The 144179-nt window shown below is 38.0% G+C and overlaps 1 pseudogene; it reads right to left on the minus strand.

The window, feature by feature from the left end:
• Positions 1 to 65016: 65016 nt before the first annotated feature.
• LOC118662353 lies at positions 65017 to 65189 on the minus strand (annotated as a pseudogene).
• Between the last annotated feature and the right edge of the window lie 78990 nt (positions 65190 to 144179).

A 144179-nucleotide genomic window follows, 5' to 3' on the forward strand; every position in this document is an offset into this window, starting at 1 on the left:
TTTAAAAAATTTTTTTTTTACAAAAAAGCAAAGTAGTATGATACCATACATACATGGCTGCACCTATAGGAGGAAGATATCTGTAAGGATATTAACCAAAATATAACAGTGATATCTCTGGGTACTAAGATCACAGATTACCTTTATTTTCCTTTGTTTTTAAGTACAATGAATATGCATTTTATGAGTGGCAAAGGATAGTTCAAGAGAAGAAGGGACTGCCACCATTGGTTTCAGAATCCTGGAGTGGAATTTTACATTTCTCTAATTATGTGTCTGGCATATCTTGGGAGATTAATAATTATTTGAGAGGCAGGATGAGCAGTGGTCAAGAGCTCAGGAATGAGACAGACCTGGATTTGAATCTCAGCTCCAAAATTTACTGGTCAAGGACTTCAAGTCTTATTAAACTTCACTGAGCCCCAATTTCTTCAACTATAAATATCACGTAACAATACTTATAGAATTTCAGGGAAAATTTACATAAAGCACTTTAACATCATTCCTGGCTCAGAGGAAACTCTCAATAAAATGCTGGCTGTCATTACCACTTATTAACTTGATTTACACTGGAAGAGCTCACAAAACAAGAACTAATCATCTATAGAAGTCTATACTGCTAAATATACTGAAAATTCCAACTGAATTAAAAAACAAGAGACAGTCTGAGGAATAGCAGCTGTGTGTGAAGCCTCCCCCCACCAGTCAGAGGAGCCACCACAGCGGTGAACAGCACCCACCACAGGAGCTGCTGCCAACTGAGGAGCAGCTGCTACCAGAACCGACCGAGGAGCAACTGCAGCCCAAGGAGCCACTGCCACACAGGGAGTAGCCACTGATGGACTCAACATCTAGATATGTCGGTGATATCTAACATGGGTAGATAAAGAAACCCCCAAAGCAAAGAAAAGGAGGACTCGCCAGAAAAGCAGCTAAGGGAAACCAAGGTATGCAGCATGACAGAAAAAGAATTCAGATTAAGGGTCCTAGAATGCATAAACCGGATGAAGGAAAAAATCAACAACTTATGCAAGAAGCAAGAAGAAACCGATGAAAAAATCAATAAATTATGTAAGAACCAAGAAGAAATGAAGAGTGATATAGCTTCAATAAAAAACACCATTGAAAGTTTCAATAGTAGACTAGGAGAAGCAGAGGACCGAATTAGTGAATTAGAAGACAGGGAAACAAAACACACCCAAACTGAACAGCAATTGGAGAAAAAAATTTAAAGACAGGAGGAGAGCCTAAGGGAGATATGAGACAACATGAAACAAAACAACATATGAATAATAGGGGTTCCAGAACAACAGAAAGAGGAACAAGACTTAGAAAACCTATTTGAAGAAATAATATTAGGCCAAAACCGGTTTGGCTCAGTGGATAGAGCGTCGGCCTGCGGACTGAAGGGTCCCAGGTTCGATTCCGGTCAAGGGCATGTACCTGGGTTGCGGGCACATCCCCAGTGGGAGATGTGTGGGAGGCAGCTAATCGATGTTTCTCTCTCATCGATGTTTCTGACTCTCTCTCTCTCCCTTCCTCTCTGTAAAAAATCAATAAAATATATTAAAAAAAAAAGAAATAATATTAGAAAACTTACCTGAGGTGGGGAAGAAAAAAATCACACAAGCACAGAGAGTCCCAAAAAAGGTGAACCTGAAAAGACCCACACCAAGACACATCATAATTACCATGGCAAATGTTCAGGAAAAAGAGAGAATCTTAAAGGCTGCAAGAGAGAGACGGAAAGTTACATTCAAGGGATCTCCCATTAGATTATCAAATGATTTCTCAACAGAAACACATCAGGCCAGAAAAGAATGGATGGAAATTTACAAAGTGATGCAAAGCAAAGGACTGAATCCAAGAATACTCTATCCAGCAAGGCTACCATTCAAAATTGAAGGGAAAATAAGAAGCTTCACAGACAAAAAAAGGCTAAGGGAGTTTATTACCACCAACCCAGCAATGGAAGAAATGCTAAAGGGATTGGTGTAAAAAGAAGAAATAAAAAGCTCAGAAAGAAAACAGCAACACAAAAAAAGAAATGGCTACAAACAAGTACCTTTCAATAAAAACTTTAAACGTAAACGGACTAAATGCTCCAACCAAAAGATATCGAGTGGCTGAATGGATAAAAAAACATGACCCATACATTTGCTGTCTACAAGAGACCCACCTCAGAAGAAAGGACTCACACAGACTGAAAGTAAAGGGATGGAAAAATATCTTTCAGGAAAATGGAAATGAAAAAAAAGCTGGGGTAGCAATACTTATATCAGACAAAATAGACCTCAAAGTGAAGGCTATAACAAGAGATAAGGGAGGCCACTTCATAATACTAAAGGGATCAATACAACAAGAAGATATAACCCTGGTAAACATATATGCACCCAATGCAGGAGCACCCAAATTCATAAAAAAAAACTCCTGGAAGATATCAAGGGAGAGACCGACAACAATACAATCATAGTAGGGGACTTTAATACACCACTGACATCACTGGATAAATCCTCTAGACAAAAAATCGGCAAAGAAACAGCAATCCTAAATGACTCACTAGATCAGACGGAATTTACATCTTCAGAACACTTCATCCCAAAGACACAAAATATATGTTCTTCTCAAGTGCTCATGGGACATCTTCAAAAATAGACCACATATTGGGTCACAAAGTCTCCCCAAATTCAAGAAGATTGAAATCATACCAAGCATCTTCTCAGACCACAAGGGCATAATATTAGAAAAAAAAACAATAATAAAAATAACTCAAAATACTCAAACACTTGGAAGCTGAATAGCATGTTATTAAACATTGATTGGGTTACCAATGAGATCAAAGACGACATTAAAAACATCCTGGAAACTAATGACAATAAAAACACAACAATCCAAAACCTTTGGGACACAATGAAAGCAGTCCTGAGAGGGAAGTTTATAGCTCTACAGGCCTATCTCAACAAACAAGAAAAAATGGTAGTAAATCATCTAACTCTACAACTCAAAGAATTAGAAAGAGAGCAACAAGAAAACCCCAGAGTGAGCAGAAGGAAGGAGATAATAAAGATTAGAGCAGAAATAAATGACATAGAGACCAAAAAAACAATACAGAAAATCAATGAAACCAAGAGCTGGTTCTTCAAAAGGATAAGCAAAATTGACAAACCTCTAGCCAGACTCACCAAGAAGCAAAGAGAGAGGACCCAAATAAACAAAATCAGAAACGATAGAGGTGAAATAAGAACAGACCCCACAGAAATACAAATGATTGTTAAAAAATAATATGGACAGCTCTACTCCAACAAACTAGACAACCTGGAGGAAATGGACAAATTCCTAGAAAAATACAACATTCCAAAACTCAATCAGGAAGAATCTAAGAATCTCAACAGGCCAATAACTATGGAAGAAATTGAAGCAGTCATCAAAAAACTTCCAGCAAACAAAAGCCCAGGACCAGACGGCTTCAGAGAGGAGTTTTACCAAACATTCAAGGAAGAACTAAAACCTCTCCTCCTCAGACTACTACAAAAATTCAAGAGGAAGGAACACTTCCAAGCTCATCTATGAAGCCAGCATCACTCTAATACCAAAACAAGGTAAAGACAACACAATGAAAGAGAATTACAGGCCAATATCCCTCATGAACATAGATGCCAAAATCCTCAACAAAATCTTAGCAAATCGGATCCAGCAGTACATCAGAAAGATCATACACCATGACCAAGTAGGATTTATCCCAGGGATGCAAGGATGGTACAATATCTGCAAATCAATAAACATGATACATCACATAAAGAAATTGAAAGAAAAATAAATAAATAAATAAATAAATAAATAAATAAATAAATAAATAAATAAATACTCACATTTTACAGAGGCCATGAACCATGAACAATACACAACCCCTGGAGGGGGTTATCAGCACTGGCGCCAGGCCAGGCCTTTAGGTGTGGTCTCACGGCCCCCATCCCAACACACGGGGCTTTTTGCAAAGCCTGCGAAAGGTCTAGAAGTCCCATCCATATTTGGGGCACAAAGAAACCAAAGGGTGTAAAGGGAGAGCTTCCTCCATATTGGTTTTCTCAGGATTTAGAGAGAAACAGTGTCCCTTGAGTCACTGTCCTAATACATGCGAAACATCTGAAAATAAATGTTTTTTTCCTGTATTTCCAAGTACTCCTGTGAATTTTTCGGTTGCCTGGTAAATTCTGTAACAGTGCTGGCACTTACTAATGATGATGGAGGAGACTCACTGCTTTAGTTATGTTCCATAAATTTTGATACATTGTATCTCTATTTTTATTCAATTTTATGTATTTTTAAATTTCTTTTGAGACCTCTTATTTGGCCTCTGAACTATTTAGAAGTGTATTGTTTAATTTCTATATGTTTAGAGATTTTCCTACTTTTTCTTGTTATTGATTGCTAGTTTGATCTCATATTCTGATCAGATGCCATATTCTGTATAATTTCAATTCTTTTAAATTGTTGAAGTTTGTTATATAGCCCAGAATATTATAAAAGCTTCATGATCATTTGATTAAAAAATATATAGTCTTGGTATTGGATGAGATGTTTAATATATGTTAATTAGTTCCAATTGGTTGATTATGTTATTCATATTTTCTATATCCTTGCTAATTTTCTGTCTGGTGGTCTTATCACTTCCTGAGAGGAGAGGGCTGAAATCCACAACTACAATTGTGCTTTTATCACTTTCATCTTTCAGCTCTCTTAGTTTTTATTTCATATAGTTTGAATCTCTGTTGTTTAATATACACAAATTTAGGATTATTATGTCTTGAAGAATGATCATGTGATATTCTGCTATATCTCCAGTAACTTTCCTTTACTTTAAAGTCTACTTCATTGAATAGTAATATATCATGCATGGCTTATTTTTGTCACTGTTGTTTTATTAATGTGTGCTTGTTACACATTTTTCAATCTCTGGCTTTCAATATACTTATATCTTTATATTTGCAATGAGTTTTATGTAGAAAACAGAGTTGAGTTATTTTTTTAACTATACTTTGCTAATCTTAGTCGCTTGGTTGGTTGGTTGGTGTATTTAAACTATTTCAATGTAAATAACTATTGATATGTGAACACAACACACGTTATTTTTGTTGTTGTTTTCTACTTGTTTCCTGAGATTCTTGTACTTATTTCTATTTTCTTGCATTTCAAAAGATGATTAGACCTATTTTTAGTATTGCACCTTGATTTATTCTTAGTGTTTTGTATAGTTGCATTTTTGTGTATTACAATGTACTTTTGTGACAAAATTGTCTACTGGTATCAGCTTTTTACTACTTTGAACAAAGTGTAGAAATCACATGTTTTTACAAGTGATTTTTTATGGTACTTGGACATATTGCTTATTATTCTTTAATTTTAGCAGCAAGCCACTCTGTATCAGTTATCACATGGGTCTTGGTCTAGTTTGTCTGCTGTGGTTGCAATCACGGTTTAATTTTCAGATCTCTCACAGTGTTATTTTTGTCTGCTTATTTTATCAGAAACTGCGGGAGCTCCTATTGGTCCCTGCAATGCTGCACAGGGGATCAGAGAGGTTTTCCCAGGCCAGCCCACCAGTTGTCTGTCCATCGGTACAAATGTGCTGGAATGCAGACTCTACCATGTTGAACCAGTTTCCATGAGACCACAGAGATTCTAAGCTTGGATTGAGAAGAAAGACTCCTGCTCTTTCGTTTCCCTCAACTTAACTGAATATTTCTACCACCTACTAGGTTAAACCCTAGGGGAGGAGGTAAGGAATACAACAAAGATAAATTGCCAGAGGCTGTGAACTCTGCCTTGCTCTTACTTCCTCCTATCACTCCTTTCTGTTACTCCTTCCACCCTTAAACAAGAAAGGCTCCTTAGCTTTCCTTCCTTTTATAATAGGAATCATGATTGTAGTGTGCAGTTGTCCCTGAGTAGCTAATAGCAAAAAGTAAATAATAATAATAATAATAATAATAATAATAATAGGGCTTGACGCTTTATTTTCAGCTTATTAAAGTTCGGCATGAGATTGCTTTATAGAACTTTTTCTTCCAGCAAAACATTATTTTTGCAAACCAAAAGCTTCAGACTGCATAAATGCTTAAGTCTGAGAAGACTACTTTGAAAGGCAAAGCTAAATATTAGATTTCTTGTTCCAACCTATATCCAGCATTTTTCTGGAGATATATAAAAAAAATGTATTTTAATGGGTGCGGAGCAGAATGACACTAGGAATAATTAGTGGGTTACTGAAAATGAAAATAATTTAATTTTAAGAATTCCTATTACCTTTGTGGCATACTAATGGGTGTTGTAGGATCATTTTCCATTTATCCTTACTTATTAAAATGTGCAAGACAAACAAGAATGGAGATTATGTTTAAACTTTATTTTTATGACACAAACCAGACCTTTCAAAAACTCCAGATCTGAATCACATTGATTTCTCATATAACGATGCAGGGCCCTGAGCATAGCTGGTCAGTGTGGCCTGGACGTGTTGATTGATTGTGTATTTCTCCCAACACCAATGGGCAGAGGATGAAGCATGTCTTCTACAGGACAGATTGGCAAATATTCTGCAAAGGGTCAGAGAGTCAATAATTTAGCGCTGTGGGCCATGCTTTCTCTGCACTCAGCCCGTTCACTATAGCACAACAGCACTTCAAACAACATATCAAGGAATGGCCAATGCTGTGTTCCAACCTAACTTTACTTAAACATGCTGAAAGTTGAAATTTATATAATTTCTACATGCCATGAAATATTGTTATTCTTTTGATTTTCAAAAAACATTTAAATATTTTAAAATTTTCTTAACTCAGAAATTGTACAAAACTAGGCGATGGGCTGGATTTGGCCTACAGCCCTAGTATGCCCAGCCCTGTCTAGAGCCATAGAGCTATGGATCTTTATTATATCTCCCTAAATACATTAAAGGTGTATTTCAAAGGAAGCGATATATATTTTCTGTGAGTACTCTAGCCAACTTTTTTACCCACATTAACATACAAAGAAACATATACAGAAAAAAATAGTATCTCTTGCTAGTTAAAACATTTTGTTAACTAACTAGATAAGAACACTGCCTATATCAATAAATTCTGCAATTCAGTTGTAATAGTTTTATCATTTATATGCTATCTTAGTAATTTTCTTCCTCTTAAGTTCCTAAAATAATAAGTCATAAAATTTTGTTATTAAGAAATCGGCAACAAAAATTAGATTTTGCCTTAATAAAAAATAACTGTAAAACCCCTTCAATACTCCAGCTTTCACATTAAAATATGAATATTCAGTAATCAACTTCCTTGAAAAGCACATTTTTCTCTTTAGTGAATGAAACCCAGCAGAATCTCTTAAAGTAATTTCATAATATAATTCTGAAATTTAGACGGTTTAATATTAATTGGTAAACCTACCTGGTGACTACTAAGCATTATACATTGTGCTTGGTTCTTGGATTCGGAGAGGAAGGAGTGGCTTCTGCTTATACCAAAGTGTGCCAAACTAATTCCTTGGTATATAGATTCATGAGTACATACACTCAGAAATACACAGGCTCGACTCACCATCGGGTGGGGATAGAATCCAAAACCGACATACGATAAAGAAAGTGGAAGAGTGATCAGGGAAGTAATGCTTCTGCAGAACTGTGAAGAAGGAATATGGCCTCAGGGAACATGGCCAGAGCGATGTGGTTGGACATAAGTGCACTAATGTGGTTTAAACATGCTCAAGTGACAAAATCCAAGTCCATCCAAAATTTTAGGAAACAAGGTTTAAAAATGTTTCTGAGACAGTCAGGAAAATGTCTTCACTCCCCTCAGACCACAAAGAGTAACACTGGTATCTGAGGGGAGATATAAGGAGAGTTAAGGAGACTGACTCTCTAAGTGAAATTTATTTTGCATTCTGGTACAGGAAATTTCAGCACTAATCAAACAACTCAATTAGGATGTAAAATTAAAAATGGTGCCTGACCGGTGTGGCTCAGTGATTGAGCATCAACAAAGGAACCAAGAGGTCCTGGTTCGATGCCCAGTCAGGGTCATAGCTGGGTTTCAGGCTCGTGATCTTCAGTAGGAGGTGGGCAGGAGGCAGCTGATGAATATTTCTCGCTCATCAATATTTTCATCTCTCTATCCTTTCCTTTCCTCTCTTTCTAAAAAAATCAATAAAAACATTTTTAAAATGGTAGTGTACAGGTTTGGGTTTCACTGGACTTCTGGATTGAAATTGGAGGTATTAAATTAGCTTAAACTCTAGAAGAGAATGCAAACATGAGGCTTGACATGAACATATCCACTCAGACTAAAACATTTTAGCAAAGATATAAAATATGGTGTTTATTAGTAAAGTGTGAGTAGCAAACAGTTACATGTTGCTTCAATTGGGGGAAAAAAGATAAGAGAACTGTGGGAGAAAGTTAGTTTTCTGGAAACTAAGTTTATTCAAGCAGCATAATATGACAGAGCATGTCTTTCCAGTGAGACAAACCTAGGCTGGAAACCCAGCTTTACAATTTATAAGATGTGATAAACAACAAACATGATTTTTAGTTTCTCTGCACCATGGCCTCCTTATCTGTAAAAATATCTATCTCATAAGCATGTGGCAAACATTAACCACATGGGATTGTGTTAATTAAATATTTAGCACAGGAGGTGCTTAATAAATGGCATTTGTTACCATTTACATCCCTAAAACTGTACGATGCAGAAACTCCAAGAACACAGACTCTGCTAGGACTGCTGGCCTCCTCCTAGTCATGTGGGCTGAACTGAAAAGAAGGCACATTCTTTGCTCATTAGGAGGGTCTGTATTAGAATTCAACAGTGGAAAATTGCTTAGGAAACTTGACAATGCTCTCTTACAACTCAAGATTCCACTGCATTCCAGTGCCAGAAAATGAGGGAGCCTGTCACATTTTTTCCTCACAGGCACATCTTTGCTACATTCCATGCTTGTGCTGCATCAAAGATAGAGAGGTTAAAGGCCTGGCAACACAAGTCAGATTGACGGCCAGCCCAGGGGCAGGGATGATACTCTCTCACCCTTCCTACTGAGATCAAACTCAAATCTCAATGTCTTGATTTAGAAAAAAATCAATAGTACCTATTGTTAGATAGGCAGCTAGGGGTTAACAAAGGACAGGAGATCTAGACTGGCTGGGCCCTATTGAATCTGGAATGTACATTTAATCAGGCTTAAAGTCTGGAAGTTACAAACCTCCTTCGATGGCTCCCTACCCCCCATGTAGAGAGGAAGGTCAGGCTTTTCAACCTCCCTGGGGGCAACCAGCATTGTATCCAAGATAATTCGGGGGACGAATAAACCATAAAGGGGAAAATTCCTCTGCTGGGTGCATGTGCAGTAGGAGCCAAGAGGGAGACCAAAAAGGGGAGGTACCTAGCTTGAGAAAAGGATCGGATTGGATGAGAACATGAAACCCCAGAAGCTTTAGGAAACAAACTGGTTAGGAGGAGGATCCAGAAGAGAGACTGGTTAGTTTGAAAGAAAGCTTACACCTTCCCAAGCCCAAGGGAATATAATCAAAGCTTAACAAAGGGCCCTCTGGGTAGCACCTTTGGCCTGTTTGTTCACCTGTGCTTGCACGTTTTCTCTCTGTACCAGCGGGGTGGGTCCAAGATTGGGTGAGCTCCAAGTGCGGGCCTGTGTGCTGCCCTGCAGCGTGTAGCTGGGAACACAGACTAAGCTAGCAGGGCATATGTTGGACCACCAGTGCCCAGAGTGATGGCATTACAGTTCTGGATCCTGACCTTCCTGGTGGGCACTTATGCTCACCAGGCCCAGGACTTATTCTACAGCAAGATGGAGCTAAGCTGTCTTGTGGATGAGACACCAGGTACCTGGAGACAGTCCTTGATTTTTATTTCAATAAATCACACCATTACACCTCATCCTCCCATTCATGGGTTCCCAAAAGGTTTTTCTTGGGACTCCATGGGAGAACTCCATTTCCACTGACAACACAGTGAAGGCAGAATAGAAACTTATTTCTCTTCAAGATTCTTCTTGCTTTTCTGGAGTTACTGGATTTTCATTTTTGGTATATTTCTCTGTTGCCAAAATATTTCTACAAAACACAAAGCTGCTGAGTAAAAAAAAGCAACAATCTCTTGGAGATTTTTCCAGGGGGGCAGCCTTTGAAACAAACTGTCCATAGTTGAGTACAAGACTATTAAAATAAGTGTACTGCCTCCTCTCAGAGGCCATAGCCCTCACCAGCACCAGCTAGCACTATGTAGGTACCCAGAGAAGACCTGATGCATTGGTCAGGGTGCTGTAAACCAGGAGTGTCACATGCCTTTCACTTTCAGCAAGGATCAGATGACTATCTCAGAGAAATTCCAAAAACGCTTTTAAAAATCCAACACCCAAGAACTGTGAAATTGACAACCTATGGTATAGAGTAATGCTTCTGGGTAAACTCAGAGTGTGTTAGCATCAGTCTAGTGGACACAGCTTTAGTCCACTTCCCCGCTTCACTAAATGACCTTGGGCAAACAAATGAAAAATTGAAGTGTCAGTTTTCTCAACTGTGAAGCACACAGACACCATGTTCCTACCAAGTGAATACAAACTACAAACTATAAAAAAAATATATTAGGATTGATATTGACTCATGAAATGTAAAGGGCAGTAAAGCAAGAATTTGTACTCAGCAGAAAACGCTTGTTTATTTCTCTATTTTAATACACATGCAAGTTAAAGTTAAAAGTAATCATATAAAATGAAATAAAAAGGAAAGGAGGGGTAGTTTTAATGTTTGCACACACAAAAAAAACCATATACAAGTTATGCCAAATCAACTGCTAGGTTGCAAAGAAGTGAATTACAATGGATGAAATTGGGCATTATTTTAAAGCTTTACTTGGCAAATCAGTATTTCCGTGCACATGACTAGTGGTAGGCATTGAGTAAAACAACAGAAAACTCTGTTGAACCAAAATGCTGTCTCCTAGAACTAATAAAACCCCCAAAGAAGTTGTGTCTGCATTACAATAAGATGTATTCAGATGAGGAACAAAAACTCTTAATCATTTAGATTTTCCTTAAATAACATTTGATCTCTGAGTAATACTATTGAAAATACTCAGATTTTTGCAGTTATTGGAGGGTGGAAGTATACTAAAAATATATTAAAATCAAATGAATTTCCAGAAATGTCCAGAGATATTCCAAGATATTTCACATACTGAAGTGTTTTATTAAACACTCCTGATCATTTAATAAGACCAACAGTGTCAAATAAGCATCTGATCAATTAATATTTTCCAAGTGTCTACTACACTCCTAGTATATATAGGATGAATATATTAATTCTTGCTAACAAAATGTATAGGTTCCAGAGGACAAAGAAATGTCTAGCATGTTTCACGGGCTACTCAAGTAAAACATGAAGCGCTGATCATCTTTATGTCTATCAAGTCACCAAAGTAAAGTGAATACTGAGAAATATGCGTCTAGACCTCTAATGATGAGTACAGGCAAACAGAGCTGGCTGCCTTATTCCCATCATGGCATGGGATTAGGGTGGGGGGGTCAATTAATCCTGAACCTCAGATGTATTATTATTCTTACTTTCCCCACAAAATAGCCACAGGAGTCTTCTGTGACCCTGTGAAAATTTCTTGTTAAATTAATGGAATCATCCTTCCCAATGAAAGCCATGTGATGCCTGCTTGCGAGGAAAGAGAAGTCTGATCCGCCAGCTACCTATCATGTCCCATCCACATGCTGAGTAAGCACATAAAAGGAACCAGCCCTTGCTATCTGACACAAGTAACAGAGCCCAGACTCCTGCTGCCATGTCTGGCTGATTATGTTTATCCATCTACAACAGTGAGCCTGAGTCCCAGGTGTGGGCCTCCTCTCCACAGTTTAATTATATCCTGGTTGGTTAGAAACCAAAGTGTGCTGTGGGGATAATTGGGAGAAAAGAGATGCCAAAAAATTATGGTTTTTCTTGGGGAGGATAAAGCATGGTTAGTATGACCTAAGTGCCCTATGGGATCATAAAAACACTTTACCATTGAAAGATTGCATAGATAAACCATAGACAAAGAGGAGGCTTAATAAAGGTAGCAGAGGAAGGAGGCTTTGCTTTAATGAGAGACTATTAGCTGAAAGGCATACGCTGCAGATTTCCTTCCCAAATGGAAACCGATATGTGTCATTGTACTGTCATTGTCAGAGTGCTAGAACTTGGTCCATTTCCTTCTGCATTTTAAGCGCTGCTGTCACACATGCCCAAACTGGCTTGTTAGCTTTGAATTTGCTTTAGAGACCATCCGCTACCTTGACCACTTTAACGACATGCTATATCACAAGCATGGTTTTCCAATTAGCCGGATGCTGAATATGATTCAAGCCACACCCTCCCCCCCCCAATCAATTTTATAACTGTCAAAGCCAATTGTGAGGACAAGGAGAATCTGTAGGATTTAAATGTCTTATAATGTGTAAACTTTAGAATGTTGACAGCTTCATTTAATTGGCCAATCTATACAGAAAACACTCTTTTCACAAACCTATAATGATACATTTAAAACATGAAATGGGGCATTTTCCTCTAAAATCTAACAAAAATTAGTGTAGGAATGGATTGAACACATGCATTTTTTAAAATTCTGATTGTGAACATAATAGCTGAAAACTGGGTAGAATGTTAGTGCTACAATAAGCAAGTATTCTTTCATATGACAAGTTTCTATGATTTAAATTCACTATGTTTATTGCATTTACAGAGACTATAGCACCTATAGAATATTAGTATATTGTAATAATTTATATTGTAATTATATTGAATTTGACTCATGTACTCAAATTTAAGATGCTCCAAGTATTTCAGTGCTAGAAAAGTAAGATAAAACTTTTATACCAATTTTTTTTTTCAACTAGTAACATAACAGGTGGCCTAACTCTTACCTACAATGACCTTAACTTTTTTATTCCATTCCCTGTCTCTCAAAATTTCTCCCCAAATTTAGTGTCCCACTACCACAATTTTCATTTTGACCCATGGAAGTCCCACTGAAATTCAATGCTAGGTTTAAATTTTTTAAGTATTTTTAAAAGAAAGCTTGCCTAAGTAAGTACCATAGTATTGTCCACATGGTATTATTAATAACCATTGGAAAAGGAAGTTATATATCTACTAGAGGCCTGGTGCATGAAATTCATGCAATGGGGGGTGTGTCCCTCAGCCCTGCCTGCACCCTCTCCAATCTGGGACCCCACTGGAATCGGGCCTAAATGAGCAGTCAGACATCCCTCTCACAATCAAGGACTGCTGGCTCCCAACCACTCACCTGCCTGCCTGACTGATTGCCCCTAACTGCTTCTGCCTGCCAGCCTGATCACCCCCTAACCACTCCCCTGCCTGCCTGATCAACATCTAACTGTTCCCCTGCTGGCCCTATTGCCCCTAACTGCCCTCCCCTGCTAGCTTGGTCACCCCTAACTGCCCTCTCCTGAAGGCCTGGTTGCCTCCAACTGTCCTCCCCTGCTGGCCCAGTCACCCCTAACTACCCTCCCCTGCCAGCCTGGTAGCCCCCAACTGCCCTCCCCTGCAGGCCTGGTCGCTCCTAACTGCCCTCCCCTGCTGGCCATTTTGTGTGTTAGAGTGATGGTCAATTTGCATATTACCTCTTTATTATAAAGGATAATATCAAATGTAAGGCTTTTTTATTCTTTACAAATGATTTACATTATTATTTTGTGTAAATTTAAGGTATACATGTGATAGTTTGATATACATATATAGTTAAACAAATACCACAATAAGGTTAAAACCTCCATCACCTAATTTATAAATACTTTTTATGTGTGTGGTGAGGACATTTAAGGCATACACTACTAGCAAGTTTTAAGTATATTATACAATGTTATTAATCATCGACACCATGTTGTACATTAGGTCCCAAGACCATATTCTTCTTCTTGCTGGAAGTTGGTCTTTGACCAATATCTTCACATTTCCTCCAACCCTTGGCCCCTGGTGACCACTATTCTCCATTTTTAGATTCCACAAAAAGCTTATATGATTTGTCTTTCTGTGTCTGGCTTATTTCACTTAATATATACTTTCAAGATCCATCCATGTTGTCACAATGGCAAAATTTCCTTCTTTCTCATGGATGAATCATATTTAAGTTTAATGTAGTCCTACTTGCTTATTTTTGCTTCTGGTGCTTTGCTTTTGGTATTATATCCAAAAATCTATTTCCAAAACCAATGTCAAGGAGTTTTTCCTATGATTGCTTCTAGGAGTTTTATGGTTTCAGGTTTTATATTTGTCTTTAATTCACTTTGGGTTAATTTATGTGAGTGATGTAACATAGGAATCCAATTCATTTTTGCATATGATTATCCAGTCTTCCCAACACTATTTATTGGAGAGTCTGTTCCCCACTGAGTATTCTTGGCTCCTTTGTCTAATATTAGTTGATTGCACATGAGAGAGATTGTTTCTGGGTTCCCTTTCCATTCCATTGTTCTATGTGTCAGTCTGTCTTTATACCACTACAATATTATTTTGATTAATATAGTTTTGTAATGCAATTTGAAATTAGGAAGTGTGATGCCTCTAGCTTTGTTCTTGCTCAGGAATGCTTTGGTTATTCAAGGTCTTCTGTGGTTCCACATGAATTTTAAAATTGTTTTTTTTTTTTTTACTATTTCTATAAAAATGCCATTGAATTTTTATATAGGTTGCATTGAACCTGTAAATGGCTTTGGTAGTCTGGACATTTTACCAATATTAATTCTTTTGATCTATGAACATGGGCTATCTTCCCATTAATTTGTGTCTTTAATTTCTTTCATTAAAGTCATATAGTTATCAACATACAGATCTTTCACATCTGTTAAATTTTATTCTTTTTGATACTATTGTAATGAGACTTTTTTTTAACCCTTTTATATAGTTTGTTGTTAGTATACAGAAATGCAATTGATTTCTATATGTTGATTTTGTATCCTGAAACTTTTCCCAATTACTTATTAGTCTGAACAGATCTATTTGGTGGAGACCTTAGGGTTTTTTGTATGTAAGATTATGTGATCTGCAAACAGAGATGATTTTGTCTCTCTGGAGCCATGTCCATGAAGAAGAAGGCATCATCTAAGTCTATTATACAGTTTTCTGCAGGCTACTGATTTTAGTTTTTTCTTTCTAATTTATATGCTTTGCATTTCTTTATGTTGTTTATTTGTGCTGGCTAGGACTCCCAATGCATGCTGAGTAGAAATGGTGGACACCCTTATCTCATTTTAAGAGGAAAAGCTTGCAACCTTTCATCATTGAGTGTAATTTCAGATGTACACTTATCACATGAGGCCTTCATTAAGTTTAGCAACATTCCTTCTATATCCAATTTGTTGTGAGTTTTTATCGTGAAACGGTTTTGAATTTTCAATTGCCTTCTCTGGATCTATTGAGATGATTATGTAATTTTATTTTTTTATGCCATTAATGTGGTATATCACATAGATTGACTTGCCTTTGTTGAAACATATGCATCCTTGCATCTCAGGCATAAATCACACTTGATCGTGGTATATGATTCTTTTAATGTACTATTGAATTTAGTTTGTTAATATTTTGTTGAAAATATTTTCATCTGTATTCTTAAGAGATATTGGCCTGTAGTTTTCTTTTTCTGTAGTATCCTTATCATACTTTGGTATCAGGCTAATGCTGGCTTGGTGAAAAGGTTTGGGAGTATTCCATCCTCTTTGATTTTTGGAAAGAGTTTGAGAAGAATTGAAATTCAATTTTTTTTAGTGTTTTACTTAGTTCATCAAAAATATGTAAATGTGTGATGTCTCTAAGTGTGGAATTAAAAATAGCTTACAGATTCCCCATAACTATTTTTTTTTTTTTTTGGTTGTTGTTGTTGTTGTCATCCTCACCTGGGGATATTTGCCCATTGATTTTTAGAGAGAGTGGAAGGGAGGGAAAGAGACAGAGAGGAATATCAATGTGAGAGAGACACATCGATTGATTGCCTCCCACACGTGCCCCGACCAGGGCCAGGGATTGAGCCTGCAACCAAGGTATGTGCCCTTGACCAGAATCGAACCTGGGACCCTTCAGGGCTGACGCTCTATTACACTGAGCCAAACCAGCTAGGGCTGGAATTCAATTTTTTAATATTAGTAGAATTTACCAGTGAAATACTCTGGTCTTGGGCTTTTCTGTGTTTGTAAGTTTAATCTCAGTACTTGTTATTGTCGTCTCTGATTTTTTTCATTTGTTCATGTTTCCCACTAGATAGGTTGTATGTTTCTAGGCATTTAATCATTTCTTTTTAATATAATTTTTGTAGTCTCTTAGGAGTCTTTTTATTTCTGTGGTACACTTGTAATGCATCCTTTTATTTTTATGATTTTATGATTCTTCTCTCTTATTCTTAGTTAATATAACTAAAATTTTGCCATTTTTATTTATCTTTTTGAAAAATTAGTCTTTTTTTGTTTTTGGTAATCCTCACCTGAGTATATTTTTCCATTGATTTTTTTTTTAAGAGAATGGAAGGGAAGGGAAGAGACACACACAGAGAAACTCTGATGTGAGAGACACATTGATTGGTTGCTTCCCACACATGTCCAGACCGGAGCCAAGGATCGAGCCTTCAATCAAAGAACCTGTCCTTGATCAGAATTGAACCTGACACCCTTCAGTCCACAGGCTAGTGCTCTAACTACTGAGTGAAACTGGCTAAGCCCTAGGGTGAAAAACTAGTTCTTATTTTTTTTTTATGTTTTCTACTTTTTAGTCTCTGTTTTAGTTATTTCTGCTCTAATCTTTGTTGTTTCCTTTCTTCTGCTAAATGCGGGCTTAGTTTTGTTGTTATGTTGTTGTTTTAGTTCCTTGAAGTGTAAATTTATGTTGTTTATTTGAGACATTTGTTTTCTTCATGCAGGCATTTATCACCATAAACTTCCCTCTTAGAACTGCTTCTATTGCATCCATAAATTCTAATATGTTGTGATTTCATTTTTTTCAAGATATTTTAATTCTATTTTTGATTTATTATTTGACCCACTGGATGTTCAGAAGTGTGTTTTAAAATTTCTACATCCTTGTGAATATTTCACTTTTTAACCTGTTTCATATTTTCTGTTTTATACTATTGCAGTCAGAAAAGATACTTGATATAATTTCAATCTTCTTGAATTTTCTCAGACTTGTTTGGTGGCCTATCAGATGGTTTACCATGTTCAGGGAGAAAAATGTGTACTTTGCTGCTGTTGGATGGAATGCTCTGCATATGTTTGTTACGTCCATTCAGTCTAGAGCATAGCTCACATCTAATGTTTTCTTACAGATTTTCTGTCTAGATGATTATTCCAATGTTGAAAGTACAGTAATAATACTATTATTATTGTATTTCCCATTTCTCCCTTAGATTTGTTATTATTTGTTATTATTTGCTTAATATTTGCTTCCATGTTGGGTGCATAAATATTTACATTGTTATAACCTCTTGATGAATTGACCTTTATCATTATATCATTTAACACATAACAAATTAAAGTCTATTTTGTCTGGCATAAACATAACTACCACTGCTCTCTGTTGGTCTCCACTTGCATGGGATATCTCTTTATATCCCTTCACTTTGCGCCTATGTATGTCCTTAAAGTTGAAGTAAGTCTCTTGGAGATAGTATATTTTTGAGTCTTCCTTTTTATCCATTCAGCCACTCTCTCCCTTAATTGTAGAATTTAATCTATTTATGTTTAAAGTAATTATTGATTGGTAAAGATTTACTAATGTCATTTAATTAATTATCCCATCTGTTTTATAGTTCCTTTGTTCCTCTCTTGCTATCTTCCTTTATGAATAAATAATTTTCTGTAATGAAATGCTTTGATTCTCTTCTTTTAATCTTTTCTGCAGCACTGTAGGTTTTTGCTTTGTAGTTACCATGAGGCTAGTATAAAACACCTGATAGATAAAACAGCCTGTGTTTTAACTGATATCAACTTAACTTTGATCACATACAAAAACTTTACCCTTCATTTCCCTTTTTCTGTTTTCGATGTCACAATTTATTTCTTTTTATATTGTATTTATTTAAAATTATTGTAGGTATCATTACTTTTAATACTTTTGTTTTTTTAATCTTTAAACTAGAGTTAAGTAATAAACATATCTCTATATTACAGTATTAGAGTATTCTGAATTTGTTTCTATACTAACCTTTAACACTGTGTTGTGTATTATATATGCTTTCCTATCACTAACTAACATCCTTTCCTTTCAGCTTGAAGAAGTTCTTTCAGCATTTTTTGTAAGGCAAGTTTAGCAGTGATGAACTTCTTCAACTTTTGTTTATCTTGCCTTCAATTCTGAAGGCCAATTAGCCAGGTAATATATGCTTGGTGGGTAAGCATTTCTCTCTCTCTCTCTCTCTCTCTCTCTCTCTCTCTCTCTCTCTCTCTCTCTCTCTCTCCTCTGAGTATATCATGTGACTTCCTTCTGGCCTGCAAGGTTTCTGATGAGAAATCCACTGATAGTCTTATAGAGGATCTGCTATTACATAATTTCTTTCCTATTCCTGCTTTAAAGAATTATTTTTGTCTCTTTTTTTAGACACTGTTATTACACTGTATCTTAAAGATCATTTCAGGTTGACATTTGAAGTGGCCTGTTAGCTTCATGAATGAGGATGTGCAAAACTCTTCACATGTGGGAAGTCTTCACCCATTGTTCCTCCTATCTTTCTACTTATTACATTTAATTTAACTTAATTTTCAATCACCATATATCCCCTCAATGTCATTTACTTCTTTAAATAAGCTTTTCCCCCCTTTTCCTCTCTTCTCCTCCTGGGACTCCACTAACCTGCAGGTTATTTCTCTCAATGGTATCCCAAAATTCACACTTGCTTTTATTTTTTTTACTCTATTTTTATTATTATTTTTATCTTGGTTCTCCAACTGGATGACTTCAAGTTCTTGTCTTGTAGTTCACAGAGTCTTCTGTGTAACCCATTCTGCTGCTGATGTTCTTTAATGCATTTTTAAATTCCATTCATTGTATTTTTAGCTCCAGAATCTATTGGTACTTTCTTATGAATTCTATCCTTATTAAACTTTTATTTTGTCCATGGATTTTTTCTGACTTGATTAAATTTTATTTTTGTGTTTTCTTGTAGTTCATTGAGCTACCTTAAAAAATATTTTGAAATCTCTGTCAGGTAAATTATAAATATTCATGTCTTTGGAGTCAGTTACTGAAAAATTATTGTGTTCCTTTGATGGTATCATATTTTCATGATTGTTTTTATGTTCCTTGAAGTCCTATATTGCTGTCTTTGCATCTAACATTTCAATTATTTCTTTCAGGCTCTACTGACTTATTAAATCTCTGATTTCTGTTTCTCCAACAGTATAATGGTACTTCTCAGCTGTACCCTTGGATTTCCACAAAGGCTCTCTTATCCATTGGTAATTTTCTAATCCAGTGTTCTCCAGGGACTTCTGGACCATGGTTGACAGGGACTGGAGACCGTGGGCTACTTAAGGGTCCACAGTCAGGCTCAAGTCTGTATGCTATTGCCCAACACACTAATGGTGAGACTCCACTGGGTCCCTTTGTGTATAGTGCTGGTGACAGAACCAAAGCCAGATAGGCTATTGCTGAGTCCTCAGGGGTACAGAGATGTTTCCAAGTTCATAGATAAAACAATGGTCAGTGTGTCAGCTGCCTGGGTACAGATCTTTTCAAAATAGCCCTCTTCATTCTGGGATCACACCAGGGTTCTTCCAAAATCTACTACCTCATAGCTCCTACAAAGGCACTGCTATCTATGGATGGATGCCAAGTTATAATTGTTGATGGGGGGATATGAGCAAAGATGTTTTAGTTGGCCATCTGCCTTACATCACTCTTCAGATGCAATGCTTTTAAATTCAACCTCCAATGATATAAAACTGCATTAATATCATCTGAGGGCCTTGGTATTAAATTGTTAAGCTATTATGACAAGATGTTGATGAAGGTTATACATAAAACGAAACCAAAGTGTTCGTAGGAGTTACAAGTCACTTCCCAGGCTCCCCATCCGTTCATTCTGTATAGTGTTAATATAAAACACTCTGCCACTGTCAATACTACCATCTCTACTTATTTCAGCTTAACTCACCTTAGTTAAATTTATAAATAAATATTAAACAGATTTTTTATAATCAAACTGAATCACTGTCTATTGTCAGAGACATAACTATATAAGCTGAAAAGAATCATCATAGTTATTGAATAAATAAATCAATCATATGGTGAGTTATACAAAGATTGATTGTGAAGTTATATATATTTTTATGTAACATTGCATAGTTTAGATATGCATATGACAACCTTTAAAAGAGTACCTTGTAGAATAATATTATTATTCCTGTGTAATTTCATTGTTCAAAATTCATTTGTAATTCTCCTTTGGATTTTTCCTACAAAATAATTTTAAATCCAATATAAGAAATGCAGTCCCATTATATTTTAATCACATCTAGATATTCAGTCACCTGGCTATTTCCCAGTTCAATCTCTCATTTTGTTAGAAGGATTAATCTTAAAGTTGTAAGCAGTTTTCTATAACCAAATTATCTCTTAATTATTAAAATAACTCGGCATCCTTGGTTGTGTGTAAAATGCTCTTTGCTATAGATCTACTTCCCTCTGGCAGGAGGTGTGTGAAATTAAGCACTAAGAGGACAGATAAAAAATAGATAGATAACAGTATGTCAACTCATCCTCAGTGGGGCCCAGTAAGCCTGGAATGCAAGAAAGAAAGACTCAAGAAACACTGATTTCTATATCAAGGACACTACCGAAGAAAGCTCCGGCTCTGACTTGTCATTTAGAAAATAAAGAGTAGGAGGAATTTCCTTTTCTGTCTCCAAGATCTGTTATAGCCCTGCGCAAGAAAAAGAGTTCAGCTCAAAAGCTCTTGAGGGTGTCCTCCTCTGAATCCCCATGAGTGCAGCAAATCCTTATTCTACACTGAATTAAAGACTGGAGGTTTAAATGAGAGAGAGAACCTCAGGACTCTGCCGTTTCCTAGTTTCTATTATAACATTTCACAGGGTTTAAGAACATAAAATGAGAAAATAAACTGATGAACAAATTAGGTCCAGAGACATAGCAGCATGGAACAGACTGTCCAATATCAGAGGGAAGGCGAGGGGTGGGTGAGAGGGTGGGAAGAAATCAACCAAAGAACTTGTATGCACATATGCATGACCCATGGACACAAATAATAGGATGGTGAGGCATGACGTGGGGGACAGGGGCGGGCTGGAAGGGGTTAACGGGGGGGAAAGGAGGACATCTATAATACTTTCAACAAAAAAGATTTTAAAAAAAAGAACATAAAATGATTCATGAATTCCAACACACATAGCTGTTTCTTTAATATCTACTAAGAAGGCCTTTTATCCCGAGCTAAAAGGTCTTCCTCTTTAAGTGCAAACTGATCATTGATTATTCAGAGATAACTCCTCCACACAGAGGACTGTTTTTGAAGAGTGTTCAAATTTAGCATAACATCTTAGTTTTGTCATTGAACACTTTCTGGCCCCCAAAATATGAAATCCCAACATCATCAAGTACACAGTTATTCCAAAAGTGGAAAGGATCTTGAGCAGTAACTGTGAAAAAAAATATGTGCAATTAGAAGCATTTTCAAAATGTTTAGAAAAGCATCCCCATGGGTCTAAAGTGATTTCTGAGATGACTTTTACTGGCAATGAGCAAGTTAGAGGACAGTTGTTAGGAGAGATATCATATGACCTCATACTGCAGCTTTAATAACATTTAAAGAAACTGTTTCTGGAATTTCAGTCAGTGGCAGGGGATCATTTTGTGGCTTCCTATTTGGCATTGAACATAGTCATGCTCTGAATGAAAGTGGTCACTGGCTATCTCCTAGCATCAGCTGGGAACACACAAAACCAAAATAAACTACTTCTAGTGCTACACTTGTACAAAATTACAATATTGAAATGTAAAATTTATTAAAGAGATACAAAACAAATCTTGAAAGAGATGAGTTTATTCTCATAGTCTCCCCTGCAAGCAAAATAGATAGGCAGTAGATAAAAGTAGATAATCCATCGATACTAGTGCTTCACTGTATTTATATTATACAGTATTTTCAGTGTCCCCACTCCATGATGTTCTTTTTCTCCATAAACACTAATTCATTGCTTATAGTCCATATTCATGCTGGAAATAATTTTGTTATATAAAATATAAAGCAGTGCATTAGACAAAAATGTTACTGAAAAAATAATGTGAATTTGCACAAAATTCTGACAAACACATGAATAAGAGCTTGAGGCTTAAGTAAAGAGAACAACTGCCAAAGACAAGGTAGTCTTAAGGGAGAAGAGATTATTCCATTGCAAACTTGCCATTGCTTGACTGCAGAGGAAAGAGATTAGAGGAATTGGCCCTTCCACTTTCATTTAACTATTTCAATTTCCTACATCCACCTATAATCTAAGGATAGGGTCTTATCATTCAAACATCTTTATACCCCATCCCCCAAATCACTACTGGAGTTAACCTGATACCCCAGTGAAAGAAGGTCAGAGTGAGAATTTGGAAAGCTTTGGCTACTGTGTAAAATAATTTCAATACCTAAATCAGTTACCAAACTCACCCCCCATATGGATATTTGCATGTGAATAGAAGACCATACTTAATTCTTCCTAAAAGCTGCCTATTGAGTAGGTTTTATAAAATATGAAGCTGAAGAGGGACTATTTGGGAAGAGAAGTGTCTCTCTGAACTTTCAAAAGCATTTTCATTTCAGAAATGCAAATTCAAACACAAAAAATAAAAATTCAAAAAAGAGTACTTCCTGTGAATTGGGCACTTTTGCAACTTATATAAGGCTCATAAGAAGAATAGAATACACTTCTGGGCTGATCTCTTTAAAAGAGAAACCCAAGCATAAAACATCATAAATGTGCAACACTGTGCACGTTACTAAACCTATTCATTATTTTCTCGTCTGCAAAACAGGAGTAATATCATTGCCTATCACATGTATTTGTGTTGAAGACTCAGTGAGTGAATCCATGTAGGGTGCTTTGTCTGGCACATAGTAAGGACTCAATATGTGACAAAGTGGAAAAAAAAATGAGGAAGGTGCTAGAAAAGGCAGGAAAGGAGAAGGAACAGGTAATTGTTCCTGGCAACTCTGCCAGCAAAGAATGAGGCCATTAATACTTGCACAAGATCCTGTCTATCCTATTCTTGCTCAATGCGCTCTTCTCTCTCAATTCTGATTCCAGTGATTCACAGCCTTAGCTGGACAGTAGAATCACCTTAAAAGCCTTAAAATCCTGGTGCCCAGGCTGCAGTTCAAAGCAGTTAATCAGGAACACTGGGAATACAACCCAGCAGTAGGATTGGCAAATCTCATTTTGGTGATTCCAAAATGAGCTCAGTTTGAGAAAAATGACTCAGTTCCATTCCTCATCATCATAATCCTCGCCGTCACCAGCTGAGCATTTGTAGGCTCTGGATTAAAATTTTTCACACAGTAAATCTAAAACATGCTGGAAACGTTTTAAATGAACATATTCTTTTAGCAAAGAAGAGGATGTATTAAAATACATGATTTTAGACTTCTTGGCATTGTTCTCTGTTAGCCTGACTGTTTTAAAAGAGGAGACAAGTTATCCCATTACATATTGACTCACAAATAAAAAATGTCCTGACCTGCTTGGAGGACAATATATAATATGATGTGTACCCTGAAGTCCATCTAATCTTGATGGCTTATATGCATTTCAGAAGGAGAAGTTTCAAAGTCTACATCCATAGGGATTTTTTTAATGCCGCTTCAATAAGCCTTGCTCTGGATCACTTAAATGCTTGAATGGAAAATGGCTGTTTATGATAAAATTATGTGCTATAAAAGGCACTTGTAAAATTCCATGACCAAACAGGAGTCTCGGAATCTCCTCTCAGAAATACCATATGCAAATTTTTGTTTTGCTTGATGCTGATTTGAGTAAAATGTATTTCTCTCATCAATTAGAGAAATGCAACTAAATCTGTTTTTGAAGGATGCTCAGAAAGAAAAAGAAATACCTACCTGAGCATAAAGAAAAAAAGATCTACGTTTCCTTACCACAATGGGGAAATAGTTACAATTATAAACAAGCCCTTTAAGGTAATAAATGAATTTTTCATAAGATGTCATTTTTTTTTACTAGCTGTTATAATCATTTTCTTCTTACTGTGTTCTCCAACTTGCCAATAACATCATTTTAACATTCTTATGCAACAAGCTCTGCTCCGCTATGTGGTCTAATATTTCACTTTAATATCCATTCATTTTCAGCAGCTCAGGCTCTCCGAGGCCTTGCAGAAGCACTCTGTCTCTGGTGAGGTGTCAGTGTAAGTGTGATGTATTATTCAGCTTGGTGAAGGAGGTGTAACCATTCATTGGCAATCACGGGAATCACGGGGGAAAAGTGTACAAACATCTGGGACCTGAATGTCATTTCACCGGCTAATAGTGTCTGGGCTTTGCTAATGGATCTTATTTAAAGTGCAGGACATTATTTATACATTTTTTAAAACCCTGCATAACACAACAAAAAAGGCATTCTATTTCAATTACAGTGTTTTACATAGGACAGAAAGCAAAGTCCCCAATGTGACCTACAGATATTTCTGAGGCTGGCTTCTCAGGGAGGCAGCCAGGAGCCTCCTGCATGACCTAGATCCCAGGTCTCTCATCTGCACAGTCATGCTCAGTATTCATGCAGACTGACATAGGTGAATGTCCAGGCTCTCTCTTCTCCACATAAAAAGAAGTCAGAATAGGAGAGTTAAAAACAAAGGCTGTAGGCTTAGAATACTGGTCAAAATCTTACTATGTGACCATGGGTAAATCCCTTAGCTGCTCAATGCCTCAGGTTCCTCATTGGGTACCTGCATGTCATTATTGCTCAAAATATTTGCAATTCTATTACTGGGGAGAATTTTACTTTCCTATTCCATTGTCTTCAGATGTGGATGTGTGTTCTGCTTTGGCCAGTGGCATGTGAGTGAAGTAGGAAAATTGGATTTAAAATTTTTAAGATGTCTTTTAGTTTAAAAATCTTCAAAGAAATATTTACAATAAAAAATTTCTATTAAATCATAGGAGTTCTCATAAAACTTTCTAAGTAGAAGGATATATGACCATGCCTAGTAAGTCTTAGAACATATGATCTGTTTTTGTTCCCTATTTATTATAATTAACCACCGCTTATATGGGCTTTCTCCACACCAGGCATTTTCGAAATATCAACTGATTTAAACTTCATGATCACTCCATGAGGAATATATTATTAATATCTCCATCTTATAGATAAAATTGAGACCAGAGAAATTAATAACTTGTTAGGATCGTACAACATGTGTATAATAAGCTCAGAATGTGAATGCCAGTAATTGGGCTTTAACTTCTCTGTGGGGAAACATCACATACCCTCCACTTAAGCATAAAACTAGACTAATAAGTAATAAAGGCAAGCCTTTAACAATAATTAGTTTGATGGAAGGAAGGGTGGATAGATTCTAATTTGAACAACCAACCTTCAGTATAATTGAGTAGCTTTGAGTGACAAAAAATACCTGGAGTGGTGCTCTGGGATTGGCATTAAATAAATGCTGGCAGATGAGCATGTCAATCAGTTAGTAAGAACGTGTATAACCCAGGTTGATTTCTCCCTCTGTTTTCAATTTTTATAAATATGAGAACACGCTTAGAACAGTGAAGCTGGAATACAGAATTGAGGAAAACTACTGTAGGTTACATGAAGGCAGCAAATGAGGGTGCATTAGTGTAAGTCAGCATTACTTTGGAAATGAAATTAAGTCTAAATATCTCATTTTATCTCATAGGATATGTATTGTTCTCTAAGGAGGTGCATAGAGGGTTGTTAAGCTGTAAGTGTTTACAGCAAAGAGTCTGCAATCCATTTATTCATCAAGGATTATCTGTATCATGAATATGTGGCTCATACACATTGTTACAAATACCAATTTATTTGAATGCTGTGTGATTAATAAAACTAAAAGTAAAGTACTTAGAGAGTTTTGGGAAGTTATTTTTCATTCGGTTATTTTCCCCCTCAATTAATGGATACTGGTATCATGCGGAGATCTGACAATTCCCTCACTCCTGAAAAGATTAAAAGGCAGAACTCAAAAGTACTTGATGTTAAAGTTATTTTCTACATGGTCTGTTTTGAAACACCTGAAGTAAGACCTTTGTTCAAAGGTAGCCCCCAACACAGGTGTTTGAAATTTCACCATCAGAAAGCTCCTGTTGCTTTAAGCAACCCTGACATTTTGGGGACAGATTTAACAGGTTGTACATTTTCTTTAAAGAGTCAGGACATACACACATAGTATAGATTTTGTTGTTTCCTAACAACTTGGGCTGTTATTATATGACCCATTTCGTGTGTGTGTGTGTGTATGTGTGTGTGTGTGTATGGGTGTGTGTGTGTGTGTTATTTTCTTCAGAATGTGATTTCCAAATATCCCAGTATTTATTGGCAATCTCACATTTTATAAGAAATGAGGAACTGATACTTTGTCAAATGGTTAACAAACAGATTCCATAAAACTTATTAAATTCTTTAACATCCTTGAATGGATATCTGTTAATACTCTCAGTGTACAAATAAGAAAAAAGAAGCAAAAGCTGTGTCTGGCTCAAGTTTCTTTTGGCTAAGAGGCAGTTAATATTTGACCCTAGAAAAAATAAAAAGAAAATAAAACACCTAAGTATACTTCAATTTATAATAAAGCATAGAATATACATTAAATATAATAAGATATATTCAAGCCCAACCCATATGTGGCTCAGTGGTTGACCATTGACCCATGAGCCAGGAGGTCATGGTTCAATTCTTGGTCAGGTCACATGACCGAGTTGTGGGCCTGATTCCAAGTAGGAGGCATGCAGGAAGCAGCTGATGGATTTTTCTCCCTCATTGATGTTTCTATGTCTTTTTCCCCTCTCTCTCCCTCTCTAAAATTAATAAAAATATATTTTTAAAAATATTTAAGAATATATCCTAATAAACCTGAAACACCAATCAGAAAGAATGTATGTACCCCTGTGTTCATTGCAGCACAATTTACAATAGCTAAGATCTGAAAACAGCCCTAGTGCCCATCAGTAGACAAGTGAATAAAAAAGTTGTGGTATATTTACACCATCGGATACTATATACAGCAGTAAAAAAAAAAAAAAAAAAAAAAAAAAAAGGATCTCTTATGCTTTGAGACAGCATGGAGGGACGTAGAATGTATTATACTAAGCAAAATAAGCCAGGCAGAGAAAGACAAGTATAACACAATCTCACTCATGTGTGGACTCTAAAGGACAAAATAAATTAATGAACCCTAGTGTGATTTACTCGATCATCAATTTGGGTAAAACCTGGGCTCATTGAACATGAATGGAGAAAACTTTGAAAGGAAAGAAAAAAATTGACATTGACAGATGTTTGCCTGCACAATTTTTTTAGATCTAACTAGCAAAGTAAGTTACTAAAGTAAAAAATTCTAAAAATAGCATTGTTCTCTCATTTTTTACAAACTGCTGGCACTTACTTTTAATTAGATTAACAGTATTTTCTACCACCAGTTCCTTCAGTAGAAGAGCAGGTGAGTGAAGAAAGAGTTCTATTTTTTTAGTTTATTACATTCACCAGCTATTTCTCTAAAATTTCTGCCAGCACTACATGGTAGTTAGACTAGCAAAATGGAAGTTACATTTCAAAGCCCAGGAGAAAAGCCTTGAGAAAACTTCACAAAACAAAAACTTTAGTTTTCACTATATCCACCGGCCTGTGGGTTCACCTAAGATTCCCTAACATCCTTGGAGACCTTTTAAATGCAGTGAAATGACGGCCTCAGGTAAAATTGGCAACGCTTTAGAACAAAGGTTTCATATATGGTGGTTTATAACACATGTAGGATCTGAAAAGTACATTTTTCCTTGTCTTGAAGAGATTCTTATTAAGATGGTGTACCCCCTTGGAGGCAATATTACTTTTCCAATAGTTCAAGATTGCAATCAAACTATTTCTTGCGAGGAAGCCTGGAGTATTTTTATCTAGAATAGAGTGACACTGTTGGAACAAATATTATTTCAGGAGATTGTAGATTTTCAGCTAGAGAGAGCTGGTCAGGCTTTTATAATAACAGCTAGGATAAAAGTGGGGAAGAGAAAGAAAAGTGTGAGCCCATAGACAGCACTCCATTGTGAAATGCTGGGACTGACCAGCAGGCCTCTGAGCAAAGGGTGAATGATTACTCTGACACAAGTTTCTGTGAAAGAGAGGGCTAAGGGGCTGCTTGGCAGGAGGCACCAAACAGCCCTGTTTGCCTGTCTTCTTAGGCTTTTATTGTAACAACAGCTTGAATTAAAATTAACCTCTAGATATAATTAGCAGGGTAAGTATTCTTGAGAAAGTACATGCTTCTACAAGGTCAGGTTTAAAGACTAACCATAGAGATGCCAGCAAAATACCCAGGGGCTTGGACTTATCTGGAAAAGTCAAGGAAGGGCCTGCTGCCTTTGGCAAGGTCCCCCTTAGAGGCCCCCAATCTTTCAGAGAATCCTCCTTATAGACTTTCCAACCAAGTCCCGTACTTTCCCACAGTGAAAGTCTCTTAAAAGTGATGCTCACAACAATGCTAAACCTCCTTATTTTAACATTTCCTTTAGGATTCAACTCACTGCAATACAAATCATATAGTAAGTAAAAGTTACCTAGTGGGTAGTCAGTTCATTCAGATGCTCACAGATTCACTCTATCTAAACAAGCAGAGTGATTTTTTAAGAATCTGTGAATCCAAAGTTTACATATATTTTTGATAGCATATATTTATGATAATATATCATAAATTTTATGTATATGAAAGTGTTTATTCATCTAAGCTTTTATCATAATAAATTGAAACTTTGACTACTGAATCACAGTTAATCGGTGCATATATGTATATTTATATATACGCTAGAGGCCCAGTGCACAAACTTGTGCTCAGGTGGGGTCTGGCCAGCCTGGCCCCAATCAGAGGGGATCAGGGCTGGGACTGTCAGGAAGAGGATATGGCTGGAGATTGGCCAGCAGCCCACCCTGATTGGAGCCCGATCAGGGCTGGGCCTGTCTGGGAGGAGGGGCCACCGGGCAATTGACCAGTGGGCCCCACCCCCGATTGGGGTTGGGAGGCCAGTTGGGGGTGGGGCGGCCATGGGAGGGGCTATGGGTTGTAGGCTGGCTGGCCCCACCCACGAATGGGGTGGGAGGTGCCAATTGGGGGCCAGCAGCCTGGGGGAGGGGCCATGGGTGGTTGGCCAGCCAGCCTTGCCCCTGATCAGGTTGAGGGACCAATCAGGGGCAGGGCAGCCAGTCGGGAGGGGCTGCAGGAGGTTGGCTGGCCAGCCCTGCCCCCTATTGGAGTGGAGGGGTGATCAGGGGTGGGCCAGCTGGGTGGAGGGACTGCAGGCCTATCATGTAGGGGAGGCCAACTGGGGGCGGGTCTGGCTGGGGGAAAGGGGTGGAATTTGGATGGCCATCCCTGCCCTTGATCGGGGTGGGAGAGTCCTATCAGGGGTGGCCTGGCTGGGAGGGAGGGGCTGCAGGAGGTTGGCCGCTGGCCCCATCCTCATAGAGCCGGGAGTGTCATAGCAGGGGTGTCATAGCTGGCCACAGTGGGTGTCATAGCGACCAGTCATTCCAATCATGATGGCCTTACAGTCACTGGCTTTTTATATATATAGATAAACAGAACAATACTAAAATATATATATATGAAGGAAGAAATGTGAATACATCTAAGCACAAGTAAAAAAATAAAAACACTCACAAAATTTTAGTTATAATGTTCTAAGCTTTTAGGAAACATACATGAATGAAATATTCAGGTGCAATAACCACTATACAGGCATTTAGAAATGTTTTCTTTACATTGTAAAGCACCACTGCTGCTGCTGAGCACTTTCTAGATGTAGTAGTGATTGGTTTCTGAGTACCCCATGGTCTTTTAAACTCCCAAGTCACTTCACATGTATTCTACATCCTGTATTCAGGCTCTCAGGCCTTTAACTTGCTTAGTTCCAATAAATATCTCCATTCTACTCCAGTGACACCTTCAAGCACTAGAAATATTCCATCTTAAAACCTCAATTTAAAAAATTTTAATATATGAAAATAATTAGAATGCATGCTATTCCTTAGAAAACTGTGTCATTAAGTTCTTAATTTCATCAGCACTAATCTGGTTTTGTTTTATTTCCTCTCAAATGAGGAGCCTAAGGTAAACCCTGTTTTGCCAGCACCTTCCACCCCCTCATACCTCTCTCCTCCTATTAATTGGGACCTAAAAACCCAGGGAAATCATCCATCTACTCACCCTCCTGCTACAGCTACACCGGCAATCTCAGCATACCCAGAAGAAAGCGCAGAAATGGGGCAATTTTCTCCACTGAGACTTTTGATATCGAAAGCCATCTGGGTGCCCTGTGTTGTTGACCAGTCCAAGTTGTATATGACCAGCTTGATTTACAATGATCTCAACAGCCACTCCAACCATTCACCTCATTCCTTTAAATCCCTTGCCTGCCATTCTTACTCTTAGCATTATGCTCTCTAAATTACAGAGAGAATAGAGACCATCACATAAATGCTTCCAACTTCCAGCCACTCATTTAAAATTTTTTTCCATTTGAATTACTTTTTACATCTTTACCTCTGATATTTTATATGCAAAGTGAATTGCTTTACCTATGTGCTGAGATAATCCTTTTTTATTTCTAGGACACTATTTTATGTCTCTCTCTTTCCCCTCCCCATTCCATTGGCCCCATATCCTTTAACATATAAACATGTTTATGCCTCTTTTAGCATTTCACTGCAATTCTGTCTTATTCTTGCTTTGAGTCTAGGTATTCATTTGTTTTCTCAACAAATATTTATTGAGAAGCTATTATGAGCTAAACATTGGACTCTCACCAACCTTTCCTCCAACCATGTTTTTAAAGAGTGGTCTATCTTGAATATCTTCCTTGTATCTAGTCATTTGTACATCAACCAGCTATACTTTGGTCTCCACGACATTTATGAAATTGTTGTGGAGAAAGATGATCAATATGTTGAGCACCTTTTGATTTATCTGTTGTATACTTTTTTGAATTTGACAGTATAAATCACTCACTTTTTAATATCAAGAATAATTTATCTCTTCTTCATTATAATTATCTGTTCACTCCTTAAGTTCTTTAAAACTTCTTAAGTTCATAGATGCTGATGTTTATGATCTTTGTCTTTCATACTGTTTCTCTTCATTTGCCATTCACTATAGGTAAAACTTTTAACTACTATACCATACGTGATTAGGAATTCCAAAGTTATGGGTCCACTCAGGACCTGTGTCCTGAGTTTCAGGTGTGTATTTCAGCATTCAAACTTAAACATCTTCCACCTTTTCCCCCTATTTTGTCCCATGGATACCTTACCCATTGAATGACCGAGCCAGAAATCTGGAACTTCTATTTCTACAAAGAATCAGTCAACAAGTTCTGTGATTGTAGTAACTAATCTGCCTCTTGAATCCTTCCTTTCATCTACACTCACTTCCTTGTTTCAGACCTGCTCAGCATTTGGCTCCTCGGTTCCTGAAACAGCCTGCTAAATGGTCTCTCTGCCTCCAGTGTGCTCCTCTTAATCCACTTCCTTATTTATAAAGCAAGTCTTTCTTCAGTTCTCTGAATCCTAAATATTTCTTAAAGCCAACAAAAGTTATGATTAGCATAGTGTCTGAATGAATAAAAATATTCTTTAATTCAAGTGGTCTTAGAATTCTCTTTTAAAGTTTTTTCCGTATTCAAAGGAAGACCCATAATTCTTATTTGACATATGGATGTTTCAAAGAAGGAGGCTCTATTATTCAGTTTCCTCAACCAGGTGTGATGAGGGAACACAGAAAGTATATGTATGCAATCCATAGAGAACTTGACAAGCAGGAGAATGAAAAATCCAGCTTATCAGAAAGAACCATTGAAAGCAGGTCCATTGTTATTTGATAACCATGATGTTTATAGTAATCAAGGAGATTTGATTCTTATATCACGGTTTTCCTGCCTCAGATCTGAGTTCTCACTGCAGGCAGAATTAATCTTCTCTGTTGACATTCCACCAGACCAAGTAACCAGACAAAAATATTGTGAAACAAAAGAGGAAAATTATTTAAATCTACAGTACATAAAGACCTAGTCAAAAGATAAGAACCTAAAATTTTATAAAAACAAACATGTAATTGAAAACAAAGGGCAAATATTTAAATAGGCAATTCACAAAAGAGGATATTCAACATTTCTGGGAAAACTAATATTATAATTGAAAGTACATCGACTCTTTACCTCAGCAATTTTATTCTTGGATTACCTTCTTCGTTAAATAAAAGAGTAAATTAATAAGCATGTGAATATACAAGATTTATTGCAGTATTATTTTTAACAAAAAAATACACACTAAATAATTATTAATAAGAAAGTGAATAAATAAATTATAGGTCCATTGAAAATGAGATATAAATTTAAAACTGAGTTAACTCATCTCTCAGATGACACAGAATAACTTCTTACATTTGTTGCTCAATGAGAAAAGCATGATGCAGTCAAATGTATAGAATCTGATCCAAATTTTATAAATGAAATTAGGTATAAAGTGAGATAAATATCTATGAAAACATGTGTATGATTGAATGAGTGAGAGAGGAAAAACACGTGAAAGGATATCAGGTAATCTCAGCTGTGATGGTGAAGAATACAAGGAGGGGAAATGATGGCAAACTCAGCCACAGCACAGGCTACACAAGAAAATCATCTTACAAATGAAATCCTAATAGTGTACATTTGTGTATGTGTTCATAGAAAGATGTATGAAAGAGAGTTAAGCAATGTGTTCATTCTGGTATACTTACCAGAATTTCAGGGAAATTGTATCCTCTATATTGGTCTGGCTGTTTTTTGCTGCTTGGATTTTTACATTGAACATATATGCAAGCAAAAGTACTAATAAACGAACTATAACAGAATGTGGGTGTACCAATATATGGATACAGACAAATCCTTGCCTGGCCAGCTCAGTGGTTAAGTATGGACCTAGGAGCCAGGAGGTCATGGTTCGATTCCCAGTCAGGGCACATGCCTGGGCTGTGGGCTTGATCCCCAGTGTGGGGCGTGCGGAAGGCAGCTGATCCATGATATCCTTTCATCATGGATGTTTCTATCTCTCTCTCCCTCTCCCTTCCTCTCTGAAATCAATATAAAAAATTTCTTTAATCCTTACTATCTGTGTGAGATGAATCAAAATAAAGTAATATATTGAAACTATTCTCTTCATTGCCTAAAGATGAGCTACCTTTCTTGATAATGACAAATGAGTACATGTGCTTTATAAATGCAGCATGGGAAAGAAGGCAGTCTGGACCACTAGAGACAGTCCAAACATGAGTTGAGTCGTTGAACCTCATGGGAATTAAAGCAAGTAGCCAGAGGAATTAATCACATTTGCCAATGGCAAAAGGTAGGATGTTCATGGAACAGATGGAATTATGTGAAGGTGAAGATGCTAAGACCACATTAAATCTATGACTTTGTTTCTTTTTTCTTTTTAAGATCTGTTACCATTTAAACTTTCTGTTTGAATTCCTCAGAATTAATGACATGATTTTGTATCAGAATGAGTTCCTATAAGTACACTTTTAAGCCTAGAATATGGTCACAAAATCCAACCCCACATATATTTTACCATATGTTTAATCATTCTTTTTCTCTTTGCGAGAGTAAAAAACTATCTTGAATAAAACATTAAACTGATAAGTCTTTCAAGGAGTTCCTATTTAAATCTTTCTTTCAAAAACTGCAGGACCTGTCTCACCATCATAAAATCCATGTTAGAGCAAAGAAATATCCAGGGAGCAATCTTTCCAGCCTTAAAAAACTATGTTTGTATCAATTACTGACATAAGTCACCTTCAACACTTCATTACAGGAGGTATGTTTTTCTGTGCATACTGATCTCTGTCAAAGGGTTCAGTTCTTCCTTTAGGATAAAATACAAATGATACTGGATCTCTTGCAAGTCCCAAAGCTCATTCATTATGTCTGAAGGACCAGGGGATTAGTCTTGGGGGGGGGGGGGGGCAGGGAAAGCAGCCTTAGAAAGAAATGTAGGCTGTTATGGCTGGAATTTACAATATTCATCTTGCCTTGTGATACATCTAATGTCATGGTGTGGGGCCTTCTCCAGGATTGTCCACATAAATGGATGAGAGCTGTCTTATTATAGAGAAAGAGAATGATTAGATAGATGATAGATAGATAGATAGATAGATAGATAGATAGATAGATAGATAGATGATAGATAGAAGAAAGGGAGAGTAAAATTAAAACTATCAATTTTTCTCCTGTAGGAGCTTATAATAGCATTACCACTTTTTGTAGTTTTTATTTACATATTTAACACAACCTTGTAGTTTGCAATAAGGCTATAAACTCCCTGCTTAGTTTTCTAAGTGTCTTTGTTTTAAAATGGGTCATTAAAAATTTACTCTTGCTTTAATTAAATAAACAAAGTCGTCATTTTATTCTTACATGAACTTCCAGAATTTTCCGTTAGTTATTTCTGTATTAAGCTTGACTGACTATTATGCTAATGTGCTTTTATCATTTTGCTAAAGATAACCATGTGACTGATTTACAGCCGGACAGGCTGCCTCTGACTTTCATATGCCTCCTGTCATTGGAATTCTAAGTTCTACTGATCAGTAAACACCATTAATCTGCAACTTATGCAAATCAGAAACCTATTATATTAACTGTCCTAATAAGCAATGGAATCAGGACTATTGTTAGTCCACTTATCATGAATAGAAGTGCTCTGTGAGTGAAAAATATTACTCCACTATTATCAATTGCATTGTTACTCTATTCATAAAACATTACATGAGATAGAGAGATTTCTGTATAAAGTAGGATTACATTTCAGACAATGTTCTTTTTAACAGCAATGGTAAAGAGGTTACTGTGATAATGCCACAACATTTTGTGTATTTATTTAATGCCATACTGTTGGTGGTTTATAAACACATTTTATTTGTTTTTCTTTTCTTCCTCATTACTTCTGATTTATTTCATTTTTGGCATGGACAGGAAAAGAAAAGATGGAAGGAAAAGCTCTGGTTAATTGTTCCAGAGAGGATAATAGAAGAGAAATATTGCATACAGTTGAGACATTGGGCCATAAGAGATTTCAACTACTGTATTACAACGGCAATTTATTGTCTGAGCCTTAAACATCACTACCTTTTCCTTGATGAAGAATGCAACCGCAAGTGATATGCTGAAGATGCTGGTGTGGGGTTCACAGATCCACAAGCCTCAGGACACTGAATACATTATTGCCATTGAAACCAAAATCATTCGTCTTATTCAGAATAACATAGTGGATATTTTATTTATGAAAGTCCATGACTATGTGTATTTCATCCCTGGTTTTACGTGAGATGATCAGTCCCACTGTCCTGACATCTCTAACTGTCTCGCCATATCTACTGTGTCTGGAAAGAGGTGGGTTTACTGAAAAGCTAATTCATGTGAAGCTTCAGGTTCCCTGAATGATAGGGGCCCCTTCCAAGGCCCTTATCTAACTGTGCCTTGCAATTATATATTTGTAATTTTTTAATTCTTTTCCTTATTAACAAAATTGTTTATGCTGCAGGCCCAACAAAATATGGGTCTACTTTTAGAGACAATATATCTTTGGTATCTAATTAAATGGAAGGATGAATGACTGAACAAGCTAAGCAATCATTGTTCAAAGGTGGTATTTCATTCCTGCCCTACCTCACACACAGTAATCATCAATACATCACATTTGGGATCTGTATTTTTCCCTGAAAAATGTTGATGTCTAAAATCCTCTAACTCTAAACTTCTACTTATCTATGACCTTCTGGGTATTACTTCCCCCATCTTTGGCTCAATCTGAAAAATCCTCTTTCCTCTTTTCTATGTTCCTAGGTGTCTGTTTTTTGTTTTGTTTTGTTTTTAATCCATTGTCTCCCTTCTCAGCCTAGTTCCTATGGTCAGCAATTTAAGAAACATTAAGAAGACACTCTTTGCCCCTCTATTCAGTCAACCCTAGGTGGCTGAGTCCTGCTGAAGAAAACTATTAAGTGATATTGAGAGCCTATCTTAAACTTTAATATATTATTTTATCCATATCTTACTGATCCCCTAGTTAATATCCAACACTACTATTCTAAATTGAGACCCCATTGTATTCCACTGACCCCCACTCATTCTCAGCTATTCATTCCTCCTCTCACTTTCCAATAGGTACTGTAGTGCTTTAAATAGAGGAGGACCAAATATCAGTAAATGAAGTTGGAATTACTGAGCCTGTATGTTCTTGATGGGAAAGCCTTTAATATGGAAATCTTCAGATGGCATTGGCTATGTAAAAAGTATCTAGCTAGCCGAAACTGGTTTGGCTCAGTGGATAGAGCATCAGCCTGCGGACTGAAAGGTCCCAGGTTTGATTCCGGTCAAGGGCATGTACCTGGGTTGCGGGCATATCCCCAGTAGGAGATGTGCAGGAGGCAGCTGATCGATGTTTCTCTCTCATCGATGTTTCTGACTCTCTATCTCTCTCCCTTCCTCTCTGTAAAAAATCAATAAAAAAAATTAAAAAAATTAAAAAAAAGTATCTAGCTAGCTAGCTATCATCTATAGACAGATAGATAGGTGATGATAGACAGATTGATAAATAAATAAATAGATGATAGATAGATAGATAGATAGATAGATAGATAGATAGATGATAGAGATGATAGATAGATAGATGATAGATAGAATTACCATTTTAGATAGGTATATAGATATATACCTACTATAGATAAGTAGATAGATAGATATAATATTTTCATTTTACTAGATTTATACCATCCCCAGGAAATGATTTTTAGTTAAATTAAAAAGAAATGTTAAGGAGACAGGTCACTGAAACATTATCAGAGATTATATATTTAGAACTTAATTGCAAGTGAGTATTTAAAATATATTTTATTGATTTTTTTTTACAGAGAGGAAGAGAAAAGGATAGAGAGTTAGGAACATCGATGAGAGAGAAACATTGATCAGCTGCCTCCTGCACACCCTCTACTGGGGATGTGCTCACAACCAAGGTACATGCCCCTGACTGGAATCGAACCTGGGATCCTTCAGTCCGCAGGCCGACGTTCTATCCACTGAGCCAAACTGGTCAGGGCACAAGTGAGTATTTAAATACTCTTCGTAGAAAGATATAAATTATTACTAACTTCTATGACTTTGAATTTCAGAGTACATGTCACATAGTATTGTTATTAGGTGTGTTTATGCAGTCATGGCATTCCAGCATCTAAATTAAATTCCACAGTAAGAGGTTCAGTGCTGATGTCAGTAATAGGTTGGGAAAGAGGGAAACACAGCACTAAAATTCTAATGGAAACTTCAACTTTAGAAAAATAGAGGAATAATTTTTATTTCATTTAAGTAGACAGGAACCTCATTAAAACTGCCACACGCTTCTTAGCTTTTCACAAATTGAAAGGTATAAAAATGTTTTGCTATATTAAAAAGCACAGCTACTATAAATTGTACTGGTATGAACATGGGATGTATATATTCTTTCTGATTGTTATTTCAGATTTCTTCGGGATCACTGGATCAAATGGCAGTTCCATTTCTAATTTATTGAGGGAACTCCAAACTGTTTTCCACAATGGCTGCACCAGCCTGCATTTCCACCAGTAGTGAACTAGGGGTCCCTTTTCTCCACATCGTCATCATTTATTGACTACTTTTTGGATTTTGCATATAGAGGTAAGCTATACAAATAAAATGGTGTTATCTGATCCCTCATAACCTGAACGCAGATAAAGAATTATTCACAATCAAATCTATAAAGGAGAAAGAATACCCCCTGAAGGAAAGACAGCAAAAATGAATCTATGTTTTTTGAGTCTTGATCTGTGAAAATAATTTTTAAATGTGTCATGATTTGTGGTAGTTAATACTATTCAATTGATAAATATGCCTATATTAGTAAGTTTTCCAGAGGAAAAGAAACTATAGGATATATGTAAACAGAAAGAAATTTGTTATAAAGCATTGATTGGCTCGCATGATTAAGGAGGCTGAGAAGTCCCACCATCTGTTGTCTGCAAGTTGGAGACCCAGGAAGGGCAGTGGTGTCTGAAAGCTGATGGCTTAGGTTGTAGTCCAAGCCTGAAGGCTTGAGAACCAGAAGCACCAAGGGCAGAATTTTAATGCCCCACTCTCAGCAGAGAGTGGGTGGATCTTGCTGCCCCCGCCTTTTTGTCTATTGAATGATGCTCGCCCATTTAGGAGAGGGCAACCACTTTGACTAGCCTGCCAATTGAAACACTAATCGACTCGGGAAACACTCTCAGGAAGACACCCAGAAATCATGTTTGGCCAGATAGTTGGGCATCCTTTGATCCACTTAAGTTCACACTAAAATTAATGTTCACAGTGTATGGGTTTACCAATCTGAATGTTCTTTGATTCTCAGGACTACTGGTTTCTGTAAAAAAGTGATGATTTCAGAGATATAACTAAAAATAAGATAAAACTAAAAAATAGGAAATACTATGGTACTTTTATGGTCAATATAGTTAATTAATAGTATCTATAAAATTTTCCAAGTCATTACATTCAATCAATAATATCACTTGCTTCCCCTATGTCTCATATTCATAAGAACATGAATCTAATTCCACATAAAATAATTTTGTAAATAACATTTTAAAACAGAATGTGCATTCTACTATTGACATTTCAAAAAGCTCAAGCATTCTTATCTGGTTTAAAATTACAATGTGGAATATTGACTCTTCAAGAGATCAGAATGTCTATCTCTGAACCGATCAGCCAACATTTACCAAAATGTTCCCCAGGATATTTGAATGGGATGGACTTTAGGATACATTGTCCTGTACTGTTTCAATTTCTCTTCACATTATGTTAGTTCTAAAGAAAGCAATTCTCTGAGTTACACAATGACCTCACAAAAATGAGATTTAATGACAAATTGCCAGTTTTTATAGTGTAAAACTATCATAAATGATCACTAAGAATAGCTGCATCTTTTGAAAACTGATAGTTCAACATGTTGTTCTTTATGTTGGTCTTGGTCTCTTGTTCAAAAAGTCACATGAAAAACCTAGAGTGACATGATAGGAGAGAGATCATCCCTTCAGATAAACCAAGGTGTCTGTTTGCTAAGTTTCAGTATACTTATTTTTTTTTCAATTGTATTTTTTAAGTTTTCATACTAATTCTTTCATAAATCATAACTTTATGTGATTTGACTAATAGCCTCCACACTGAAGAACTCTTTTCTTCTGAAGAGAATTAAATTTCTTCACCACAGAAAAAAAGCACAGTGTCATTAAAGTCAAACTTTTAAAAAAAAACTACTCCTCATAACTAGAATCCTATCAAAATATCTATATATTCCTTTTGCTAAAACAAATTTGCATACGTGGTATACAGCCAGAATGTAGAAATTCAAATTGTGGAACTCAAATCCTTCAAAACAGAAATAAAACACAATTCATGAGTGGCATCTACAGGTCCACCCCCTTCTATGTGTCATCAGCATGCCAGGATCTTTCATCAGACTATAATTCAACGGGGATGCAGAAGGAGGCGGACACAGATAGATTAATCTCTGACAGTTCCCGTCCGTGTTATATTCTTTTAATAGAGCTTCAGAAGGCAGCAGGCACACACAATGCATGCCATGTGTGATTGATAGAAAGTCTAGGTTTGCTTACTCTAATTTACAATGAGAAGCAGCATCTACTCGGGCATTACATATCTGAGCACTGACAGCCAAGGCAGGTACAGTCTGCCTGCAGACTTTCAAACCAAGCACAGATGTAATTCCCATCCATCATCAGAAACATAGGTTTATCTGAAAAACCTTAATGCATCTCATTTTGTTAACAAATGATGACTTTGATAGCATCTGTTTTTTCTCAAATAGGAAAGCTGGTTGTCAATTTAATTCAACAACTACTGTGGGTACCCCTGACTTGCGAGACACTGCTTCAAGGACGAAAGATGTACATTAATGAGCCCCTACCTTCCCAGAACTTTTAATCGGGGCATAGGTTCAGGTTGGAAATAAAACAAGTGTAAAAAATTACTAAATGCTACACAGACTATAATGGTGTTTCAAAGGACCGTGGGTTCATCTCTACTGATGACAACTAGGCAAGTCCTAATGGCAGTTAGCACAGAGCAATAGCTTTACATCTAAAATCAATAATTATTTTACACTCATATATTTGTGTTTCTCACAAAAAAATGCACTTAAGAAAAGTAACTGCCTCCATTTTACAAATGAAGAAGTCATTGTCTAAGAAATAAGGCTAGAAACTTGTACAACTTAGATGAAAGCTGTGACTTCAGATTATGTACTGCTTGAAAAATTCATTGGTTGATCTAATATGTATTGGGAACCTGGATCTGGGTGCTGATGATAGAAACTAGAATATGAATGGTAAACTGAAGGGAGGCTAATTATTGAAATGTGCATGTGGTATGATATAAAAAAAAGAAAATATAAAAAGAACAGAAAGAAACTGTGAAAATAAACAGGAGGAAAACTACATTCAAAGAAATTGAGAACTGGGAAGGAGAGTCACAAAAACAAAGGAGAGAAAGAATTCAGGGAGAGAAATAGGAAAGTGTCACAATTACTGAAAAAGAGAAAATATGACCAGAAAAACTGGTAAGCCATAAATTAAAACTGCTGTATCCCCAAGGTCCCTGCATATATTCTCAATCATTAGTAGTTAAGTGAAAGAATGGTTTTCTTTTCTTTAAGTCTTCCTATTTGGACTTAAAACTCTGAATATAAAACATAAACTTTTGTCCTTCATTTTATCCTTTTTACTCATGGTAACTGTATTTTCTTTATACACAAAATGCCATTCATTTCAAATTATAATCTCAAGCCATAGCTATATTTTTTAAGATATATTTTTATTGATTTCAGTGAGGAAGGGAGAGGGAGAGAGAGATAGAAACATCAATGATGAGAGAGAATCATCGATCAGCTGCCTCCTGCACGCCCCCTACTGGGGATCGAGCCCACAACCCAGGCATGTGCCCTTTACCAGAATAAAACTCGGGACCCTTCAGTCCGCAGGGGGATGCTCTATCCACTGAGGCAAATCAGCTAGGGCCATAGCTATATTTTTACAATAGCCCTGACCCTACTCCTAATCTTGACATATCTTGACCTTACTTGCCATTATCCAACCTTATCCCAACTAACAGGGTAACAAAAGTTACATTCAATGAAGGGAAATATATTGTGTATTTAGAAATAGAAATGTTACAGAATTATGAATCTAAACTTCCAACTCACATAGTTGGAATGAAAATTATGTGAGCTACTCAAGTTAGTTATTTAATAACAAAATTGAAGTGGAAAAATATTTTAAAACAAATACTTAAATTTTATTTTCTTTTTTATATAAACAGTCAAACCCAACTATTTAATTTTTTACCTTTAATTTTTATTGAAAAGCACTTTTCTTATGTTAGTATTAAAGGAGACTTAGTCTTAAATCTACTAAATTGGTCTTCCCTACACTACCTTTTACTTTAGTTCCCTTTTCAGTTGAAATCAACAAAACCATATTATATTATATTTAGAAGTTACAGTGAGACAAGTTACAATTGCATGAATTTTATTTTAAGTATTATAGGCAGTAAATATATTTAAAATTCAAAACAAGATTAATTTTCTCATGTTTTAGGCTGTTTTTACTTACATACCTAAAGGAACTATTTACTATTATAAATGTGTACTCAATAATATCATAGTTTAATTTGACCAAGTTATTTGTTGTTTCAAATGAGGTAAGTCAAATAGATTGATTTTTAATCACTGGAATTAAATGAACATCACATCTTTTAAAATTTAGGTTCAAAATGGTGATTTTTAGGATACTTGTGAAAAGTGGACAGTCTTGCCTTAAAAATAAAATATACATAATAGACAACTAGAAAAGGTAAAACCAGCAAGCTTAAAAGAACACCTTTAGAACATGTAACAGAAATCAATACACTATGCATGAATATAACTGTGGAATTTTGTTTTTCTAATTTATTAAAAAATAAATATGTATAAATCAAGCAACCTTCTGATTTGTTATTTGGTTCGCTGAGTGAACCTACTCCCTAAGAAAGATGAAATGTATGAACTATATCTTCAAGAATTAAGTAACTTGGATAGCTCACTCTCAATTAATAATTTAACTTTTCATTTTTATATTGTTATTAAGATCATGTATGGACTAAATGTTTGTCCTCAAATTCATATGTTGAAACCCTAACCATTAATATGATGGTATAAGAGGTGAGATCTTTAGGAGGTAGTTAGGTTTTAGATTCAGTCCTGAGGGTGAGGTCTTCATGAATTGAATTTGTGCCTTTGTAATCAGGACTGCTTGTTTCCACTCTTTCCCTCTCTCTTTATTTCTTTTTCTCCCCAACCCTCTCTGACATGTGAAGATCAATAAGCAGATGGCTGTCTGCAAACTAGAAAAAGGGTACTCATCATACACCAGATCTGCCAGTGCCTTGATCTTGGACTTCAGAGCCTCTATAATTGCTGGAGAAAACACATTTGGTTTTTAACCCACTCCAGTCTGTGGTATTTTTATTGTAGCAGCCTAAACTAAGACAGATGAGAGCCTTTTATTCTTTCTTTCGTTAGTATATAATCATCCCAGTATAAAACCACAACCACAGTTCAAAGATCAATCTTCCCTGGTAACCTACCAAGGGTCAGTTATCTCACAAGGGAGTTTATAACATTATATATTTTGATGATGTTCTTAGAGAAATTGTGACCCATCAGAAATATAATATCAAATGTTAACATTTCCTATGCTAATATTTTTTTAAATATATTTTATTGATTTTTTACAGAGAGGAAGGGAGAGAGATAGAGAGTTAGAAACATCGATGAGAGAGAAACATCGATTAGCTGCCTTTTGCACATCTCCTACTGGGGATGTGCCCACAACCAAGGTATATGCCCTTGACCGGAATCGAACCTGGGACCCTTCAGTCCGCAGGCCGACGCTCTATCCACTGAGCCAAACCGGTTTCGGCAACTATGCTAATATTTTTAGCCTACAAAATAATTTACAAACTAAGAACCCAACACTTAACAACTCTCATTCTTTTACTCAGAACTACATTTCCAGCATGGCCCTTGCTCTGCCTGCACAGTAAGAACTCAACTTTCATTCCCATGTGGAAAGGTCCTCAGAAATGCATCCCCTGTAATGGCAACTATCCCTCAAGTGTGTCTGGGACTGAAGGTGCTAACAGAATGTGGGAATTTCAGTGCTAAATAGTGTGTGTCCCTGGTAAACCAAGAGGGATTACTCACCCACATTCAAGGATTATTTTATTTTTCTGTTTTCTTACTGAATTTATTGGTGTGACACTGGTTCACAAAACCATACAAACTTCAAGTGTACAACTCAATAAAACATCATCTGCGCACTGCATCATGTGCCCATCACCCCGAGCAAAGTCTTTTTCCATCCCCATTTTCCCCCTCTTTGCCCACCTAAATGCCACTTTCTTGATGAGTCCTTTACCTCATCATACAGTATCACTACCATCTTCTAAAATAACCTCTTCTGATGGCACAACATAAACTTTTTCTCTGCCATGTGGTTCTCTTTGCTGTTACCTAAAAACCAGATGACTGACCAGACACACAGATGTATCTTCCGATCTTTCTAAAGACTCACTTACATACAACCAAAGACATGTCCAGAAGAAAGATACATCCCCAACAACACTGGATAAATGGAGCCGTTTTCAGCAGCATCAGTGAGACATTGAGAAATACTCTATGCCAGATAAAGAGAAAGTTCCTGTGAAAATGCAGGAACCCTTTACTTGTGAAATTGGAGACCACTGAAAACAAGAGAAAAGCCCATGATTATAGAAAACAAGTTCTGGAAACAGAATGGCCCTCATCGAGCTGCTATATGATAGTTAATTAAAACACTAAAGAAGTGTTGGACTTGTTAAAGCAGCTAAACCTAGTATTTGCCTTCAGGCTAAAGGCAGAAGAAAACGTCCTCAATCATTAGACAGATGAGATGAGACCTGAGGGACAGAGAAAAGTGATGTGTAAGGAAGCTAGGTATCCTTCAAGGAGGTGGAATCTGGCACATTCACCATAATTTCCCTGCAATCTAGGGAAATAGTGACTGTCAATGGTATGAGAGTTGCAATTTATTGTTCAAAATGAATAAGTTCTGTTCTTTATTTATAAATAGAATATAAATGTAAGCAGTAACCAAGAATCACCAGACATTAGAAGAATATCATTAGTATGAATAAGATGCACAATACTCTTTTAATAGCAAAAAAATAATAGTAAATAAACCCTGATTAAAACAATTAATACATAAATCATAAAATAACTTAAAATAATGAATCAGTATCTCCAGAAATCTTTTACAAACTATTATATTTATAAAACAAAATCACATTGCTATGATAAAAGAATAATGATTGAATAAGAAAAGATCTTAAAAATTAACAAAAGTTATTAATGTTATTAATAGAATATCTAAATGAACAGAATTGAAGACTAAATCAATCTACATGATTAAACTATGGAATTCTCAAAGACTATAATGTAAAGGTACAAAAATAAGGTGAGAAAGACTAATTAAAAGACATAAAGGATAAATTCAGAAAATTAAATGATTATTTAATAGCAAGAAGGAGAGGAAAATATAAAGACATAATAAAAGAAAAGATTTTGAGCTGGAAAAAAAAGAATATTTAGATTCAAAAACCTATTAAGTCCCAGAACCATATATTCTTTTATTTATTTTAATCCTCATTAGAAGATATGTTTTTATTGATATTAGAAAGAGGGGGAGGAAGAGGAAGAAAGACAGAGAGAGAAATAATGATTGTTTGCCTCCTGTATAGACCTGACTGGGGATCAAATCTGCAACCTGGGTATGTGCCCCGACTGGGGATTGAACCTGTGACCTTTTAGTGCATGGGATGATGCTGCAACCAACTTAGCCACACTGGCCAGGACCCCGGAATTATATCCTATATAATAAAAGCCTAGGCGGCGTCACACCCTCGCACAATATTGTCACAAGATGGCCGCCACAAGATGGCCGCCACAAGATGGTTGCACACACCTTGGAGGTGGGGCCCGGTGGCCTCTCTGTGTGGTGAGACTTGGGGGTCCCATGGCTCTGCCCAGTGTGGAGGAGGCCGGTCCCGGGGTCTCTGCTGCCTCGTGCAGAAGAGGGTCCCAGCGGAGGAGGCAGGTCACAGCAGGGGAGGGCAGTTGTGGGCAATCAGGCCAACAGGGGAGGGTAGTTGGGAGCAATCAGGCTGATAGGGGAGCAGTTAGGCGTCAATCAGGCCTGCAGAGGAGCAGTTAGGGGGTGATCAGGCTGGCAGGCAAGCAGTTAGGAGCCAGTAGCCCCAGATTGTGAGAGGGATGTCTGACTGCTGGTTTAGGCCCGAGGGGGTCCCAGATTGGAGAGGGTGCAAGCCAGGTTGAGGGACACACCCTGTGCATGCATTTTGTGCACCAGGTCTCTAGTTTTTTAATAAACATTGACAAAGATACTTTCATTTGGCTATTACTTTCCATTTTCCTTTTTTACATAACAAGGGTCCCTTATTTTCCAGATAGATGTTGTCCTAAGCTAACAAGCTATCTTTCTCAGCACCCCTGAAGCTATATGAATCAATAGTGACTAATAAAATAAAACCAGAAATTATTATTTTTTTAGAGAATAAACCAACTTTATTTTATAATAGTATTACAGAAAACAAAATATCATTTAGTACCACTTGAAGCTATCAATCTAATCTGGTGTCATAACTATACATAGGGTTAAAAGCAAAGAAAAGATGTTCAATACAGTTAATAAGTCCCTAATAGGTCTCTGGTGTCAGCTTTAAATAGCCTAGCTTTCTTACAGCCATCTAAAAACTACCACAGTCCCTACCAACTCCTCTACCCAGTGTCCTCAAACCTGTGTGAACCATCAAGCCATCTGACAGAGACAGACCTGCTCAGTAACAAAAGGCCAGTTTTACATGTAGACAAGAAATTTAATACAAAGCAAGTGTTCTACAGAAATGTTCAAATAATAGAAAGTATTGAAAGTTGGACATGTTAAGACAGAAAGCACTAAGGTTTTGATCTGCCTGAATGTTTCAGTAGAAGGGAAGAAATCATTGCCTCTTGCTCCTCCCTCCTGTTTCTGGAATGCTGCCAAAGAGCATGGGTCCGAGAAGCATTGGCACTGGTGTGGTGGGGTCTCTACACACAGTGTGTGGTCAGTAAGCTTCATCATTCTCCAGGCTGGAGATCCTTGTTTCCACTAAAAATGGTTTACTTTTCTACTAAAAGTAAAAAGTCACAGGACTGGAAAGTCAAAAGGGCTCAATATCAAAAATATATTTAAAATGCAATATAATTAATTTGTCAAACATTAGAAAATTTTCAAGATGTAAGAAATGCTTTTAATTCCCATTAATATTTTCTGTGGAGAACCAAGATGGCGGCATAGGTTAACGCCGGAGTTTGCTGCTTTGAACAACTACTTCAAAAGTGAAACTAAAAGACGTAAGGGACATCACCCAGAACCACAGGAACGCTGGCTGAGTGGAAGTCCTACAACTAGGAGGAAAGAGAAACGCATACGGACACTCAGAGGAGGCGCAGTGCTGAAGTCAAATTCTGAGGTGCGGAGTGCACGAGCGGGCTGGCGGCGGAGGGCGAGGTTGGAGTTTTCAATCGGGAGGGAGTCGCAGACTCTGAGCTCCAGATCTGGGCGAGTCTTTAGGGACCCAGACTCAAACGGGAGAAGCGGGACTGTCTGGCTTCGGTCAGAGCGAGTGCAGCTTTCTCTCCGAGCTTTGCAGTGGGTGCTGGGACTCAGAGAGGCAGAGCCCCTGGGGACAGGACTGAGAGCTGCCATAACTGCTCTCCCAGCCCACCCTGTTGATCCTGTGTGACCCGCCCCGCCCAAGCCCTGCACACAGGCATTTGCTGGATAGCCTCAGGCAAAGGCTAGATTAGCACCTCCCTAGAGGACAGAAGTTCCCTCACTGCTGACACAGCTGATTCTCATAGCCACCTGGCCTGGAGGTCAAACCCTCCCTGGTATTAGCTACAACAATCAAGGTTTAATTATAAGACTGCGAACAAAGACCACTAGGGGGTGCACCAAGGAAGCATAACAAAATGCGGAGACAAAGAAACAGGACAAAATTGTCAATGGAAGATATAGAGTTCAGAACCACACTTTTAAGGTCTCTCAAGAACTGTTTAGAAGCCGCCGATAAACTTAATGAGATCTACAAGAAAACTAATGAGACCCTCGATGCTATATTGGGGAACCAACTAGAAATTAAGCATACATGGACTGAAATAACGAATATTATACAGACTCCCGACAGCAGACCAGAGGAGCGCAAGAATCAAGTCAATGATTTGAAATGCGAGGAAGCAAAAAACACCCAACGGGAAAAGCAAAATGAAAAAAGAATCCAAAAATGCGAGGATAGTGTAAGGAGCCTCTGGGACAGCTTCAAGCGTACCAACATCAGAATTATAGGGGTGCCAGAAGATGAGAGAGAGCAAGATATTGAAAACCTATTTGAAGAAATAATGACAGAAAACTTCCCCCACCTGGTGAAAGAAATGGACTTACAGGTCCAAGAAGCGCGGAGAACCCCAAACAAAAGGAATCCAAAGAGGACCACACCAAGACACATCATAATTAAAATGCCAAGAGCAAAAGATAAAGAGAGAATCTTAAAAACAGCAAGAGAAAGAAACTCAGTTACCTACAAGGGAATACCCATACGACTGTCAGCTGATTTCTCAACAGAAACTTTGCAGGCCAGAAGGGAGTGGCAAGAAATATTCAAAGTGATGAATACCAAGAACCTACAACCAAGATTACTTTATCCAGCAAAGCTATCATTCAGAATTGAAGGTCAGATAAAGAGCTTCACAGATAAGGAAAAGCTAAAGGAGTTCATCACCACCAAACCAGGATTATATGAAATGCTGAAAGGTATCCTTTAAGAAGAGGAAGAGGAAGAAAAAGGTAAAGATACAAATTATGAACAACAAACATGCATCTATCAACAAGTGAATCTAAGAATCAAGTGAATAAATAATCTGATTAACAGAATGAACTGTTGATTATAATAGAATTAGGGACATAGAAAGGGAATGGACTGACTATTCTTGGGGGGGAAAGGGGTGTGGGAGATGCGGGAAGAGACTGGACAAAAATCGTGCACCTATGGATGAGGACAGTGGGTGGGGAGTGAGGGCGGAGGGTGGGGCGGGAACTGGGAGGAGGGGAGTTATGGGGGGGGGAAAGAGGAACAAATGTAATAATCTGAACAATAAAGATTTAATTAAAAAAAAATTCCCATTAATATTTTCTCACAGAGTGTATTTACTGTAATTTGAAAACTCTTTTCTTTTTCAGAAAGTTTTAATTTTATTTTATTGAATTAATTGGGGTGACCTTAGTTAATAAAATTATATAGGTTTCAGGTGTACAATTCTATAATATGTCATCTGTATATTGTATTGTATGCTCACCACCCCACGTCTCCTTCCATCACCATTTATCCTCCTTTACACTCTTTTATCTCTCCCCATTCCCCTTTCCTGCTGGTAACCACCATACTGTTGCCTGTATCTTCACTGTTTTTGCTTATGTGGTTTCTGATGAAAATAATAATAATATCTTTGTTCCTCTATAGGTTTCCCCTTCTGGTGATTTCAAGCTTGCCTCTTGTCTTGTTTTTCTATAATTTGAATAGGGAAGGCCTACGTATGTTGGGGGATTGTTTTGGTGTTCATTTGTTTGTGTTTTTAAAGTTTCTGGATCTGTGGTTTTGTGTCTGTCGTCAATTTGGGGAAATCCTCACCCACTATGGCTTCAAATATTTCTTTGGCTCCATGTTCTCTTCTCCTTCTGACATTCCAGTTACACATAAGTTATTCCTTTTAATATTGTCCCAAAGATCTTGGTTTTTATATTATTTCTTTAAAGAAATTCTTCCTTATCTTTGAATTTAGCTTGGGAAGTCTCTATTGACCTATCCTTGGGCTCACTGATTGGCTTCTTTTCTCTGCCATGTTGAGTCTACTGATAAACTGTAACACTCTTGGTTTATGTTATAGTGGTTTTGATCTAGCCATTTGTTTGGATTCTCTTTTAGTTTCCTTCCTTTAGTTTATATTTCCTATGCGTGCATATTGTTTACTTTTTCCAATATAGGACCTAACATATAAAATATATCTATTTTAAATTCTCTGCTTAATAATTCCAATATCTGTGTAAAATCTAAGCCCAGTTCTGACAAAATCTTTGCCTCTTCAGGGTGAGTTTTTTCTTGCTTTTAACATGTCATAAATGTTTGTTTAAAGCTTGGCAAGATTTATCAGGTAATAGGATCTGAGATAAATAGCACTTTAGATGGAGGACTCATGATAGACCTGCTAGGAGTTAGACAGTTTTTAATTTTACCAGAGGCTTCCAGTTCCTCTAGTGTCCTCACTTTTGTCTCTCATATTATCTTTGGGATCACATAAGAAGTGCTCCCTAAATAAGCCTATGCCTTAAAATGCTGTAAGATGTCATCCACTGTTATTATATTGGATTCCTGTTGGTGTGATACAATGAGTTTTCCATAACCTTCCAATTAAGTTCAATTAAACTTCAGAGGCCTGGTGGGGTCGAAGGGGTCAATGAGTGGGAAAGAGGGATACCTGTAATACTTTCAACAATAAAAACAAATTAAAAATAAAATTTAGTGGCCTGTGCCTCAGCTGTGGGGCCATTACAAGTGTTTCTCTTCTGGTACAGTATTTTCTCCCTGCTCCTCCCTCCCTCCCTCCCTCCCTCCCTCCCTCCCTCCCTCCCTCCCTCCCTCCCTCCCTCCCTCCCTCCCTCCTTCCTTCCTTCCTTCCTTCCTTCCTTCCTTCCTTCCTTCCTTCCTTCCTTCCTTCCTTCCTTGGCTGCAGATTATCAATCTATTTCTACTGCCCCTTGTTGGGCTTGTGTGAGGAGGGATTTATTCTCTCCAGCTGAGGTGCGTTGTCAGAACTGACTTTGGCTGAAATTTTTTTCTCGGAAAGCAGACCTTTGTTATCTAGAGAGGACTGGTTCCTCTTCCCTTTTCCCAGGAGAGGCTTTGCCCAGGTCCCTGCAGAAGGTGTCCAGACCCTCTTAAGACCACAGCTCCTCCGGGATTCTCTCTCACACTCGTCCACAGTGAGCCTCTACCAGTTCACCAACACTGTCATTTAAATGTTTCAAACAGTTTATAGTTCCAGTAAATTCTGATCCAAGGAAGCAGAAACAGATCTTGCTTTCTCTTTTCACACATGTCTAACTCTCTATCTTCGAATGCGTCTACCTTTCCAGACTTCTCGGTGGCAGGTAGCCCTGTGACCTCAGTTCTCACAGGGGTCCTGATTTTCAAGTTGCCCACATTTTTCTCGTTGTCAAATTGAAGAGCAACAGCTCTCAAGCTCTTCATGTCAGATCTAAAGCTAGAAGTCCCAGTAGGGAGATTTTTAACAACTGTGTTTTTATTTTTTATCTTATTCTCTATTACTTTTTATAATAAATTTTAAAAATCATACTTGTAAATGGAATTGGTGCCTGAGGAGGAAAGCAACAGTTTTCTGGAAGATTTATGTACACACAAATACTTGTTCTCTAACAATGCTGAAATGAGTAATGGCGTGCTTAAAATTTAAAGATTTCAAGCATATACCAGATTACCTTCTCTGAAATTATTTATCACTTTCACACTTAGGAGAGTCACTTTAAGTGAAGAATGCTCCTCTGAGCTTTCCACGTGCTGTTTTTACTCCTATAATTAAAATACACATTCTAGTCTGATTTGTAACATAGTTCACAGTATTTGAGTCTAACTGCTCCTCGAGATAGTCTGAAATTGTATCTTTGTACTAAATAGAGCTTCAAATTTGCACATAATAGGCACTTAATAAATGTTTCTTTAATTGAGTTGAAGCCAAAGATAAAAATGTACCATTTTCTTGCATAAGTAATATATTTAATAAAATGTAAAATAATTAGTACCTTTATACCCCAAATTTTCTATTTGTAATATGCAGGATAACCTCTATAAATAAGGTCCTACTAGCCTAATTTTTGGAAATACCTAAAAACTTGACCCCCATTTGGTTACAATGCTCAGGCCAGCAATGACAATAGGTCATTATTTTGTCCTGGGACAGTTGAGAGTAATGAAAACTTGGTTCATATCGGAGTACACTGTGATCTTACTTCTAATTGTATTAATACTGTATGGTTCTGAAATGAATGGAATATCCCTGGCCTGGATATAGTGTTTGTCACTTACTCAGAAAACCTATATGCCAAAGTGTATAACTTGGCCAAAGATTTGGCCATTATTTTTCCATGTCTAATAAGACCCTCAGCCACTCAGATGTTATCATCGCCACCCATGTGACACCAAGATGCCAGCACAAGGAAGCTTCAACATATGAACTTAGGAGGACATAACCACTCAGTTTATAACATGGGGAAAACCTTATTTCAAAACTCTCTCTTGTAAGTGGCATTTTTTCCCACTTCTTCCTATACATCTTAAGAGTACACAAAATGAATCAGCTGCCAGTACATGAAAAATCCAATTTCTCTCTAACTCTTATACATAGACCATTGTTTCTCAGTCTCAAAGCAAGTCTCAGTCTTAAAACACCGTGCTTTAGAGTAACTGAGGTACTTGTTAAAAATATAGATTTTTGCCCAACAGGCGTGTCAGTGGATAGAGTGTCGGCCTGCGGACTGAAGGATCCCAGGTTCAATTCCAGCCAAGGGCATATGTGGGCACATGCCCGGGTTGCAGGCTCGATCCCCAGTGTGGGGTGTGCATGAGGCAACCAACCAATGATTCTCTCATCATTGATGTCTCTCTCTCTCTCTCTCTCTCTCCCTTCCTCTATGAAATCAATAAAAATATTGGGGGGAAAATTTTTTTTTTTTTTTTTTTTTTTTTTGCCAAACTCGGAACCATTGGATTGGAATAGATGAGAAAATATCACAATCCAAGAGATTAGCATATCACCTAATTCTCCATTTGAATCTTACATTAAATATTACATTAAATCTTATAAACTACAACTTAGATTTTAGGAATAAATATAATCAAAATGATTTCTAGAATATCATAACTTTTCTCAAAATTATATATTGTTTCCATTTAATTTTTTTTATTTTCATGCATTTATCTATCCTCATCAGTTTCTAGCAGCCCTGAACTCAGACTCCATTCATTTTAAATTTTGTATAAATATATTTTTATTGTTAAAGGTATCATCCTCGTGATGTATCTGACTGTCTTTTCGTTGTTGATGGTCTCTTTTGTCTCATTTTGTGTTAAAGGTCACTTACGTGGATTTTTTTTCTCACTTCAAAAATATATGTAGTGTGTCCCAGGTGGTGTGACTCAGTCGTTGAGAGTTGACCCATGAACCAGGAGGTGACAGTTCGATTCCTGGTCAGAGCACATGCTCAGGCTGCAGGCTCCATTGCCAGTAGGGGGAGTGGAGGAGGCAGCTGAGCAATGATTCTCTCTCATCACTGATGTTTCTATCTCTCCTTCTCCCTCCCTCTCTCTGAAATCAATAAAAACGTGTGTGTGTGTGTGTGTGTGTGTGTGTGTGTGTGTGTGTGTGTGTGGTGTAGTGTACCAATCAGGGGCGATGTTCGTCATGCTTCATATTTGGGTGGGGTTCAAAGCAACTAAGATCACTTCAAACAACAAGAAAAATAAAGTCCCTTGGAGACAGCATTCTTTCTGGATTTGTATAAAACAGTCTATATATTTCATCAGTGCTCTGGCAAATTGTGAGCTTTCATTTGCCAGCAGCAGTCACCCTAAGTTTCAATGTCTCAGGTGCTAAAAGGTGTATATTTTGAAACAAATCTTCACTTTAACATTCTCCTAGTCCTGTAAGTTATCAGCATTAGAGCTGTGACTTTATGTTACTGCCAGTTATCTTCAAACCACACAGCTGAAAACTCCAATATGCCTCTCAGGATGATTTGACATGGATGTTTATCACCAAAGACAAACATGTCATTATCCTGCCACTTATGCCAAAGTCTGGCCCCAGGCTCCATTTATACCAGCACTGATAGCATATCCCCATTCTGTCCTCCTGATCACAGACTTCCTCCAGGCTTCCCTGCATTCCATTAAAATTGCTATTAATCAAAACATAGTTTAAGGCAATATGAAAAAAGACTAGCCTCCATGAAGCCTAGTCTTAATAAAACTAAATATATATCCATTACCATTCTCCCAGAGGAGTCCACCTACTCTAAATTTCATAGGAGTAAAAATGACTGACTGGTAGTACATGGAAGAAACTGAATATTACAGCATAGTATGCATATTTTGGGGGGGCTAGAGAGATAACTACTCCATTTAGCTGGGATCAAGTTCCTGTGTCTAAACTTCATGCTTTCCAAAATAATTAGCATCCTTTGGTTGGTAAAAGAAGCAAGAATCATAGAACTATGGAGATATAACAGATTTTTGATGGGACCTTTTCAGATTTTTTAAAACTTCATTAAATTTGGTGAAAAAAGTAGGTATTTACCAAGTATGATTATACTTTAAGTGTCCTATGTAATTGTTGATTCTTTAAAAATTAGAAGGAAGAACATTTTTATCTCCAGTTATGTTGAACTTTTAATATCAAAACTATACTTGCATTTTAATACATTTCATGAACTGTTTTCCCTAAGTGGACACATTTGCCCCCAAATGCAATCATGTATATACACAAGTATATAGAGCATCTTTAGAAATAAATAACAAGAAGTGAACAGTAAAAGTATTAACTTAAGAATATGCAAATTGAATTAGATTTGTTTTCTGTATTTCAGGGACAAAAAATATAATAAAAACTTGTATGATAATATCCATTACATTCATGTTCTGTTTTGTTCACAAATATTTAATCATAATCATTTAATTTAAATAAGCCATGCCATTTAAAATACATCATGGGCAAAAGAAAAAGTGTCTAATTGCCTGTTAGATTTTATTAGATTACAAAAGTTTTCTCTCTAATATAACCACTTTGAAAAATTTTTACTTAAAGAAAATTTTATAAAAATTAAAAATTTTAAACTTGGTTATTTTCCTACTACTAAGCTACAGTGGACACTAATATATTGGGTTTCTGACCCAATATTTGTTCTATCCTCACTCCCTCTTACCTAATTCAATTCACAGAGCCACCTATTTCCACAAAGACATATGAGTCAAAAGAACCTGATATTGTTTCTGGTATTATAGAATATCTAAGATAATTATAATAATTTACTCCCCCTGCTAGTGATTAGTGTGAAAATGATCATGTGAACCAATGCCAGCTAATGAGGCATTTGAGCTAGTCTCCTGGGGGGCTTCTATAAGTGACACAGAAAGAGATGACTTTTACTGGGCTTTGGTATGACTGGATGGGATTACTGGAACTATTACGGTGACCTATACATGAATCTTGGGATAAAAGGATAACATGGAGTAGGGAATATCCAACAAAACCTAGAACCCATGTTACCTCTATACTTCAGCTTAAGTTTCTTTGTTACTTAAATTGAACATAGTGAAACATCAATCTTCCTTAAAAACAATCAGACAATGATTGTGCAATATTTAAAAACATAGATGAGATTCCATCACTTTCAGAGATCAGGAACCATTTACAAATTCTTCCTTGCCTTTAGCCTAATCTTGCCTAATGTCACCGGTTAGGCTACTAGCATCATTTTTTACAAGATGAAGGCTAAAATTCCATTGGTGGTAATGCTGTTTGATTTTCATAATATATTAATTGGGCAACAAGCAAATAAAAGTAAAAACCCAGGAGATTATGACTTTAAATAAGGCATAGAATAAAACAAAAATGTTACTGGACTTAAATACAAAAAGACATGTCTGCCTCCTTGGAGAGCAAGTTCTTTTGAGCAGATTCCTTTTGTGCTGTTTACAGCTTATTGATACAGAGGATGCCTTAGTTGACTTGCAGTTCTATGAATTCAATAATTTTTAGAGATGATCACACTGATGTGTCATAGTAAATAAAAAGTACCTCAAAAATGTTTTTCACTCGTAATCTTATAATCAAGATATTTTGCCTCCATAGACTGTGCTGATATTAAATGTTGCAATGTGGATGAGATCAAATAAGGATCTTTGCTAAAACAACTAAAAATAAAGTAAGGTCATAGAAAGGCAAAATTAATAATGGATAGGCTTAGACTCTCTTTGAAATTCTGACACAGAAGAAATATAATCTCATGGTTTTCATATCTTATTTCTCTGCTGTTCCCCTCTGCTGTGTTCTGGTATTTCACATAACTTTTACTTTTTAAATACTGATTTTAAAGCTCGCCCTGTGCTTACAAATACCAGGAAATAACATACTAGATTATAAAAAGAGAAGAAAATCAATAAGAGGAGGGCAAAACAACAAAAAGAGCCATCACAGAACAGAAATCTTTTGAAAAATTGTTGAAAGATAGAATCCATCGAGAAACAAATACTTCAAAAAACCATGATTAAAATGTCTAAAAGTATTTTACAAAAATAGAAGAGGCTCAGGGGCTTCTAATCTCAGCGTATATTCAATGAATGCAAGAAAAAAGAGTGACTGGGATATCTATCATGATGATTAATTTGGAAACTGCCTTTGAAGCAGCCGGGCCAGGTAGCCTTGCCCCTTTACACGTGTGCTATGCAGTAGGGAGCAATAGCCTTGCCCTTAGGCGGGACCACTGAGAGTGAGGATGCAGAGGCAGGGTTGTGGCTATGGTACCAACAGACCATGGGGAGGATGGAAAGTCCCCCCCCCACACACACTGATAACTGGCAGAGGCGCATTGCTGGAAACAGTGCAACTAGACCTACTAGGATCTGGAAAGCAAAATATACAGAGGATAACAAGTATTCCAAAACCATCACCTTAAAAGAAATGGATCACACTCAACAAATAAAATCTTGATTCCCCAGAGAAAAGAGAAATACTATGATAACATTTAAATTCACTAAGAATAAAAAGAATTCCCATAATGTTTTCAGATATTAAATAAAGAAAATCAAACTGGCATCAAACATTTTTATTATTAATTAACAGAATGGCACATCATAATGCTAACCAAAAAAACACACCCTAAAATCCTCAAGTACCAATCCTATCCCACAGTTCACATACAAATAGGAGGGAAAAAATAAGAACATTTTAGACGATGCAAAGACTGTGAATGAAGAAATTGCTTGAGACCATATACAAACATATAAAGCATTGCTCAAGATAAACAGTACAAAATAAACAAATTATTAGTGAAAAAAATGGATCCTCCAATTAATGCATGCTTAAATGTTTCTTAATAAATAACGTAAAGAAGTAATAACTGGGAAATAAAGCAAGTAGTAAGGAAAATGAAATGGAAAGACAAGTGCGTGTATAGAAACCCTGTGGAGTCTCATGAATGCTTCTAGTTGTGTGACCCTGAGGAAAACTGCTGCAGGTGCTCATACATTTTCAAACACCGATCAAATGTGTGATATCCTAGAGAAAATAAAAATCATCAAAATTGCCTAAAAACAAAAAAGGAAATATAAAGAAAATGTACCTAGAGGAAAGTGAAGGAGATATGGATAAAAATCCATGCCTAAAATAGGCTTCAGGCTGAGTCCGTTTTATTCGTTATAGCTAACAAAAGAAGATTCCTTTGTTATACAACCTGCTTCAGAGAATGAGGAATTAAAAAAATGAAATAAATAAAAAAGGGAAGTTCCCTGGCTGAGTGGTTCAGTTCGTCGGAGCATCTTCCTGGACACCATAAGGCTGCAGGTTTATCCCCCGTCAGGGCACGTTGTAGGAGGCAAACAACCCATGTTTCACTCTCATAATGATCTGTCTCTCACGCTCTTTCTCTCCCTCTCTCCCTCTTCATTCCCCTCTCTCTAAATTTAAAAAAATTATGTCTTCGGGTGAGGACTACAAAAAAAAAAAAAGATGGAAACCATTCCAGCATAATCTCTGAGCCTTACTTTACAATGACTCCAAAAGCAGACAAGAAAAGCACAAATACATAGCTACTGCTCTTAGTTCCAAACACAGTATAAAAACCTAAATAAAATATTAGAAATCAGACCAACAAATTTCTTAAAAATCTCAAGGTTCATTTAACATTAAAGAACTAACAAATAAATTTTCATTAAGATATTTTTTTAAAACTTTTTTTCTCAATAGATGCAGAATATCTTTTTAGCCAAATAACCATATGAAGAAAATAGATGAGACCATCCTTAAACTTATTTAATACCTATCAAAAACTATGGTAAATATCAATCTTAACATTGGTATGCTAGACATAAAAATTAAAAGCGGAAAGTATAAGAGCATTATAATTAAAAAAAGGAAAAGTATCAGAATATATGGTAAGCACTATCACTAATGTAATATTTTCATTTTGTGTTCAGAGCGGTAAATAAGTAAAAGAATAAAATAAAACGTGTCACCTTGGCAGGTGTTGCTCAGTTGGCTGAGCATCATCCTGTGCACTGAAAGGTGGCAGGGGACATACCCAGGTTGTGGGTTTGATCCCTGGTTGGGTAATCCATGTTTCTTCTCTGTCATATAGATGTTTCTCTCTTGAGATCTCTCTTTCCTTCCTCTCTCTATAAAATCAATAAAAACATATTTAAATAAACAAACAAATAAATAAAAATATCTATGTTGATAAAAGATAAGGATCTCGCTATTTTAGATGCTATTAACTCTTCTGTCAGAAATATAAGGAAGGAATTGAATACAGTTTAAGATAAGGAGACTGTAAATGACTGAAAGGATAAACTATTTACTCTGTGATTTTGGTACAAGGGGGATACATTTTGAAAAACAATAATAAATTAGATCTCAGCTTCATGCCTATTATAACAAAACTACAGGCCCAATGCATGAAGATTTGTGCAAGAATGGGCCTTCCTTCCCCTGGCTGCTGGCACCGCCTTCGCTCCAGCCCAGAGCCACCTTTCTGCCTTCCCATGCTGCTGAGGCCCACAGCGGCTGGGGCGGTGCAGAATGCCTGCCTCATCACCATGGCGACGACACAAGCATCCCACCCCACCCCCAGCCGCTCCAGGCCTGCATATGTAAATTAGCCCATCATCTTTGTTGGGTTCATTTGTATACTCACTCCTGATTGTCTGGTGGGCATCACAAAGGTATGGTCAATTTGCATCTTTCTCTTTTATTAGTGTAGATATATTCTAAAGTTAAAAATATGTGTCACACACACAAAAAAAATTTGGAAATATTCAACATTAGATAAAATTACACCAAAACTAATCTTAAAGGAGAAAAAAAAAATAGCAGAAGAAAATCATTAGAGGATATGAGTAGGTAAAGTAAAGAGAAGAATTTAAAATAGCCAACAAATACGCAACAAAATGGTAAACCTAAATTTGCTGTGTTGAAGTTTCCAATGAAACTTATTAAACCAAGACAAAACAATGGGCATTGAGTACTCTCATTCAAACAAAATTGCCATGAGGAGGTTTGCAAAGGTGCTGGCCACAAATGGTTCTGCCACAATAGCCAAGCATCTGTCTGCAATCCGTCTGTGTGAAAGCTGAGCTCGGAGAGGCTTTCAGGGGAATTTCTCTGGGGAGAGTGGCAAGTGTGCCTGAGTAGCTCTCAGTGAGTGATGACCTCAAATATGGTCAGGGCTCACAGAGTTCAATAGAAGAGGATCATGGGGAAGAGAATAAGGCTGAGATTGTCTTAAAAGAGAATTTGTATGCTTTTACTTAGGATAGATTAGACTGTAGTGGACACTGAACTCATCAAACATAAGCCAAATTAAAGGTATCAGAGAAATATAAAGGCCATGCACTGTGAGGGGTTGACATCCTGGATTAAAACAAAACACAAACTGAAGTGGACCACACATCTAAGGCATTTTTCACCTGCATCAGCAGTGAGGGTAGAAAGACTAAGAGGTTTAAAAAAAAAAAGTGAGTGAGAGGGAAGCAGCTGTTTTAAGGTAGAAAATCTTTGCAGAGCTGTTAGAAATGTTACAGAGCAGCAAAAACAAAAAATGAAGGTCAGGGATGCCAATTAACTTGTATGTCCATAATCCAGGAGTGAAGGGATATCCAGAAGAGGAATTCTGACAGTCCATTCCTCTTTCTCCTCAAGGCATCACTGATTCTTTTTTTTTTTCCTTCTTCTTCTTCTGCTTCTTTCTTTTTTTTTTCCTCACTCATGGAGAATCTACTAAAGATTTTAGGATCACACCTCAGAGATTCTGAATGGGACTCTGAACCAAGACCCAAGCAAAAGGAAGTGACTTATGCAAGGACTCACCTCTCCAGACTACCATCCAGTGGTCTTTCTTATATATCTGTAGATTTTAGAGAGAGGGGAAGGAAGAGGGTGAGAGAGACAGAAACATCAACATCAATCGGCTGCCTCCTACACGTCCCCTGCTGGGGATCAAGTCTGAAACCCAAGCATGTGCCCTGACCAGCAATTGAACTGGTAACCTCCTGGTGCATGGCCGACACTCAACCACTGAGCCACACCATCTGGGCTAGTGGTCTTTCCACTACACTTCCCTGGCACTCCGTTTGGGCTCTCTTGTTTTATAGTTGCATTAACACTAAGCAAAACAACAACAACAACACACCATTTCTTTCAAAAGTTACTTGGTTATAAATCATCATTGCCAATAATAATAGCCTGTAAGAAGCCAGAAGCAATGCAGATTTTTGGGGTAGATGGTTTTTTAAAGGGCTTGTTGAGGGGAAATTGCCAGTGGGGCCTGAACTCAGAGTTGGGTTTTCCATGTGGCCTTCCCGGCATCTCTAAGGTGAGCGCTCAGCCCCTGGGGCCGGGAGGGCTCCATCTAGGCTGAAGGCAGAGCCATGAGAGGTGCCAAGCTGTGCTTCTTTTGCCCTGAAGCCCACTCTTGTTCGACATGGCCTTTTATTAGTACAGATGAGAGCCCCTCCCCTTAAGCACCTCTAGTTGAGAAGCAGAGAGGCTGAAAACACAGCTGCTAAGAGGCTGAGAAGGTAGCAGATTTATGGCCAGTCTCCTCTGGTGGAAGACATCAAAGCTGAGTGGAGAGCCCTGACCGGTTTGGCTCAGTGGATAGAGCGTCGGCCTGCGGACTCAAGGGTCCCAGGTTCGATTCGGGTCAAGGGCATGTACCTTGCTTGGTTGCAGGCACATACCCAGTAAGGAGTGTGCAGGAGGCAGCTGATCAATGCTTCTCTCTCATCGATGTTTCTAACTCTCTATCCCTCTCCCTTCCTCTCTGTAAGAAATCAATAAAATATATTTTTAAAAAAACTGAATGGAGATAACCTTGGGAAATGTTAGATTTTCAGTTGGTATCACTTACGGATGATCCTCTAAAACTAAAACTAACCTAAAAAATAGACAAGTTTTTATAGAGTTTAAAAACTAACTCCAAAATATACTTTATCATTGCCTGTATTAAGGAGATCTGATCTTGTTCTAACTATCTAGCAGAAAAATTATCTGATAGAATAAAGCATAACTTAGGCCCTTTATAATTATTAATTTGTAATGCCTGACATTGAAAGGGCTTGTTGGGGGGAAATTGTCACTGGGGCCGACCCCATAGTTGGGTAAAAAAAATAAAAATAAATAACGAGTATATCAAAAAACAGCATGAGACAAAAAAAAAATAGAAGACATGTTCAGGTGATTCAGAGTCTTCACTTTTCTGATATGGACTCCAAAAATGAAAAATGTATTCAAGAAAGTGAAATAAGCCAGTCAGAGAAAAGGCAAATATCACATTATCTCAGTCATATGTGGAATCTAATGAACAAAATAAACTGATGAACAAAATAAATCCAGAGACATAGAAGCATGGAATAAACTGTTGAATCTCAGAAGGAAGGTGGGGGAAAGGTGGGTTGGTGGGAAGAGATCAATCAAAAGACTTGTATGCATATATGCATGACCCATGGACAGAGTCAATAGAGTGGTAAAGTCCTGGGCTGGGGTTGGGGGCTGGCTAGAAGAAGTCAATGGGGTAAAAAGAATTATATATATAATACTTTCAGCAATAAATATATTTTTTGAAAAAGAGAGAGAAATCCAGGACACTTTACAATGCCTAGTAAAAATTACCACTTATTAAGCAAAAAAAAAAAAAGAAAGAAAGAAAGAGGAAAACATGGTAATATAGAAAATTTCTCAAAAGCAATAAGAACTATAAGAGGGAATTAAAGTTACATTAGCAGTGAAAAACACTTGAGTGAAATTAAAATTGCAATTGATGAGATTAATTAATAACTGTAAAGAGGATTGATGCTCTAGGAGGTAGACCAATGGAAAATATCCACACTGAAGTACAAAGAGAAAAAAATTATGAAATATAGAAAAAGGTCAAAGATCTTAAAATCATATAAGACAAAATAAAAACATCTTGCATGGATAACAGTTGAGTCTCAGAAAAATTCAAGAGAGAGGATAATACAGAAGTAATATTGGAAATATAATAGCTAAGAATTTGCCGAATTGATGTAAGAGATCAAGCCAGAGATTCAAGAAGTATCATGCAGCCCTAGCCGGTTTGGCTCAGTGGATAGAGTGTGGGCCTGTGGAAGAAAGGGTCTAGGGTTCGATTCCAGTCAATGTCATGTACCTCGGTTGCAGGCTCCTCCCTGGCTCAGGCTCCTGTTGGAGCTTGTGCAGGAGGCAACCAACCAATGTGTTTCTCTCACATCAATATTTATCTCTGCTTTTCCCTCTCTCTTCCACTCTCTCTAAAAATAAATTGGAAAAATATCCTTGGGTGAGGATTAAAATAAAATAAAAAGAAGTATCATGTACTCCAAGGAGTATAAAAACAAAAATCTATAATAAACAAATCATACTAAAACCACACAAAACCAAAGGAAAAATACGAGAGAAAATATTTGTCTTAAAAGACACAACTTTACAACAAAAGCTAACTTCTTGAAATAAATGAGACATACCAGAAAACAAACCAAAATAATAATAATAATAATAATAATAATAATAATAATAATAATAATAATTCACTAAAGGCTTAATTAAAGCCAAATAAAAATATTTTCAGATAATAAAATGGAAATAAATGTTCTTGCCAGCTAATCAAACAAAAGAAAGGAAGAAGGGACAAATGTGTTGTTGTTTTTTTTCAGTCAGAAGGAATACAATCCTGGGTAGAGCATGGAAGTTTAGGAAAGAATGATGTAACTGTGTAATGAAAATGGTGAATATATGAGTAAGTACAGGTGAATATCAATTCCATAAAATAATAATATGAGCCTGGCCGATGTGGCTCAATAATTGAGCGACTACCCATGTACCAAGAGGTCACTGGTTCAACTCCTGGTCAGGGCTCATGCCCATGTTGTGGGGCTTGAAGGAGATAGCCAATCAATACTGGTATTTCTCTCTCTAAAGAAGATGTGGGCCACTGGGAACCAGGAGCTGAAGAGGCGTCGCTGGGGTTCTAGTGGCTGGAGCAGGGAGCCTTGTATGGAATATCAAGGATCTGAGAAAAGGCTCCTACAGAGGAAAGAAAAAGATAAGAGTGTCCTAGGGATCTACCAGAGATCATCACTCTACCAGAGATCATACCTCTACCAAGAGATCATACCTCTACCAAGAGATCATACCTCTACCAAGCCCAAAGAACTGTGATTTTCCTAATACTATTTTCTCCCTAAACCCAACTGTCCAAGGGTTAGAAAAGTAGGGAAAGCATGGGGAAGACAGAGAATGGAAAGGCTATTTCATAAAATATGTCCCTCTTCACTGCTGAAGATTTCCAGCTGTGAGAGAGAAAGTTTTAAATTGGATAACAAGCATTAATGTTAGTATTATAAACTACATAGAAACTCTGAAACTACTGAGATGAGAATGTTCTAAAGACTGAACTGATTTCATCCAGGCGCAGGAAAGAATTATTGGCAGGAGCAGTTTTGACGGGTTGGCAGGAAAAAGGACTATAATTGGTTCTTGCATTGCATCATCTTTACTTCAGTTCCTTCAGTAAATTTTTTATGTTTGAAAAGATGAGATTGCATATGAAGTTATCAGGAAAACGTGAATTAATGCATGGACATCATTTTGCACACTTCAGATTGGCAAAATTTAGAAGACTGGCAAAATCTTTTTTTTTTTTTTTTTTTTTTTGTAAGGATGAAGGGAAATGAGAACTCTCTTACAGTGTCGATAGCAATGTCAATTGGTGAAATATTTTTGGAAGGCAATTTGGCATTTTTTATACATTATAAATGCAAGTTATTTGACTTCATACTTTCAGTACCAAAAGATTTATCTTAAAAACTCTCCCTGGAATCAATCAAACTTTCACCAGTAGTTAAATAAATTCAAGTACATATACTGAAGAAATATTATGGAGTCATTAAACAGAATAAGGAATGCTCAGGAGATGAAGACAGAGATATAGAGATAGGGATTGAAACATGCAAAAGTCTTCAAAACAAGTTTTGTTAACTTAAAAATGAGATAACAATGCGAGTTTAGAACAATACAAGGATGTCTGCTTCATGAAATCAGATACTCTAAAAACTGTTTAGAACATGGTAGGTAGCCTATAGAGGGTTGCTGAATGAATATGTCCTATTTATGTAAAGAAAATGAGGGGGGGGGTGATTAAATGTTTCACTTTATACAATTCTACAGTGTGTGATGTTTTTAAATAAAAAGTTTAATCATGTGGTACTCAGAGTAAAGCAAAATATATCTTTCAAGTTAAAAGTATATGCTTTATGTATTCTAGTTCTGACACTAACTTACTGACCTTGGGAAAACCTACTAATCTACCAATTTACTAACATCTCTGGACATCTGTAAAACCACGATAATAAAATATAACCGATGGGATGTTGTGAGAATAAACATGTAAATAACATTTAGCCAACTGCCAGATGCATTGTACATAGCCATTAAAAGTTAGTGGGATATTACTTGTCACCCTCCTCACCTCCAGTATAACCCAAAGTCTTATGCTGACCTTTTAAAGTTTAAATTTCTCAAACATAGAACCCAACCAGGTCTGACATGACAGCTATGCCAACCCATTAAAATACCCTCCTATTCACTGCCCTGGCTTGTGTTCCTCAGTGGTTAAGCACATTGAAGGGTCGCAGGTTCAGTTCCAAGTCAAGGACACATATTTGCTTTGCATGTTTGATTCCCGCCACTGTTGGGGCTTGTGCGGGATGCAACCTGTCAATGTTGTCTCTCTCACATTGATGTTTCTCTCTTTCTCTGCCCCTCCCTCCCTCCCTTCCACTCTGTCTAAAAATAACCAATGAAAAAGAAAATATCCTCAGGTAATGATTAACAATAATAATAATAATAATAATAATAATAATAAATAAGTTTTTAAAAGTACCCCCTACTCATAAGAACTCTTTATTACAAGCCTACTTTATAGAGCAAAAACAAAATACAGAAAGATTTAGATGCTCACTGCTTACCTCAAACCAGACAACAAAATATATTACAGGGGAATCAAAGGTTAAATGTAAATATGTTAATGATAAAAAGATATTAAAATATAGTCAATATTAATATATATTCTAGGTGTAAATATTTTTAAATGTTTTATCCTCCTCCCTTCCCTCCTTTCCCCACACTATCACAAATTATGCAGTCAAGTTTTCCACATTTGGGGAAATTGCAGGGGACAGCACATTGGGAGTGCAATGGATAAGCCTCACCCTGGGAAAACCACCTTCATGATGATGGTATCTTCCCTGCCAGGTCAGTAAACCCCCCCCCCCTTTTTTTTAATCCTCACCCAAGGATATGTTTAGAGAGAGGGAGAGGGAAAAAGAGAGAGAGAGAGAGAGAGAGAGAGAGAGAGAGAGAGAGAGAGAGAAAAATTGATATGGGAGAGAAACATTGATTGGTTGCCTCTCACACACCGTTGTCAGGGATCAAACTCACAACCCAGGAATGTACCTTGACCAGGAATTGAACTCACAACTTTTCGGTGTGGGGGACGACACTCAACCAACTGAGCCACCTGGTCAGGCTTAAGTGTGAATATATTTTTTTTAAATTAACCACAATTAGATCAATAACAAGGCAAATGATGGAGTTCATTATACAAGAATTAAAAAAAACCTGTTAATAGTAATGGCATAAACAAAATTTACAACAAACATCAGGCATAAAAAATTTTCAACCAAAATAGCAAACACAAATGAATATAGTTTTTTTTAATGGTCCTGTACATCTATTACAAAACATAAAAAAAACCTCTTGAAGATATTTGCACAAAAGATAACATAATTTACCTCTCCCCCAAAATTCAGTCTAACAGTTTTTTAAAAGAATAAATTAATTTTAATATTAAAAAATTTACATACCACCCTAACTGGTTTGGTTCAGTGGATAGAGCCTCAGCCTGCAGGCTGAAGGGTCTCAGGTTCGATTCTGGTCAAGGGCATGTACCTTGGTTGCAGGCACATCCCCAGTAGGGGGTGTGCAGGAAGCATCTGATCAATGTTTCTCTCTCATCGATGTTTCTGACTCTCTATCCCTCTCCCTTCCTCTCTGTAAAAAAATCAATAAAATATATATTTTTAAAAATTACATATCATATTTTCCCAATGAAATTAGCCAATGTATTAAAATAAAAATTCTCAATGTACCATCATTAATTCTTGGTATTTTGTTACATTCCTGTGAATGACAATTTGGCAATGTGTGTCAAAATTATTACAGTTATAATGTATGATTGTATCATTTCACCGTTAGTAATTTATTCTAAAGAAATCTTCCTAAGGTCATCAAAACATTTACAAACAACAACAAAAAATATCTTATGAGGTATGATTTGTAATAGTGAAAGCCAGAGATATAGCATAAATTTCAACCAGTAGTGAAGTGGTAAAATAATACTACAGAGCTATTATTAAGGATGTGGATTTGGCAACTATGATATAACTAAGAAAATAAAAAGGCTGCAATATTGAGTGGACAGCTGCATATATCTATTATGTATGGGTCAAAATATTTATAATGTTTCCCACTGAGTTAGGACAAGGACTGAGTGGCTGACAGTGATGGAAGGCTGTATCCCAGAATGAGAAAGTATGAACTTCGGAAACAGAATTAAGAACCTGGCCTCCTAGTTCTGGTTCTTTGAGGAAGTTACCTAATATTTATGAATATTAATTTTATCATTTTTTAAATTTAAAAAATACATTGATATATAATTTGTATTTTTTGGAGCACATGGGATCTAGAATATGTTCAAGAACCTAGTCTAATTCCTGGCACATAGAAGAAGAATAATAGGACTTTTATTTTCTCTATCAATTTTTATGTTTTCCTCATTTCCTATCAGTGAGTTTTGTAATTTCTTTTTGGAATTAGAAAATTTTTTGAATGCTATTTATCCTATTCCTATCTGCTTCCTATTGTGCCTAACCTAAAATTAAAACTTCTATACCCTGACTCCACTAGTCTTCATTAACAGCCCAGTGAGGGGATAAAAACCACAAAAGCCAATTTGTATGATTGCTTGTATGTTGACTAAATCTATTAACTCTCTGGAAATACATATTTCAAAAGACTTTGCTTATAAGTTTCTGCCCTGCAAGCCTGGAAGAAAAAAACAAAACATTATTATTCTATTTTACCTCCCAGAATAAGTACAAAGCCAGCACATAGATATTCATAAATATCTATGAAATTAAATGAGTCTGCAGATATGAAATGCCAGGCATTTATAGCGAATAATGGGAAATATTTCAAGGACAAGGATCTTTCTGGTATGCCATATATTAAACCAAGCAGGAAGCCACTTACTCAACTGTATCAGTCAGGATCTAATCAGACACCGAAATCTCACAGTGACTTAATCAAAGAAAACTAAATATAGACATTAATAACTTTAAAAGGTGAATAATACAACAAAGGATTTTTCAAGTAATAAATAAAAAAACTCTAAAATATAGAAATAGTATATATAAGTAGAATATCTAAGGCAGGGAGGGGCACACACCAAACACCATAGAGTTTGACGGTAAAGTTCACTAAGTTGCCACATTCTCAGAACTTGAAATGCCAGGGGAAGTCCTCCACAGGGATAGATTGAGCCTCAGAACTTGCTGCTAAGATGTTGAAAGGATTGGTGGGGGAAACTGCTTGCTAATGGGCACTGATGGGCACCGTCTTTGGCAGGAACCATGTCCTAGAAAAACCACTGCATTACAGAAGCCTAAGACTGTTGAATCTCCCAACAGTTCAAACCATGAGAAATTATTCATAAATTAATGAAAACCCTTACCTCTAGCTATCCTTCGTTACAGACATGGTAGAGAGACACATGCATTACCTGAAGCTTTTCCACTGGGAGAAATCTCCTTCAATAGTGTTATTCAGAGAGCACCCCTCAGAAGAGTTATGATACTGCAGCTGCCCACTTCTGAGTGACACCAGCATATAGCAAGCACTCATGCCTTTAAGGCCTCCCTGAGTTCAATCTCTTATAGACCGTTTTCATTTTATTATACAGGGGTGGGCAGTTTACAGTTGTTCTTATGGAAAAAGACATGCAGATCATGATTATTACAGTAGCTTTATTAATCCAAAAGAATGTCACAATGGCACAGTGCACTTAAGTACCTTCTCATAAGTGCTCCAATGGCTGGCCTTCATGATTTACACATTCTTGCAGACTTTGAAAATCCGTAAACAAACCAGAATTTCAGTGACCTGCCTGGGTAGCCCCACTGCCTCCTAAGGTGGTTGAGTTCACACCTTTTTTGCCCATATTTGTATATTTCTGCTGAGCATCCCCAAATCAATCTATGGACAAGTGTGTCCCACATCTCGCAGCTTATGATGGAAAGCTCAAGCTACATGGTAACCTGATGTTGGGAATTCAATCTCGTTCAAGGCCCAATACTAATTTAGTCGCTCTTTCTCAAAACAGCATAGTGTTTTTTTACCCAAAAAAATCCTAGAGTTCTGATTCTCCTGTTCGTGCTGCCCAGAGATTCCATACAGCATCTCCATTTGCCATAATATTTCCAGTGTCTTTATGTCTGTTAGAACCTAAGATCTAAATGGTAATGTGGTCTTTACTACAGCCTGACGTTGCTGCAGAGAAGCTGGTTTTTCAGACTGTGACTTGAACTTAAAGTTAAAGGACTTGACCTCATTATTTTATTTCATACGTACTTAAGAACATGTACAAAGATCCATCTTTCACCACAATCCTTACAGATATCATTTCTGCAGTAATGGTCATAACTGGCACATCGGCCAAAAACAAACAACAAAAAAAGCATTTTAATGTATTTATTTTCCCCTGATAGGTAAAATCTTTATTATCAAACTTCAAATTGAATCCTTGATTTAATATCAATTTTATATTTTTGAGAAGGCCTAAATCAACTTAGGATGCTCAGGATGTCCTTGCAACTATTGTGTAGATTAAATATGGTTATTATAGTATTTGTACTTCAAAAGCATTGAGACCTGGAAGTCATTGTGTGTATCCAGAACTTTTAAAAAGTAATTTTTTCTCACATCATGAAAACACAAAAGGGAGGGGTGAGGGGCAGAAGGGAGGGGGGTAAGAGATCAACCAAAGGAATTGTATGCATGCATATAAGCATAACCAATGGACATAAGACCCTGGGGGGTAGGGGAGGCCAGGGGATTGTCAAGGGCAGGGGGAAAAAAGGGACACATATGTAATACCCTTTGTAATACTGTAAGCAATAAAAAATAAATAAAAATAATTTAAAAAATCCTACACTGTACACCACAAAAAAAAAGAAAAGAAAACAAAAACAAAAAAGTATCCTATCTAATAAAAGAGAAACATGGTAATTAGCCATACCTCCACTACCCTTCCCATTGGCTAATCAGGGTGATAATGCAAATTAACTGTCAGCCAAGATAGCAGCTGGCAGCCAGGCAGCTTGAAGCAAACATGAGGCTTGCTTGCTTCAGTGATGGAGGACTCCAACGTTCCCCACCTGCCGCTGCCGGCCTCTGAGCTTGCAGTTTGAAACATTGTTAGAAATATAGAATCTAAACAAACTCCAGAAACCTGCTTTCAGCCAGCCCGGATCTCAGAGCTGGAGTTGAAACAGTGTTTCAATTATAGAACCCAAACAAACCAGATAACTGCTTTCAGAGCTGGAGCCAAGCCTCAGAGCTAAAGCTGGCCCAAAATAAAAAAATAAAAATAAAAAAAAAGGAGGGGTTGGGAGCTTCAGTCACCCGCCAGCCTGAAGACAGCCCTCAGCCCCTCACCCAGACTGGCCAGGCATCCCAGTGGGGACCCCAACCCTGAAGGGTGTGTGACCAGCTGCAAACAGCCATTATCCCCTCACCCAGGCTGGCCAGGCATCCAAGTGGGGACTCCCACCCTGATCCAGGACACCCTTCAGGGCAAACCAGCCGGCCCCCACCCATGCACCAGGCCTCTATCCTATATAGTAAAAGGGTAATATGCCTCCCGGCACTGGGATCAGCGTGACAGGGGGCAGTGCCCAAACCCCCTGATCGCCCTGCGGCTCTGTGTGTGACAGGGGGCGGGGCCACAATCTCCCTATCCACCCTGCTCTGCTTGTGACAGGGGAAGGCACCCCAACCCCCTGATCAGCCCTGCTCTGTGCCTGTTTGGGGGGAGCTCCCCAACCCCCTGATCGCCCTGTGGCTCTGTGTGTGACAGGGTGTGGCGCCCCAACCCCCCTACCATGGGCCCTGCTCTGTGTGTGACAGGGTGCGGCGCCCCAATCCCCCGCCCCCCAACGGGCCCTGCTCTGTGTGTGACGGGGTAGAACCATAACCTCCTCATTAGCCATGCCCTGAGTGTGACAGGTGCAGCGCACCAACCCCCTGACCCATCCTGCTCTGTGTGTGACAGGGGGCAGTGCCCCAACTCCCCTATCAGCCCTACTCTGTGAGTGACAGGGGGGAGCTCCTCAACCCCCTGATCGGCCCTGCTCTGTGCATGACAGGGGGGAGCTCCCCAACCCACCTGATGGGCCCTGCTCTGTGAGTGACAGGGGGCAGCGCCCCAACCCCTTGATTGGCCTTGCTCTGCACATGACAGGGGGTGGTGCTGCAACCACCCCATCGAACCTGCCTTGAGTGTGACAGGGGGCCGTGCCACAACCCCCCAATCGGCCCTACCCTGAGTGTGACTGAGGGTGGCATCGCAACCTCCCAATCCTCCCCGCTCTGTGCATGACAGGGGGCGATGCCCCAACTCCCCAATCAGCCCTGCTCTGAGCCCAACCAGGGGCTGCACCTAGGGATTGGGCCTGCCCTCTGCCACCCAGGAGCAGGCCTAAGCCAGCAGGTCGTTATCTCCCGAGGGGTCCCAGACTGCAAGAGGACACATGCCGGGCTGAGGGACCCCCCCCTCCCTCCCGAGTGCACAAATTTTTGTGCACCAGGCCTCTAGTTTATTATAATACCCCAGATGCCCTGCCTCATATTCTTGGGAAGTATTTTTCACTCAGTGAATGTGCAGATATTGCTGGCTATTAATAAGGCAGAGTGACTGGCTTTACTCTGAACTAACATAGTCAACAAGAATATTTCTTTCCCTTTCTTTACACTTTAAATGAAAACAAAAACACTTCCACTTGACAGAGAGAAATCAGGATACAAGATGAAGGTGAGGCGTTGTTGCCAGTTGAGAACAGGTACATCCATTTTCACTCATCTTCTCACTGAAGTGAAGACCAACAGAAAGAAAATGATTACAGCTCTATCTGGGCCACTGAGGAAATGGAACCATTAATAACAAGGCAATGTAGCAGCAGGCTCAACTCTAAATCTGACTCCTGGGAAGCACCAGAGGAAGAGGAAAAAGATTGGAATTAAGAGAAGTGTCTTCTCTTCATCTGTTTTTATGGCATTGGAAAAAAACACTCACTGCAGCTTTATTTTACAACAAAAACTCCTTAATGGTATCCCCTCTAAATAACATGTGCCTGCGCGGACAGAGCATTCATTACATGTTTCTCTTTACCCCAGAAACATTTCCTCTTTAGGGTGTAGATTTTTTAAAAAACTTCAAAAATGTTTGAACTCTCCCACTTTACTATATCTAAAGCATGAGGTTGCAAGTAATCTATGTTATTGCTAACTCTGAGCCAAAAGAACTGCAAAAGCAAAAACTACCCAAGTGACAGCTCTTTACTCAATAGCTTCTAGTTGGAATAAGTATGTAACTCAGAATCACACTGGGAAGAGGTAGCTTAATAATGAGGGAAGTAAATCAATCATGAAAATTAATTCTCTTTTATGATTATTATTTAGCAAGTAATCATAAAACCTCACTACTTAATAACAACTTTTGCATTTAAATTTATTTTTTCCAAAATGTAAAAAAAATTCTATCCTAGCATTGTTTAAATGTTGCAAATAAGCTGAGTTGAACACAACCACTGTTTAGAAAAATAATTGTGCTGGACAACCAAACATGGGGAAATTAATATAACCAAAGGCCAAGTGGAGTTTTACTTTATTTCTTCACATAGGACAGTGATGGCGAACCTATGACATACGTGTCAGAGGTGACACGTGAACTCATTTTTTGGTTGATTTTTCTTTGTTAAATGGCATTTAAATATATAAAATAAATATCAAAAATATAAGTCTTTGTTTTACTATGGTTGCAAATATCAAAATTTTTTTATATGTGACACAGCACCAAAATTAAGTTAGGGTTTTTCAAAATGCTGACACGCTGAGCTCAAAAGGTTCGCCATCACTGACATAGGAGATAATCTAATTTAGAAGCAGAATTTCATATCTGAGAAAAAGAGACAGAGCAGAAAGCATAAGGCATACATTCATTTCTTTGTAAAAAATTTGGAGGGAAATATTTTGTTAGAATTGGATTTACCTTGATTTGATTTTGTCAAGATAATAAAAAATAGAACAAATCACCTTTATAACTCCGAGTTAAAATCACATATAGAAATATATTGCTTTGATCATTTTTATTCATCTCTACAATGGGATTTCCTATTTCTGAACGTGACATAGAAGTCTTTAGCATCCATGTACCTAGTGCACAATCCCAGTCACATAGACTTTTTGTCTGAGAAGGCATTATTTTCCATTCCAGAAGGCAGACAATTTCCAAAAGTATTCTTATTGGTATATCTATCAAACTGCCTTTCATTCTCTTTTCTTCTTCTTTTTTTTAAAATATATTTTATTGATTTTTTACAGAGAGGAAGGGAGAGAGACAGAGAGTTAGAAACATCGATGAGAGAGAAACATTGATCAGCTGCCTCCTGCACATTTCCCACTGGGGATGTGCCCGCAACCCAGGTACATGCCCTTGACCGGAATTGAACCTGGGACCTTTCAGTCCGCAGGCCAACGCTCTATCCACTGAGCCAAACCGGTTTCGGCCTCTTTTCTTCTTAATGCCGCTCTCTTTTTTCTCCTTTCTTATTAACCATACAAAAGTGATTATTCCATGGGTAATACCACTACGAATGACAGAGGAAGATATGCCCAAACTGTTTCTCTCCAATAAAGCAATGATTAAGCTGGCAAAAACTGTCAAATTTTGGGGGATCTGGAACCTAATAAAAAAATTAAAAGAGTCAAGGGAATGCTTAATGTAAAAACAATCTACTGAAATTATTTAAGAAAGTCTTATGGCATGTAAACTTACCTGTGTACCACTCCTCACTCCCTAGCTTGGTAGTGAGAATAAAGGGGCAACCTACATTTCTCACAGCTTGTTGATGCCAGAGGGAACAAGACAAACTTTGTTCTCAAAGAATTGTGGTTGCATATTTTGGCCTGTCTGGTTGCACTCCCAGGAATCAGCTCAGGAACTGGTGTATTTTACACACCACAGAGCTTGTTCAGGGCTAAGAGGTACATCTGGGAAGTGTTTGTTAAAAGCATCGAGAGCCATGTACGCTAGTCACAAATCCCTTGAGCGAGGGATAAAAGTCAGAACAAGCAGTAAACAGACCAAAAAGTATGGAAAGGAAAAGGCTGAGGAAGGGGATACAGAGGAAATAAAATACTTTAAAATGTCTTGCATATACTGTAAAAATCTAGACAGCTATACACAATGCCCAGGTATAAACACATGTAAAAAAACAACAGCTGAGAATAAAAAATCACCGCAAGAGTTGAAACTAAGGCAGAGTAAACAGTGTGGATAAGCCCTGAAGGAGTGCCACAACACAGAACAAATCTGAAAAGACCAGGAAATGTTGTTGTTGTTTTGGCTACAGGCACTTAAGGAATTGCTATATAATAACTAGCTAACTATTAAGCTCATAGAAAAGAAAATTGAGTGACTACACATGACAAAGAATTCAGTCTTTACAAAGAGAATTTAGAAAAGTCACTATGTAAACAACCTACAACAATTAGAATAAGAAAGCTGTAGAGACAGAAAAAGCTGGGTTGAGTTCTAGGGTAACCAAATGAAAATATTGAAAATGATCAGTTTTTATTAAAAATATTAAGAGATGCAATGAAACAAGAAAATATGGTTTGTACACAAACGCATGCGCGCGCACGCGCACCCACACCCCCCCCCACACACACACACACACACACACATCAACAGAAGCTATGCTGAAGGGAACCCAGACATTGGACATTCTAGACAAAGACTTTAAATAAAATGTCTCAAGTATGCCCAATAAATTAAACATATTGCACAAAATCTAAAGGAAACAAGAACAATGTCTGACCAAATGTAGAATATCAATAAAGAGATAGAAATTATAAAGGAAATTCTAGAATTAGAGCATATAATAACTGATGTGAATAAATTGCTAGAGCACTGCAATCTCATATTAGACAATTCAAAATTAAGGAACTGACAAATATGTCAATTTAAACTATCCAGTTGGAGGAGCAGAAGATTAAATAATGACTAATGATCAGAGCCTAAGAAAAATTCTGGGATGCTCTCAGAAGTACCAAAAAGAAAGAAAAAGGGACAGGGAAAATATTTGAAGAAATAATGGCCAAACTCCCCAAGTTTGAAGAAATACATGAATCTGAAAATCCAAGAAGTTCAATTAACTCAAAATAAAATAAAGGGATGCCCACCTAAACACATAATAATAAAACTGTCAAAAGCCAAAGATAGAAAATCTTGAAAGCAGCAAAAAAGAAGTGGTAAAGTTAAAGGCTATTTTTTCATCTGAAACAATTAAAGCTAGAAGGCATTTTGATGACATATTTAAAACGCTGAAAGAATAAATATGTATATAAAAAATTCAATATTCAACAAAACAACTCATCCCAAAATAGAAGTCAGCATAGTGGTAGAATAGGCAACCTCAGGCTTGCATTCCCCCCGCAGAATTAAAAAAGAGGCAGAAACTGTCAGAACTAACTTTGTCAGACTCTGGGAAATTGTCAAAGGTTTACAGCAACTGAGATAACACTGAATCAAGAAAAAAGCAATGAAGAGACTGTTTTAAAGTCTCTGTCAAATATTATCTGAACATAAGTTAAAGGAACAAAGAATTCACTCAACACAAACAAGGAATATACAGTCCTTGCAAAAATAGTTTGAAAAATATGCTAAAAAAAATGGACTTCAAAATTAAAATTAAAAAAACCAGCACATCCTGGAGAAGTCGTAAATTGAATTTCCAAAGTAACTAAGTTACAACATATAAAGGCTTAGTTTTCAATAACAACCAGAAAATCATAAGGCATATAAAGAAACCTGGAAAGTATGGCCCATTCAAAGGAACAAAATAAATGTATAGAAACCATCCCTCGGTAAGCCCAGATATTAAACTTAGCAGAAAAGACTTTAAAACAACTGTCTTAAGTACAGACAAGTAAGTAAAATAAAACATGAGCAAAACTAAAATGAAAAGTAGTTATATCATGTATGAAAAAAATGGAAATATCAATAAAGGAAAAGTGTTGTAAAATGGAGCAGAACTTTCAGAGCTGAAAAGCACAATAACTGAATGGAAATTTTCCTAGAGGAGATCAACAACAGATTTAAGCAGGCAGAAGAAAGAATAACTGCATTTGAATATAGGACAATTGAAATTTTCAATGTGAGGAAATGGAACAGAAAAGAATGTAGAATAAATAATGAGCATAAGGGAATTTTGAGACAGTATCAAGATAACCAACATAGCCATTATGGAAATGCTAAGAGGAGAAGAAGAAGAAGAAGAAGAAGAAGAAGAAGAAGAAGAAGAAGAAGAAGAAGAAGAAGAAGAAGAAGAAGAAGGAGAAGAAGAAGGAGAAGGAGAAGAAGAAGAAAAGGAATTAGGAGGAGGAGGAGGAGGAGGAGGAGGAGGAGGAGGAGGAGGAGGAGGAGGAGGAGGAGGGGGAGGAGGAAGAGGGGCGGGGGAAGGAGAAGGAGAAGAAGAAGAAAGGGGCAGAAAAATATTTTAAGAAATTACCCAAAATATTCTAAAATTGATGAAAGGCATGAATTTATACAAACTCTAGAATCTCAATAAAGCTCAAGTAGGATAAATTCAAAAAGATCCATACCTAGACACATTATCATCAAACTGTTGAAAAACAAAAATGAAGAAAGAATCTTGAAAGTTGAGAGAAGCAACTCATCATGTCTGAGATTTATCATTAGAAAACCACAGTGGCCAGAAGGTAGTGGAATTACCCAAGCCATTACACTCAATTAATATTTTATAAAGAAGGCAAGAACAAATAATGGAGCCAAGACAGTCTCTTCAACAAATGGTGCTTGGAAAATTGGACTGGTATCTGCAAAAAAATAAAACTAGACCACCAAATTACCCCATACACAAGAATAAACTCAAAATGGATAAAAGACCTAAATGTAAGTCGTGAAACCATAAAAATCTTAGAAGAAACCATAGGCAGAAAAATCTCAGTCATCTCTCATAACAATGTTTACCGATACATCTCCAAGGGCAAAGAAAACTAAGGAAAGAATAAACAAATGGAACTACATCAAAATAAAAAGTTTGTGCACAGGAAAAAAAAAAAAAAACATCAGCAAAGTTTAAAGAGAGGGGAGAACATATTTGCCAATGATATATCTGATAAGGGGTTAATTTCCAAAATACATAAGAAACTCATGCAACTTAACAAAAAGAAGACAAACAATCCAATTTAAAAATGGGCAAAGGACCTAAATAGACACTTCAACCTCATTCTCAAAAATGCATTATTTATGAAAAATAGAAAGCTTTTCTTTCTCTTTGAATTACATATTACTTGCAAACTGTGTCTTGATTATGTCTCACAATTTAAAGGAGGTCATCTAAACAGAGGAAATATGTCAGTAGGCATATGTGTATTTATGTATATACAAATACATGTGAGAGTGTGTGTACATATATAGTCCCATATTATGTATATGTTAATACTAGAGGCCTGGTGCACAAATTCGTGCACCAATGGGGTCCCTCGGCCTGGCCTGTGGGATCAGGCTGAAACCAGCTCTCCAACATCCTGAGAGGGGTCCCAGATTGTGAGAGGGTGCAGGCCAGGCCGAGGGACACCACCAGTGCACGATCAGGGCCGGGGAGGGATGTGGGAGGTTGGCCAGCAGGGGAGGGACTGCGAGAGGGCTCCAGGGCATGTCCTGCCCATCTCACTCAGTCCCAATCGGCCGGACCCCAGCAGCAAGCTAACCTACTGGTCAGAACGTCTGCCCCTGGTGGTCAATGCACATCATAGAAAGCGGTTGAGGGGCCTTGGCATATCGTTAGTATATTACACTTTGATTGGTTGAACAGGCAACCAGATGACTGGAAACAACATATTAGGCTTTTATTATATAGGATACAGTATATATACACATATGTGTATGTCTGCATGTTTATATATTTATTTATTTTATTTATTTATTTATTTATTTATTTATTTATTTTCTTTCTTTATTGATTAAGGTATTACATATGTGTCCTTATCCCCCCATTGCGCCTCCCCCTCCTTCACCCCCCTCCCCAATCATGCCCTCATCCCCCTGGTGTCTGTGTCCATTGGTTATGCTTATATGCATGCATACAAATCCTTTGGTTGATCTCTCTCCCTTACCCCCACCCTTCCCTACCTTCCCTCTGAGGTTTGAGCATCTGATCAATGCTTCTCTGTCTCAGGATGTTTTTGTTCATCAGTTTATGTTGTTCATTATATTCCACAAATGAGTGAGATCATGTGATATTTATCTTTCTCTGACTGACTTATTTTGCTTAGCATGATGCTGTCCAGGACCACCCATGCTGTCACACATTTATTTTTCACATCAAATAGTAAGTGCTCATTAAATGTTTGTCAAGGCTGCAGGTAGAGTTTGATAAATTGCAAATATGTTCATACTACATGGTACAGTCTAATTCAATCGATTTTGATAAGAAAAATGCTGTATTCAAAACTCTGTGATACAATCTCTAGAAACACAAAAAATAATGAGACAAAGTCTTTTTTTAAGTAACATAGAACCAGGGGATATCATGAAAACTTCGATAAGGGTGATAGCATTTGAGCTAGGTATTGAAGGAAGTTAGTATTTCACCAGGTAAAATCTCAATCTAGGTAAAGGAAAAAATAAAAGGCCTCAAAGAAATAAAAACATATGCTAGTGGAAACCCTTCATTCCCAGAGAGGACACTGAACGTCAGCCATGTAAGATGGAAGTAGAATTTTGATAAAGAAAAATCCCAAAGTTTTTGCAAAGTAACAGCTCTATAAATGTGAAAGCCAGAGTTGGAAACTGTTTATGATATGTCATATGTTTTGTATGTAAGCTGCAATGACACTGGGGTGTGTGTTTATAATCACCAGGGATGTTCAAGTTCGGAGAGTCAAAGTAAAAGTCATGCTCTACCTCAGGGATGCTAAGGTCTATGCTCAGCATGGTGAATTTAAGTGCTTAACTTTTAATCGTTCACTGAGTAGAAGTTGCTGTTAGAAAGTAAAAAAACAAAAAAAAAACTGCATCTCAATTATTATTTGACCTTTTGGGGATTTAAAAGACTGTTTTGTCACCGGATTCAAAAGCATCTTTGCCCTTTTAAGAAACGTTTCTTCAGAGCAGAAAAGGCTTCCTTCTCTCTACTCAGAGCCTGTGTTCTCTAATAAGGGTGCCTTTCCCTTAGGGCTGCCCTGCTTTCACTTCGGTGCATGTTGTTTTCAAAGAGCCATTTGATGTACTGGGAACTTTTTGCTTAAAAATAAAAAGGGAAGCCGTAAGAGTGAAATAGAAAGGGATGGAGGGAAAGAAAAAGCTGTTTCGTCATGTTTGTTTTTGTATTTTGGGGTGGTAGAGAGTCAAAAATGAATGTAAAATTTGCACTCATGATGCTAATTTGCCATTTGCCCTAAAATACTTCAATTTTCAATGAAATTGCAAACTTTAGACATGTATTATTTCATTCTTAATTCTGTGCCTCACTTTGTCCAAACCAAAAAGACATAAACAAATTCCAAAGAAGCTACTTAAATGTAATGAAATAATTAGAGAAAGTATTTTCTTATTGTCTATTTATAGAACTCAAATGCTTTCATATGACCTTTAGAAATCCCTAAGTATCTGTGCTTCACCCAAATATATTCCCTTTATCTTCTCTGAATCTCAGTAACTTTGATTTCTGGGATTTCTCTTTCAGCACTTGATATATTTATTGTTGTACATGCATGATATGCTTTTGGTCTTATAATGACTGTTGCATACACCATTCTCAATTTCAAAAATATTTCCTTCATTCCTTTCTATCCATCTACCTAATTTATCTACTCAAGACCTATCTAGTCCAGGACACCTTCCTTTTCTTACTTTTTCTCTATATACTAACTATATTTTCCTCCCTAATAAAGTGTATAAACTCTAGATTTTATATTCTGTATACTATAAAGCAGCGGTTCTCAACCTGTGGGTCGCGACCCCTTTGGGGGTCAAACGACCCTTTCACAGGGGTCGCCTAAAACCAACCTGCACATCAGATGTTTACATCACGATTCATAACAGTAGCAACATTACAGTTATGAAGTAGCAACGAAAATAATTTTATGGTTGGGGGTCACCACAACATGAGAAACTGTATTTAAAGGGCCAGAAGGTTGAGAACCACTGCTAAAGCATATTGATTATTTTTAATTTGTATTACATACTTGGTTCATTTCTTTAATTATATAATTTCCTCAAGAGCAGAAATAATGTAATATCCCTCGTCAATGCCCCTTTCCCTGGCACCTATTAGTTTTTAACTTGTAATTTTACATCGGTGGCCTTCCATACAACTAACAGAAGAGAAACTGGTGTATATACTTTTGAAAAGGCTTACCATCAACCAGACATAATTCCTAGATATAAACACACCACACGGACCACAGAGACTATACAAGCCCCTATTTCCTATTTGTTTTCTAATTCTTCACTCAGTATGTGAGTTTCAAGAATTGATTCTTGCAAATCATAATCAGGATTCACTTATATAGACATTAATATCTCCTACGAAAGATAAAAAATTCCTCCTGCTACTTTGCCTATTGCTGTTTAATCACTGTATTTATTGTCAAGAATAAAACACACACACACACACACACACACACACACACACACACACCCCAAAAAGTAGCAATTAATATTTGACAAAGAAGGCAAGAGCATACAATGGAGTTGAAACAGTCTCTTCAATAAATGGTGTTAGGAAAATTGGACAGATACATGCAAAAAGAATAAAAATAGACCACCAATTTACACCATACACAAAAATAAACTCAAAATGGATAAAGGACTTAAACATAAGATGGGAAACCATAAAAATCTTAGAGGAATCCACAGGCAGTAAAATCTCAGACATATGCCAAAGCAACATCTTCACCAATACCTAGGGCAATGGAAACTAAAGAGAAAATAAACAAATGGGACTACATCAAAATAAAAGCTTCTGCACAGAAAAAGAAACCATCAACAAAACAACAAGAAAGTCCACTGCATGGGAGAACATATTTGACAATGTTATCTCCAATAAGGATTTAATCTCCAACATTTACAGGGAACTCATACAACTTAACAAAAGAAAGATAAACAACCCAATCAAACACTGTGCAATAGACCTAAATAGATACTTTTAGAAAGAGGACATAAAGATGGCCAAGAGACTATAAAAACATGCTCAAAGTCACTAGTCATCCGAGAGATGCAAATCAAAATGACAATGAGATACCATCTCACACCTGTCAGAATGGCTATCATCAACAAATCAACAAATGACAAGTGCTGGAGAGGATGCGGAGAAAAAAGGAACCCTCATGCACTGCTGGTGGGAATGCAGACTGGTGCAGCCACTATGGAGAACAGTATGGAATTTCCTCAAAAAACTAAAAATGGAACTTCCATTTGACCCAGTGATCCCACTTCTAGGAATATATCCCAAGAAACTAGAAACACCAATCAGAAAGGATATATGCACCCCTATGTTTATAGCAGCACAATCTACAATAGCTAAGATTTGGAAATGGCCTAAGTGCCCATCAGCAGATGAGTGGATTAGAAAACTGTGGTACATCTACACAATGGAATACTACGCTGCTGTAAAAAGGAAGGAACTCCTACTGTTTGCAATAGCATGGATCGACCTGGAGAGCATTATGCTGAGCAAAATAAGTCAGTTGGAGAAAGATAAATATCACATGATCTCACTCATTTGTGGAATATGATGAACAACATAAACTGATGAACAAAAACAGATCCAGAGACAGAGAAGCATCGATCAGACTCAAACCTCAGAAGAAAGGCAGGGAGGGGGGGCAGGTAAGAGATCAACCAAAGGACTTATATGCATGCATATAAGCATAACCAATGGACATGGACACGAGGGGGGTGAGAGCATGAGCAGGGGGTGGGGGTGGGGAGCAATGGGGGATAAGGACACATATGTAATACCTTAATCAATAAAATAAATAAATTTGTAAAAAGTAACTTAAAGGCAGCCTCAGAATCATTCTCAACAAAGCAAAGTAAATTATATGCAGACACTAAAAATAAATTGAAACTGATCTGAAAAAGAGAATCTATTTTTAATTTCTGAAACACTGCAGACTTGCTGAGAGCAAACATTGTATGTATTTTATTCACTGTATCAGCACTGATTGTATTATTAAGCAAAGAAAAGCTTCTTTTTCTCAGTCAACAAGAAACCTGGAAGTCAATAGCCCGGCATAGTCCAGATACTCTAGGAAGTAATAAAGGACTAGGCTCCTTCTGTCCATCAGCTAAGCTCTCTTGCTATTTGTCCTAATGATCACAGAATGGTTGCTGCAGCTCCGGGCATTGCATGTCATCTCTAGGCGGAAAGAATGGAGAAAAGATAAAGGTCAAAGGAATGAGCCAGCTAAATCTAAACTTTTTAAAAAAAAATTATAATTTTCCTGAAAAATTGATCCTGCAGACATTCATTTCCATCATATTCATCAAAGCTGTCATTAGACTTTCTTCTGTCTCTAATTAATTTAAGTAGACCTTCACTCACTGCACCAACATACCCATACACTAAAAAACGTAGAAATAATAAACTTAATAGGATGATAAAGATACCACACAGCAAACGGTAGGTGCTGGAAATCTTAAGAAATCAAGTTTTGCTTTGTTTTGTTATTTAAGCACATTGCCCCCAACAACTGTAGTTTTCTATTAGTGAAATTAAAAAAAAAAAAAATGAAAAATCCATATTGGGTAGATAACCAATGGTCTACTCCAGAAGGCTGAATTTTTAGTGCTTAGCGCAGTTTCTGTTGCAGAGTACACACTCAATAAAAATACAATGATTAAATTATTAAGTGAATTATTGAACACTAACAGTGGGATTTTAAATGCCTTCATCTATGATATCTCAAAAGATCCCAAATGACAAATACTTAAAAAGTTAAGACTTTATTTTTAATACACATAGCATAGTGCCACATAGGACTAGCCATTTAACAAAAGTTTTCTAAATGACAACTATAATGAAAATTTCAAAAGAAATTATTTATTTTTGTTTTGTTTTTCTCTTCAAACTTATTAGTTCTCGATCCTACCTGCAAGGAAAAGCACATTCTCTTTTTCTGTCCAGGGCCATGGATTAGTTTCCAGTTAAAAGGACATGCTTTATTGTTCACAGAAGTGTTTCAGTCTATGTAATGATTATTTGTTTCTCCAGAAAGGACACTCACTATCTAAACATGAGAGTATTGTTTGCTGTAGCTTTTACCACAGAAAACTAGTGAAAATCTATTTGCTGATATCACACAGGAAGATTCTTTAGTCTTGAACAGTTACATTAGTTTATGTTATCTTTGCAACCAGGAATTTTTCCCATTGAAGGAAACTATATCCCTACTACCGAGGACAGACTGATTTAATTTAGATTATTCTTTTTCAATCGTTTTTTAAAAAATAAAATGAAAAAAATGACATTTGAAGAATTATTATACAGAAAACACACACACACACACACACACACACACAGTCACCCACTTACTCACTCATAGCAAAGGAAGTTAGAATCAGAAATAAAGCATGAGAAAAATCAAAGACCTGTGGGAACAGGTCCAGAAGGGGGTAAGCCAAAATGAGTAGCTTTTATACAACAGTAAGAATAGGCAATGGATGCCGAATTTACTGAGTACGATAAAATATTAAAAAATGAAATGAAGTCACTTCCTATGTCAGAGCTTTCTAGCAGGACCTCAGGACACCAAAACTGCTGCTGGTGTATCATTAGCTTATCATTTTCTCATGTGCCTCATCCAATAAATGTTGAGGTCCCTGGGTTTCATGGGTCTCAAACCCTCTGCCCGTTTGAATACACAATCTCAGGTGATTCACATATATCTCCAGGCCCTGTTTCATGTGATTACTTCTATCACCTCACTTAACCCCTATAGCCCTGCGAGGTAGGCACTACTGCCATCGCCATTTTACAGCTAAAGAACCGAGGCTTACATTGCATGACCTTACATTACATTACATCAAAAGACAAGCTCGGATGCACGCTCAGGTGTCTAGCTCTAGAACCAGGACTCCTAACCACCATATATGCCTGCAAGGATGCAATGTGTTGAGGCACCATGTTAGAGAAGAGTCACACCTTGGGAATCATTACAATACTTTGTGATAAGAACAAGGATAAGCAAGAGGAAAAGCAAGTCAAAAGCAACAACAAAAACAGGTGTGGGGAGTAGACTGTTTCCCGAGGACAGCCAGAGAGGATATCTTGACTCCCAGGAAGGAGGAACTCTTAGAAAGTACCTTAATCATTTTGCCAGTCTGTACCATTTCATTTTCTATCAAGTAGTAACCAATTCCATTTACTGCATAATTAAAACTGGCATCCCTGCCAGTGCGTAAGTTTATAAAGCTTGAAAACACTGTTATATTATTGGACTTTTAAGAAAATATAATGGATATTAGAAAGTTTAGAAAGGACATCATCTCAAAAGGAATTGAGAGTGTGAATATTGGTATTAGGAGATACAAAAGGGTCTTTAGCAATCACATTCCAGCTCTGAAATTCTAAACTCATCCTAAATTCTGAATTCTAACTTGTGCTACACCCAGATAAAAGAGTAAGGGAAGTATCTTTATCACCCCACTACGTGTATAACTTCTACTTTTTTTAGTGTTTGGGTATGTTGGTGCAGTGACTGGGGGTTCTAAACAAATTAATTAGAGACAGAGGAAAATCTAATGATAGCAAACTTCAGGCCTCCCCTCCTCGCCATTAATGGTGAAGTATTGGCCTGGATTGAACAAGGTCTTCTCCACTCCCTTACTGTGGAGAATTGATTGGCAATCAGTAGAATGGACTGGCACAGGCCCTGGGTGGAAATGCTGAACTATTGTTCTGTGAACTCAGATGTGTCGGGGCAAACACTCAGCTGCACAGAATCCCATTGGACACTCAACATAGCTCCCAGCCCTACGTTCACCTTCTAGATCTCCTGAACAGCATTCCCTCTCCTTCCTTCAACAGATATTCTAGAATAAATTGCAATTTGGGCGCTGAGTATAGAAATCTTCTATACTTGCTAAGAATGTTTTATTACAGTAAAAAGAAATGGATTCTAGGACCAGAAGAATCCAAGGCAGTTTGGGAATTGCCAGGAATCAGAAATCACAAGTTTCCTAGGAAAAACAGTCTGGTCACAAATCCAGCAGGGAGAAGAATGGAACTCCAGTTACCCGGAGTCCTTGTTTTTCTCTCCAATTATGTGAATGGGCATTTAATTTTCTAATAGAGAATGTGCTGGGAGCTTCTGGCCACTCCCACCATAGATGTCCATGTGAGAAGCAATGGCCTTGAAGGTAAATCCGGCTGCATATAAGGAAGAGAAATGGTTGTAGGATAGTTAGAGAAACCAACTTGTGCTAATTTGCCTGGAATTTTTCTGTTTTCAGGATAGCATGTCTCACATACCCGAAAACTCAATCTCAGCCCAACTGAGATGGTTGGTCACCATAGGGCTAGATAGACACTAATACACATGCATACGCATACATACACATATCACACACACACACACACACACACACACACACACACACACACACACACACATCAGAATCTTTCCTTTTCTCCCATCCTGTTTCAGTGGTCATTATCCATCACATACAATTTCTCTATAAGGCTATATTCTCTTTTTTGCTTTTATAATAAGTCCTGATGGGTTATAAAACGAAAAGCCTGTATCACTAGCAGTTCTCAACCCCCACAAAAAAGCCTTTCTTTTCTAAAGAATAAAAGGATGATCATTGCTATCCTGTCATACACAATGGAGGGTCCCCAAAAAGATATGGAAATATTCACACACACACACCCACAACTATAGCATTAGGTGACTTCTTATGAAAGACTATAAAGTATTAAAATATTTAAAATTATGCTGCCAATCAGAAAAGGCACCACTATTCTGAACTATGCATCCAAATGTGCCAGAGAGTTCTCAGAGGCCAATGAAACCCAGGGATCTCTATATTTATTAGTTGATTGACATGAGAAAATGATGGACTAAAGATACACTGGCAGCAATTCTGATATCTTCTAGATCCTGCTTGAAAGCTCCAGTGTGAAGGAGCACAGGAAGTGATTTTTATCTTATCTCCCAAGTTGATAATTTAAAAATTAAAAATAATAGTACATGAACAGACTTTTCAAGGGATCATGTGACAGGATCAAATGGAGCATAGCACCTGGTGTCAAATTATGGGCAACAGTGAGGAGTCATATAAGAAAATACCTGGAACACAGAAGCCCTGGGCTCTACTCTTGGCAGAGGTTGTTGTCCTCTGTAAGCCAGGAGCTGAAAACTAAAAAAGAGACTATGGCGACGAAGAGGGCAGCATGAATATACCAGGAACAGGGCAAAGTGGGGACTCCGTGACGCATCTAAAAGGAGAAGTCCCTGCCAAGCCCCAGCTGATCATGGCCATAGTCATTTGTCAGATTTTCTGATATCCCCAGTGTATCTAAAACTCTAGCTTTCATGTGAATTACTCTTATTTGTTAATTTTAGAAACTAATTTAATACTTTCAAAAATATTGTAAATGTCAAAATACACCTACAGGCTGGATCAGGCCCAAAGGTCATACCTTTGCTATTTTCTGCTGCTAAGGATCTATTAACTTTGATTAAATAGAATGGAGGAGAAAGAAACATATTGTAGCATCTAGCACCATCCAGGCGGTCTCAGGGGCTCATGAAAAGTGATGGGGAAGCTGGAGAGATATTCTCCACCACCAGCATTCTCCTCCAGATACTCACGGTGATTCCAAAAAAACGTGTCTACAGGTTACACATAATTTTTATTATTAAACAATAGCTTACAACTTTTTTAAGAATTTAAGTAATGATTGATTTTAACACTTTGTTCTGCTTAAAACAAAAACACTCAAAGTTAGTGTCACACCTTGGATTATAACTTGGTTCTCTTGTCTCTCATTCCAGTACCATCCTATCTAATAAAAGAGAAACATGGTAATTAGCCATATGGCCGCTACCCTTCCCATTAGCTAATCAGCGAGATATGCAAATTAACTGCCAACCAAGATGGCAGCCGGCACCCAGGCAGCTGAAGCAAACAGGGAGGCTTGCTTGCTTCAGTGATGGAGGAAGCCAAGCTTCCCCACCTGCGTTGCTGGCCTCTCAGCTGCACTCTAAGCAACATTGTAACAAATATAGAAGCTAAACCAGGGGTGGGCAAACTTTTTGACTCCAGGGCCACAATGGGTTCTTAAACTGGACCGGAGGGCCGGAACAAAAGCATGGATGGAGTGTTTGTGTGAACTAATATAAATTCAAAGTAAACATCATTACATAAAAGGGTACGGTCTTTTTTTTTTTTTTTTTTAGTTTTATTTATTTCAAATGGGCCAGATCCGGCCCGCGGGCCGTAGTTTGCCCACGGCTGAGCTAAACAAAACCCCGGACTTCAGCCAGCAGGACCGCAATATTGTTTCAAATACAGAAGGTAAACAAAGGCCAGAAACCTGCTTTCAGCAGCGGAGGTCTCATAGCTAAAGCCGAGCCTCAGAGCTAAAGCTGGCCAAGAATTTTAAAAAAAGGAAAAAAGGAGCAGTTGGGAACTTCAGTCACCCGCCAGCCTGAAAACGGGCCTCAGCCCCTCACCCAGGCTGGCCAGGCACCCCAGTGGGGACCCCCACCCTAAAGGGGATGTGACCAGATGCAAACAGCCATCGTCCCCTCACCCAGGCTGGCCAGGCACCCAAGCGGGACCCCCACCCTGATCCAGGACACCCTTCAGGGCAAACCAGCCGGCCCCCACCCATGCACCAGGCTTCTATCCTATATAGTAAAAGGATAATATGCCTCCCGGCACCGGGATCAGCAGAGCAGCAAGGCCTCCCGGCACCGGGATCAGCCTGATAGGGGGCAGCGACCAAACCCCGTGATCGCCCTGCGGCTCCATGTGTGACAGGGGGCGGGGCCACAACCTCCCTATCCGCCCTGCTCTGTGCGTGACAGGGAGGAGCTCCCCAACCCCTTGATCACCCTGTGGCTCTGTGTGTGACAGGGTGCGGCGCCCCAACCCCCTGATCGGCCCTGCTCTGTGTGTGACAGGGTGCGGTGCCCCAACCTCCTGATTGCCCTGCGGCTCTGTGCGTGACAGGGGGGAGCTCCCCAACCCCCTGATCACCCTGCAGCTCTGTGTGTGACAGGGTGTGGTGCCCCAACCGCCCCCCCCATCGGCCCTGCCCTGAGTGTGAAAGTGGCAGCACGCCAACCCCCTGATCCGCCCTGCTCTGTGTGTGACAGGGTACGGAGCCCCAACCTCCCTGATGGGCCCTGCTCTGTGCGTGACAGGGGGTGGCGCCACAACCTCCCTATCCACCCTGCCTTGAGTGTGACAGGGGGCGGTGCCCCAACCCCCCAATCGGCCCTACCCTGAGTGTGACTAGGGGTGGCATCACAACCTCCCGATCCACCCTGCTCTGTGCATGACAGGGGGCGGCACCCCAACTCCCCAATTGGCCCTGCTCTGAGCCCGTATAGGGGCTGCACCTAGGGATTGGGCCTGCCCTCTGCCACCTGGGAGCAGGCCTAAGCCAGCAGGGCGTTATCTCCCGAGCGGTCCCAGAATGTGAGAGGGCACAGGCCAGGCTGAGAGACCCCCTCTCCCCTCCCCCCCCCCGAGTGCACAAATTTTTGTGCACCAGGCCTCTAGTTTCCAATAAACTACACAAAATTGGGATCATAACCTTTCAATACCAAAGTCTTGTTCGACATATATATCAAAAATGTATATAAACTGACTAGTGCTATGCAAATGTAACTTACTGTGGTAGCATAAAGACCAGGAAGAATGAGCCTTGGTATCTAGAGCATTCTCGTGGAAAAGCTGAAAGTTTCAAGAGAAAAGTCCTCAGAGTAACCTGTAAAGTCAGGTGCTAAGGTAGCCAAGATGTAGCCTAAAAAGAACCACTTTGAAAATCTCTGCAAATATAGACAATGACAATAATAAGAAAAAGAAAAGCACATAACTTTTAAAAGAGAAATAACAAAGGAGCATTTTTAATAAGAAACAGAATAATTAAAAATCATTGTTGTCAGAAGGCAACCACACAGAAATTGAATTAGTCAGACTTAAATATGAGACAAGGACTCTAATGGGATCATTTAGTTCTCAGCTATGCCTCCTTTCATTCCAGTGACAAGACAAGACATTGCAACATTTCTAGCTTGTGGGAGGGAAACAATGGAGGAATAAGAGCCTTTTAAACAAGGCCAGGGTGGTCAAGCTACACTGCAGCTGAACTATTTTCTTAGAATACATATTTCTTATTAAATGAAATTACTATTTTTCAATTTCTTTTTCTTATGAAACTTCACACTTTCTAAAACACAAGTGCAGCCCTAGAACAAAATAATTACTTGAATTTTATTTCTTTGAGTGAATTTGAAGCATAGAGGTGGATAATTTTTTTCACAATTTATACCTAAATAACTATCATGCCTCTTTTGTTTCAAAGAGGACCCTGCATCCACATTTAATTAGAAAAGCAAGAAAAAGGCATAGGTAGAGGATCAGGTTGGCCTATTCTTTGAAATATCTATATATATAAAAAGCCAGCAACCAAAACACCATAACGACCAGTCGCTATGAGGCCCACTGTGGCCAGCAAACCGGCCCAATGAGGGGTGGGGCTGGTGGGCCAACCTCCCTCGGCCCATCCCCACAGCTGACCCTGCCCCTGATTGGCCTCTTCCACCCCGATCAAAGGCAGGGCAGCCAGCCAACCCCCCCATGGCCCTTCCCCAGGAGGGCCTTGCCCCTGATCATCCCCCACCCCAATAGGGGGCGGGGCTGGCCTGCCAACCTCCTGCAGTCCCCTCTCCCCAGACAGCCCCACCCCCGATGGGCCCCTATCACCTCGATCGGCCCGCAGCCCCTCCCCCCAGGCGGCCCCATCCCTGATCACCCCCCTACCCCAATAGAGGGTGGGGCAGGCCGGAAAACTTCCTGAAGCCCTTCCCCCCAGCTGCCCACTGCCCACCCTGATCAGCCCCCACCACCCTGATTGGCCCACAGCCCCTCCCCCCAGCCAGGTCTGCCCCCAGTCACCCCCACACACACCAATTGGGGGTGGGGCTGGCCAACCAACCTCCCATGGCCACTCCCCCAGCAGTTGACCCCCTCACACCATTTGGGGATGGAGCCAGTCATCCCAATGCCCACCGCCCCTTCCCATGGCCAGCCCCACCCCCAATCGCCCCCCTATTCCAATTGGGGACAGGGTTCACCGGCCAATCACCCAAGACCCCTCCCCACAGCCGGCCGGCCCTGATCAGGACCCAATCAGGGTAGGCTGGCTGGCCAACCTCCTGCCATCTCCTCCTCCTGACAGGCCCGCCCTAATCTGTGCACGAATTTGTGCACTGGGCCTCTAGTTAGAAATATTAAGAGTGAAAATTCCCTCTATGCCTATGCCCTACTTCAGAAACAGGGCCTTCTAAATGAAGTTATAAAATGTTTCACTCCAGCTAATATGACATTAATATTGTCCAACAATGGATATCATACCCCATAAAAACTCAATTATGAGTTGCTTTATAATTCTGTTTAAATGTTCAGAAATTTCTTCCTTTGTAATCCAAGTATGTAGTCATGACAGGGCCAATGCTGCTGCCCAAGGACTGAAATGAACATGGGCCACTCCAGGACCAAGCCCAATCCTGCCCAGATCCCAGGCCTGCCCTCCATCCCTAGCATTCTCTTCACCAATGATCTTCTTTTCCTTCTATCAGCAGCTTCCCCATCTCATTTGTTTCAAAACATGGTATGTCATTGTTTTCAAATACTGGTCATTTGTAAAATTTCCATCTCCCCCTCCTGTATCTTACCACCATCTTTCTCCTGTCTTTCGTGGAGAAATTTCAAGAAAAATCAGTCAACACTCAATGTCTTTATTTCCTCACCTCTGTCCTCAGCCTATTGTATCTGACTTCTACTGTCACCAAGCTTCTCCCCTAATATGGCTAATGATATATGTATTGGTCAAATTCAACAGGTAGTTTTCTGAGGATTTTTAAAAATCTTTGTGGCATTTCACACTGTTTTTCTTGATAATCTTGCAAAAGATAACATTATTTTGATTTTTCTCCCATTTGCCTTTATGTTTTCTTCCTCACACCAGTACTTACTTATTGATATTCCTTAATGTTCCATCCTTAGCCTTCTGTTCTTATCACTTCAGATATCTCCCTGGGTGAACGTCTATACTCTATAAAGTTTTCTCTAATTAATATTTCAACTTCTAACTAAATATTTTCACCTGGAGGCATCTAAAGCATATTCCCAAAACTTTCTTTTCCATTTTTCTTTCCCTCCCCTCTTCCTTCTCTTTTCTAAGGGTGAGGTGGGGATGTGGAGTGGAAACATCACAACACGCTCTCAGAAAAGAAATATGAGCATTAGGATGTATTCTTCATCTTCCTGTTTATTGATACCAAATTATTTTCTAACTCTTAGTTCTGTTCCTTCTCTGTTTAATTTTCTTCACAATGCCCATCATATAAATTGAAACATGCCATTTCCTACACTAACATTTTTCAATGGGTCACTTTATTTGAAGGATGAAGTTCAAATACCTTGCCATTATGTAAAAGGCCCATTATAATTGGGCACCAGTTCCCCTCATGCACCCTAAAATCTAAGCACAAGAAACGATTTGAAGGTTCCTGACCATAGATAGGTTTCCCATGTCTCCTTGCTTCAATGTTCTGGCTTACTCATGGACTGTTCTTACTCTCTTCTTCATCTGTGTTATCAACTCAAGACTCAATGCAAAGCTTTACCCTTCAGAGAAGTATTTTCTGAAGCTCCACTCATCCTCCTCCATGTTCTCTTGTCACCATGTAGTCTTAGAGTTTGCCTGTAAGCATTATGACATCAGTTATTAAAAGTGTTTTCATGAACCACTACTCCTAAGATCCTCAAAGCTGGTGTAGTCGCTATCTTTGTAGTGTCCTTGTTGTCCAACTTTCTTTGACTACATGAGCTACCTTGTCTCCTTGCAATAAACTGATTTTTGCTTAAAATAGGTGAATGGCAGAGGCTGTGTAGTATGATTGCATGATTGCACTAATGTCACTAGTGTGATCTTGAGCCGGTTATTTAACCTCTTTAAGATTTAAGTATAAGATAATTAGTTTAGTTCCTGGTCAATGCCCAATAAAGGAGATCCCTGTGCTTCTCCTGGCAGAGCAGTTAGCATTTTAATCGAATTGCTTCTCATCATAGATTTTGTTGCCTATATTCCATGTACCCTGACCTCCTACTTGCTAATGGTAGGTTATATAATATATACTCAGAAAATGTTTGATGAGAAAAATTAATTTAAAAAAACATTACTTTCTTAGAGTTTATCTGATTTTTACTTTTCTGTATCTATTTCCCCCCCCCCTTTTTTTTGGGGGGGGGGGAGTTTTCCTAAGTTTCCTTCTGACAATCACTTCTCCTCTCTCTCATTCCTAGTCAATGTGGTTTGAGCTCATAGCCCACACCAGCATGGGCCCTGATTGGATTAAATATATCAAGTATCTCTTTTCCCTGATTGCAATGATTGGTTCATAGAGCAACACATAACTGAAATAAAACAAATTAAATTAGAAGAGACATTTATCAAAGAATTCTGAGATAGTTCACTTTCGTAATGCTACTATTTTATCCTGGCTCTTTTGGTGTGAAATAGGACATTTTGAATTCAAAATCCATTGTCTTAACATCAAAACAGAGTATCTAGGGCACTCAAGGCCAAGGAAAAATAGGAAGATAAATCAGATCATTTCTTAAATCTTTAGTACTATAAGATCAAGTCTCACCTTACACCAGACCAACTGAGAAACTTTTCAGTTTGTGGGTCAATGAATTTCTTCTGTTATTTAAGCCACAGGAAATTTTTTCCCCTTTATTTTCAACATAAGAAACTTAATTGATATATTTTACTAGCTTTGTAATTTGGGGTAGAATCGTTTTCTCTAGCAGATGCCTTTGCCTTTGGTAAGTCACTGAACTCTGATCCTCAGTTTCCACATTAATTCATGCAATGGCCTGTGTTTCATTCATATAAACAACACTTTAGTAAAAACTCTATATGCTGATATTTAGAGTTTCATTGCTACTTTCACATGGTCATATGCAGATGCATTTTTTGGTTACAGAATCATATTTTCAAAGCTCAAAGGGTTATTAGAGATTACTTTAGAGCAGTGGTCGGCAAACTGGCCCCTTGAGTGTGGCTCTTCCACAAAATACCACGTGTGGGCTCGCACATACAGTGTGATTGAAACTTCGTGGCGCATGCCACGGGGCCAAAGAGCTGCATGCAGCTCACGAGCCACGGTTTGCCGACCACTGCTTTAGAGTTACCTTATTTAGAATACAAGGAAACTGAAACCCAGAAGGAGAAATATTTTTTCCAAAGCCAGGCAAAATGCATCAGTTAAAAGAAAATCTATGCCTTATATCTATGCTAATTAACTATTTGACTTGAGTAAACAGATCATTTCTTACAAACAAAAAATTTATGTTCTGTACATAATTACAAAGATTCTGATGACACATTTTCTATCTACAACACCATTATTTCTTTAAAGACAGTAAAGTAATATTTTATATTTGTAACAAGATGGTTATGAAAACACAGCATAGAATTTGGAAGGGTTGAGAATCTCTTCTAACTCTTAATTCACTCTCTCATTTATTCATTCATCATATACATATATATATATATACATATGTGTGTGTGTGTGTATATATGATTACCTGTGCTCCAGGTTCTCCAGTTATTAAAGAATTTTTATGTATCAGGTTAAAATTGAACTGGATCTTTAAAAATCATTTTATTTAAGCAAATAGGATTAAAAGAGCCTCTGTTAGCAAAGACTCAGAGAGAAAAAAATCAGTCATATTCAGAGAAAAGAAAGCAATGCCATTTATCAGGATGTTATAATAGAAAATAAACAACAACAAAACAAACACGGAGCCAGGTGATAAAAGCATAGAAAGAGGTAGCTTTAATCAGATGTTTCCAATAATAATACAGAACAGGAGCACCATAGCTGCATATCTTGTCCTTTATCTTGACCATGAACAATGAGCATTACAGACTGTGCCATGTGCCACTCAGCCAGGTCCTTTTCATATATTATCCCAAAAACACTCACAGCTATGCTATGAAATAAACATAAATCTCACATATAAACAACACCCAGATGGAATGAGAGAAATACCCACGCATGTTTGAACTGTGATGTGTTCTAAAAGCTCAAACTCTACTAAACCTGGATTTGACAAAGAAAAACTAGGTAATAACTAAGTCTTATTTTTTGAAAAGCTAGGCTTAGGGAATGAGGCCTCCCACCACTAGAGAAGATCAGACTTTCCCGTGACATGATGAGTCAAATTAACAATATTGATGGGCTGTCACCTTTATGCACAGTGAACTGAATGCACTAGATGTTATGCCATAGAGACAGTTCTGGACCATTCAATAGTGGTGTCTATATTTCTTCCGACTGTCTTTCACTCAGAGTGCTGGCTAATATATTTTTTAGGGAATATTGAACATTATACCAAGGGTACCATTAATTAGAGCCATAATCATCATTATGCAAAACTCTGCTTGTAATTTCAGAGACTGTTTCATAGGTATTGCCTTTTCACGAAGTCAGTGCTAAAATGCTGCCTGGCCTTCATTAGAACACTGGCAGAGAAACATCACATTACTGCAGACTTGAGGAAAGCAAAGCACTGTGTCAAAAGTTCAGTGAAAATGATGAGATTTCCTGTCATTTAAAGCTGTTAAAATGGTAGGGAACCTAAAAACAGAAAATAGTTATATACGATGATAGTCACCAGTGCTATAATATACCAAATTCACATCCCTGCTGTTTTCAAAACCAGTTGAAAGACATTGACTGTTAAAGATCCGAACGTGTACACATGATGCCTTGGAGAATGTGACCAACAGATTGCACCGACACACAGCAATTCACACGGACCTCCTCTACCTCAACCCACAGATGTGTCTAGAGAGACATACGATTCAAACTGTATTATGGCTTTTCCACTCTCTCCATAAACCCTTCCTCACTTTTCAATCCAGTCCCATTTATAATTTCAACAAAATAATATTAACCTCAGCACTCTGAAAAACAAAACTCTTAAATCAAAGAAGGAACCTTAAGGTCTTCATGAACATTTTGAAATGTTTGGGTTCTAAGTTTGGATCTCAATGACATACCAAAGATCTTTCAAAAATGTATCCCAAGACTTAAAGAGAAATTATAACAATCTTCTGTGTGTACCCACTACATAAAACAGCCTGCTCAAGAAGAGGGCTCTATAATTGCTTTAACAATTAAAAACATGCAAATACCAAGCTGCTGAAAGAAGATTATCTCTAAATCCAGTAATTTACTGTTCTACTTAGCAGTCAGGCTGCTTAAGGGCATCTCACAAGAACATACATTGTGTGGTGTAACGGTTGTGACATTTTTTTTAGCCATCATTATTGGTGTAGATAAAAGTCAACCAAATGTATTATGTCGAACACTAAGGTAGTGTTGGCCTGAATTTTAAAAGCATATTTAAACAAGAACTGGTGAAATGATCATAAAGGAATTCAATCTTGCCCCTTGTTTTAATAGCATTGCATTTGAATTAACAAGCCAAGCTTAACATTTCACAGGTACTAACCTGTGAGTTTATTTCCCATTGATGGCTAATATAAAATGTTTTCATTTCACAGTTATTGCACATCTATATTATTATACTATATGCTAAGCTTTTACATTATATGAAAAATAAATTTTAACACAACACTGTCAGTACTTCTCTGAGTTCATGCTGGAAATATTTTATAAAACTTGATGGTTTTTTCTATCATCTTTGTTAATGTCAAAATCTTGGGACTTACTGTCTAATGGAGCTGTGCATTAACACAATAAAAGTCTTGGATATAACTGTGCTTATTGTTATATCATCTATGGGATGCCAGGAATATAATCAATGTCTCTTAATCAAAAGGTAGAATAATAATAGCGAACATCTATTAAGATATTGCTGTAAGTTAGACACTATATTGAGCACTTTAAGTTAATTGCCTCACTTGAACCTAGACACAACCATGAGGTGGTACTGTTATTATCCTTACTTTACAGATGAGTTACCTTAAATACAGAGATATTACATATATTGTAAATACTCATAAGGTGCTAAATAGAGAAACCTACTCCAGACAAAGTTAACTGAATTACACCTTGTCAAAGGCACTGCACATATTCATTTATTCAATAAATATAATTGAATAAATTCTGTGTTCTGCACAAAACCTTCGCTGTCACTGCACCAGTGAACTTTTGGTGCACTGGACGATGTTCAACCAACTGAGCCACAGCAGCTGGGGTTCAAACACCATTTTAAATAAGACAAACAGTTTCTGCTCACACAAAACTCAAGGTCTATGGGGAAAGAGATTGATAACCAGGCAATGTCAATACAAACCATGTGTTCATTTGTTGTGCTTGTGCCTGAATTGATTGTTACAGGGATCATTGATTTCTCTATTAATTTTTACAACCATGATCTGGTTCTGTCACATGATTCCTGAACAAAGAGGGCTATACATAATTAATGTTGATTTGCTTTATTGGAAGTATGTGAAGAATAATTTTGTTAGTTGGTAGGTTGGTTTTATTCTAAGTATGATTAGTTCAAGTCAAAGATCAGGAATAAGAAATTGCTCTCCATTGTCTCCAATAAAACATTTAAGAAGTCAGAGATTTGAGTATTTATTCCCTCTCTCTGCCAGCATGCCAGATCTCCCTGATTCTGGTTCCCTATAAGTGTGTGTCCTCCATAATCATCACTGTATGTGCCCAAATGTTCTCTCATCTCCCTCCACCCCATCAACCTTCTGTGTATTTCATTCCATTGGAATTATATTCAGTAACTATCAGTTACTTCACCAGGACAACACATTAACAATTTATCACAGACATCCATGGCTACAATGCCAAGAACAAGAAACATTAATTCTGGCTAAGGAGACAACTTGGAACATAATTTGAAGCATAAAGGCCTGTTAGTAACCCTCAAATCAACTTCTTCGAATGTAAGCAATGGTATGCTAGAAGCAACTCATCTCAACTCATGAGAGCCAGCCCTTAAATTTTCAGGAATGTTAGGAGCCTAAAACAGAGGCATTATTAAAAGTAACTGTAGCCCAGTTGGTGTGGCTCAGTGGTTGAGCTTCGACCTATGAATCAGGAGGTCAGGGTTCTAGTCCCAGTCAGGGCACATGCCTGGGTTGCAGGCTCAATCCCCAGTGTGGGTGTGCAGGAGGCAGCCAGTCAATGGTTCTCTCTTATTGATGTTTCTCTCTCTCTCCCCCTCCTTATCTCTCTCCCCCTCCCTATCTCTCTGAAATCAATAAAAATATATTTTTTAAAAATAAAAATCAATAATTTTTAAAACTAACTATAATTACATAAATTCAGAATTGTGTAATTAAAAAATTAAGTTAATAAATACTCAAAACTGAGACTTTCTAATTATTTTACTATTATGTCTGCAACCAGAAATGTATACATTATATTTATATAAGCTACCCATATTAAATTTGTAAATGTTAAATGCAGCTTGTTACTCTAACCTGATTTTTTATCTCGAAACTAGAGCTTGCAGCACCTTGCATCTTCTCCTTTGATTCTTATGTATAAAATAAGGTGCAAAATGCCATTCTCTAGAGTAGTTTCTCAATTCGTTGAGATTATCTTTCCTGGTAATTGCTGTCAGCTTGCCTCAAATAAACTCATAAAAATTCTCTACAGCTTTGGACGTTTCTTATGTTGACACTACAAAGAACAAGGTAGGTAGGACACTTGCTTTCATTTAGACTGTACAAAATTTTTTTGAACCTGCATAGTAGCAAGCATCGATGAGTATGCTTTACTTTGTGTATATTAGTCAATATTAAAATAAAAAGTTTTATTTTAAATATATTTTTATTGATTTCGGTGAGGAAGGGGCAGAGAGAGATAGAAACATCAATAATGTGAGGGAATAATTGATCAGCTGCCTCCTGCACGCCCTACTGGGAATGTGCCCACAATCTGGGCATGTGCCCTTGACCAGAATCAAACCCGGGACCCTCAGGTCTGCAGGCCGATGCTCTATCCACTGAGCCAAACCAGCTAGGGCTAAAATAAAAAGTTTTATGAGGTTGATATCATTATTTCCATTTTAACTGAAGTAACTAAGAATTGGTGTTCTGGTTCACATGGCTACAAAGGAGCAGGACCAAGATTCCCACTGGCAGCACCAGGTAACATGCAGAAGCTTTGGTGCTAAAAGAACCTGATAGCAGGAGTATATAGGACCAACAACATTGTTTTAATTTCTAGAAAGTATTGGAAGTCATTTTTTAGTAGGGTGGTTTCTCTTGATTTTTCCTGGTTTACATTTCCCATGTTAACATAATATCATCAAAAACACTAATCGCATTTCTAAAAACTTTAAAGTTTTTAAGGGCACAGAGATCACAAAAATATGTTCTATAGCTGGATAGAAAGGGTGTACACATAAAAAAATTGTGTAAGGAAAAATAGAAAATGTCTCAAATGAGTAGTAGAGCAGATACACACTACAAGAAACACAAGACCATGAAGCATGGCAGTGGAAGAGACTGGACATACATTGAGTCTGAAGAATGTGTAAAAGCGACATGATTGAGAAGGGAGAAGAGAAGATGTACAAAAATTATAAAAGAAAGCAGTAATGTTAACTTGGGATAAACTCATGCTTAAATGAAAAATTTACTTTTAGCCATAAAACTAATGAATCAACTTATAGCAGTGATTCTCAACCTTCTGGCCCTTTAAATACAGTTCCTCATGTTGTGACCCAACCATAAAATTATTTTCGTTGCTGCTTCATAACTATAATGTTGCTACTGTTATGAATCGTAATGTAAATATCTGATATGCAGGATGGTCTTAGGCGACCCCTGTGAAAGGGTCGTTCGACCGCCAAAGGGGTCGCGACCCACAGGTTGAGAACCCCTGATCTTATAGGAATCCCAAAGAAAGGAAGCAATGATAGATTTTTTTTTCTTTGTGTGGTCGCCCTACCTTAACTATCCTCGAGTATAACAAGATCTAGATCCAGTAAAAGGCAGGGGTGAGGGGACAACCAGGGGAAGAAAAATGGCATAGAAAAGATGGAGAAGAGAAATAGATTGAGGCAGAGTCAAAAGCCAGAAGTGCAGTGTGCTGATTGACAAATGAGGTAGCAAAAGCAGAAAAAGAAAAATCTCCCATTCTATAGCCTCTTTCCAACCCTGCTTGCTCTCTTGGCTTAGTGAAAAAAAAAAAAAGCATGAATGGATTTTCAAAACCCTGAGCAAGGTGCCCCCATTGAATGCCTATCTGAATGTCCATTTGTCTCTAGTGGAAGACCCATCATTCGTCTTGAAATTGGGGTTATCAGACTGCTGAGAGCCGGAGGGGTAATCAGGCCATCTGAAGCTCAGGATGCCCAGGAGAAAGAGGAAAAGGGAAGACCAGTTCTCATGACAGACAGGTTAAAGCAAGGCAGTATAATTTCATGTCAAAGCCCGACAACGTCTCAAGCCTGCCTCACCCTCAACTGGCCTGGCAATCACTCCTGTCCCTCTAAGCAAGAACACATGTTTGACCTACGAACAGAATTCAGCTCTTCCACTCTCAGTTTTGTTTCTTTCTCTTGTGTCCCCACACTCTCAACTTACAATATTTCTTATCCATTTTTAAACCTTACTACCATTTGAAATTGTCAAGGAGACTTAGTTAAAATAACCAAACTTGAAATACTTAATATTAGGGGGTAGGAGTGGCAGGGGAGAGGTCATTGGGGGTGGGGGGGAGACATATGTAATACTTTAAACAATAAAGAATTTAAATTAAAAAAATAGAGAAATATTTAATATTTCTCTCTTTTTTTTTAAATCGAATGTCAAGTTCAGACTTGTAGTAGCCCAATGGAGAGTTTTATTTACTTTTATTCTGACCATTAACAAACTCTGTTAACAAACTCATTCATTTTGTGGAATAGATGTCTTTCCTCCTCAAAACCTCAAACAATCCAAGTCATGAAAATAAAAGAGAATTAGGCTAAAGTGGGGAGTTTAATGCTGGAGAGAAGTCTGGCAGACATATGACAAGATTGATCCAATTCCTGCAAATGAAAGGGAATGAAAGGAAGACTCAAATAACCCAGAGAGGGCAAAGCCAGAGGGCCCCTAGAAAAGACCTGATGTGCACGGAAAAGACCACCAATCCAGAGCCGTGATAAGAGATTACAGACCTGTTTTAAAAAATCACCAGGGCTGTTTGTTCCAAGTACTCATTTGTGTTTAACTTTCCATGCATCTGCATAATGTGCTGATAAACCCCTGAGTCCAAGTATGAAATATCAACTCAAGCACATTAATTAGTGTGGCTGGCTAGAGCTGAATCCAAAACCAATATGATTAGCTCTCAATTACCTGCTTTATTGGAGAGAAACAGCACTGTGGGGAATAATCCCCTAAGCATTTCTTCTTGGCTCTGGCAGGCATTATATGCTGGATTTTTCATTGGGTGATTTCTTGTTTGTTTTTAACAGTTTTCAGCCAGTTGTTTTACTTAAGCATGACGAAGTAATTCAGATTCTCAAAGCACAAGTGAGCTGGCTGCTGGCAGGCACAGTGAAGCAGGGCCATGCTTAGAACTGGGTGGGGAGAAAGTTGGATCAGAAACTCCTTTCTGGTGCTGCCTTCTCCAACTCATGAAGCTGAACCCTCAGCCCCCCTAAGAAACATAGTGTTACTTCCAGGACTTTCAAAGTCTCTGTAGGATGACTGAGAACTAACTGCTGTCCAATCCAGTGATTCTTAACCACTATGAACTGTCAAGGCAAACATTTTATGATTCTAGTCATTCTAAACGACTTATTGTTTTAGTAAATATGTGTGGTAGTTCAGATCTTCGTTCAAAATCCTCTCTTTCAGATCTTTCCTATCTCTGGAGAATCCTAGAATATGGTATACATTAGAATTTCCACTGGGAAAGCCTAATTGAGTCCAGGTGTCTTTACAATGCATGAATCCTTTGCCTCGATGCTATGGAAAGCCACCCAGCTCCTATCTGTGAGTCCAGTGTTTCTTTCCTGAGCAAGGGTGATTTCTTTCCCAGGTTCTTGTCCAGGTGGTTTTGAAGAATGAAGCCACGGTGAAAAGGTGGTATATGAAAAGGTAGAAATTTATTGGAAACAAGTACAGACTCCCATGTAGGAAGGGGGTCCCAAAAGGGGGTGACCCACTAAGCTCCCTTTCCCTAAGGTTTATAAGGGCTGCAGTTCTTTGTTTCTTGATGCTGCCTCCCAATTGGTAGAATATCAGCTTCAAAGCTGAAAACCCAGGTGGGGCTCCCCTCGTTTTCTCCCCCTTCAGCGGTAGAATTCTGTATCTCCTGTGAAAACATGTTTTCCTCTTTCTCCCATTTGTGGGCATTTCTCTATCCCCTGTGAAAGTTTGTTTCCTTTTTCTCCCCACACCCTGTGGCTTTTCCCGATCTTCTGTGAATGGATGTCTTCCTCTCCCTTTAACCTGGCACCTCTGTTTTTCTCTGTGAATGTATGTCTTTTGGTGGCTCCAAGCCCCCACCTTTGCAGTCCTCCACCATGGACCCTCTATATTCCTAACACTCCCTAAACCTGCCTATTTTACTCCTAAAACTCCCTTCATCTAGTTCTGTAAAGAATCACTAACCTGATTTATGATGATAAATGGTCCTTTCCATGTAAAATATCAACATTTTAATATTTTAATATTAAACTTACACAGACCCAGCCTTAACCAAAAGGGTGATAGGTTATATAACCTTATCCTATCTAATAAAGAGGGAATATGCTAATTGACCTTCACACCGTTGCAAAGATGGCGGCACCCACAGCCAATAATGAGGGAATATGCTAATTGAATGCCCCACCTTCGAAGATGGCAGCACCCACAGCCACAAGATGGTGGCACCTGCCGGGGTCCAACCCCAGTAGGTCCAGGGGTCCCCAAAGGTGTGGACAGAGTCGGCAAAGAAGGAAGGACACGGAGACAGTGTTCAGTTGATCAGCAGCCTAGCCAGGATCTCCAGCCAGGATCTCCAGCCAAGTTCTGGTCTGGATATCCAGAGAGGTTCTGCTTAGGATCTCCAGCCAGGTTCTGTGTCCATGTTCTCTTGCTAGGTTCTCCAGGTTCTCCAGCCAGGTTCTGTAGCCATGTTCCCTCGCTAGGTTCTCCAGCCAGGTTCAGTCACCAGGTTCTAGTCAGGTTCTCTTGCCAATTTCTGTAGTCAGGTTCAGTCCAGGATCTTTTGCCATGTTCTCTCCAGCGAAGTTCTTCTGTCTGTGTAGGTTCTGTCTTCTAAGTTCTGTGTGTAGGTTCTGTCTTCTAAGTTCTGACTTCTTACATCTGTATTTATACCAGTTGATTCCAATCCTATCAATCTCTATTCCAAAGGTTAGGGCGTTTCTTATCTCCATTCCAGGGAGTAAAGATTATGTAGCTTAAGCATGATTGTTCATAGTTAAAGTGATTAATTACCCGCCTGGCACTTAGTTAAGAGGTTTTATTCCCTCCCTAACTTAAGGGGAAAATCCCTACCTGGGGAAACAACCTTTCTCAGAGACCTTGGTTAAAACACATAGTGCCAAGAAGGTGAGCAAACATATTAAGAACAGTATGCCATATATGCCAGGTCCCTTGAAACAGCAAGCATGGACCGGCTCCTGGCAGGCATCCAGTCCCCTCAGCCCTGCTGGGGCGGCAGGCACGTGGCCGCTCTGCGTGCCTGCCTCTGGAGACCCCTAGTCTCCTCAGCCCCCAGTCACCCAGGGCCATCTGAGGCTCAGGTAACCAGGGCCGGCAGAGGCTTGCACTGCCAGCAGTGGCAGCAGCAGAGGTGTGATGGGGCTTCACCTTCCCCTGATCACTGGGTCTCCTCCCGCACCTGACGGCTCCCAGACTGTGAGAAAGGCAGGCCGGGCTGAGGGAACCCCCCCTCCAGTGCATGAATTTTCATGCACTGGGCCTCTAATAGAGGAGATAATAGAAGATAGTATAGGACAGGGGTGGGCAAACTTTTTGACTCGAGGGCCACAATGGGTTATTAAACTGAACCAGAGGGCCAGAACAAAAGCATGGATGGAGTGTTTGTGTGAACTAATATAAATTCAAAGTAAACATCATTACATAAAAGGGTACGGTCTTTTTTTTTTTAGTTTTACTCATTTCAAATGGGCAAGATCTGGTCCGCGGGCCATAGTTTGCCCACGGCTGGTATAGGAGGATAAAATAGTTTTCTTAAATTAACATTAATTTCTATGTCTTCACTTTGTATTCACGGTTCTGTGGTACTCAGAAAACTCTACATGTAGCTTCCCATTCCATCCAGGTGGTAATCCAGGTAAGGGAAGAAAGGGGAAATGGCCTGGACTGTATATATAGGTCTTCATTTCTGAACCAAGGACCAAAAGTGATGTTCAACAAAGGTGGAAGAGCTAGGCGGTAAATATAATGAATCTTTCTAGGGCACTGGTTGGCAAACTGCGGCTCAAGAGCCACATGCGGCTCTTTGGCCCCGTGAGTGTGGCTCTTCCACAAAATACGGACTTCTGCACATGGGCCATGAAGTGTCGATTGCACTGTACGTGCGCGCCCGCACGTGGTATTTTGTGGAAGAGCCACACTCAAGGGGCCAAAGAGCTGCATGTGGCTCGCGAGCCACAGTTTGCCAACAACTGTTCTAGGGGACTGTTCTTTTTTAAAGATTTTAGAGGTGAAGTCATTGGCAATTGGTAAGTCCTTTAAAATATTTTTCATATGTTAAAACAAACACAAATGTGAAAGATAAGCTTTACAGTTAAAACACAAATGTAAAAATGACTTTGACCCGCTTTGAAAACTTAGTGGCTTCCTGATATTCAAAGGCTAATGGCCAAGTGCTTAACATGAGTGAGATGGCCATGAAGGCCCCACATGCCTCTTTATCAGCCCCCGACTCTTCCTCATGCTTATTCCTATTCCTCAATTCCTTAGGGCCTTTAAGCAAGCTGTTTCTCTTGCCTGGAATTATCTCTAGCTTCATAGTAAACTCATTCATATCATTAAATCTCAGGTTAAATACCGCCTAGCCAAACATTTGAGATAGTATGTCATCCAAGGCTAAGTTAGATATTTCTGTTATGTCTGTCAGAGTATTCCTCATACTTCATAATATTTCTTACTTCATAATATTTAGTCAAGTTAGTAATATTACGGATAATAATACATTTGCAATCTCCTTTCATTTAGCCTTCTGTCAATTTTTGCCTTTTTTATATACCTAGATATTTTAGATTGAATTCACACTTATGAGAAAATATACAGGAAATTTAAAGATCTGGGTACTATCATTTTCCTCCAGCAAGTATTTCCTTTAGTTGCAATGGGCATTTTAAAGAGAGCAGATCACCTAGTCCGATCAAAAAGTAGCTGATTCAAGTTTAGGCTTCAGTCTTTTCGAGGTCTGGCATATTTCTGGCTTGTCCCTATGTTTATTCATTCTCCTCTTTATAGCACCCCAGGGATCCTAACTAAAAGCCTGGGAGTTTCCTAGAACTCTTTTTTTATAGTGGGCCCTGAGCACAAGTTTTATCTCTCTTCCCTCATGAGACTTTTGGAAGATCTGCTCAGTATCTCAGCTTATCAGTCATCTCTTTTCATTCAGCCTCTCAGGAAAAAAAAAGTATTAAATAAATATTGGACCCCTTTTTTGGCTTGATATTCCTCAAAAACCTTGATTCCTCAAGCACTCTTTCTTGACTGCTCTCTGATACCTTCAGATATGTGTTTTCATGTATTCTTTAGTCACTCTAGTTGTTCCCAACAAGTTGGTTCGGTGTGACATCGGCACTATGCTCTTTAATACTCTCTCAGGAGAAGTGGTTTTATTATGTTGTCTTTCCACCTAAGTTCCAAATCTTGTATTTAAGTTCCTCAGTGTACATTTTGGTTTTTATGAGCTTATTAATACAATAATCCATTAATATTTAACAAGGATGAATAAGATACCTTATGTACTCTTAAATATATTTTACAGACTTGATTACAAACTGGAAATAACCACAATGACATATTATGGTTATCACACTCATTATATAACAGATTTTAGTCCTTTTTTGATGCAAAACAACTCATCTCTCCAAAACTTAGCAACAAAAATCCAACAATAATCATTTGTTTTTATCTGCCATCTAAAATAATATGGGCAGAGTGCAAGAACAGCTTTTCCTACTTCCCATTGCATCATCTGGAGCAGCTCAAAGGCTGTGGGAGGCTCTGCCATCGCATAACTGGTAGTTGTTCCTGACTGATACAGTTGGAGCGGTTGGCTAGGACAGATGTATACATCGTCCCCATATGGCTGACTGGCTTCCTTACAGCATGGTGGCTAAGATTCTAGAGAAAGCAGCTCAAGAGGACCAGGTGGGAACTATATTGTCTTGTACAACCCAGTCTTAAATGTCACATAGCATCATTATTGCCATTGCATAAGTCTGCCCTGATTAAAGGGAAAATATCATAGATTCCAACCCCCCTATGGGAAGATTATCAAAATCATATTGTAAGAGGTGTATGGGAGAATAAAAAATATTGCTGTTCCCATTTTTGAAAAATACAATCTGATACAGATTTTTTCTTGAAAATCTATGAACAGGGCAACTTTCTGAAAATATAATTGAAAAGTAATAATGTTAACTTTTTAAAGACTGATCAAAATCTTTATTTACTGCTTAAATTATTTCTGTACAGCAAACTAATATCTACTTTGCCTAAATTATAGAAATGGTAATTCCTTATCTTTAACCTGATTAAAATTTACAAATATGTTCCTTATCCCTAAAAAGCTGTTATGTATTTTAATATTCTAATTTTAGTCATACATTAATTATGTTCTTCTTTTTAACAATTTTAAGTGATATAAATTATTTTGATGATCCTATCATCGGCACTGAGTGTCAAGTGCTAATCTGCTTCAGTTATTTTGTGTGATTTGGAATTTTCTGAGTGTACCTACCAGTCTCAGAGTCTGAGATGTACATTAGACGTGCCCTGGTATCCCTTCAAGTTCAAAAATATCATCTGGCCAATAGTTACTTTTTTATAGGCTCCTGAAATTCCTTCAAAAAGGAAGAGGGACATTAAGATGAGGGAATTTTCTCTCACATCTAAATATAGTATTGACAGGCCACTGCAAAAATGGATCAACACACTCTTCAGACTGAGGCATATCGTGGTTTCCTTTCACAAGATGAAGAAGGTCTAACAAAAGGAGGTTGTCTTGTTTTTTTCCGTCACCGTGTATTCTCTAATTCTAAGGCCCAGGGTTGTGCTGAGGAATTGCAGTCATCTCTCCATTTCCTGATTGATGTGATGTGAGACTGCTACTGTATGATCTCCTGCCCTCTCTCCCACCTCTAGTAGTTTCATTAGCTGCACTGTTGAAAAGGCTTCAACTCTCGTAAGAATTACCAGGTAGGAAATGAATGCTGATTGGTGGTAGCAGAGTATGCTGAGGTAACTAGTAAAGATCTGTATGTTAAGTGGAGGTGAAAATAGAAAAACCTTTAGAACATGATGAAAATAGTAAATTTCTGGTATAAATGGGAATAGGAAATAGATTAGAGGTTTGCCAGAAACACTTTTGAGTAATTGAGTGCACAAGAAACATCGTTGGCCTTGGCAGGTGTTTCTCAGTAGTTAGAGCTTCAGTCTGCAGACAGAAGGGGCATGTGTTCGATTCCCAATCAGCAGCACATACCTTGATTTGCAGGTTCAATCCCCACCCCCATTAGGGTAGGTGAGGGAGGCAACCTGTCAATGTGTCTCTTTCACATAGATGTTTCTCTATCTTTCCTCCTCCTCTTCCCTTCCTTCCACTCTCTCTCTAAAGATCAGTGGAAAAAAAATATCCTCGGTGAGAATTAAAAGAAAATAAACATCTTTGAAGCTAGAATTTAATGAAATTGCAGTGAAAGAAAAACAAATCTGCCAATTACCATAAACTATATAGCTTAAATCCTCTGTCTCTATTTATAAATAAAAGCTGCACCCAGAGTAATTAAACAGTGCAAATAATTCATGAGTCAAAGTAGAAAGTATGATTGCAATTACAGGTTAAAAAAATGTACCTATAGACCCTGGCCAGTGTGCTCAGTGGTTGCAGTTTTGTCCCATGCACTGAAGGGTCATGGGTTCAATTCTTAGTGGGGGCACTTATGGGAGGAAACTGATGAATATTTATTTCTCACATCAACGTTTCTCTTGCTCTCTTTCCCTCTCTCTTACACTCTCTCTAAAATTTAAAAAAAAAAAAACCATATATTTGAGTAAGGATTAAAAAAATAGAAGAAAAAGAAAATGTGCCTACAATAAGAAAACTACATGTGGAAAATCATTAGAATTGAAATTAAACAAATAAAAGTCTTTTTTGAGATATATAATTTTAAAAAGAAAGGATGAATAAAGTTAAAATTTCAATGATAGATATATAAAAAATAATTAGAGGTAAGTGGGAAGAAGAAAACCGTAAAGTAATTATAAATATTAATTCATTAGAAAAATTACATTGAAGATCTGGTTCATTGAAGGTTTTTATAAAATAAAATTGTCAGGTATAAGTAAGTAATTGCAATCCTAAGTAAAATGGATAATTTTCTAAGAAAAAAAAAATATATATATATATATATGTGTGTGTGTGTGTGTGTGTGTGTGTGTGTGTGTGTGTATCACATATATTTATAACATATATGTATATTCTATAATAATTAAAAAGAAATTTGGATAAGGAAATGATTGACAGGTGGAAAATTGGAAGGAAAGAGCATCTAGGAAGATATCTATCAAACTGTCAACAATTATCTCCTCTGAGTGATAAGATTAGGGCTGAATTTTATTTTCTTAAAGAAAAAGGTAATAGTAGTAAATTCATTAAAAACACAAAAGCATCTAAATTGGAAAAGAAGTAAATGATTTCTACAGATGATAACATTCTACATTAGAAAATACAAAAGGATATAAGAAAGATATTAAGTTAAGAAACAAATTCAACAAATAATTGTAGGATATAAGATCAAAACATGAAAATCAACTTCATTTCTGTACACGAGCAATGAGCAATTCAAAGAGGAAATTAAGAATGCAATTCCATATTTAACATTACCTCAAATAATAAAATACCTAGGAATAATTTAACAAAGGAGGTGAGACTTATACACTGAAAAAAAACAAAACATTGCTGAAAGAAATTAAAGAAGGCCTGAATAAATGGAAAGTTATCCCATATTCATGGATTAGATGACTTAATATTAAGATGTCTATACTACCCAAACTAATCTATATATTTAATGTAATCCCTATCAAAATTTTAACAACTTTTTGCAGAAATGGAAACCACAAACTTCAAATTCATATGGAATTGCAATGGGCCTTGAATAGCCAAAACAATTTTGAAAAGAAAAACAAACTTTGAAATCAGGCTCACACTTCCTGATTTCAAAACTTTCTACAAAGCTATAGTAATCAAAATATTATGGTATTGGCATAATAAACATATAGACCAATGGATTAAAATTTAGTCCATAAAAATCCCATATATTTATAAACAACTGATTTTTTGACAAGGGTGTCAAATCCACTTAATAAGAAAAGAATAGTATTATTCTATAAATGGTGCTAGAACAACTGAATTTCCACATGTGAAAGAATGAAGTTAGACCCCTCACATTAAATAAAATAATTAACTCAAAATGCATCAAAGGCCTGCAAAAAACAAAGTACTAAAACTATAAAGCTCTTAAAAAAAACTTCACGAACTTATATTTGGCAATGGATTCTTAGATATGACATGAAAGCCATAATTAAATAAAGATAGATAAGTTCAACTGCATCAAAATTTAAAACTTATGTATCAAAGTTATATCAAGATAGTGAAAAGACAACCTACACATTAAGAGCAAAGATTTGCAAATCATATATTTAATAAAATATTACTATCCAAAATATACAAAGAGCTCCTATAATTTAACAGCAACAACAACAACAACAACAAACTCACAAACAAGTAATTAAAAGATGAGCAAAAGACTTCAATAGATATTTCTCCAAAGGAGATATACATATATATGAATCCATGCACCAGGCCTCTAGTATGCATATAAGATCTTTGGTTAATCTCTTCCTGCCCTACCCCCACCCCCTTCCCTCTGAGATTCATCAGTCAGTTCCATGTTTCCATGCCTGTGCATTAAAGATCTGCCCCCTGGTGATCAGTGCACATCATAGCTACTGGTTGAACAGTCGAACGGTCAAACGGTGTACCCAAAAATGTATACACACACTTTGAATAATTACAAAGTTAGTGTTTATTAAAATACATTTCATTTTTGCCCAGTCGGCATGGCTCATTGGTTGAACATCTACCTATGAACCAGGAGGTCACAGTTCTATTCCCAGTCAGGGCACATGCCCATGTAGAGGGCTTGATCCCCAGTGTGGGCTGTGCAGAAGGCAACTGATCAATGATTCTCATCATTGATATTTCTATCTCTTTCCCTCTCCCTTCCTCTCTAAAGTCAATAAAAAAATATTTTTTAATTTCATTTTCAAAATTCAGCTATCAACTGTTAGAGTGTGTTTACTTTTGTGTGAGACTGCGAAAAAGAGAGAGGGAGAGAGAGAGAAATAGATAATTTTTTACTATAATTAAAATAGTTTCTTGTTTAGATTGATCTGGGTTTGGATTTTTACATCTATCCCCTTTGGTGTAATCTTAAACAAGTTTTTTAATATCTCTAAGTTTGAATTTCCTTTTCTTTAAGATATGAATCATAATAACAGCACCATACCTCCCTCATAAGCCCCGGTGGCGACTGGCACCATTTGGTACATTTATTGTTTTCCACACATGCTCACTATGATTAACACTGTAATCCTCAATTCTGAGATGCATGTTCCACTCATCCTAAAATCAGGTTGTATTTTACAATTGATAGGCACAGGTAATGGAATTTTATTTCCTGAGAAATGTTATTAAATATTGGTGTGAATTTCAATTGATATTAACTTATAATTGAGAAAATACTATACTGAATCTTTCCTATAAGCATATATTCTTTATATTATCAGAATACTATTAGAATTGTTAAAACATAAATAAAATTAAAACATAGAGAATATAAAACACAGATAAAATAGGTAATAGATTTAGAGATTATAGGAAATTATAAGTAGCTGTCTAGAAACAATATAAAATCACTATTCACTGGACAAAATAGTTTTTGAAAGCACATTGAGTGGGATGGGAAAGGATTCATGGGGAAAATAAAAGATGAGCAAATATTATGTAATAGCATTACTTATTTTAAACCAAAATATTAATAATGATGGATTACATTGTACTTTTTCTTTAGGTTTCTATGCATGTTCCATGATCAATATTTTTATTCTTTCATTCAAAAATATTTATTGTTTGTCTACTATGTAGCAATCACACAACTAGTAAGCTAATAATTACTTTGGCAGTGTTAAAAAGGAAAGAAAAAATGAATGAAAGTGGATTTTTTTAAAACGGTAGCTCTCCCGGATGTGAGCCACTTCATCCATAAAACATAACCTTAACATTTAGCAAGTTCATTGATAAATTTGTCCCATTGCCCCGGCCTGGTGATCTGGTTCCATCTTTGAAAGGCCCTACCTTTGATCCATTTTTACTTGCTCTAGTTTTCAATTTTAGATTACCAGGTAAACTCAAATTCTTATAATCTATTTCTTAATGACTGAAATTACCATTTATATGTGAAAAAAGATCATCCTTCTCAGTGCTTCTTCCTGATTCTCAAAATGTAATGCCCACAGTACAGTGGGGCCTTGACTTACTAGTGTCCCGACTAACGAGTTTTTTGAGATACCAGCTGTCTCTCCGCCGATTTTTTGCATTGAGTTGATAGAGTAATTTGAGTTAACGAGCTCCTTAACGAGCTCGGTCTCAGAACGAATTAAGCTTGTAAGTCAAGGCCCCACTGTATTCTCCTTCCTCCCAAATCTGTCTCAGCTGCTTCCCATTTTGCAATTAGAAAGGCAATGCACTTCACTTTAAAAAAAAAAAAAAAAAAAAAAAAGCAGGGTTTTTTTTCTAAATATATTTTTACTGATTTCAAAGAGGAAGGGAGAGGGAGAAACGATAGAAATATCAATGATGAGAGGGAACCATCAATTGGCTGCCTCCTGTACACCCCCTACTGGGGATGAAGCCGGAAACCCAGGCATGTGCCCTGACTGGGAACTGAACCAGACCTCGTGGTTCATAGGTCACTCTCACCACTGACCCACACCAGCCTTGTATACCTTACTTCTTTTAAAAGCAAGCAAATGTAAACATGTTTTCTAACCTGCACTTTAAATAATATGATTTCAACTTCACTATAAGCTGAAATCCTCTAAGTTGAAAGCTTTTCCTGATTTTTTCCCATTAGTTTTGTACAACAGATGCAGATACCCCGTGTAGGAAACACAGAAGACAAAGGTTGGTGAGGAATTTCCTGGTCTAGCCAACAACATATAGACATGCCAGTTTGCACCTTTTATAAATTGCAATCCATGTGCCTCTAGCTTACCATGCCTAACATAATTCTCTGAAATCTGTTACACTTCAAACATCTGTTCTCACTTATGGAGAGGATAATTTGAGATGGCACGGATCCGTTGCTTCTTTCCTGCATATAGTTCCTTACTCACAGGCATGGTGGCATTCATTTCAAAGTGATTACAATACAGAACTTTCAAGAAATTAAGCATTCAACTTAAATTAAAAGAAAGATTTTCAGTTACAGAACATTCCTTGACCCTAGGCCTAGAGAGCTTTCAGTTATTATAATTTCTACATAGCTTTTTTCAATTATTTTTCATTTATCAGTATTGTTTTCTCCTGCGACAAGTAAATAAACAAGAATCTGTTGTCATCTTGACCTCAATAATGTTGTCTCCCTTAATTAAGCAACTCTGTTTAGTTGTTAAATTGCCAGACTGAGATTTTTCTTAATCTCAGTGGTATTTTCAGAAGGACTTTGCAATACTTTTTTTTTAACCTACATTATTTTATCTCTCTATTTAGTGCCACCCTAAACTTATACCCATGCTTTTCTAAAAATGAGAAATATACAACTGAAAAGGAAATTAAAAATACCTGAGGGCTTTCAAACTCAAATGCCTTAAAAGCTAAGTAGAAAATATAAATGTGTTAAGAGCAAGGTAAAAGATTAACAGGCCTATGAAAACTTGAAGAATAAAATTAAAATAATAGGCCTGTGAAAAATTAAAGATCAGAATTTTCATAAAACATTAAAAAGTTAAACACTAGTCTGACCCCCCCCTCCCCCAAAAAAAAAATCCACATTTGTTAGCTAGATTAGTTCCAAAGTTAGTAAATTTTAATTTAATATAAGCTCTCATTGTACAGCTGGAGAAAGAAATATCCAATAATAAGTGACAAAACTACCATGAATTTAGTAAAATGTCTATAAAACATGGAAGATTAATTAAGTGATTTTTTTTAAGCCAGCAAGACCTGCCTGGCTCCTTTCTAACTCTCAGCCTCCTCTCCAACCATGTATGGACTCCCTATCCTTCATCTCACTTTGCCCTTTGGCCAGCCCCATATCCTGTTCCTCATATTCTGCCTCTGGACCTTCCTCAGTGTGTCTTAAGTGATGTCTTTTTGTTTTTTGTTTTTTTAATCTTCTAAGTTACTTGACTTTGTAAAATATTGTCAATTCTGGTCTGATTTCATTTATAGTACAAATTTTTCACCCCATCTGCCATCTGTACCCTTTTCAACATTACTTTCAGGACCTCTTAACAACACAGCAGTCTGTTTCCCCACTCCTTGAATTTGGACTGACATGGTGACTTTTTCCAGCCAACAGGATGTTAATAGATGAGACTCAGGCTCAGGTTTAATAAAAGTTCCCAAGTATTTCTGCTCATTCTTGCCCTCTGTTGGTATTATGAGAACATGTCCAGGCCAGATGAAGACATAAGACATTTCAGTTTTCCCAGGTGAAACCATCTTAGTTCAGCTCTCAGCTAACTGACATGTGAACAAGTCCAGCCAACTTTACCAGCTCTGCCTTGCACAAGCACACAGGCTGCAGATGCATGATGGAGCAAAGACCAGATCCCAGTGAGGAGAATAGGTCAGATGAACCTCACAGATTCAGGAGCTAAGTGATTGTTGCATGTCACTTGTTTGTTACTCAGCATTATTGTGTAAACAGATAACTGATGCACGCACTTCATAATTTCCAAACACTCCATCCGTGACTACCTTCAGTTGAGTTATGTTGACAGAGGGGCATGCAGATAGGTCTGGGGCCAGTGAGATACAGGTGTAGTGTAGACAGCCAGGTGGTCACTTGTTTAGGTTGTGAATAATTGTGAGGCTCATGTGGCAGGTATAATTAGTTCAGAAATGATTTTTAATTGATAATTATATTAGATCAGAAGGCAAGCAGACTCACGACCAGGAACAGACTTGAAATATGGTCAGATTGATGCCAACCAAATGATGAGAAATCATAGTCAAAGGCAGTATGGTAAATAAAATAGGGAAAAGATGTTATACCTACAAGTAATGTGAACTATTGCTGTAATAAGCTAAAGCAACAAACTCATGTTTAATCAGATGAACTCAGGACAGGATTGGCAAATAAAATACAGAATGTCAAATATAGACTTGGTTTTTAGATAAGCAACAATCCTATATAATAAAAGGCCAGACCAAAGGAAAACGACCAGAATGACTGATTGACCAGTAGCTATGAGGTGGGGGGGCGGTGAGGGGAACCAGCTGGCTGGTGGCGGTGGCGGGGCGGGACGAGGGCCTGCGAGAGGAACTGGGTTGCTGGTGGCGGCAGCGGCAGCCAGGGACTGGTGAGTGGGCAGAAAATGGCCCTGATAGCAGGCTAGGTCTAGGGACCCTATCCACGCATGATTTTGTGCACTGGGCCTCTAATATATATATACATATATAGATAGATAGATAGATAGATAGATAGATAGATAGATAGATAGATAGATAGATAGATAGATATAGATATATAGATAGATAGATGATAGATAGATAGATAGATAGATAGATAGATAGATAGATAGATAGATATCTCCTATCTAATAAAAGACAAAAAGGGTAATTGACCGTACCTTCGCTACGCTTCCCATTGGCTAATCAGGGTGATATGCAAATTAACTGCCAACAAAGATGATGGTTAATTTGCATATGTAGGCTCCAAGCGGTGGAGCAAAGCCAAACGGCCCCAAAGCCAGCCCAGCAGTGAGCCATGAGGCCTACTGACCCCAGGATCAGCAGAGCCACGAGGCCTCACGGCCCTGGCATCAAATGGAGCCCCGAGGCCTCACGCCCCTGGGATCAGCGGAGCAGCGAAGCCAGATGGCTGGGGGTGGGGGGGGAGGGCAGGGGGGCTCTGGCTGGAGCCCAGCCAGAGAGAAGGCCTGGGTCCCGGGTGCCAGAGGAAAACTGGTGTCATTAGCCAAGGGAAGGGAAGGCCTATTGCACGAATCTCTTGGTGCAACAGGCCTCTAGTATGTATATATATATATATGCCTAAGCAACTGTTATGACGGAACAACTGAAATGACTGGTCACTATGACGCACACTGACCACCAGGGGGCAGACACTCAACACGGGAGCTGCCCCCAGCCCACAGGCCCTGATCATGGCCAGGCCCCCAGGCTGGGACAGGGAACCGGGGGTGGGTGGTGGTGGACACGGTCCCTTTCCCAGGGGGGCCGAGGGCCAGCTTCCTCCTCAGAGCCAGTGGCCATCCTCCCAGGTCCCTCCCCCCAGCCCTCCCTCCGGCCAGCTGGATCTGATCACCCTGCCACCCAACCACCGTGGTGGCAGTTGACCCCTACCCCCAGCTGGCAGGTCCCGATCGGGCCTGGGCCCAGGCTGGGATGGGGAACTGGGGGTGGGTGGCAGTGGACATGGGCGGCAAGGGAAGGAGGAAGCGGAGAGGTGGGGACCCAGGGAACCTGATCAGCCCTGATTGCCAGCCAGGCCTAAGGACCCCACCTGTTCACAAATTTCATGCACCAGGCCTCTAGTAAACAATAAAAATGTATCCCAAATATTGCATGGGACATACTTATACTAAAAAGTTACATTGCTCATCTGACATCCCAATTTAATTGGGCATGCTATATTTTTTAATGCTAAATCTGGCAACCCCTAACCTGGAGTCCTCCTAGATGGTGTTCAAGGAGAAGCCTACTTGATGTCGCATGAACACACTTCTTAACTGTTTCTTCCAGAACACTGCAGAGGCCAAGTTTCCCTCTGTGATGTCAGTGGATACTTTAATACACTACAAATGAGGGAGTCGGCTTACCAGTTATCTGAACTCCTACTGTGAGTTGAGTGTATCACCTGTACTTAGAAGCTATGATGCTTTCTTTCCTGTTGGTTGTAGGGAATACCATCCTTTGACATTGTCACTATTCATCAGGCAGACAGGCCAGCAGGCTGTGTGTGCCCTGAGATTCTTCTTGGTTTGCAACCAGCCTACTCCATGTGGACAATTCCCCAAATTTCTGAGAGCTGCCTCCAGATTGGAGCTGGGTCCTCTAAATCTGGAGGGAAGCTGGTGATTTATAAAGTCCACCAGCACCTGTTTTAGGTGGAATTAAACAGAACTTAACAGAACTAGCTGGAGGTCGCCCATCTGAAGCAAGGGCAATGATGAAACATATAAAAGAGACACGTGGGTACCCCTTTGAGATGCTTCAGTTCTTTCAGCACCAAAAAACAATCTAGAACTACAATTCAATTTCTAAAAATGTGGATTCTGATATCAGACAGACGTGGATTCAAATCCTGCCTCGGTTACTTACCAATTGTATGATTATGTGCAAGTTTATTAATCTCCCAAATGTTAATGGCCTCATCTATAAAATGTGGAAATACTTTCATTGAACTGTTAACTAAGATAATACATATAACATAATTTACAATTCAAACAATGCTCATCATATTGTAAATTTTCATAAATTAGTTAAAAATAAAAACAAAACAGAAGAGAAAGAGGGATAGAATATTAAGATCCTAATATTGTGGTCCTGGATTGCATTAATGTAGACTTCATTTTTGTGTGTGTGCAAAAATAACCCCCTTATGTCAGTAAGTCATATCAAAACTATTTTCTCCATGGTGTTTTCTTCTCTAAAAGTGTCATATCTTGATGTGTTTTTTTATTTTATTTTAATACTTAGTAAATATTCAAGAAATGTTCACTAAATATCATTTTTGTGCATAAGACATTTAAAAGGGACAAAATGAATAATGCATGGTAACTACCTCTGAAGGGCTCACAGGCCTTTGGAGGACACAGATGGGTCCACAGATCATAGGTCCTTGGTGCTATTGGCCCCTCAGAACCATGGTGGGTCACCATAGTTGCCACCCCTGCAAGAGTCCTGATGCTAACACTTGGCATGGCATAGTACATTTCTGAACATGCTAGGGTCATACATCCAAGTGCCAATCTAAACCAAACAGCTTGCAAGATATCAATGACTGCAAAGATTCAATAAATATTTTCATTATCGTAAATTTGTACATAATAAACTAAGGAGAAAATTTGTATAAGTGAAAGTTTTCTCAGAGGAGACAAAATTGGAAGAATGCAGAAAAATAGCTTATTTATTGGAAAGCACAAAGTAAATATAAGATTATATATTGTAATTGTAAGAAAGACATACACAGAAATATTTAAATTCATATTAAACTCTCTGCCTTCAAGTCATCCCTCAACAAGCATTGTTGAGAGAACAACATTGATAAAGGTCTTTGCATTTGTTTGAGAAAGCATTTAAAGTCGATGAATGTAAACATAATAGAATTCTTATTATCTCTTCTTTACCTTCTCTATCCATCCTTTTGGAGACATGTTTATGAATTTCAGCTTCATTTGTCAGCTAATGAAATCCTCTATTCAATATTTTTGTAATGACAAATTCTTTCTACTCCCTTCAGGGGAAAAATAAAGTAAAATATATTCCAAAAACATGTTGACTGTCAGTTATGTACTAAGAAAGGGCAGATTAATCCCCATGAACTTCATAGTGGACAATTACCACATTTAATGTGTTTAGCTATAGTGCTAGAGGAATTGGAAAACAACACTCTGGGTGCCTCATGGCTGTTACATGAAATTATTACTGGCCTGAGGTATTGAAGGTAATCAGATACACTGGGTCTCCTCATACCTCAGAGAGGAGGAAAAGGGCAAGAGTGATTATCTTTCTATAATAACAACAGCTATTACATCTTTCTTAAATTCATTTCCCATATAAACAGCATGTCTTGGCTGTTTTTGTTTTCTTTAAGTGACTATTATATCCCTATTCTCTCCTTTTTCTTCATGTTTTATTTTGAATATGAAGAAAGTCAATTTGCTCTTCACAACCTTTATGGTAAAAAAGGAAATCACGGTGAGGATATGAAACATTGATGGTGGGAGTCCTAAGGGTTAAAACCATTTAGAAACATTTTGGGATTATTTAGACTATTTCAGGATATGTGCATCCACTCCTAGGGATATACCCTAAAAAAGGGGGCATACCTCTTGGCTCAGTGCACCAAGAGGTTGCCAGTTCGATTTCTGGTCAGGGAACATGCCCAGGTTGTGGGTTTGATCCCCGGTAGGGGTTGTGCAGGAGGCAGTGGATGGATGTTGCACTATGACGTCTTTCTCTCTTTCTCTCTTCCTCTCTCTTCCACTCTCTCAAATTCAATAAACTATTTTTTTAAATGGGCATACCTGTGCTCTAAGAGACATACATAAGAATAATTATTCACAATATCCTCACATTGGGGAAAAATAGACTAGATAAATTATAATTATAATTTGGAATGCTAAGCTTCAACTAAAAGGAATAACTTTGTATAACATGTACAACAATGTAGATAATATCCCAAATATACAATTTTGACTAAAATATATAAGACACTAAAGAATATATTCCATAGGTCCAGCATTTCTCTCAAGATGGCAGCATAGGTAAATGCAGTATTTGAATCATCCTACAGCCACATCAAAATGAAAACTACAGAGCAACTGTCATTCAAAACCACCTAAAATCTAGCTGATCAGAAGTCCTACAACTAAAGATATAAAGAAGCTACATCGAGACTGGTAGGAGGTGTGGAGAAATGGAACAGGTTGGTCCCATACCCATGTGTGACAGATAATAATCATGAAGGATAGCTCAAGTGCAGAGGTCCCCTATGAAAAGTGAGGGGTCCCAGACCCATACTAGGCCCCCAGCCCAGGATTCCAGTGTCAGGAAGAGAAGTTCCCATAACTTATGCTATAAAAACCAGTGGGGATTGTGGCTGAGTGACCAAATAGTCTGTGTGACCAAGGACTAACATTTTGAAGTTTACTCAGCTCTATCCTCGTGGGCCTATATATTTAATACCTCCAAAGATATTTTCAGGATAGGCTTTGTATACTTTTGTTGGTTATTAGAGTCCTGTGGTATGTTTGTGGTACAGGAATGTCATGGTAAATTGTTTTTCAATAAATATTTTGAAACTTAAAAAAAAAATAAGTCAATGGCTACTCTAGCTGCAAGAGAGTCTGGGAAATTCCAGCAGGAAGCTAACTATCTGTTATTTATTTTTTTCAAGTAACAAAAAATGTATATTTTATATGATGAGTAATTTTATCACAGGAGAAAGGAGGTAGGAATTGAGTATGGAGAGGTAGATAGGCTTAACTCACTAACGAACTTGTCGACCACAGTAATTGGAATTTTATGCTTGAGGACAGGACCATGTAGTCTTAGGGTAATGTCTTGCTTGAATAGAGGGGTTGCTAGAGAGAGCACATCACCTATGTACCTTGCATGTAATCACATCTTCAAGTCTGCCCAGGGGATTGCTAGGGTTTTTAAGGTGCTCATCATACCTTGACGTCATCTGACACTTCATTTATCACCACCTCTTTCAAATTAGTCACCATGTCCTGTTAAGTCTATCAAAATAGTGTTTCTTGCACAAACAATGAAAAAGCTTGACAGAATAGGAAAATTTTGAATCCAACAATCACCTCTAATATCCTTCAACCACAGAGGAAAAGAGACAAAAAGAGTGCTGAGTGGTGTTGTAAGTATAAAAAGCTATGTTGAAGTTCTAACTCCAGTACCTGTGACCGTGACCTTATTTGTAAATAAAATTTTTGAAGATGTAATATAGTTATGATGAGATTGGGGCCTAAATCTCATGCTTGTTGTCCTTACAAGAAGGTCAGATGAAAACCAGGGACACAAAAACACTCAGGTAGAGTGTTACATGTGATAACACAGGCAGATAGTGGAGCGATGCCCCTGCAAGCAAAGGAAGGCCCAGGATTGAGAGTCCCCTCCAGAAGCTAGGAAATATTCTCCCTCTGAGCTTCCAGAAGGAATCATGTCAGATTTCTAGCCTCCAGAACTATGGGAAAATACATTTCTGTTGTTTTAAGTCACCCACTCATTTGCAGGACTTTGTGGTGGCAACCCTAGCAAACTAACAGATTTTGCTACTAGGAAGTGGAGTGCTCTTATAACAAATATCTAAAAATGTGGAATGGGCTTTGAACCTGGGTAGGGATTGGAGACTGGAAGAGTTTTGAGGTATATGTTAGAAAAAGTCTAGATTGCCTTGTTAGTAGAAATATGTTCATTTGTTTAAATATGCATATATAAGATACATGTATGCAAGATGTTTAAATACACCCTGGTGAGGCCTTAAATGTAAATGAGGAACATGTTACAGGACACTGGGGGGAAAGGCAATCCTTGCTATAAAGTGACAAAGAACTTGACTGAATTGTGTCCTATTGTTCTGTGAAGAATAGAAGTTGTGAATGATGAACTTAGATATTTAGCACAGGAGATTTCTAAGCAAAATGTTGAAGGTGCAACCTGCATGTGGTAAAATGTGAGAGTGAGAAATAGAAGAATGAATTGTTAAGCAAAAAGAAACCAAACTTGAAGATTAAGACTTGGGCTATTGGGATGGGGATGAATGTAGTTTGCATGTGAGAAGCAAATGCATTTTAGGGGTTCAGAGGGTGGAGTGTTAGGAGCTAATCAATGTCCATCCCAAATTTATATGTTGAAACCTTAACCCCGAGCATCTCAGAATGTGATTGCATTTGATAATGCATACAGAGAGACACCAGGAAGGGGTACACACAGAAGAAAAACCATGTGAGGACAGTGAGAAGGCAGCCATCTACAAGCCAAGGAGAGAGTCCTCAGAAGAATCTAAGCCTGCTGACACCCTGGTCTGGCCTTCCAGCCTCCAGCACTCCAAGAAAGTAAATTTCTGTTGTTGAGCCCACATAGCCCCTGCGAATATGCCGATCTTCCTTTGGCCCTTCAGTTTATTGGTTCTGCCTTTAAAATCTTGATAGAAATGTTAACACTCCATTCTGTTGCTTCACCCCCATCATGAAGATCCTGGAGAAAACTACAAAGAGTTTTCCGGAAATGGTTGTCCAAAATTAGCCTACTTCACTTGGGTTTTAAATGCTGTAAAAGCCCATCCTTGCTTTTCATTTTAAAAGCACAGCAAAGGTATACTCAACTTATTCAAAAGTTTGCTTTACACCACTCTGCTTTTACGAAAGACCACTTTAGTACCTGTTTTCATGAATCACAAGAAATCTAAGAGGATTTTCACTTTTAGCAAAAAAAAAAAAAAAAGGCAAAAAGAGCATCCAGCATTTGATCTGCAATGAGTCATTAGAGAGGCAGCATGCACTGGTAAGTGAAACTACTCTGTACATACATTTATCTACTTCATGTAGGCTGTGTATTATCATATTTTTCCTGCTTTCACTATATGTTAGTATTATATTAGGTTTTATGTGTTCCTTGGTATGATTTGGTAGGTTAATTTTAGGATCTGTGAATGCTCAAAAATCTTTTTCATAAAAATTAATGGTACAGTAGTCCCCCCTTATCTGTGGGGGAGATGTTCATTCCAAGACTCCCAGGGAATGTCTGAAATCACTGATAGTACTGGACTCTGTTTTTTCCTGTACATAGTTACCTATGATAAAGTTTAATTTGTAAATTAGACATAGTAAGAGATTAACAACAATAACTAATAATAATATAGAACAATTATAACAATATACTGTAATAAAAGTTATATGGTGTCCCTCCCTCTCTCAAATATCTTATTGTGCTATACGCACCTTTTCACTTAAAGGATGCACTGTATGGCTTTTCTTTGGCATATCTGAATTCACAGCATGACTACCCTGCATTTTGGGGCCATTATTAAATAACATAAAGGTTATTTGAACACAAGCACTACAATACCAGGACAGTTGATCTGATGATCAAGAGACACTAAGTGACTATGGGGCTGGGAGTGGGCACAGCATGAAGATGCTGGAGGACAGAGGACCAGAAGAGGCAGGTCCAGGGTGGACCACATGAGATCACGTGAGATTTCATCACACTATTCAAAATGGCACTCAATTTAAAACTCATACATTGTTTATTTCTAAAATTCATATTTTTGGACCATGGTTGCCCATGAGTAACTGAAACCTTGGAAAACAAAAGGGAAGACTACTGTAATTGTGTCTTAGCTATACCATTTTGAATTATGACTGATTTTATAAGAATGCTCTACCTTTAAGTAGCAGGAGAAACTTATATTTTGTTATGGCAGCCCCAGCAAACTAATATAGGATTTGATTGAAATCTAGGCTGAGAATCAGATTCTATATTCTACTTTATCATTTGCTCAAACAGTGTGGGTTATATTTTGGATCTAATGGAAGGACCTGGCAATTCAGAGGAAGAATCTGTGTGGGTAAAGCGGGTGATCTTAGTAAATTCTGAGTGGATTGTTTTCCACATCTAAGAGAAATCCTCATCCCAATAGCCTACAGTCAGGTTCCTCTCAGGAGTGGCTTTGAAGGGAAATTATACAGTAAATTCAATCTGAGTTCTCCATTCAAAGCCCTCTAGGTTTGAAAAAAAAACCCAAAACACAACATTGTAAATTGTCTATGGATGAGGAAATGAGACTAACAGAAACAGATATAGTGGAAATATGCAGCTTTTCCTCTGGCCCTTCAGTTTATTGGCTCTGCATTTAAAATCTTGATAGAAATGTTAACACCTCATTCTTGTTGCTTCACCTCCATCATGAAGATCTTTGGGAAAACTTAACTGCAAAGAATTTTCTAGACACAGTCGTCCAAAATTAGCCTACTCCACTTTGGTTTGAAATGCTGTGAAGGTCCACCTTGCTTTTCCTTTTTAAAAAAACACAGCAAAACTTACTCTAAGTCCAGCTACAACCATGAATGGAATCATGCCCTCTGGGTGCATACAACATGCATAGTATATCTTACACAGCTTGAAGAGTTCATGATCACTGGCAGAAGCAGGAAATATTAATGATTAGCTGTAATTAAACATTTTTTGGTTCTCTCGCCCCCACCAGCCTTCATAATGTCTGAAGTGTGTTGTCAGGTCCAGTCGTTGGTTTTCATCATTATACCTCTCAAATCTGCTAACTACTTTCATCTACTAACTACTTTCATCCAAGGCCTCATCACACTGCATCTAAAATTATGATTCGGGTTTAATTGGTTTTGAAAAAATACTATTCTCTCAAATGGCTTTTTATTCATTTTTCTTATTGCTTACCATTCATCATCTGAGTTTTTGCAGACTCTATCTCTCCACAACATTTCCAATAAAAAAAAGTCAATACATCATATATTTGGAAAATGATGCCATGTTTTCCTTTCAGTTGCTGACATATTTTATCCACAATGCCTCTGATGGCTAAAATAAAATTAAATATGTGGTAGCTGGGGCCAACGTTATGAGGTCTCAGTAAGAATAAAAGTGAGAACTAACATTTATTGAGTACTTAGTCTGTCTCAGGCACTATCCTAAGCATTTCACATACATTCACTTGTATTTTTTTACAAGAACTCTATGCACTAATATCTACTTTAATTTCTATTTATAGATGAAGAAATGAAGATAGAGAGAAAATAAGCAACTTGCCTAATTCACTAAATACCCTCAAACTCTAGCTCAAGACTTAAAGCTTGTTTTGTCTGTTTCAAAAGTTAAAACTCTCATAAGCAGACAAAGGAGCAATAATTTTTTAAGGTGAATTTCTTATGTCCTTATGAATCCTTAAGACCACATGGTTAGCTACACAGGAAGAAGTGGGGAAGAGCTCTGGTCTAGCACTAAGAAAGGGGTTCTGATCAGAAATCTGTTGCTGTGTTACTTACTATGGGCAAGTCACTTTTCCTTGTGGGGTGAGTCTCAGAGTCCTTATCTGAGAAATTAGGGCATTAAGCTATATTACCTCTAAGGCACTTTTTGGTGATTTTTATTCTTATTCTACCCTCATCCAGTGTAAGTATACCCCTGCTACTACTAAATCTATATTCGTGTGTGTGTGTGTGTGTGTGTGTGTGTGTGTGTGTGTGTGTGTGTCACAGAGAAAGAGAGAGGTGAGAGACGGAAGGGGGGTAATGAGGGGAATGTTTTGTGTATTTTTTCAGTAAGAACTAGAACATTGGATTAATAATATCTAAAGGTATGTTTATTCTTTTTTCTCCCATAATTATAGGCAATTATTAGTGTGATTTAGTTCTTCAAGAATGTTGAGGATCTGAGTCAACCTCCTTACCATGATGTTGGCCACCCAGTCATAATGCCGAGGTGGATGTAGCAGTAAGTATGGGTAAGAGAGAACCACATTCTCAGGAATCTCCTGGCAAGCTTTCAGTTAATATCTTCTTGACCACAACTAAGATATATGCTTACTCTTAAACCTGGGGTTGGGTCTAGCTTTCATGAAACCAAGGAATTTCTGAACAATCCTGGAACAAAAAGAGTAAGGCAATTTCTTAGCATTCCTATTTAATCAAAGTTTTATTGAGCAAGTTCTATGTGCCAGGCACATACTAGGTACTGCAGGAGATGCACATGTCAATTTAAAAAAAGTATTTTTCCTTCAAATTTCAACAGTCCAGTTGCAAAAACAGATATATACACAATAAATTATAAAATTAATACATAACATTAGAGTAGAATAAACTTTTTTCTATATGTACATCTTACTCAGCTCAAGTCCCAGCTTTCCTAAGTCACTGATCATCTCTGTTAAAGAGTTCTCCTTTCCATCTCTGTGGTACATTTGTTCAAAAGAATCATGTAACACTTAAATACACAAACACCACTTCCCATATTTTAAGAATATGGGCTGTTGCCCTAACTGGTTTGGCTCAGTGGATAGAGCTTTGGCCTGCGGACTGAAGGGTCCCAGGTTCGATTCCGGTCAAGGGCATGTACCTTGGTTGAGGGCACATCCCCAGTAGGGGGTGTGCAGGAGGCAACTGATTGATGTTTCTCTCCCATCGATGTTTCTAACTCTCTATCCCTCTCCTTTTCGCTCTGTAAAAAATCAATAAAATATATTTTTTTAAAAAGAATATGGGCTGTAAATTTCTTCTAAATTTATATTATATTTTATAATATATTTTTATATTTTTAGTACAGAGATATCACCCTACATTTCTATATTTCTCTAGAACTCACATTATTCATTAATGTATTCATTATTCACTTATTTAGTTGTTCCTGTGAGTATAGCACCATGCCATGTACCAGGCAGAGGAGCGGAAAGAAAACCACAAATATAACTAAGACACACTCCCTCATTTCATTGACCTTATAATGCAACAGGGATGTGGGTCAGACAAATAGCCATGATACAAGGCGGTGTTTAATAAGTAAAGAAATAGAAATACGGTCAAGAGGTGCCATGAAGGTGAGCCTTGAAGGACAAGTAGGAGGTCAACAGATACAGAGACAGATCAGAGAGAACATGGAGGATATTCTCTCTGGAAGAAAGAGAATGAATAATGAAGCAAATATAGAAACTTTGAGATCTCCCCAGAAGGCAACTGATATTTTACTTTAGTTTGAATTTCAAACAGAAACCATGAAACACAGTACGAGAGGTTTATCATAAGTAGGTAGCAGATAGTGGAGGAATGTGGGAATTTGAGCTTCAGTCAGTTAATTTTAGATTGGGGGATGGGAATGGATAATCAACGGTCTTCAGCCCAATGGTAACATAGTCAGAATTATTAATCCACACGTGGTATAAACAGGACTGGAATAAGGAGAGACCACCAACTGTGTGAGATTTAGGAGGCTGCTGCAGCAAGTTAAATGGAAATAAAAAGAAAAACTTGCTCAATTCTCTGACCAAGCCCTCTGATACCTGAAATAAATGGTGTGTGTTATTTTTCACTGAGCACAGAAGCAGATGTTTCAGAAAGAAGAATAGTTGTAGCATGTTGGATCCGATGGCTGGACATGAGCAACTTGGAGTGAGAGAAACCAAGACGAATTCCATCTCTTACTGGCAGTTGTGAAATCTCCCTTGAACCAAAATATCCCCCCTGTCTATTCTCTCTGATCCTAAAACTACACAATTAGCTCTTGCTTCTTTGCTTCTTTTATTCTGCTTTTAACTCTCTTTCCTACTTTTCTGTACCCTGCATAAAATGCAATTGCTCTTTTTACATATAATTCAGCTGGGGCTCATATTGCTTAATCACTCTGAGCTAGGATCTGAAGTAAAATCTTTTAGGAATTAACAGTCATGTAATTAGTCCACAGCAAGGGAACATCGTGTCCCCAACAGCGATGACCAAGAAGCAAAAGGAACTTTTATGCAAAACCCAGACCAAAAAAAAAAAAAGGCTCATAAGAAGGCCAGGGACTTCAATTAAAAGTTTATTAGAAGTCCGAATCCTCAGCACATACAATTGCCTTTCTTCTTTGATCCTCTGTGGCTCTGAAAATCTGGCCTAAACCACAGCCCTTGTCAGCCCTGGGCCAGGTATTTGATAACTCTCAATTCCATTACAGCTTTGTCTCAGATCAATGAGGTGACCTCAAAAGAAACCCACTTTCTGGTGCTTTAGTTTCCTTGCAGACAAAAGAAGAATGCTACCAAGTTTCCATACTGGACCAGAGCGTGAGGGCAAGGCCCTCTGAGGACATATGGTGCTAAATGAAAAACGGGATGGAATATGTAATTCAATCAATCATGTACTGACACTGGCTGTGCCCATTTATTATGACTTTCCAATTTCCAAAGTAAATGGCAAAATGGAAATTCCACTAATTTTTCAAGAACTTGAATCTGATTCCTCTAATCCGGGGCCCCACGTTGCTGATATATTGTAGGTATAATTTTTGTGTGCTCCAAGAGGCTTTCTGCTCAGAGGGCATTGCTGTAAGTTGCGGATAATTTATTTTCCTCTGCTATTATATTGTGTAAATTACCATGTTGGCAATATTTTAGCCCTTCACAGTTTGGATCAGTGCCCAGAATAATTCTAACAAGATTTTGATTCTCCGGAAGCAACCTCAAGGAAGAAAGCCCTTCAAACTGCCTGCATATTCATTTAAACTGCAGCTGAGAGGAACTTCTCTTGCAGGTCAAGTATAAGGATCAGCTGAAGGGTAAGTGATACTTATCTCATCTCCCTACTGATATCTACATCCTCCTCTGCTGCCAGAAACCTCCTGGGAACTTGCCAGCTAAGCGCACATTCCCCTCCTCACCATGCAGGTTCTAGAATCAGGAGCCAATTTGATGCCTACCAGAAACATCAAAGAATTTCATTTCAGAGGTCCATGCGCATATCCAAGCCTATGTTTTATTTTATCACTCAAAGGAGATTATTTTCATGTTCAGGAAGGAAATGCCTCATTTCTGAGTATCATGAGTGATTAGGGAAGGTCCACAATTAAAGTTAGGCTGCCAAGGAGGGCCTGCGGTGCTGCGGAAATGGACACAGTGCCTGTGGGAGGCTCAGTAAGAAAGCAGCCGCCTCACAGCTTTGACTTTGATACTGAATAAATACGTAGCCTTGCATAACAATAAGAACAGAGAAAACAAAAAGCTTTTCTTTTATTGTATCTCCCGGACCCCACCTCTAACCGGTAATGGAAAGATGTTTTTAAAACTCATTCCTGGAACCTCAGGGCCCCCACCAAAATCTCTAAACCTGGGAGCCAGGTGGAGAAGCAGCCCAGCATATGACACAATAAAAGTTATCATAGAAAAGTACTAATTATCATTGATTTACGATTAATTATAAGGACATTCTAGGAATACAGGGAAAGAGGCTATATTTTCAATATAGAACATGTTTTTTTCTTGCCTCAGGGACCTCCTGCTCCCAGTCAAGATGGATTGTGGGCACTAGGGGAGGGTGAGCCTAGCCCCAGAGAAATTAATAGACTCATTTCCTTTCACACGCTCCTGAAAAATACAAATCAACTTTTATTTGTTTTAGCTAAGCTCTCGTTTTATCTATTCATGCTCCTATCTAAAAATGCAAAAGTCGTTTGAGAAAGGAAGAAAAGGGCCCTTAGAAAGACTTTTAAATTTCTTCCAGTTTTCTAATGAACTTAATAAGCTCCCCAGATACATCTTACAAAGTAAAGAAACCTTCAAAAATGTCCAAGTAATTTTGTTTTCTCCAGTGGCACAGTGCACTCGAGGTAATGGGTAAGGCGCATCAGCATGAATTTTACAAGTGTTCAGTTACCAGTGAGAGAAAGTCACAAGAGAAAACACGTTTCACTTTGATATCTTTTAATCTGTTTGGATGGAGCTCTGTTGTAAGATTTTTATCGGAGCCGTTTCTTTGAGTCGTCACTTCGAATTCCAGCTGAATGATGACAATTTCAAATATCCCTGCTCTGCCTGTCACGCCACGCGGGTTTTGACACTGCCAGCATCTTTCCAAGATCTTTGATCAAAAGATTAATTTACTAAGTTGAAATTACTGTCACTCTTTTTGCTATCTTTACTCATTTAGTGAGTGTTGCTATGAGAAGGGCATTGCTAGGGACACCAAGATTATAAAAAACAAGTAAAATCGCTTAAGTGTAGCCATCAAAGCCATAAATCTCCTCGGTGTGGCAAAAGAAACATCGGACTCCAGGACAGAAGAAGCATAAAACCAGAGCCACAAATCCACAGTCAGGAGCAATATCTAAGATGGAGTACAGCTGATGGCGACCAAGTTTATGGGATCACTCAAATGTCCAGATGGCTTTCTGCAGACCCGATTTCAAGAAGACTTTGGCCCAAACTCATAGCAAGCAGCAATGGCTTTTTCTTCCCCGTTAGGCAGGGCATAGTTTTATTTACCGGGGCAGCATTTCTCTACTAGCAGTCCATGGACCACTTGCGCAGTCTTATCACATCTGCTTGATTAAAACTTGGATTCTTGGGCTCCACTGCTAAACCTTCTCAATCAGAATCCCTGCACTAGGTCCTGAAAATCTGAATTTTTAATAAGCGGTCAAGGTTCATTATAGGAAAGCATACCCTTGAAATGAGAACTGATGTTATGACCCCAGAATAGCAAATCTACACATATTCATTATGTACAGAATCATTTCCAAGTTGATATTGGGGGATCCCAGGCAAAAGGAGCCATGCTCATCTGCCCTCAAGCAACTGAAATGTAAGCAATCTGATAGAAATACCTACAAAAACCACAAAACTGCTTAGCCTGGAAAGGGGTTACAGCAAAGTCAGTGTCTTCCTTAAGAAGCCAGTCACCGTGTCAGAGTTGTCATGGTTCCCTGCTAAAAAGGTTCCCTGCTTTGCAGTTAGAGTGGAATTAAGAAGTTCTGACTCTGCCCTCTGTAGATAAAACTAACGGTATTGGTATTTTCCCCCTTAACTGTCCAGTAATGCATGTTACTCCTATGCACTAGAGAATGTATGAGGATTAAGCTCCTCCAGAATGTTAAGACTTTTCAACAGGATGAGGCTACGTGGAGAGCATGCAAGCTATGCAACGTCTGCTCACGCCACTCTTCAGCCTGCCCCATGTCTCCAGGGCCTGGAATAGTCTAGTTTTCAGCCTCAAGGTCTACTTGATCTCAGAGACAACCTAGTTGGAGTGGAGGATGAACAAACGAGTCTATCAAATGGATTCTGCTGCTTCTTAGCAGTCACTCTAATCGGTTTCAATGTTGTTTTATGTTAATGAACAAAATGCACATCATCTCTTAAGAGCTTATCTTCTATGAAAAAGTTTTAGTCATTAAATTATGACTGATTCATATTATGACTTCTGGGACCAGGAAAGACATATAGGAAATTGTGTATAGCTTCAAATTTTGGCTTTAAACCAGACTCTACAACACATCTAAGCTCATTATCTCATACACATTAGATGCTTCAGAAAACCTGCTTTGATTTGTTGTTGTTGTTGTTGTTTGAATTGATGGAGTAATTACGGAGACAAGAACTGGAAAGGGTATTTAAATTCCAAGAATGATGAAGAATAGTGTCCCCAAATAAGTCAATAATAAAACAGCATTCCAGGCAGGTGTTGCCCAAAACACTCATCATTGAGCCTAGAACAACAAAAAAATGAGTTTCCTCTCTTTTTTTTAATTGGATTCATTCGGGTGACATCCTATCTAATAAAAGACAAAAAGGGTAATTGACCATACCTTCGCTACGCTTCCCATTGGCTAATCAGGGTGATATGCAAATTAACCGCCAACAAAGATGGTGGTTAATTTGCATACATAGGCTCCAACCAGTGGAGCAAAGCCAAACATACCTGAAGCCGCCGAGCAGCGAGGTCTCACGGCCCCTGGATCAGCAGAGCAGCGAAGCCTGACAGCTGGGGGGGGGGGGGGGGGGGCTTTGGTCAGAGCCCAGCCAGAGCAAAGGCCTGGGTCCCGGGTGCCAGAGGAAAACTGGTGCCAGCAGTCAAGGGAAGGGAAGGCCTGTTGCAGGAATCTCTTCGTGCAACAGGCCTCTAGTTGGTTAATAAAATGATACAGGTTTCAGGTGTACAATACTATAATACATCATCTGTATATTGTATTGTGTGTTCACCATACACAATATGTCAAGTCTCCTTCCATCACCATTTATCCCCCCTTTACCCTTTTCTATTGTATATCCCCCCTTCCCTTTGGTAATCACCATATTGTTGCCTCTGTATATGAGTTTGTTTGTTTTTTCCTTAATCCCTTCACCTTTTACACCTGGTCCCCAACCCCCATGCCTCTGGCAGCTATCAGTCTGTTCTCAGTATCTATGAGTCTTTTTCTATTTTGTCTGTAGTTTATTTTGTTCATTGGATTTCACATATAAGAGGAATTATATGGTAATTGTCTTTCTCTGACTGGCTTACTTCACTTAGCATAATACTCTTCAGGTCCATCTATGCTGTCACAAAGGGTAAGAGATCTTTCTTTTTCACTGCTGCATAGTATACCACAGGTTTTTTATCCACTCATCTACTGATGGACACTGGAGCTGTTTCAAAATCTTGGCTATTGTAAATAATGCTGCAATGAACATAGGGGGGCACATATACTTCAGAGTTAGTGTTTTAGGGTGTTTATTTAAAGTATATTCCCAGAATCACTGAGTCAAACATCAGTTCCATTTTTAATTTTTTGAGGTAACTTCATACTATTTTCCACAGTGACTGCACCAATCTGCATTCCCACTAACAGTGCACAAGATTTCAATTTCTCTATATCCAAACCAACATTTGCTGTTTATTGATTTGTTGATAATAGCCATTCTGACAGGTGTGAGGTGATATCTTATTGTGGTGTTAATTTGCATTTCTCTGATGATTAGTGATGTTGAGCATCTTTTCATATGTCTATTGGCCCTCTGCATGTCCTCTTTGGAAAGGTGTCTATTCAAGTCCTTTTCTCATTTTTTATTTTATTTTTTTTTAATATATTTTATTGATTTTTTACAGAGAGGAAGGGAGAAGGATAGAGAGGCAGAAACATCGATGAGAGAGAAACATCAATCAGCTGCCTCCTGCACACTCCCCACTGGGGATGTGCCCACAAGCAAGGCACATGCCCTTGACCGGAATCGAACCTGGGACCCTTGAGTCCGCAGGCTGATGCTCCATCCACTGAGCCAAACCGGTTAGGGCCTTTTCTCATTTTTTAATTGGAATGCTTGTTTTATTCTGGTGTTGAGTTTTATAAGTTCTTTATAAATTTTGGATATTAACCCCTTATCTGATGTATCATTGGTGACTGTGTTCTCCCATTCAGTGGGTTGTCTTTTCATTTTGTTGATGGTTTCCATTACTGTGCAAAGACTTTTTAGTTTGATGGAATCCCATTTGTTTATTTTTTCTTTTGTTTCCTTTGCCTGAAAAGATATATCAGAAAAAATATTCCTACACATGATATCTGAGATTTTACTATGTTTTCTTCTAGAATTTGTATGGTTTCACTCTAACATTTACGTGCTTAATCCATTTTTAGTTTATTCTTGTGCATGGTGTAAGAAGGTGGTCTAGCCCTAACCGGTTTGGCTCAGTGGATAGAGCGTCGGCCTGCGGACTGAAAGGTCCCAGGTTTGATTCCAGTCAAGGGCATGTACCTTGGTTGCGGGCACATCCCCAGTAGGGTGTGTGCAGGAGGCAGCTGATCGATGGTTCTCTCTCATCAATGTTTCTAGCTCTCTATCCCTCTCTCTTCCTCACTGTAAAAAATCAATAAAATATATATTTAAAAAAAAGAAGGTGGTCTATTTTCACTTCTTTGCTTGTATCTTTCCAGTTTTCCCAACACCATTTATTGAAAAGACTATTTTATACCATTGTATGTTCTTGTCTCCTTTGTCAAATACTAATTGACCATAAAGGTGTGGGTTTATTTCTGGGGTCTCTTTTCTGTCCCATTGATCTATATGTGTGTTTTTATACCAGAACCATGCTGATTTGGTTACTATGGCCTTATAGTATATTTTGATATCATGTAGTGTGATTCCTCCAATTTTTTTGTTCTTTCTCAAGGTTACTGTGGCTACTTGGAGTCTTTTGTGGTTCCATATAAATTTCTAGTTCTGTGAAATACACCATTCGTATCTTGATAGGAAGGCAGCTATGCTCACCACTATACCACCAACGCTGGTATCTTGATAGGAATTGCATTGAATCTATAGATTGCTTTGGGTAGTATAACATTTTAATTGTTCCTATCCATGAACACAATATATGCTCCAATTTATTTATATTTTTTTCAATTTCTTTTTTTTATTGTCTTATAATTTTCCAAGTACAAGTATTTTACATCCTTGGTTAAATTTATTCCTACGTATTTTATTTTTTGATGCAATAATAAATGGGATTGTTTTCTCTGTTTCCCTTTTTGATAGTACATTATCAGTGTATAAAAATGCAACTGATTTCTGGATATTTATTTTATATCCTGCTATTTTATTGAATTCATTTTTAAGTTCTAGTAATTTGGGGATGGACTCTTTAGAGTTGTTTATACTCAGTATCATGTCATCTGCAAATAATGATAGTTTTACTTTTTCCTTTCCAATTTGGATGCCCTTTATTTCTTTTTCTTGTCTAATTGTTGTGGATAGGACTTCCAGCACTATGTTGAATAAGAGTGACAAAAAGCAGACATCCCTGAATTGTTCCTGATCTTAAGGAAGAAAGCTTATAGATTTGCCAATTGAGAATGATGTTGACTGTGGGTTTGTCACATATGGCCTTTATTATGTTGCGGTATGCTTCCTCTATTCCCAATTTGTTGAGAGTTTTTATCATAAATGGGTGCTGGATTTTATCAAAGGCTTTTGGGGGGCATTTATTGATATGATTATGTGGTTTTTATCGTTCATTTTCTTTATGTACTGTATGAAATTTATTGATTTGTGAATATTGTACCAACCTTGCATCCCCAGAATAAATCCTACTTGATCATGGTATATGATCTTTTTAATGTATTCCTGGATCTGGTTTGATAATATTTTATTGAAGATTTTATATCTATGTTCATCAGGGGTATTGGCCTGTAATTTTCTTTCTTTGTCGTGTCTTCATTTACTTTTTAAATTAGGTTAATGTTGGCCTCATAAAATGAGCTTGGAAATGGTAAGAATTCCTTCTTTTTTACAGCAACATAGTATTCCATCGTGTAGATGTACCCAAGTTTTCTAATCCATTCATCAGCTGATGGGCACTTGGGCTGTTTCCAGATCTTAGCTATGGTAAATTGTGCTGCTATGAACACAGGGGTGCATATATCCTTTCTGATTGATGTTTCTGTTTTCTTGGGATATATTCCTAGAAGTGGGATCACAGGGTCAAATGGGAGTTCCATTTTCAGTTTTTTAAGGAAACTCCATACTGTCTTCCACAGTGGCTGCACCAGTCTGCATTCCCACCAGCAGTGCACGAGTGTTCCTTTTACTCCACATCCTCTCCAGCACTTGTTTGTTGATTTGTTGATGATAGCCATTCTGACAGGTGTGAGATGGTACCTCATTGTTGTTTTGATTTGCATTTCTCGGATGATTAGTGACTTTGAGCATGTTTTCATATGTCTCTTGGCTTTCTGAATGTCTTCTTTTGAAAAGTGTCTATTTAGGTCCTTTGCCCATTTTTTTATTGGATTTTTTATCTTCCTTTTGTTAAGTTGTATGAGTTCCCTATAAATGTTGGAGATTAAACCCTTATTGGTGATAACATTGGCAAATATGTTCTCCCATGCAATTGGCTTTCTTGTTGTTTTGTTGATGGTTTCTTTTGCTGTGCAGAAGCTTTTTATTTTGATGTAGTTCCATTTGTTTATTTTTTCTTTAGTTTCCAATGCCCTAGGAACTGTATTAGTGAAGAAATTGCTTGGGTATATGTCTGAGATTTTGTTGCCTTTGGATTCCTCTAGTATTTTTATGGTTTCCCGTCTTACATTCTTACCATTTGCAACAGCATGGATGGAACTGGGGAGCATTATGCTAAGTGAAATAAGCCAGTCAATGAAAGAAAAGTACCACATGATCTCACTCATTTGTGGATAATTAAGACCATTACAAACTGATGAACAAAAATAGATACAGAGGCAGAGCAACATCAAACAGACTGTCAAACTACAGCAGGAAGGCCGGGGAGGGTTGGGAGGATGGGTAAGAGATCAACTGAAGGACTTGTATGCATGCATATAAGCATAACCAATGAACATAAGACACTGGGGGGTATGGGAGGCTAGGGGAAGGTCAAGGGGAGAAAAAAAAGGAGACATATATAATACTCTTTGTAATACTTTAAGCAATAAAACAATTTAAAAATAAATTAAATTAAATTAAAATGAGCTTGGGAGTCTTCCCTCCTCTTGAATTTTTGGAAAAACTTGAAAATGATGAATGTTAGTTCTTCTTTGAATGCTTTTAAGATTCTCACTTTGTCTTTAAACTTTGTAATTTTAATTATGACATGACTTGGTGTGGACCTCTTTGGGTTCCTCTTGTTTGGTACTTTCTATGCTTCCTGGACTTGTGTGTCTTTTTCCTTCACTGGTTTAAGGAAGTTTTCAGTAATTATTTCTTCAAATTGGTTCTCAATCTCTTCCTCTCTCTTTTTACCTCTGGCACACCTATGATGCAGATGTTATTAGGCTTCATATTGTCCTAAAGGTTTCTTAAGCTATCCTCATCCTTTTAAATTCATTTTTCTTTTTCTTGCTCTAATTGGATTTTTTTTTCTACATTGCTTTCAAATAACTGATTCAATCCTCTGCTTCATTCAAGCTACTTGTTTATTCCTTCTAGTGTATTTCCTAATTTCAGGTATTGTATTCTTCATTTCTGACTGGTTGTTTTTTATGGTTTCTATGTCATTTTTCATACTGTTGTAGTTCTCGTTAAGTTCCTTGAGCCTCTTTATAACCATTTTTCTGAACTTTATATATGATAAGTTGCTTGCCTCTATTTTATTTAGTTCTTTGTTTGGAGATTTCTCCTATTCTTTCATTTGGGGCATGTTTCTTTGTCTCTCCACATTAGCTGCCTCTTTGTGTTTATTTCTGTGTATTAGGAAGATCTGCTATAGTTGTCAGGGTGAGGCCAACTGAGTTTATTAGGCCCAAATAGAACAAGATTTGGCTGTTAAGGGAGGGCTCTACCCCAGTAGGGTGTACAAGGGAAAAAAGTCCCCTATCTATTCTAGAGCCACACAACTCAGTCTATTCCAGATTCTTCCCAGGGCCTGATTTCAGGGAGTCAGGGACCCAGGGATTCATGTGGCTAGTGGCTCTCCCTTGAGAAGGAGGCACTGGTGAGGGTTGGAGAACATGGGGGCAGGGAGGTGACCCCTGCCTCTGAGCCACACAACTCAGTGTGTTCCATATTTGCTCCTGGCAGAGACACCAGGAGTTGTGAAGGTGCTACCTCCTGTGAGAGGGAGGCACCAGTCAGGTTTCAAGGAAGGTGAGGGGAATAGGCCCCACTCCAAAGTCACATTACTCAGTCACTGATACCCCCTGAGTCTACCCAGATCTCTACACCTCAGCCCAGGTAGCTGGGTTCTAATCACCTCAGGTTTGAGGGTCAGGGAGTCTACAGGGTGGGGCTATTGCATATTCCTAGGCTGATGCCACATGGAGGGGAGTACACTACCCAAGAAAGATGGTATCTGAGATGTGGGAGCAGAACCCACCTCAGGGATCCTGGTGGTTGTCCCTTCAGCTCTCTCCCTAAAGCCACAAACCCCTGTCTTTCCTCACATGACTCTGGTCTGCTCTCCACCCTCCCTCTGCCAGAGCCCAGGGCAAGCGGCTGTGAATTGCATTTTGTGTGTTGGCCCTTTAAGAGGGTGCCCATGTCTCTAGATGATTTATGCCTCTCCATGATGGACAGTATCTCCACTGATTTTCACAGCCAGATGTTATCTGGGTGCCTCTTCCTGGCTCTGATGCTCTGGTTGGGGAGCCTGGCTTTGGGTTGAGATGCCATGCTTCTCAGAGGGAATCTCCACAGCTGAAACACCTGTTCTGAATCTCAGCCACTATCTGTGGGAGCAAGAACAGCCCTTTTCACTTCTCTGTCCTTCCTACCAGTCTCCATGTATCTTCTTCTGTATATCCTTCATTACAAGACTTCTGAAGCTATTTTCCATTGGTTATTCAGGTTGATTGTTCTATAATTTAGCTGTAATTCTTGTTTGGCTCTTGGAGGAGGTGGGTGTACCATCTACCTACTCCACTGCCATCTAGGATCTCTGTATTCTCTTCTTTGAGTTCCTTCTTTCTTTAATATAGGAAGTAACTGAGGGTAATATTTTTGGCTTTACAGTATCCAATATTTAGGCATGTATCTGGTTCAGTGTCCTATAATGAACACAGCAGTTAATGTAGATCTATACACCATGCATGGATTTTTTAATCTACAAATCTGAAAGTGGAAGCTTAAACTGGGATCCCAGAGAGCAGTGGGAGCTGCAGGGGCAGTGTGACAGGTAGAGGTGAGCTCTGTCTGTCACTGTCAATGAGCTAAGCCCCTGTCATCATGTGTCATTATCTGTAGGAGATGAGGCAAGAATTCTATAAAAGGGAGATATTTTGAACTATGCCATCAATATGTAAAATGCAATGATGAATATTTCCCAAATAAATATATCTCCAGCAGAAGCAAAAGTGAATAATGAGACAGATTCTGGGATAGATACTGAGAGAGAGAAAATTAGATAGGTCTGAACCCTACTGGGGAGCAGGAAGAAGCAGGAGGGCCAGAGCATTGCCTCCTCACCACTGACAGTGGTTTCCATGACATCCCCGGCACCTAGGGGCATATATCTTCCCCACAAACAGATGATCATAAGAATGCTACCTGAAGCTACTGCGAGGACTGCATTTTCCAATTAGCTTAAATAATAAACAGAAAACAGCATGGTGTGGGAAGACTTAGACTCATAAATATTCTCATAGCTCTTGACACAACCTAAACCTTGAAATTGTCCTGTTCAAGCAAGCACACTTTTCTTAGTGTGTTTTAAATAGCTTTTTGATATTTTATATGATGAAATAAGAAGTGCACATAAACCACTTAGGCTGCTGACCAAAGCACACTGTTTATCTCAAGTAAAAGCCCTGGTATGATTGAGTTGTGAGCTGTTCTGGTTGATTATTTTACGTAAAACGATTTCTACTTGAAAGAACAACTGACAGACAACTATCTGTTTAGATTTGGGCATTTGGCAATTTGGACTATAATTGTTCTCCATTTCTCTAAATTCAAAGAACACTTAGTGCTGAATAGTATAATGTCTCATATAGTCTTTACATTAGGATACAGATGACCAGCTAAAAAATGGTAACATATATGACTTTCAATGAAAGAATCTGGGAAACAAAAATACTCTAAACAAGGAGTCAAAATCTGGTCCATGGACACCTACGGGTTCCTGAGACCCCTTCAGGGGGTCATAGGATCAAAACTATTTCATAATAACACAAATAAGTGATTTGCCTTTCTGTTGTATTGACTACACGTTGGCTGTATAAAAGCCTAGGTGAAATGGCTGCAACCCCAGCAAGAATCAAGTGAGTGGTACAAACTGTAGAAATATAAGTAAATACACAATTAGTGCTAGCTTTGCTTAAGAACTTTCTTGATCAAGTAGTAGCAATACATTTTATTAAATATTGTCACTTGAATACATATCTCTTTCATGTTTCGTATGATAAAATGAGAAGCACACAGAAGCACTTATGCTACTTTCCAAAGCACAATGATTATCTCAAGTAAAAGCACTGATGTGATTGAGTTGTGAGCTCTTCTAGTTGGTTATTTCATGTAAAATTATTTCTACTTAAAAGAACAAATGACAGACAACCATGTTTATTCAGATTTGGGTATTTGGCAATGAAAATGGAATGAAGTTAGCCTTTTACATCAGGTACAACAACTGATAATACTTAAGACACATTTCCTGATGAGATCAGTGGGAAAATTAACTAATATTCTTTTGGATATTGTATAATAAAATGTGTTAATGTTCAGAAGAAATGATCGATGTGTGATACTATAAAATCATGCATGAGCCATGCAAACTGTAAGATAGATGAGTGGGTCATTATGAAGCAGAAAATAAAGAAGTTCATTTTTAGCATTTCAGATTTCACATTTCAATTAGCATGTAAGAAATTACCACTTCTAAATTTCAGTGTCATATTAAATAGAATATGTACAATTACCTGAAAAGGTATTAAAATATTCCTCCCTTCTAAATATACATCTGTATGAGACCAAATTTTCTTTAGTTTACCTAACTAATAGATTGCAACACATTGAAAGCAGAGCAGTGTAGGAATAAAGTTAAGCCAGTCATAGAACAACAGATTTGAAAAATGCAAAATATGCTATTTTCCCACTATTTTTTGTTTCAGAAAACATAATTAATTTTTCATAAAAATATGGCATTAATACTAATATTTCATAGGATTGTTATTATTTAAGTAGAATAATAAAGAAATGTTTTAAAATTCCTTTTAATTTCAAATATGGTAACTGTCAATAGGAAAAACCACATTGAAATTTAAAAAGCTCTTGCAGTGTCTAAGTTTAAGAGTGAAAAGAGGTCCTAAAATTAAACAGCTTGAGAACTACTGCCCTAAGTCAAGGGAGAATCTGTGGGTCTACTGTCTATTCCAAGAAACTCAAGAGGAGAAGAAACGAGAGTTATCAGCAGAGCAAAGGGCAATGAAGAGTGTAAGACCCACTCTTGGTTTACATCCTCTAATTGGATAAATTGTGAAAGAGGTAGACCATCCTTTAGCGGCCCAAAGAACAATGAACACTTGAGGTACAGAGGAAGAAAACTTTTCTCTTCTTCCGTTCTAAGTTCTTTGGCCTAATAATTAAATTGACATAAGACAGGTTAACAGGAAAAAAGTAATTTTGTACGTAATGGGGCTCAGAGAAATATGAGACTCAGAGAAGTGATCAAAGCAGGTAGGGCTTTTTTTTATACCATTTAGAAAAAGAAACAATAAATTTGTGAAGAATTGACAAGACAAAGGGATCTGAGGTTGGGTAGTAAACTAGTGAAGAAGAAACAAGCCTTCAGTGGCTCTGAATTCCCCATCTCTGGGGATAAGGATGTCTTCTACCTTCCAGGTGCAGGGAGGGCACTATTCACGAGGAAGATTTATTTCCTGCTTTCAGGGGACAAAGAGGAACAGAGTTCCCTTGTACCTGCTGTTTCTTAAGTAATCTTAATTTAAAAGTATCAATATGCCAAAGAGGCATACTTTTGGGGTGGCCTTTTCCTGAACCCCATTAGAGGTCAAATCATTCCATGGGTAACATTTATTCTGCAGAACTACCAGGTGAGACCTCCTCCTCTTAGACTATAAAAATCCTTCACCTTTGACAAGAACAAAAGAAGAGGACAATTTCTAGGGGAAGAAGTAAAGAGGATCATCAAAGCAGATATGGCAAAGCAGGAACATAGTCATGCCAACTAGTGAAAAAGGAGGGTTATTTCAAATAATAGAAAGAAAAAGAAATGGAAGACAAAACTGGAGCATTTGTGTGGGGGGGAGGCACTTGTTAGGTGCAGAATACAAGCTCCATCCTTCACATGCACCATTTTATTTAATTTAAAGGACAAGATCAAAAGCTGGCTATTGTTATCATAGATCCAGTAACCAAACGTTCTTCTTCCAGATATCACCTTCATAAACTCTTCCCAGAATTCCTGAACACTTATGAAGACACTGTGCTGCCTAAACTTCTCTTCACTCCTAGAATAGGGCTGGGAATTAAATGGAATAATGTCTGTGAAGCACTTATATGTTTTCTCATGCTTATTTTCTTCAATATATAGCTGTTTATGGAAATTCTTTTATATTTTACTTTGATTTTTTTATATATGTTAGCATTATTACACTTTCAAATCATGGGTCCACTTGTTGAGGATTTACACAGAGTACACTTAATTTTCAAAAGCCATAGTGAGCAAGACAACAAAATGTACAAAATGTAGACCAAAATGGAGTAGGTCACGAGGAAATAGAACAAATATGAACAGCTTTTATGAAGAATCATCCTGCAGCTTTATGCCTCTCAGCATCCACTTTTCAAAATTCATGGTTTGCTGCAAATGAGATGGATCCCTGAGTGTCCTGTATCAAGGACTTTGAGCTGCGGCATGCACCAGTGATTTACAATCATTTAATATAAATATAGACTGTCCTTCCTCTCAGAAGGTCCTAATAGCCCACCACCACTTGCATCTCGGATTGCTGCAGCAGTGAGAAATTATCCGGGAGTTATCTGCCTTCTCCTTCTCAGGACTGCTGACGGCTGGTGTTCAATGGTGTGTCCTCTGACTATGGAAGCAGTTTATCTAAGAGGTCAATTTAGGGATTAAACCTGCAGGTGAGTCCTGGTTTAGGAGTGAGGTTGACATAACTAAAATAAGCAGCCAGCACAATCAAAGGATCCTATGAAAAGTGTATTCGTGTATTAGAATCCAGCATCTTTATTAAATACCCTCTTGCAGAGGCCATCATGCTGCTCGTTGTCAGGTAATTAAAGAGGCACCAACTTTAGAAGTGATTTTAGCTAATGTCAGAGGCATTCCTCTCATTGAAGTCTGCCTAATCATTACATCATAATGGACCAAAAAGTAAAATTCAAAATTGCTGAAGGCACGAAACAAATCTGTTTTCATCTTGCCTAATTATCTGAGGTGTGACTACATATCTGATTTCACAATTTGGGGAGCAGAATCTCCACGGTGATTCTATGCAGCAAATTTCTTTTTATAAGCGTGAAGGAAAAGTTTCCCAAATCGAGGGGGGGGAACTGTTTTTTAACCTCTGTATTCAAAATGTTGAGAATTTATTTATGCACAGTACACACATAAGTCCTGTTAACTTAAAAATAAAAAGCCAAATTGAGAATCAACAAGCATTTATTTTGGATCAAAGAATTATAATTCTGGAAGCACAGATTCAGGCAGAAACCCAAATAATGTCACAATTATAGATGAGGGTAAGAGGTTTTATGAGAAAAGAAAAGAATAATTACATGAATAGAAGAAATGAATTCCTGTTGGTACTAACAAGCTGAGTTACTCTTAGTTATCCACATCTGGTTAGTGATTCTATTTTCAAATAGAGTCCATAGTCATCAGTCATTGTGGTCAACATGTCTGCTTTTCTGTTAGTTTTACAAAAAGTTGTTTGGAAGACAGTGTTGGTTTGGCCCAGTCCAAAATTCTGGCCCAATTCAAACATTCCCAAATTTCAAGGAGCAAGGCAGTTCCTCTGGAATGGCTGATGTGGCTCCATTTTAAAATGGCTCCACTTGTGTCAACTTTTACAGCCCTAAGCACATTTTGCTGCTTTATCAAAACAAAAAACTACATTTTTTTATTTCTTTATTGGTTAAGGTATTACAAATGTTTCCTCATCCCCCCATTAACCCCCAACCTCCCTCCCCCCACTCATGTTCTCATCCCCCAGTTGTCCGTGTCCATTGGTTTGGCTTATATGCATGCATACAAGTCCTTTGGTTGATCTCTTCCCCTTACCCACCACCCTCCCCTACTTTCCCTCTGGGGATTGATATTCTGATCGCTGTTTCTCTGTCTTTGGATCTGTCCCTGTTCATCAGTCTATGTTGTTCTCCATATTCCTCAAATGACTGAGATCATGTGGTGTTTATCTTTCTCTGACTGGCTTATTTCACTTAGTATGATGGTCACCAATTCCATCCATGCTGTTGCAAATGGTAAGAATTCCTTCTTTTTTACAGAAGCGTAGTATTCCATTGTGTAGATGTACCACCGTTTTTTAATCCACTCATCTGCTGATGGGCACTTAGGCTGTTTCCAAATCTTAGCTATGGTGAATTGTGCTGCTATGAACATAGGGGTGCATATATCCTTTCTGATTGGTGTTTCTGGCTTCTTGGGATATATTCCTAGAAGTGGGATCACTGGATCAAATGGGAGTTCCATTTTTAGTTTTTTGAGGAAACTCCACACTGTTCTCCACAGTGGCTGCACCAGTCTGCATTCCCACCAGCAGTGCAGAAGGGTTCCTTTTTCTCCACATCCTCTCCAGCACTTGTCGTTTTTTGATTTGTTGATGATAGCCATTCTGATAGGTGTGAGATGATACCGCATTGTCGTTTTGATTTGCATCTCTCATATAATTCTAAAAAACATGTTTTTATTGATTTTAGAGAGAAAGCAGAAATGAGAGGAAGAGAGAGAAAAGTGGATGAGAGAGAAACATCGATCAGCTCCCTCCTGCACCCCCTACTGGGGATCAAGCCCACAATTGGGGCAGGTGCTCTGATGGGGAATCAAACCAGTGACCTCTCAGTGCATGAAACCACTCCCAACCAACTGAGCCACACCAGCCAGGGCTAGACTACTAAATTTTTAAATCTTTCATTTCTTTTATGATTCCTCAGTTTTCTTAAAGAAATGGTTCCTGAATGTAAAGTTTCTTAGGCTCAATTTCATTGCACATGGCAAGCAGCATACATATTTCAGAATTTTATAAACTTCTCCATGTAGCAAATAAGGTCACCACACTTACCTTGTAGTCAAGTTCTACATAAGTCTTTATAATGTTAGGACACATAATAAATAATAAGTCCTATTACAAAGTGTGCATTCTTCTAATAATTTACCAATGAGCTGCATTTGCTGAAACACAAAATGTTTTTCCATTAGTCAACCATTTAGCAATTTAACAAATCCTTACTGTGCATCATGGTCCTGGGCATTGCAGGAGATTCCACAATACTCAATCTGCCTGTCCAAGGAATGTATCCGAATATTTGGGGCACACTAAATCATTTTTGTACATAATTTCCACCATTTCTCCTCTATCCCTAACCTTACCTCCATATTTAAATATTTAGCTAAGTATAAATACTTACGGTTTTCATTTTATTTTATTTTTATATTTTTATTGATTTCAGAGAAGAAGGGAGAGGAAGAGAGAGAGAGATAGAAACATCAATGATGAGAGAGAATCATTGATAGGTTCCCTCCTGCATGCCCCACACTGGGTATCAAGCCTGCAACCCAGGCATGTGCCCTGCCCAGGAATTGAACCTTGACCTCTTGGTTCATAGGTCAAAACTCAACCACTGAGCCGCACCTTCTGGGCATGATATTCACTTTATATATGAGCCTTGACATCATTTACTATAGGAAAAATACATTTCTCTCTAGTCTTTTAACTATGAAAGACTAGAACTTGGGAGAATGCAAAGGATTCATGCACAGGCAAAAGATTTTACAAAAGCATTACAACAAAGAGTAAGGCTGTACTGCTTCCAACCTTCACCCATCCAGTTCAGATAGAGCCTCAAGGACTAGGACAGGGAGGGAGAGACTGAAGGGAACTGACAAGGGCATGAATATTGATGCATCCCAACAAAAAAGGATTCTGTACCCTGACTGAAAAATAGCAAGACAATAGGAAGGCTCATGGAATCAGAAGGCAAGACATCTGACCTTACTTCTCAGATAAAGACACAGGAGCCAGTAGGACTCTCTTTCACAGATGAAGACATAGGAGAGGAATGGCCACGTGCTGCCCATAGGCAGACATAGCCTTCCAAAAATCCACTGGCACTTCTTCCCCTTTCATGATACAGGAGCACAGAATGGTGGCCAAATGCCCAAGCATGACATAGAAAGAGTAATGGACCTGTGAGGGCCATACTGAGAAGATAAAGATGCATCTGCAAAGCACCTCATTAGATGTGAAGGGTAGCAGAATTTGCCACCACAAAATATGACTGTAGCAGTCTAGGACTTGCCACCCCCAAAGATTTCACTTTGGCATACAGATTATTTTGAACTGTAGGCATTTGAAAAACAGCAAATGCAGAGAGGGGTTTTCTCTGAATTCCTCTTATCTGCCTGAAGACAGATCTTTCAAAAGGAACTAAATTGTCATAAATCCCCTCCCATGAGTTTCATCACCTAGGTAAGGCTGACTCTTATCACAGAAGAGGAGAATAAAAGTCAACACCACACCCAGACAAACTTTGTCACGAACTATCATAGCTCCCAGCTGTTTTTCTAATGACTAATTCATCTTTCCTAAAAATAATTACTCTCCCCTCAGAGTCCTTCATAACCTCTTCCCTTTCCCTATTAAAAAAGGCTTTAAACCTGAATTCTAAGCACCTCGGGGTGTTACTCATTTTTCTCTGTGTATCTCCCATGTACACCTGAGAGATACTTGTTAATAAGCTTCTGTTTGTATTTCTCTTATTAATCTGTCCTTTATTACAGGAAAGTCAGCCAAGAACTTAGAAGGGTAAAGGAAAAATCATTTTTTCTCCCCTACAATTGAATGACCAATGACTTGATGGGGCAATGACTACCTTAGCGGACTTGAGTTTTGATATAGAACATCAAGGATCTAATGCCCCAATATCCACAGAAGCATTTCCCAAGGCTTAGGCATCGAGTCCTGTAGAATTCAGACAAAACTATCAGGAAAGGGACAATATAAAGCTTCCATGGGGTTGTGTGTTGTCCACCCAGTGAATTGGTAAAAATGGAAATTGACTAATTATAAGAGATAAAGGAAGTTGTACTTTTCTCATATCTTACAATTGTGGGTTGATATTCATAGATAGCACTCCAGCATAAAATCATTAGCACACAATCAGATCCTAC

This window comes from Myotis myotis, unplaced genomic scaffold (assembly GCF_014108235.1).
Source record: "Myotis myotis isolate mMyoMyo1 unplaced genomic scaffold, mMyoMyo1.p scaffold_m19_p_8, whole genome shotgun sequence".
NCBI classification, from domain to species: Eukaryota; Metazoa; Chordata; class Mammalia; order Chiroptera; family Vespertilionidae; genus Myotis; species Myotis myotis.